Source organism: Myodes glareolus, chromosome 8 (assembly GCF_982192425.1).
Source record: "Myodes glareolus chromosome 8, mMyoGla1.1, whole genome shotgun sequence".
Classification (NCBI taxonomy): Eukaryota; Metazoa; Chordata; class Mammalia; order Rodentia; family Cricetidae; genus Myodes; species Myodes glareolus.
In genome coordinates, this window is record NC_142033.1 from 81859808 (window position 1) to 82003986 (window position 144179).

At 44.0% G+C, this 144179-nt stretch overlaps 1 protein-coding gene and 1 pseudogene across 3 annotated transcripts; both read right to left on the minus strand.

The window, feature by feature from the left end:
• Nucleotides 1–1830: 1830 nt before the first annotated feature.
• Grb10 (growth factor receptor bound protein 10) lies at nt 1831–114763 on the minus strand. Of its 3 annotated transcripts, none has more exons than XM_085692222.2 (17): nt 114632–114763; nt 69356–69434; nt 49895–50120; nt 46265–46348; nt 45106–45262; nt 26246–26402; nt 21591–21706; nt 20873–20941; nt 20432–20569; nt 19692–19802; nt 18972–19070; nt 9877–9954; nt 9176–9292; nt 8372–8438; nt 8112–8199; nt 5557–5650; nt 1831–4943 (listed from the first exon to the last, which is right to left on the minus strand). In XM_085692222.2, the coding sequence occupies exons 1-17, from the start codon at nt 114635–114637 to the stop codon at nt 4797–4799; spliced, it is 1833 nt and encodes a 610-aa protein (XP_085548348.2). In that variant the 5' UTR covers nt 114638–114763; the 3' UTR covers nt 1831–4796. The 3 variants fall into 3 exon arrangements, with proteins under 3 accessions (XP_085548348.2, XP_085548346.2, XP_085548349.2); XM_085692220.2 differs by having other exon boundaries at nt 49880–50120; XM_085692223.2 differs by lacking the exon at nt 46265–46348.
• A 27259-nt stretch (nt 114764–142022) lies between these two features.
• Nucleotides 142023–142177, minus strand: LOC125401312 (U1 spliceosomal RNA; annotated as a pseudogene).
• Between the last annotated feature and the right edge of the window lie 2002 nt (nt 142178–144179).

A 144179-nucleotide genomic window follows, 5' to 3' on the forward strand; every position in this document is an offset into this window, starting at 1 on the left:
GTCATCCTATCTGGAGTGACCAAAGTACATTTGAAACTCTGGTCTGGTGGCCCTCACCCACTCTCATTATCGTAGACTCGTGAAGGGCCACAGGGCTGTGTCATGGTATGTCATGATGAGGAGGGGTGTTGTCTGTTTCTGTGAGGGGCTCTTGTAGCAACCACAGATGCGCATTGTATGACTCTGTGTCTGGGATGCACATCAAAGTCTAAAGTAGACGTTGGTTATTCTTCCTTGCTCACTCTCTGTTTCATTCACTCAAACAGTGTCTCTCACCAATTCTGAGACCCAGGGCCCACCAATTCTGGCTAGGCTGGCTAGCCATCTTGTCCCAGTGATTCTGTAATCGCTTTAGGAATGCCGGGATTATGGAGCTGCCACACTTGCGGGGCTTTTATGTGGGCCTGGGAGATCCAAACTCTGGTCCTCTAAGTGCTTTACCCACGAGTCATCCCCTTAGTCCCAAGAACACATGTCACTGCAGCGGACAACATCCCCAAGTGGGCTGTAGGTAGAGACTGCTCATTTGTTTCCCAGCTGCCCAGACCCAAATAATCACACAGAAACTATATTAATTACAACACTGCTTTGCCTATTAGCTCAGGTTTCTTACTCACTAACTCTTACATCTTAAATTAACTCATTTTTATTAATCTGTATATCAGCACGAGGCTGTGGCCTATGGATAAGGATGTGGCGTCTGTCTCCTCCTGTGGAAGGATCATTAGTTGCTGAAGGAGATACAGATTAATAGAAATGGCTTAAGAAGTAAGAGTTAGTGAATAAGAAGCCTGAGCTAATAGGCCAACCAGTGTTGTAATTAATATAGTTTCTGTGTGATTATTCGGGACTGGGCTGCTGGTAAACGAGCAAGCAGTCTCTGCCTACAGTGTGTGACTGGGGTAGGTTGTGGAGGAAGCATGAAGTCAGCAAGTGAAGCTCCAGAGCACACGAATGGGAACCTTCAATCACATGAGGGCTTAGGACAGCAGTGGCAGAGTGCATCATTATTTTAATGGGTCAATTTCTCTCAAAAATATTTTTTTGTGTCTGAATGTTTTGCCCATGTGTATGTCTGTGCATCGTGAGCATGCCTGGTGCCTGAGGCAACCAGAAACGGAGCATCAGACTCCTTGAACTGTGGTTAACAGGTAGTCATGAGCTGTCACGGGAATGCTGGAAACTAAACCGGAAGAATAGCCGCTCTTAATTGCTGAGCAATCTTTACAGCCCCTCCATTTTTTGGCAACCTGGGTCCTTGATGGTTTAATGCCTTGTCAGATGTGTTTGGTTTGGAGGTGACTGTTAACCTTTTGTGGATATCCGACTCTCTGAAACCTTCTGAAGTCCATCATGCCTGTGTGTGTGATCATAGTCCTAGGTATATGGAAGTACAGGAACTTCTGTGCTCCTTTGCATCTGGAGACCAGAGGTTAACCTTGGGTGCTATTCACTTTGTTTTGTGAGACAAATTTCCTTGATTTGATCCAGAACTCACCAATTAGGCTACGTGGACTGACCAGCAAGCCTGGGAGACCCGGCTTTTCCCCAGTGGATTACAAGTGTGTGCCACTACTGACTTTTCTGTGGGTACTGAGGATGGAAACCATCTTGTGTGGCAAGCCCTGTCCCCACCAAGCCATCTCTCCAGCCCAGGCCTGTCTTTTTTTTTTTTTTTTTTTGTCTTGTGGGGAGGAGGGACGGACAGGGAGAGGGCGGCGATGTGAAACCTGGTTCTCTTGCATTCACAGCAAGCACTCTGAACCACTGAGCTACCCACCCGCAAGCCCAGTCTTCAGATACAGGCATAAATAAAAAGACAACAGCAAATGAAGAACACTGTATTAATGTTTATTTCTAATAACAAGAAACAGAACATCAGTCCCTTATTTGTACAAAAATACCTGAAAGTTTACAATTAGGTTCACGAGCCAAAGAGCTATATAGCACAGAGTGAAGCGAAGCACGCGGGAAAAAGGTTTTGTCTGTCAATCAACACCCTCTGCATTCCCTGAAAACGTTTACATGTCAGGTCATTTTCCGGTCACTGCAGTTTGCACTATGACATCACAAATCTACGATGAGCTACTTATGCTCACGGAGGCGCAGCGATCGGACAGACTGTCAGGTATTTAAGTGCAGAAAGGAGAAGACAAAACATCTAAGCTGAGGCACATATTTCTTCAAAGTTTAAGCAAACAGAGAAAAAAAAAAACACGTTCAGAAACTCTAACACCTAATAATATAACAGAGCCTACCCTATTAAAACTCTAAAAACCCAAAGCATTTGGCATTTTCCTTCTCAACTTAGTCCAGGTGGCTACACGGAGTTTTCATTTTAGAAAAGAAAATCACAGGCAGAGATTACAAAGTCAAACAGGCTCCAGAACAACCCTGAGCTGTCCCCTTTACATTCATGTCAATTAAATACAAAAATAAAAGTCAAATGTCCTTCAGTCTCTGGCTAGGGGGGCTGGGTACCCACTACCCCAGGGACTAGCTGTTTCAGGTGGAATTCCCAGCTGCCTGTGCAAAGGCTGGCGAGCTCGGGGCCACTGAAGTCTGCTACACTCAAGGCGGGTTGCAGCCTTCGACAATTCACTTCGGCTAGGGAAGTACAAAATACTACGTCAAACCAGCTACGTACAAAATTGTGAACCAGAGTCAAGCCTATACTTCCTTTTAAATAAAATGCATACTTATAAATATGAGATACACGTCCTAGCTGTCTACTGTAGAGGCAAAAGAGAAAAGGATTATGCACTGTGGGGACTGGTCTGTGTAAACTGGAGAAAGAAACCCTAGAGTTGTTTGCTGTCTGTTTTGTAAAGTTCTGACCCGAAGTCAGCAAAAAGAAACGAGTACGGTAAAACTGAAATGTCCGTTATCTGTCCCTAAGGGGAAGATCAGTGGAGACCTGCTGCCAGGCATGAACTTGAGAATTATCTCATTGTCAACTGAATGATTAACTAGCTGCGAAAGAAAGAGAAATGCAATTGAGCATTTATGCTTAAGAAAATGTTTTACTAAAAAAAAAGATAAAAGATAGATAAAAAGATAAAAAGTAAAAAGAAAAAAAAATTCTTCATTTGTTGTAATAAACATCGCGTGGAAACACGGCTTGCGTGGTCTGTGAACTACAGTGTTTCTATACTGTGGACCAGCTTGCAGCTGACTCTTTTACAAAGCGCTGACACATCTATCTTCCACTATGCCGTCAACCGCAGGGCAATCAGGGGTGCTCCCTGGGGAGCACTCCAGCGAGTCGGGACTGGCAATCTAGTGGCTAGCTCAGGTTCAAAAGGGGCAGTCAGGGGTGGTGTCAGGAAAGGAAACCTGTTCACCACGGTTGTCTGTGTGTTTCTCACGGGAGTCCTGTCTGCTACCCTCATGCCTGATAAATCATTAAGGGGACAACAGCGGGTCCTCCATAGGGCTCAGGGGACCCAGTGACAACTCCAGCCACCTTCTCTGACTCCTCTCTTGGAGGAGGAAGCAAACATCATGCTGCTAAAAACTGTCCAATGTTCACAACCACTGTGAGGTACTTCTCGCCCTAAGCCAGCAGAGGCAGACCTCTGCATACCCTGCTCCTGCTGGCTTAGGGGGTTTTCAGTAGGGTGCAGGGGTCATCAAGCAAAGACTCAAAGCCAGCCTATGCCAGTGCCCTCTGCAGTGTTTCCTTATCTTTATCCATAGACGCTCAGATTGACAGAGCACAAGGCCAACAAGTTGACGTTTTCTCTTTAAATCCTTTAACCCCATGACCCCACCCCACCCTGGTGGGAGAACTGAAATGACTGAGGCTACTGCAGAGGGTAAAGGCAGCAATTATTCTACAACAGTGGGTGGCTGTGAAAACGTGAGGCACGGGGCACCCCAGATGGACTATGTGGCATCCACAATGAATACCAATGTGTTCCAAGAAGGCTTGCTGACATCAGTCGAAAGCTGAGGTCATGCAGCTGTGCTGTGCTGGGGGAACAGCGAGTTTTCCAAAGTCATGAGGTCTCCTGCACTGTGGAGAACGAGATACACGAATAAGAAATCACCAGACACAGCACAACAACAATGGTGACCAGACTGTGGGGAGCTTGACTGAGTCCACAAAACATGCTTGGTGTCACCCACAGTCGACACCTTTGATTTGATTATTTTATCTTTTTTTAAAAAAAAAAGCTTTTCAAGTATGATGGGAAGGACTGGGGTGTCTATAATGTAGGAGCCAAATCCACACTGTGGCAACCTGTGGAAAGCAGGATGCCCTCAAGAAAACTTTGGGAACCCATTTTTTTTTTTTTCCAAGCTGAAATCTGCCAATTCAAAAATCTTTGTCTCATCTGGGTTGCAAAGCCACATCCCCTCCTACCATAGGCTGAGTACAACATTGACAACGAAGAAGGAGTGCAAAAAAGTGATACAAAAAAGTAAACATCGCGGTTTTAATTGTCAAGATTATTCCAGGGCAAGAGTTCATTTCCAATCATTTCTCTGCGGTTTTCACCCTACGTGGCCTAATCAAAATCGTCATTCCAGTTTCTTCCCACACTTGCACTGGATCTCAACCCTCCCCCAATTTAAATGGCTGACGCAGAGGGAGGTGGTCCTGCTTGATCCGCAGCGGCAAATCTTTGTGAAGTCCAATAACTAATTGATGTTGGTCGGTTGGCACCGATCGAAAAACCATGTTGTTCTGAGTCCTTGGGTGGGAGCAGGTGTGTGTTCTCCCCCTCATGCAGGCGTCTCCTCTCCGTTCCAGTGTTGCTGCCCCCAGCCTCTGAGAGAGGGCAGGGAAGTCATAAGGCCACGCGGATGCAGTGGTGCTTCAGCTTGCAGGGCAGAACACCTTTGTTGAGCTGGTAGAAGTCGACCAGCTGGATCAGGTCGGAGAACTTGGTGTTCCCATCATCCAGAGTGAAGAATGTCTGCCCATCATCCTCGCACTGCAGAGACACAGAAAATACTTGCCACATTAGAGGAGGAGGTGACCTTGGGGGACAACCCGGGGCCTGCGGTCAGGAGCCAATTTGCCTGTTCATGGTTTTGTTCCTGAGGGCCACACACACAAATGTGGCAAGGTAGGTCAGAAAACACGGTGGGTAGGGAGCTAGCATCTGTGCTGGGTGCTGTTGCTATAACCTCACTGTATGATACCGGGAAAGGGACAAAGGCCATCTGACTATCTGAGGTTCAGAAGGGTTTTTAAACTGCTCCTGCTCACCAGACTCAGGAACTAAGTTCACCAACCAACTTGGATATCTACCACACACAGCACACTCCACAGTTATTCTTGTCAAAGGGCTCAGTCAATTTCCTTAGCAGCCTGAAGTTCACCTGGCCACTGTTAGCGTCTGGTAGACCTAGGCCCTCTTGGTTAGTTACACATAAGCTCAGAGGTCGCAAGGCAACGGCACCCTTCTCAGTACCGTTCCCTCACAGACTGGACTGGAGGCCGTCTGCTACTATCTATAGTTGGTTATATTTAACCTGGAAACTGCAACTTCCATCAGGAATGGAAGCAAAAGGAAGGACTGGTTTGAAGGTATCAGTACTTACGGGTAGGATCTGGAAGTTTTTAATCTTCTGGTGATGGCACAGAGTCAGTACAAACGCCTTTGGATTACTCTGGCTGTCACGGAGAAGGAACAGCCTGTGGAGTGGGAAACCAGCAATTGATTATTGATTCTTTTTAAACCCAAGTGTATTTCCCATGTATGAGTACACATGTATACATAGACACATCAGCTAGACCTGACTGATAAAAACGGGCTTACAGCCACGACACTTTGGTGTTTGGGCACCTGAGTGGCTTTCAGTGGCAACAGCATCCAGAAGGTAGCTGACAATGTCATTTGACATTGAAAGGAACCAGGGACCCTTGAGAACATGGCTGACTCTGGTAAGGCAGGGAAACTACAAAGACAAAGGTGAAATGTTCTATGTTAGAGGGTTAGAAAGTGCTCGCAGACCAATGGGAACATGCCAAAATTACCCAAAGAAGAGAGGTTTTTTCTTAGAGAAGTGACCTAGCGAGTGGTGGAAGACTCACCACACCCTTCCCTTGTGGCAAGGAAGAAGAGCTTCTATGGGAGCTAAGGGGATGTGACCTTGAAAAGAAGCAGTATTTCCTACTTCAAAGTGCCTTACACTTCACAAGAGTGAAATATTAGCTGACGGCACAGGAACCAGACTGAGACCATCTTCATTGAGTACCAGACCACCACTATGGGGAAAGAGCTAAGGGACTTCAGATATCTCCTATCATTTCCTGTGTACTCCTGCCCTAGATATACAAGCCAGTTCTAGCCAAGGGATGCTGGCTGGAATAAATACAGACACCACTGGTCAGGTCTGGCTTCTCCTCACAATAGGAGTTGATTATAATGCCTACAAGGAAGGCAGATGCAGCACCTAAGGTTGCGGATTTTCCCTCTTTGTTGTAAAGCATACCACGAGGGGCATGCTAAAAATTTAAATATGTGACAACTGTATCAGCGCTTGTTTCCTGGTTCTCATAATACCACTGTGGTTAGGTAAAACCACACAGCTTCCATTCAGGAATTACTAGGAATAAAAGGACATTAAGCTATAATTTACTTTTAAATGTTAAAAAAGGAAAAAAAAGTGACAGACTAAAAAAATGCTGTCCTATTATCACCAGAATCTTGGGTAAAGTTACACAGCAGATTTGACTGAATTCTTCTTGTAACTTTTCTACAACTTCGAAACAATCACAAAATAAAATGTAAAACAGAACAGCACAGAGAGGCCCAACAAAGGTGCTCTTGGAGTGTGAGAGGTAGTCCACACACTAGGAAGGAAGAAAAGCAAGTTTCCAAGTTCTGCGTGGCATTATGAGGAAGAATGTCATGAGATATTAGACCAAACTACTGCCATTAGTGGTGTCACCAGCTTGTTGAGTGTAAGGTTAGACCAAAAAGTATTTAAATAGGACGGGGAATCCACACTTGAGAGGTAAAACACATTTGTTAACTTCTCAGTTCCTTTAAAATGCAAATATCCACCCTGATTCTCCAGGGAGCTTCGCAGTAAAGCCCCACACCCTACCTAGGCCAGACTTATAGGGAGAACGTTATCTTGGACTCAAGACATGTCACATGTTTCTCTTGTATGTGGAATCCAGACTTAACAATATATTTTTATCTGTATCTATGGCGATCACATGAAATCAGAGCAAGCAGAAGGGGACCTATTTGGGGGCAGGAGAGGTACCACTGCCCCCTCAAGGGACAAAGAAAGGTAAGAAGGGAAAATATGGAAAAAGTACAATGGTAGACATGAACTAAAACTCCATAACAAAGCCCTTTGTTTTGCAAACCACATTTGTCTGGGGTGGGGTGGTGGTGGTGGCGGCATCATCATGGGTGCCATTGTTGTGGAAGATGTTCACTGTAGGCAGGATGACATGCTTACTCACAGAAACCTGGGAGCTTGAAGTGTTCCTGTCTCAGTCATTTATCTACCTACCATTTCTATCTGGAGATAGGGCGCAAGGGCAGGATGAAGGCAAAAGTGAACACTTGCCCTGGGCTGCCAGGGGCCACTGGGCTGATAGCAGCGGTGATAGAGTTTTTTGAACTCTGAGGTCCAAAGTCTCTTGCTGGCCCTAATTACCCTGTGACAGCTACGATATGAGTCCTTGTAGGTCACCTGCTCCAACCATGCTTCCAGTCACTCTGGTCAATGGCTGCCACCATCCGCTATACACACGAGTGAAGCCAGCTTCTGTTGCCCTGTCCAGCTTAGCAGAGACTGCTGACTTGAGCAGTCACAAGCAGAAGCAAGCCTCTTGAGGTCTAAGTCATAACAACCTTAGTAAAAGCCAGTTTTATAAAGTGTGTAAATAAAAAGGTGTTGGTGATTTCTTTTTTTTTTCTCCTATTTGTTTACTACCTTAGAAAGAAAAAAAATAACTAGCCTTGTCCTTTTCTATTTGAGGGGTAAAGGGTACATCTGGATACATCCAGGACAGGAGAGTTCAGAGTCATCTCTGCCCTTAACTTGGCAAGGCCAGCATACTCTGAGCTGGCTTTTGCAGGGAACTGTGAGCACTCAATAAGTCGTAGCTTCCATCAGCAGAGTTTCCTTACCCGTCCACGAGACCTTGTTGCTTGATGATCCTGTGGGACTCCTCACGGGAGATACGTCCATGAAACCAATGCTGAGTTCTGTGAATCACTGTGGGGAAGATGGAGGCGGAGAGAGGGTAAGGCCTGGCTCCTCTGCAGATAGACCCCAAGAGCCAGCCAACTCCAGTCAACCTGGAGCACCATGCACAGCTCAGAGAGGTTCAGAGTGCAGGGCTCTTCCTGGCCTTTACATCCAATACAAAGTGATTAGCAGTGCTTACCCGAATTCAGGGTAGAAGGATGAAGGGGGCTTTGGCTGCTTAGAATATTCATCCTTGTGCTTCGCTTCTGCAAAAGAGATGCCTACTTTAGCAAAGATGAGAGACTGATGTACCAAGTCACCCACTGCCCAGGACAGGATGATTGAGCAGTGTCCCCAAACACTTAGACTTTGATGATACCACCTGACTATGGAGAATAAAGAGTTTCCTGGCCAAAATGGTAAAGCAAATGCATTTTGGTTATGTCTAGCCAACCGTGCACTGAGGCATCAACGTGTTTCTTACTCTGACTACCTATGATGTAAATCCTAGAGAGTCAGCAGAGCAGCACAGGCTACTGCTTTAAACCCTGGCAGTTGTCAGAACACTGTTCTCCAGAGTCCCTGTGCTGAAGACTTTTGCCCTTTTCCCACACTGTGGCTGCAGGACTGGGAATGTCTCCGAAGCAGAGCCTTGGGCAGGTGTTCTGCACATGGTCTTTAAATTTCAGGGAAACCTGAGCTGGGAGATAATCTTCCCATCTGCAGATTCAGCACTTGAGCTGAGCGAGAGAACTGTTCCCTGTGGAGTCCTCATGCGGACGTCTGGCCCGGTGCCCTCCACAAACAGCCACTAGTAATTTATCAGCAGGAACCGCTCAGGACAGAGCGGTGTGGAAGGCTGACAGCAGGGAGGACTCCAGGGGCAGCCGCTTCCTGCACTTACTCCCTTAACTCCCTCTCACCAACACCAGCAGAGCCCTTGTGGCAAAACCTGGGTGTTTGTGTGTAACCAGTTTCAACCAGACCGGGGCTGGTGCCTTACCCGCCAGGCATGGCCTTCTTCCAGGGCAGCGCTCTGAGCTTCAGCCGGATTATCGATCACTCTTCCGGTCTGTCCAGAAAAATCCATCGCCACCAGAGAATTTTCAGAGACGCTGCGCTGTAAAACAAAGGCCACAGATACTAAGACACAAAGAAATCAGCCAGGGCAGCATGCTGGAGACCACCCCCAGGAAAAAATCATAAAGACACTGGGAATGGAGCTAGAGAGTTCCCTGTTTCAGGTGGAAAACTCAGTGATTTAAGTGGGACCAGGCTAAAAATGTCAAAAATGGCTTTGGGCTTGGTTTAAAAAGAAGGGAAGGAAGGGAGGTTGGCTGATCTGTCCCCAACTCCTCACTGTAGATCATGCTTGGGGCAGCAGTTCAGGGAAGCAAACACTAGAGTCTTCTATGACGTGGCTTGCTCTCTCTCTTGGGAATAGGTACCAGAGGACCTTTAAGATCACATTGGTAACATAGTGCATGTCTGTACTTTTAGAGAGCAGGAGTGGTTTTATTCTTAATATCCTCACCAGGGAATGACTTCAGCATCCATGCGTCCCATGACTTAAAGGAACAAAAGCCAAAGATAAGCAAGATGGCTCCCTGAGAGCTGGAAGTGGCTGTTAATGTCTGTGCAACAGGTAAGGTGTGCTACAATGAGGTTCCCATAGTTCTTGACTGTTGAAAGCCCTCTACTTACCACAGGGGTGTTGAAAGGAGAGAGCAAAGCCTTCCTCTGCTGCGGGATGCGATAGTTTTGGTACAGGAGCATTCCATACTGAAGAGGAAAGACTAGAGTCAGTACCAGCACCCGAGAGCTCCCACAGCCCCAGCCCACAGCAAACCCCACAGCTGGGAGGGCAGTGTTGATACACAAGAGCCGACTACTCTCTGCCAAAGGCCCCCCATGAGCCTAACACGCTGAAGATGGCGTGCTTCTGTTCTCTTCCGTTCTGCCTCAGAACTTGTATCCTGGAAGAGAGGGGGTGCTGACTGGTCTGGGACTGTTGGAGTGGGAAACAAACAGGGTGGCAATACATATCATGATACCAAGGTGAAGAATCGCTACCTTTCCTGATTTCTGCATGAGTCAAGCACTGTACTAAGTGGTCTACTTCACTGACTACTCCCCATTTTTATGACCTATACACTATCATTAGCCTCACTTTACAGATAATGGAACTGAAACAAAAAGAAATGAAGCAAGTGATCCAAGGCCACGAGAAGGCAAGAAATCACGACTTAAGTGCACATAGCCAGTTCTAAAGCCAGTCTCCAGAAGACAGAGCTCTCACATGCTTTGGACAGCCCAAATAATACTCCCAAACTATTGATTCAAAACACCACACTGGAAAGTTGAGAAAGAGAGAGAGAGAGAGAGAGAGAGAGAGAGAGAGAGAGAGAAAACAAGAGCGAGCACTAGGAAGAAGAACTTTTGAAAGTGGTCACATCTTGTCCTTGTTTTATAGGAGGCAAACCCTCTTGCAGCTCTTGGTCCTACAGTAAACACTCCTTCCTAAAGCACAAACAATGTATTCCTATTTCCCATGAGTGTAAGTGCACTCCTGTGAGAGGAGAAGACAGGGAGGACAAAGGTTTGAAGTGAAAAACCACCAAGAATTCCCCCATGTTGTTGAGAAGACACCAAGCTGTAGAGTCAAGAATACATAAACCAGATGCATCATGAGAAAATTGATAAAGACAAAAACAAAAACAGAGAGAAGGAGAAAACATCAGTACCAAAACAGATAACTGACATTTTTATATGATGAACTCCAAAGGACAGTGGAATGGTGAGGATGAAGAAGTAACTGCTACTAGTGAGCTGTTCCTTCAATAACAGAGGCAAGACTAAGAGTTTCTTCAGTCCACACTGCAAGGATCACTAAGAGCCGAGTTCTTTTAGTCCCACAGAGAAGAATGCATGTTTGGGGAAAAAAAATTATAGTGCAACTAAGCAGATGCTTAAAATAAAAATCGGGTATATAAATCCCAGCAGCAGTGCACTTGAGGGGTTTAATATACAGAGAATGGTTATTCACAACAAGAACATTTCAGACGGCTGGTGGGGGAAATGGAGAAAGCTCTTATGTCAGCCTGGCTGGTGAAAGGACTAAATTACACGGCTTTCGTAAGTCAAAAAGATGCATGTTGTGGCGCTGTGGTAGCCACTGGAAAACAGAAAATCAACGGATGAGACACAGGCATACGGGGGAAACATAAATGGAAATAGTTAATGTAAAAGAAAAGCTATGCAAACACTAATCAGATCAACCGTGGCAGCCACACTAACGTTAGACAAGTGAGACCTTAGGGCAGAACATCACTGGAAACAATAAACCGTGTTTCACCATGACACAGACCGAGAACCCTGTCAGATGTAAACAACCTAAACTTCTGAGCACCTTGTAACGCATGCACTTAAACTCAGTCATGAGCGCATGGTTTGCGTCTAGTCCTTCCTGTCAGGGAAATAGCTGTCAGGGGAATTGGTTCTGGAACACATTACAAATAACAAAACAGCTAGTATTTGCACAGAACCTATGTACCTCTTCCCACAGACTGCACTACAGTTTACTGCCTTCTATCACTCTCTACCCTATCTTCTGAGGTACAGCCTCTCTCACTAAGCCTGGAGCTTGTTGTTTGGGCCCCTGGGAACGGCCTGCCTCGCCCACTCCCCAGCACTGTCGTACATGTACACCACCATGCTCAGCTCTTTATGTGTGTGCTGGGGCAATGAAACTCAGGTTCTTAGACTAGCGCAGCAAAAACTTTACATACTGAGTCACCTCCCTAATTCTAAAATACAACTTTATTAAAGAGCATTTCTCATTGATTTTGGCTGGTTCTGAGAATGTGGAGCCTGTGGCTAGGCAAGGCCGACTGTATATGCTTGTGTGTGGTCTCTCTGTGTGCATGTACACGTGTGGGGAAGTCACAAGTCAATGTTGGGTGCTGTCTTCCTTAATCATGTTTTGAGACAGGGTTTCCCACTGACCAATCAGGAGCCCCAGGAATCTTCCTTTTTCTTTCCCCAGTATTGGGGTTACAGAAGCGTACTGCTATATCTGGCTGTTCCTGGTGATGGGGAATTGAACTCAGGTCCTTATGTTTTCAAGGCAAGGATTTTACAACTGAGTCATCTTGCTAATCAAGCAAATACAGGTTGGTTTCTGTGTCTGTATAGACAATGGAGAGCTGAAGATAAGGGGTTAAGCTTGCATCAGCTTCTGAGAGATGACCTCTTAGTCATTAGAATGGCCTGTCTAATATAAGTGCTTAACTGGTGGGGCCATCGGCCAGACCACAAAGCTTATGTTGAGTGTGATTCATGCTGGGCCTGGGGCCATGCTAGGGACTAAGGCCAGCCACATAAGTGATAGGTCTATATGGCCAACAATGCATGGAAATTGGGGTCCACAGTAAGGCTTAAGTGAGCTTCCCCAGTCAGTAATGCTCTGAGTGTGTTAGTCATTTTTGTTAGCAGATTCAAGCACGGTGTACCTGACTCTTCTCTTGTGGATTACTTTTAAGCCATTCACTCATATCCACTCCTTTCACTGTAACATTCCGGATAAGAGCTTTGCTGAATTTGTAGCCCTAGTTCACTAATGATGGGGAGGGATCTACAGAGGGTCTTCCAAACTTGCCTACATGTCTCTCCCCATAACACACAGGGACACACCTAGTAAATCTAAAACCTACAGTGTTCTAAAAACAAATCTTTTGAGCAACAATATAGCATCTCAAGTAGAAATCCAACATTTAATTTTGTGTGATAGGTCACAGTTCAAACCTAGGCAAGTATATAAAATTAGTTCAGGCTGTGTATAAAATATATGCATGAAACAAATACATTTCATGTTTAGACATAGGTCCAATCCCCAGGTCATCTCACTATGCTTATGTAAATCTTCCTGTGTCACAAAATCCACAGTACTTCTCGTCCCAAGTATTTTTGAGAAGGGCCACTCAATCTGGAATGATCCAAATTTGGGAGAATATTACCCTTATATATATATATTTTCCCTTTTAGTACCTTTGCTCTTTATTTGGCTCAACTTGAGTGTCTCTTTAGAACATCTTCAAGGAGACACTTAGATCAGTGACTTTAAGCTTTACTTCTTTTATTTCCTTTTTAAAAACATGCATTTAGCATTAAAAATTTGCCTCTCTTGGCCAGACGGTGGTTAAGTTTGCCTTTAATCCAAGCACTTAGGAGACAGAAGCAGGTAGATCTCTGCGAGTACAAGGCTAGCCTGGTCTATAGAACTAGTTCCAGGACAGCAAGGGCTGTTACACAGAGAAACCCTGTCTCGAAAAACCAAAAATTTGCCTGGAAGTTTACTGTAATTGTAACTTGTGGAACTTTTATAATTACTCAACTGACATATCTTTTGATTTTCTTTTACATTCTATCCTTGATCTATGAATTCTTTTTAAATAGATCAACTCTGTAAGTAGGTATTATGCATAAAATTATACTTTATTTGCATTGTATTTTATGATTTTTATCTCAGTTACTAAGGAAGTACACTGTTTTCATATTTACTGTTTGTAGTTGAAAGACTATAAATTTACATTGTCTCTACTTAAAAGTACAAGGACCTACATGGTAGAACTTGCATTCACACAGTCTTGAAATTGCTAAGCCATTAGCCATTTATGCACCAGCTGTCTATAGAGTTACTTTCTTTCGTTTCCTTTTTTATTTTAGTTGACTGGGCTTTAAAGATACGTGTATAGTCCAATTAATGGTATTTCCTTTGTAATTCCTTGTATTGCTTCAGAAGCAAAAGAAAGTATGACCTAACAATGTTTCCTGCTTCACTGCAGTGTAGACTCTCACTTCCTATTCACATCAAATTAAATGTGACTCTCCTCAACAGTAAAGGATTAAGGTAACAGTGGACTGTTTTGTTTCTTTGTATAGAGAGACAACAGCCATGTCTCCACATTCAGAACCTGCCATGAAGAAATGTCCTTCTGGGCTGATGAGACACCTCAGTGAGTAAAGGTGCTTGTCACTAAGCCTGAATTTGGTCCCCAGAACCCACATGGTGGAAGGAGAGGACTGATTCCCCCAAGTTGTCCTCTGACCTCCACACACATGCCCACACACATTCCCCTAAAGAAACTAATTAATAAATTAACATAATAAAGAACCATAAGCATCAATAAAGTTCACAGGAGTTTAACATTACAAATGGGGTTGAGTTTGGGGATCTAATGAAAGGAATCCATTTGCTTCGTGAACCCATTGTGTATTGACAGATTCCCTTTATTACCTAGTTTTCATTCTGGCCATTAACCCTGGAAGACCCAACATGTGGAATAAAGGACAGAGCTCTCTCTAGTAACTTAGTGAGACATGTAGGTTCTTAAGTGAGGGGGTAGGCAAGTTTACTGTTTTATGCAAAGATAACAAAAAGGTTTAGAGTCATGGTTGAAGAACGCTTCAAAGACTACAGCTCAACTCCAGGAATACAAGAAAACTTAAAGAGGTGATTTTTTGTTTTTTTTTTTTTTTAACAGGGAGGGGGCACACCCTATTTAGCATAGATGTTAATGAGAAGGAATATATTAAGTCCAACCAGGCTCAGTCTTCCAGGGCTCCTGTAATTTGATGGCCCATGTCCCTGGTTCAGAAGTGGCATAGGCCGTTATAGGCTTGAGCATCTAACTGGCGAAGTGAGACCGTACTCTTATCCTTTCTTCCGGCCATAGGAACCCAGGCTGTGGTTACTCCCTCTGCCAAGTTCTAACAGGCCAAGGGTAGGAGTAAGTCTTTGCTGTTACAAGACTGGGGGAATGCCTGCCATCTATAATATTCTAATAAACTACATTTAAGAGAAAATAAGCCTTTTTTTTTCTATTTGTCATACTGGGGAGTTACAGATTTTGCTGTGAAATGGGGAAGAGTTCTGCTATGAAAATCTTTGAGAACCACTAGATTCGACTTTTTTAGGGAAAGAATGCAAGGAAAAGCCTAAATCCAGAATGTTTACATTTCATATATGACAAAGAAATAAATTTGGGACAGGTGGGAAAAAAAAAGCCCCAATTGCCTAGGGTTTGACAACTGATTTATCAAATTAGATAACTAACATCCACACACAAAAATTGATCCAAAGCTTCCATTTGGTGTCAGTAATATTTTATAAGACAAAGGGTATTTTAACATCATTAGGTATCTAATCATAACCACAGGTAAAAACCACCATCTCAGACTGAAGGATTACAAATGGACACACTCTCACTATGAACACAACTGGCTTCAGGTCAAACTGTCCCACTGGTCTGACGTGGTTCATTTTTGCCATGAGCAGGAGATGTCTCCTTCCAGTAACTGACGACTCCTAGGTCTCAGTCTCGGCATCTAAAGGAGACCCTGGGAGGGAGTATTTGCTCATGGGACATCTGGAGAGGAAAGGCTGAGAGCACGGGGACACCCCAGTCCTTTTGTGATTCCTGGTGTTATGCCCTCCCTGGCATGCCTAGGCTCCACGAGGAGAGGCTTCTCTGACCTCGTTCCCCGAGTGCCATCTTTTGCCCTGTATATTCTTCTCATTGCTGCGGTGACTTTGATTCCTTCATTTAGCTGCTACAAAGCACCGCAGTGAATTTCTTCTCTGTTTCCAATGTGCTAGTCCTACAGTCAAAGTACTTTTGCAGAGGAGGCTCCTTGTGCCTCTTGGTGGTCTGCTGTCTTGCTGAACATGAACCTAATTGCCTTTTCAGGGTGGGGCAATTTAAAACCAAAGCAACCACAATGACAGGCTCTTGTGCTGACACAGCAAGACATTTTGTGGAGGGAATTTTTACGTCAGTTTAAGAAACTTTTCTAAAAGGAGGGAGAACAGGAGAAGTAGGTAACTGTTACAACTTTCTAACACTCTGGCACAGTCCTGTGTCCAAGAAATGACTCAATGATGTGACAGAAAACGATGGAGAACACAACCCGACCCTATGTTCTGCACTGTCCACTAAGCAGATCGAGCGCTGAGCACAGCAATGCCTTTAGCTTTTTCAAAGGAAAGCGTATCTGTGCAAGCACTTACAGATGTGAGATCGTCCTTGGTTAACTTTAAATAACAAAGTTTTCCTTCCTGAAGCCCCGGGATCACAACGTGATATAAATTACTGTCTCCACACTGCTGGCGCCAAGTCCACGGCCACTAATCAGAAATGGTGATGAGACAGGGCTAGGGAGGGTGGGAGGTGACTCTGCATGATGATTTAGGGTTCCAGGGTCTCTGTGTTCACCGTGTCATAAAACAAGGAAACCTCCGTGTTAAATTCATTTTTTTTCCAGAAGGAAAAATAAAGCCCATGTCTAGCAAGCAAGAGTGTCTGAGAGGATGAAGCTCAAGGGCCTGTTCTTGCCTTACAGACCAAGACCTTAACACTAATCCTGAGAAGATGCAGTCTGACATTTTGTTATCTGGGCTGTAGCAAGTCTGTACTCTTCAGTTCAAACTCCCCAACTGGTGGCTTTGCCCAACAGCCCAAGGGAGACTTTGGCATCACCATGACACATGGAGGCCACAAGGAAGCATGGCCTCAAGAAGGGAGAGCGAGCACACATGGGTGCAAATCCCCGCTCAGGCAGGAGGATCAGTCAGGTCCTGCTTGAGTTACAGAGAAACCTTAAACCCAGTCTGGGCAATCCACTGAGTGAGACTCTGCCTAAAAATGTGTACAAAGAGGCCCGAGGATAGAACTCACTGGTAGGGTGCTTGCCTAGCAAAAGATAGACAGACAGGTAGGAGGAATGGACAGAGGCAAGCCCACACAGAGCCAGAAGCACAAGTGGTAAGCTGGCATTTTCAAGAGCCTTTATTATATCCCGAGGGCCTAGAAGTCCCTGTCCTCAATTAGGGTTTGAGATCATGGGTCCTCATCTTGCTTTCTACAGCCTGCTGCTCACATCTAAGAAGAGCTTTGGGGAAGTTATTAGGTATAAGGATCAGGTGAGGTTCTAGGTTTCCTATGGCTTTGAACTTCCTGCTCTGAGGACAGTATGAGGCTGTACTGCCATGACCGCTCCAATCTTGTCTTCCAATTTTAACCAAGACAACTTCTACCAGGAGAATATATGGAGAGAAGAAACAGTTTGGGGTATGGTAGGCAACAATCACACAGCTGTCCACATCCTATGGTCTGCTTAGGAATGACAATGAGTTATGATAGAAGCAGAAAAAGAACTACTATAAACTCATTGGAGACTGGCTACTCCTACGCATGGCACTGCTTCCTGCAAGAAGTGCCCTTTAAGATGTATCCCGAGACCTTTGGAATCTGTGGATCACTGGATCAAATGATACCTGCACAGTAGCTGGGGCACTAGAACTCAATGCAGAATCAGATCTATTCCAAATACTGGGGAGGCTGAGACAGAAAGACATTTTGAGTTTGAGGCCAGCATGGGCCACATACAAACCCTGCATCAAAACAACAAACCAAACCAAAACAAAACAGGAAGTGGACATGCAACTGCCCAGGGCTCTCAGGGAGGGCGGCAAAGCACAGTACTTAGGAAGTGAGCTCAGGAGCCAGAATGCTGCTCTCAACCTGGCTCTGCCACACCCCAGCGGCCATCCCTCCAGCCTCAGTGTTGTTACCTGTGAATGAGACAATCATGACACAAAGCGCTGTGAGGAGAACATGAGGTTGGACGAAGAGGCACGGACGTTCAGAACAGGCTAACGGTGTCATGTTAGCATTAACATGGTGTAAGACCTGATTTGCACTCAGTGAGTGCTGTCCCAGTCACTTCTGCCTGGGATTAGCTATGTCACAGTTCTTGCTCATGGTACAGTACCTGAGAACTGGAGCCTACTAATTGGATTATGTATCACCAGCCTAATAAAACACATTGTCTTATAGTGTACAATACCATTTTTCTATTTCTTTTGTTGCCTTCTTAAAAAAGATACACATTTTCAGGTAAAAAAAAAAAACAACAAAAAACCCAGACCTATAGAGAAATACAAAGGTTCATCTCTAGCACCTGTCCCTACTTGCGTAGTGGGGTTATCTTTCAGCAACCTTTCTTTTTCCTGTACCAAAGAGTCAAAAACATATTTTGACTTTGCCTCTTTCTCCTACCCCAAAATGAAGGACACCCTAATACTGATCTACACTTGTTTTTTAAAACAAGTAGTTTTTCTAAAACAGAGAGCAACCTTTTATTTATCCATCCATTCATTATTTTTTTTAAAAGAAAGGGTCTCCGTATAAAGTTTAAGCTGGCCTCAAACTCAACAATCTTCCTGCCTACACTTCCAATTGCTGGTATTCTAGGCATGTGCACCACACCTAGAAATCTCATTATTTTAACATATAAAAAGTATTCTTTTCATGGCTGGCTTACATTCCGTTACTTTGATGATAGCTTACATTCCGTTACTTTGATGATAGACTTTACATTGGCTTAGAACTGAGGATTGTCTACTGTGGGGTATTTTTTAATTCTGGATGCTCAGAGGACATTTGGAAACATCTAGAGGCATTTTTGGCTGCCTCCACTGATTGGAGGTATCTTGTGGGCAGAGATCTATAATGCACAGGGCTCCCCTTTTAGCTAACAAAGAATACATTTCCACAAACACTTGACAGTGCTCAGTTAGGAAACCTGGCTCTGAGATCTTAAGTAAAAGAATGTACAGCTACACTTGATACGTCAATTCCGACTTAATGGTAGAAACAACATAGCGTTTTTGTGCCAGGATGAACCCACAACCAGTTGTTCTGCCTGAGATGCAGCCACCGCAGTCTTGAGTCACGTACCTTGAGGAGTCTGAAGGCTGTCATCCAGCAAGTACGGATCTGCTCATCCTCAGCACAGAGCAGACGCAGCTCCTTCATCTCAATTTTTGCTTTGTTTGGCTAGAGGAAAAATGAAAACCCCACCAGTGCAAAAGTGAGCAAGTATACACCCAGTGTAGCGAGTGATAATCAACACCGCCACAATCTCACCAAGAGGAAAAGAACAAGGCTTGGCCAAGGAGTGTGTGTGTATGTACAATGGTGAGTGAGGATTTACACGAATGTATGTTTGTGCCTATGTACATGAGTACATGTCCACATCTGTGTGTTTTGACTACAGGCACACATATATATATCCATGTACAGTGCTCCCACATACACACACATAGAGGGTCGTCAGTACTGTGGTCAGTCCTCATGACCAGACACCCACACAAATAGTGTCAGTTCATTTAGTGGCTACAGATAATCAGGTGTCAGGTCAGGATTTGCCTCTCTTAACAAGCCATTGCTTCTCCTTACTATGACCAGGTAAAAGCCGGAGGCCAACAGCTACCTGGCCTTAAGTTACCAAGTCCACTGAGTACTCCCTAGAGCATGGACTATTCAAAAACCACCCAATCCTAAGCACACAGTAAAGCCAGTGTAAAAACTACGTCTGTTTGAAGCAAAAGGATCAGCAACCAAACAGTGGGCAGAAGAATCCTCTGCATGGTTCCCAGCCCCAGCCCATGTGAGTACCTTGATGCACATCCCATGGTCATTGGGTGCATTGTACTGCTTCTTCCCAGCAATCAGGTAGAAGATGCTGCTTTCCTCCAGGTCAGCCAGCAGCTGCAGGTGTCTGGGTTCCTGCAAACAGCAGTCAAGCCAAGTGTGGGGTCACATTTTTAGTCTATAGTGCTCAAAGCTCACTTTAAAGTCTGTAGTCACTTTGCAACTCTCGTCTTTCCATTGGTCATGCACATGAAACTTAAATGACAGCATGTAATCCTAACAATAACATAAGCTAAAAATGTCAGCTACATGTTGTAATGGATTCACTTTATTTTATATGAACTATGCAGTTTTTAAAACTTGCTCCATCAGAGCCAAAATCATATTTTGTTCATGAATACAGGACAACAACAATTCAGCATCTATCCTACGGCCAGCTTGGAACGGAGTTCCAAATTAGGAAAACCAAATATATCCCTGCACTGACTGAATCAGCCAGGAGGGTCTAGGCTCAACCCAGTAGGGATCCATATCTGGGCATCCCAGAGGTGCAGGACTGATGGGAGGAAGGAGCTGCCGTGTGCGCTGCCATTCAGTTCCTGACAGACCAGTATACTGATCCCTTTGTGTATAGCCATAATATAAATTGCTCATTAATAAGTTATCATTAGCAAAAAAGAGGTTTGGGTGCATTTAAAAATTAAGCCCAAGTTCAGAATGCACATACTTAGAGCAGGAAGAAATGAAATATTTTAAAACTTTACCTTTGAAGTCCCCTTGGTGGAGTAATAGAGGCCAGATCTGCGCAGGCACACATACAGTTTCTTCCAAGACTTTCTTCCAATCTCCTTCACCTGCAGGAACCCTTGAATCTCAGGGCAGCTGCTGGAGTTCAGAAAATTCTATGGAGGAACAAATTTTTAAAATTAGGGATTATGCACATAAAATAATGAAAGCAGTTATATTGTCATATATAGCTGACATTTCATAAATACTTTGGGGTGGGGTGTTAGGCAAAATTTTATTCCTTCAAACTTCTTGAAATCTCAACAAAATTAGTACTGAAACAGAGATAAGCAAATGGCTCTCACAACGGGGTGGACATAATGTACGTTTCCTTAGAAGGTGGAGGATTTCAAGAATCCGTTCCTTATTTCAAATTTGCAACAAGTCTATTTCAGTAAGAAGTCAGTTTTGCTTAGTACCTGCAGAAGCTGGGCCTGACTGCCATTGGGCTGCTGGCACCAAGTGACCATCTGATCCGGGAAGAAGTTCTGAGAGAGAGGGGAGAGAACAAGCTGATTGCAGACGGCACTCCTGCCAGTGTTAAAGATTCTTCAGGTATGATCACAACCACAAAATAAATAACAGCAAAGTGACCGCAGTTGTACAAAAAGCTTACTGGGCTGAATTACCCAGAACCCATTACTTTTTTTTCTTTTCAACAAACCAGTGGAATTATCACAATCACAAGTGGATACTGATCTCCCTGAGCTGACTGTCAGTCTGCCTGGTGACTCAGGACAACACCAAAGGCTCAGACGTCACGAAATATTCTTTGCTACTATGTCACATGACAGCCCCCTCACCCCCAAAAAGAAATGGGGAAAAAGAAACCCACCAAAACATCAAGGAGTTGATGCCAGCATACCAGTCACTGACTGCTGTTCATTCCAACATACAATCAACAGAGTATCTGGTATTTGCAATGATTAATGAGTAGTTCTTCTGCTGAATATTGGATCAATATGTTCCAGTGTGACCATCTCTACTCTCTGAGGAAGGAGACAGTCTCCTTCACCAGTCTTAATGACTTCTAGTTATGATGGCATTGTACGTGAGGCCTCTTTCACTAAGCAGTATTGTATTCAACCCAAGTACAAATTCCAAGAGCCACAAAGTTAACCCCAAAAGGAGACTTACCACTGGATTCTTAAAGAACTCGTACTTGGCATAATTCTTTCTGAATAAGAATTTGCTCTCACTTGGCATGGTGCTCTCCACTTGGACCACAATCTCATGGTCCTCCAGGCACCTCTCTGTGGGGAGAAACATCACACACATGAGCTGAGACAGAGACTTCAGGGCAATTTTACAAGGCCGAAACCTGTTCTTTAAGCACCGAGAATGAAGAGTATGTCAGGAATGACACTATTATTTAAGCCTCTCTTTAAAATGCTGATGGATATCTAAAAGAGGTCTTAAAACCCAATAAAATGCAAAATTCAGGTTAGCACTTGGAATCAACACAACATTAATGAGAGGGGCACAAATGATTTTCCCCCTATGCTACCAAATTTCAACTTTTGCAGCAAATTAACTATCACAACCAAAAGCAAAGGAAAGGCAAAGATCCCAGGCAAGGAGGCCTTGCAAGAGGCAGGGTGTTAAGACCAAGGGAGTTGTGGACAAGACACCATAAGCAATGAGATGTACAGAGCACTCGTCTTTCACACCCAGCCGTTAGCACTGGCCCTACCACGGAATGTGTGCATCAGCTGGATTTGTGTGAAGGCAAAGAAAAGAACGTTCTCCACACAGATCACTCGCTGTGCATGTTGTCCAGGTGGGCAGGCGCGTGCACACATACCTCTTAAAGGCACAGCTTATATATGGGTCTGGAAAGGATGGTTAGTCTCCTCTATGAACCTCTCCTTATGTGGAGCGGACTCAGCCTGCTCCCCGCTGATAGGAATAACATGTTCAGAGAAGCTGTGGAATGGAGATCACAGCTCCTCCCCCAGAGCTCCTGGAAAGCCATAATGGAGGTGGTAGTGACAGACAATGGACTAAACTGTATCAGTAAGTCCACCCTACGCTTACTGTGTGACCTGATGCCAGCCAGGCATACACAGAGTAAGTGAACACAGGGATTGTATCTTCAATCCCTAAGGCCTCTCATGCTGCCAGAGCCGAGTCTCAGCTGGGAGGGAAGGGAGACGCTTAGGAAAAGACACTTCTGAGTTAAAAAGTCAGAATTGGGAGAAAGAATTTCTGTCCAAGGAGGAGAGCTGTGGCCATGCGCATTTCTCTGTTACGAAGAGCACATTCTGGGCTGATGCATCTTTGGCCTTCATTTTTATACCGTAAGAAGGGGACATCTTGGTAGAAACGTATTTAAAACCAGAATTTGTCCCCATGGCAATACAAAAACTCACAGCACATGAAAAGCCACGCTTGATGCAAACCTAGAACAGTTTCCATTTACCTCTCTCTATCCGGGAGAATTCTACCCGTAACACACGAACGCTTATGTTTACACAAGGGTTATATTTCCGCAAGACATATGCGAACAACCGCATACAACTTAGGCATTGACTAAAACTGTGACGCGTGGTCTGAAAAAACAGTCGGGCTTAAGTTCATTCATTTTTAAACAGACTTTCTTCATCTAAAAACAGATCAGTGGATTCCATTAGGAGTTTTGCTCAGAGAAAATATTCTAAATAAACTTAAAAACAAAACTCAACAACCCCATAACCTGTGGGTGGTTGTTTTACAGAATAAATTACTTTTCCATTTAAAATACAGAGTAAAAAGGGAGGCAGCAGCCGCCTAAGTAGGGATGCAGTGGCTAGCTCTAAATCAGAAAGTGTGGTGCTTTCCAAAGAGCTCTGAGGAGCACAAAGGACCCTGTGGGCAGCTTCCCAGCTAAGACCAACGCTGTGGTCTCTACCGCTCTGCCCCCCAACAGAAGCTCTCTGGGAGAGCTCCTGGGCAGGGCAAGCTGCACACATCCTGCACGTACACACAGGGGAGGGCCTGATGCCTGGAGAAGGAGCAGGGGAAACTGGGCCCCACTGTGGTTTCAGGTAACCAGTGACTACCGAGCTGGCCTATGCAGCCCTAAATGATCACGCTCCCCTCCCCCGACAGTCTGGTGACCCCCAGAGGGGCCTCATTGTGACTCTTCATGCAAACCAGCTGCAGTGTCAACTCCCGTTTCCTTCCGCAGTAAGCCGGGAACCAGCGGAGAAGCCCTGCTAAACCCTTCCTCAGGCCGCTGTAGGAGGCCTCTAGGCACAGCTGTGGCCTACAACTTGTTACCATCAAGGGCCTGCCTGCCTGTGAACTTCCTGCTGTTCCAGGGGTTCTGAGTAAAACTGGACCAGTGCTGTTTTTGAGGATATTCCTAAACTACTCTGTGTTCAAGCGGAGGAAGTGGAGACTCCTCAAAGGCCATTTGTTATTTTTCAAATATCTGCAACGATGCTCAGCATCTGTATCAATACCTCACTCTGTGACAGAAAGGCTTGAGCATCAGACAACTCAAAGAGAAAACTGTACCTCTTTGCTTTTAAAGTACATAGCTACTTCGAGCCTCGGCAAGAAGCTCGGCCAGCCCAGGTGGCATGGAGAGACCGTGCAGAACAGAACACAGAACAGGGCTCAGTACAGCCTTTCATTTGGCTCAGCCCCTTCCCGAGCCCCTCCCACGTGGTAGAAAGTCTCAGGTCTCCCTGACTGCTGGGAATCATGGCACTAGGTGAGGAAGCGTGTCCAAACCTCCTCGACGCCAAGTCAGTCAGCAGCTTTCTTTCTATCTGTACATTTTAATGGGGGAAAAGATACCACTCGGCATTTTCAAATGAATGGCCAGGGAGCTATGGAAGGAACACCAAGCCAGGGTATCTCCTTCTGGGCACTCTTCAGGTGTCCATGTCCAAGGCACTGCCATACCTGATTGAAACAAACACAGAGCTCCCCAGCCCTGGACGCTTCCTGCTTGATGGCTTTGCAACGTGTCAGTGTAAGGGACGGAGCGCCAAAATACTGTTTTGTACATTTAAAAGTGTATTTTGTAAAATTTCTTTAAAAAGTACTCTGTTTGCCATGTGTGTGGGACGGCTATGTTCCATCACTGCATCGCCTCTGTGAAAAACCTTCCTGGGGGAAGGGGAGAGTCTAGAGATTCGCAGCGCACATGCTCGAACAGATGGGACTTTTCCATCTACCCTATGCTAGCATACACTTGCTGGCCCTAATCACTGACTGCCTCCACACACCAAGGCTAAAGAATTTCCTGCAGGGAGGCCTTATAGGAAGGGCTGTTCATCAGAAGTTTCCAGTTTTTCAGCTGCTAAGATCAGCACAGTAGCACTGTTTGGTAAATCTTAATCTGAGAACACACATAAACCAAAACTAATCAGAATGCTGTCTGCCATCCTCGTGCCCCCAGTTGTAACAGTTTTGTGTTGTGATCTGTTTTAGAATCGGCCTGAAAGACTTGCACTTACAGTTTCCCTCTTGTGTGTCCTCCTCCCTAATAAGAAGCCTCAATATAGAATTGCCTAAGAGAGTCGTTTCCACAGAGACAGCGATACCCAGGAATGTGGGGCAGGGTGGTTCCACACTGAGCAGAGGTGAGGCCCCACTCTTTAGGCCAGGACCCAAAAAACACACCCTAGAGCAACATCCATTACAAAGAGCCTCCCACAAGTCTGTGGTTCACTCATCCACAGCAGGGCAGGTTAACGCTGGGACATGAACAGGGCTTTCTGAGAAGAACCACAGAGCACCGTGTCTTTCCACCGGTGGGACCCTGACAAGAGACTGCTGTGGAACTGTGGCAGAAATAGGATTTCCTTTTAAAGAGCTACAAAGCTGTGCTTTTTTTTTTTTAAAATTAAATGGTAGGTTTGAATAAAACACACACACACACACACACACACACACACACACACACACACACACACATCACACGGAGAGAAATGCGAGAACTGGGAAGGCAGAAATGGAGCCTGTGTTGGGGTTGTTCATTTAAAGACGGTGAATCTTAAAAACTTTAAAAACTCACAGAATCCTCCCTTAAATCCAGCCCATTCAGAAAACGTGCTTCACTCATTCCCTAAGAAGGGAAGGAACTGGTGTGGAAAAGAAACCTTTAAACAAAAGTCTGACAGGCTTCTTTATCTGAGATGAATCAACCGAACCAAAAAAAAAAAAAAGAAAGAAAGAAAAAAAATATGTATAAAACTATAAAACGCACCTTAGCAAGTTCTGAAAATAGTACATGTTTTCAAATATTCTATGGTATAAAATGCGCCCTTGTTCCGTAGGAAAGATACAGACATATGCGTGCCTGTGTGCAGTGCAGGCATGGTCTCAGAAAGCTGCCAAGCAGGCACTTCACTCCTGTGAGAGCCCTTTATAAAGTATCTGCCTCTCTGTGGCTACCCCAGGGAACCATGGCTCCCTTCTGTCTATGAACAGGCTGAGCTGTTCTGAGATGGGGAGCTGTAACTCAGTTGGCCAATGGGCTCCAAGCACCCCTAGGCTCTGGGAGAAGAACCAAGTCCTAGAGAATCTATCACCTAGGCTGAGCCTTTGGGAAGCTACTGCTTTGAGCACCCAAGGTGAGATTCTCAGAGTATCAGAGGGCGAGGACTGGGAAGGAGGGAGAGTGAAATTTGGGAGAAAGCAAGGGTCAGAAGGAACGCAGAGCAGCTTACTACCACCTCCCCATGTGGCAGGAGATGGTGACACATTTACATTTGACTGTGGCATGCATGCCCATTTGATTACAAGCACCTGGGGTCCCCGGGTGCTGTTCCCAAGCCAGGCGACCAGTCCCCTACCTAATCCCAGTTGGGGGTGGTGCTCCACCAGAGTCCAGCTGTTGTCATCCACACAGTGACTTTTGTAAACCAGCAACTGGCACAGGTCCCTGGCTGTCATGTCTGTCAGAATCTCCACCACTTTGCTTGTCCCATCTTCACTAAAGACTTTGACATCCTGCAACACACAAAAGAGACAGGCACAGATGAAACAACTTTGCATTTACAAGAAAAAAACAAAGACAAGATAAAACACAAGTAAAAACATTAGTGTTTCAACACATGGACAAGTGGTCTCTCGGGCTCCACAGATGTAGGTCAAGGGCTACAGGGCTCCCTTTCCTTCCCTCTCTTCGGAAGGACCGGGAATCTCATAGGCATAGACAGCACACAGCCAAGCCACCAGCCTGGCTTAGGGAGTCACAAAACTCACTCAAACACTATAGTGGTTCTAGGTTGGACAGTTTACACTTGTACAAATGCAACAAATGTCTGAGTTGACCCTCCTTCTCCCCTAAACTGTGATCACCCCTTTCTCTCTATTCCCAGAGTCCAAAGGGCCTGCAGCTCTTGTTCTCTTGACATCCTTCCTAGTTCCTGAGGCCCAGGAGGAAGTTGAGATAAATAGACAGACCGACGGAAAGGGGTACAGAAGAACACAGTCACGAAATTATTTGGCTCTTCTCCTAAAATTGAGGACAAGCTACAGTTTCCAGGTCCTATTCAAATATATGGAAACCAAACAGTTCCTAGGGAAAAAAGCATAGCAGAAATTTCAGAGATTTAAAAATGGCCCCTGTTCCATTTGACAGGGAGGCAGCCTTTAAGGGACGTATTTAAACAAACAAAAACAGCCACCACAACAAAACACTCCGCAACAAAGCTCTTACCTTAATAGCATGGGAACAGCAGTGGGAGGGACAAGGTGGCGGTTTAAACTGTGAATGACTACCGCCTGGTAGTTTGTTCCTGGTGTTTCCCTGTCTTCCCTGGGAGGTCAGGCTCACAGTCCAGCAAGGGCTGTAGTCCTGGACAGCTTTGCCCTGATCAAGGCTGCTTCTGCCTGCCTGCCATCTTCCTTGTCCCCGAGGTAGGAACCCAATCACTCCAACAGCCCAGTTGTGCCCTTCCTCGGACTAATGTAACCACCCCATGGGCTCTTCAGGCTGATGACAATGGTGACAACATCAACAGCACACAGCATGATCGGCTGCAAAAATCCCTGGGCAGCGACATACCAGCAGGCCACTTCCGCTTGAGCGCGTGCACCTTTTGGGTGCAGACCAACCTCCCGCTAATCTTTGTCCCCAACTGCTGCCATCAGCCACAACTTCAGCGCTGAGGCTGCCGTCAGACAATCTGTTTCTGGTAGCCCTGTTCTCTGCCCCTTCTCCAGTTCATGTGCTTAGAAGGATGGCTCAATGGAGGGGAGTCAATGGCAGCACTGGCCTTGGGGCTAGGAGCTATGTCCACATCATCAAGCAGAAAAGGGTCCTACTAATAAAGGACAAAGTAGCTCTGAGGCTGGGAAGAAAGAGGTCATATTCCTCTGGCTTGGAACTCCCAGATGGGGGCGGGGATGCTTCAGGGGTGACAGGCAGGATACTTCTCTATGTGAGACAAGCTGGGGGAACCCAGAGGACCTCTCTATTCCTGCCGCTCCCTGACTCAGAAAAATAGCAGGATTTGCTTTCAAACCCACTTTCACTTTTAAAGAAAAATACCCCTCCCTCTTCTGGAATTTCTGTCTCACTCAGTGAAAGTTTGCCTCTACCAGCAAAGCAGATGCCTACACAGAGCTCACATGACTGACTCAGTCTAGGAACTAACACTTAATTCAAATCAAGAAAATATGTCTGTGGTCTCTAGGCAGGAACATTCTTTCTAAAATGCTTTAACATAAAAGAAACAGAAATTTGGAAAGTAGAAATGCATTTGATATTCTGGTTTGCAGTGTGCAGGGCCTCCTGAGTCTGTGAAGCTTTCCACTCCCCGGATCAGCCTCCCAATGCTCTTCCTTTCCTAAGCTTCGAAACATTTATGTGGTTACAGCGAACACCGTCTCCTCCAGGAAAGTTCTGTGGTGGGGAAGTATGTGTTTCATGTCTCCCCAAGTCCACTCGCCGCTTTTCCTGCCCAGATCGGCCGTGGCTCCACGTTTCAAAGTCTGTTTTGAGCCCACTGCATTTTTCTTTAAACTCCCTCTTTTTCCCCTCAGATGTTCCACAGCCCGCGCCCCCCTCCCCCCATCTATATATAGTCTGGCCAGTACAAGCTAACACGTACTCTGTCACAGGTTTAACTCCACGTCTTTGAGATTCCCACAAAAAGCTGGGTTGGCAGGACAGGGCAGTACATGATGGGCAAAAAAAAAAAAAAAAAAAAGGCTGAGACCTTCTCCCCTCCCCCCGAACCCCAAAGCCTGTGAGAGAGAACAGACAGAAAAGCACACACCTCCCGTTATAGACTCTAACTGAAACACCATTCTTTGGCTATTTCCCCAAACTCCACAGGGCCTGCTGCCCGCAAGCCAAACAACCTCCAAGACAGAACTCTGGAAAAACCATTACACATACCAGCAGTGTTGATCTGGGTAAATGTTGGAAACTACAGAAGGGACGTTTTGTAGCAAATATATAAGGCACAAAGCGAATGCTGTGTGCGGCTCCAACCTCCTTCCACAGGATCTTTCAAAGGAGGGTTCTAGATGGAGCATTTTGTGCCACACTGTCATCTGCCCCCTGAGCAGCCCTCTGAGCTGTGCTGGCGCTCATTAAGGAATCAAGCAAGGGTTGTATATTTCATAGGTCTGTGCAAGAACTCGGGCCAAGAGCTCCTGGGAGCAGCCTGGGCCTCTGAGGCACACTGAATGCTCTCATTTCTTAACCAGGGTGGACACAGAAGGTTCTCTCAAGGAGATCAAGGCTTCGGGCCCCCAGCAACTCACATTTCAGCAGCAGGGTAGGAGCCACGGCACTGGCTGTTATTTTCCATGGGCAAACTGTCCAGGGCACACGGGAATCTGTGCAGGACGAGGAGGCAGGGAGGCTGGAGACCCACAGTTCTACCCTGACACAGTCAGGGATCTGCTCAAGATTTATTTTCCGCATCTGAACCACGGGGCACTGGTTTGTCAACGAGTGGAACACACAAAGTCTGATGCTCTACGCACGCAACTTTGGCTCTGACAACAAGTTTTTGTATGGCATTTAGGGCTGGTTCTAAGGCAGTAACTCTGGAGTCACAGGGGGCCACAAATCCTTTCCTGGTTTACTCAACTTTTCTGAGTCTCAGTTTCTCCATCTGTGAAGTGGGAACCCGTGAGTGACAGCGGGCCTCACAGTTTGGGTATGAAATTGGCTCTTCAGATGTCTCTTTGAAAATCTTACAGTCATCTTTGTCCATAGACCCAAGATGAGTAGGTTGGGCCAGCTGAAAGCCTGGAGGCAACTTTGTAGACAGATGGGGAGGGATCTAAATGCCTGTTCCCCAGCATTCTCAGTTCTTAGAAAGCAGACCTCAACTGGTTAAGACGCAATGGAAAAGTATCACAAAGAAAACGACCAAATAGTTAATTGCTTTAAAAATAAATAGTATGAAAGAGAACAGGCACAATTACGTCAACAACATGAAACTCTCTTTTAGAGAGGGGTGGGGGAGGGAGTGCTTTTTCGCTGGACTGACCCACTACACACTCTGCTGTAAGGGTCCTGATGAGGTAATAAAACGTTCCATTGTTCCCAGACTTTCTGTTGTCATTTCCTATACATTCACCATATAGAGGAAGGAACAAAGGCCCCTTTCTTTGCAGAAAAAAAAGGGAAGGTGTTTAAGAACAAGAGGTGCCGAGGCACATCTGCTCCGTGGCCCCAAGCTACAGTCTGGGATGCCTGGCTTTTTGTCTTCGTGGTCCCCAGCAGGTGGACAGTACGGGGTCTTTGGGCTGCCCTGCTCCCAGCCTTGGCACACACTCTCACCACAGCTTCCTGTACTAGTCAGACCTTGCTGCTGCTGCTGGCTGGGGACTAAGGAATCTTGTTACTGAATTCAAAAGATCTTCTGACTTTGGCAGTGAAACTGTGCCAGAGGCTCACCTTATAAAAATAGAAAACAGGACACTCGAAGCTCTGTGCCTCCCTGGCCCCCCTCACCAGCTGTCTGCAGTGCAAGATTTCCCCATGTAGACGGCCTGGTCCCTGGGGTGTGCAGGCTGACGGCTCAGCGTCACTGAGGTCCGCTCGTTCCAGACGCTGCACAGTAACTGCGACAGTGGCGGGTATCTGAAAGCAGAAGCTGAGGGACCCTGAGCTGTCCTCATTCTTCATCTCTGTCTAAATGACTCCTTAGATCAAAGGACCTTGTAGGGTGTAAGACAGAATTTTCGCCACTCCAGACTCTGGAGAGGCTGGCTGCAATCAGAGGACCAGAAGAAGCATGCTTTTGTGAAAGGCAAGCACGGGTGTCTCCGCAGTGACTGTTTTATTCTGAAACTGCAGGATTTAGACAGGCAAAGGCAGAAAAGTCATGCTAAGGCAGCAGGAGGAAAGCTAGCCTGAAGGCAGATATCAAATCCGCCCCCTCAGAATAACGTCTGGAGGCAGCAAGGCTTCCCCAGTGACAAGAATAGTCAATCCCGGGGCAAGGGTTTGGACCCAGGGCTCTCTGACCTAGCTGGTCTTTTCTTCCTCTACCAACCAGCTGCCTCTCAGCACGTTGTATCCTTCCTGCCACGGAGACTCCAATATTTTTGAGTTGAGACGTCCTTAATACCCATAAATAGAGGAATGCAGGGGTGCCTGATGCCTAGGAGTTTTAGGGTAAATAAAACGGGCTAAGGTAATTTTAGTAAAAAAGAATGTAATTCCATGGAGTCTTCCTGAGCTTTGTCCTAAGGTATATATAGCACGGCTTTGTCTCTAAGGACCCTGAAGTGCAGGACTCAGCGCCGTGATCACGACTCTCTAACCGTAACAACGGACGACCCTGCTCAGCAACCAACTTAACTCTACTTTGGAAAGTCTGTGATTCACAGAATTTTATCAGCCTCACTTTTCAGTAAGATTTATAGATATTTTAAGTCCTTGAGAACTCCTTACAAATCAGACAGTTCTATCACTAAAAATAGTTTTCAAACCTGACGGCCTTCTGCAGTCGTGGCTCAGACTTCTCTACAGGGAAGGGCCTCTCACCAGCCAAGGCTGCCCCTGCACCAGCTCTACTTCAACAGAAGGGCCTTTACTTATCTGCGTATGCACGTTTGACTCACCTGAGATGCATAAAGCCTGCTATTTTGACAAAGCCAACTTTTATAAATTGGCACCCCGTCATATCAAGTAAAACTGAAAGCAACTCAGGAAAAATTTACTGGTGAATCAAAGAGGAGTGAAAAGACAAGGCCACCTTACTCTCAGTGAGGGATTTTGTTCAAGGCCCCCAGAGCTGCTTGGAACAAAGGATAGTACTATAAGCTACATGTGTTTTTCTATAATTGTGAGCCTATAATGGAGTTTAGTTACAGACATGGCGGAAATTAACAGCTTAAAATAACAAACAATACAGCTCATAATAAAATAAAACGATTCTGAGGATGAACCGTGGTAAAAGTTATTCGAACAAGGCATTGCTATCAAAATATTTGATTTACTCTTACCTTTTCAGTTAAAGAAAGTATTTTACAGCTTCTCTTTGTCCTTCCAGAGTGGCCATCATCACTAATATTGGGCTTTAGAGCTCTTAAGCATCAAAGGCTGCTTGAACTCAAGCATCGTGATACCACAACATACAATTACATGTAAGAATATGTACATAGGAACATATCTATACGATACCAGTATGTACACACATATATAAATACATTTGTGTAAAGATGATGGATAAAGACACATAGATAAGTTAGCTTTATATAGAAATGACGTGATTCTCCTATCAAACTGGAAAATTACAGTAAGGAACAAAGGGGAAACAAACTGCTAATCACTGACAGTTCGCAGACTCACTGGGACAGCATTCTTCTGCGCAGATATTTATAAATAGAAACCCTGACAGAATTGTAATCATACTGCACACACACTTGTGAGCTGGGCTGTGCAGCTTCACATTACATCATAAACACCTCGCCATGTCATCATGCTTCTTCGTTGCTTTAGGGCTCACAGGCATCAAAGAGGCAGAACTCTCCCACGCTGCCCAGGGCCCCCTCAGCTTTTCATTCTTATTATAGAATTCTTTAAGATTATCTTCAAATATATATCTTAGTGCATATGTTTATTTTCTTAAGATGAATTGCTAGATACCAAGCCTTGTTAAAATATCTTTCTACTAGGTTTAAACATTTCCCAAGAACTTAGTCTGCCAGACATTTCGGGCAAAATGCTCAAGTTGTTGAGGAACAAGTAAAATTGTGGGCAAATCCATCTGTCATCTCCAGATTTTCAGTTTCCCCAATTTCCTGGGTAGATATTTCCCCTAGTGCCAACTCCTTACACCCACAACAGTAGAAACTGTGGGACAGCATAGCCTTTCAGTCCATATGTCCTAGATATGTTCCTAGGCATTGCTACCTGCTGCATGTGCCAACCCTCTGACTGGATGTTCCTAGCAGTAAAACAGGACGGTTCTACAGGCTCAAGTGCCACACAGGTCAGTGAATGGAAGTAGCTAACAAAGAGTTTGCCCTCAGCCAATGATTCCTGACAGAGTCAGCTGAGTGCCAACAGGCCATCACATACTGAGAGACAACACAGAATGCATCCATGGATGCCACACCCTCTGGGACCACTGTGTTTCCAGTACTAAAATTCAGGCAACCCAAGCAAAACTTGTCACTGAGGACACCATTGACAACTTCTGCCTGCTGGGCAGATGTGTCTGTAGGACAAGCAAGTAAGAAATTCAAGCCAAGAAATAGCAGCATGTGTGCTAAGCCCTTTAAACCAAGGGATAAAGGTTCTGTTGAACAGAACCGCAGAAAGGGACGAGGACCTGAAACCAACAGGATATCTCTTAGCCCTTTTCCAACTGCTTGGTGTTCTCAGAGTCAGAGAGCTTTCCAGGACAGATATGAAAGCAAATGACACTGCCTTGAACCTCTTGGTTTGTCCCTCTGTTCCAGTCAGGCTCAGTAAACATCTTCTAGGGTTTCTTGAAACTACAGAAACAACTAATCAACATGATGGATTGTCTGGTCCTCTGCCTTCACATCCTGGGCCACTGTCGCCCCAGAGTCCCAGGGATGTGAGGCCAGTGGTAGGAATTTAAAACCAGACTGCAACAAATCACAGACCCAGGCCAGGGGCCAGTCCCACCAAACCACATGCCTTCACATTTCATTCCAAGGGACAGACTGTATTTGACACTATTTATAAAATGACTTTTATATATATGTATATATACTCATAAAACCATAAATCATTTAGCCCAGCAATGACACTATTAGGAATCTATTCACCCCATCTATTAAGTGACCAAAGACATATGTAAAACATGGTCACTTCAACTTTGTTTATTACAGTAATAAGGATGGAATTACAAACAGTGAAAATGTTAATCAGAGGGCAATCAGTTAAAAATGAATCCTGATACTTCTGTGTGACAGAACACACAGAAATGCTTATCAATTCTACGAACACCATATGTGGATACTGTCCACACTGCTCACCTCTGGGAATGAGACTGCACTTAGGAGAGACTAGTCTCATCTTTAACAATTGTGATGAAATACCCACAAAAGCAACTTAAGGGAGTAAGGGTTTATGTCAGCTCACAGTTCCAAACTACAAGGCAGTGGCAGGAGCTCGAGGCAGCTGGTCACACTACATCCAGAGTCAGGAACAGAGAGCGGAGATGAAGGCGACTTAATGCTTAAGCACACAGTAAAGATAAGATAATCCCCCAGGGGCCCATCTCCTAGGCAATTCTAGGGTTTGTCAGGCTGAGAAGTAACACTAGCCATTACAGCCATAACCATACCCTCCCCCACTTTAAGAAAAGGTTCCCACGTAGCCCAGGCTGACCTTAAACTCACTACGTGGCCAAAGATGATCATGAAATTTCTGATTCTCCTGTTTCTACTTCCTGAATGCTGAATTATAGGCATATACCACCCACATGGGTTTTATGTAACACCCTGCAGGGATCAAACCCAGGGCTTCATGGATGCTAGGCAAGCATTCTGCCCATTGAGCTACACGCCCAGCCCCATATGCCTTCTGCCAGTGTTTAACTCTTTGCCTTTAATGTGAAAATTTATTGTTTTCAAAATTTTAAAAATCCTGCTCTACTGTAGCTTTTCATTCTTCTCTGGTCTCCTGGCTGGACACAGATGGAAGTTATATGAAAAGAGCTAGACTCTAGCGGATTCCTTTTATCTGAGGTTGTTTTCCCATGAGTAAGTGGCTCTTAAAAGACACACAGATCATTCCTAAGTGTCATGTACAAAGAAAGCCTTATCATGCTGGGCTGCCTGCTGTGGGTTCCATTCCCACCCTGCCAGGGCAGAGAGGGGAGGGGTGCTTTGGCAGAAACAGTGCCTGGCTCCTTCACTGGGCCTGGCCAATGTCAGCAGCACAGACATCTCTACAAAGGTGACAGGGTGGTGCATGGTGGGGGGGAATATGAATGGAAGACAGTTCTTTGCAACTGATAGTACAATTCTAGTACAGCTCCCTTTATTAATAACCTCAGCAAAACAAAGTGAGTAAGAATGTCGTGGCACCCACTCACAGTATTTTTTATAATTTAGCAATCCCATCAAAGTAATCAGCAACACACAGCTACATGCAGGATACATAATATTTTCAAGAAGGGGGATATTTTTAAATTGTAGTTATCACATGTACTATGAAACAAACCTAAAATGTAATTTATAATTTTATAAGAAATTTAAGACTTGAGTTGGACTGGGTGGAACTCCGCAAGTTATTTCGGGTTCATTTGCACGGGCTGAGGTGAGACGTGCATGCTACAACTCATTCCCTCAGCTGATACTCCCCAAGGACCCATTAAGAGTCAGGCACGAAGGTTCCAGGGATCTGGACCTCCGACAAATGTCTTTAGAGTCATGGAGCTTCATTTAATTGGGGGACACAGATGACCAACACAGAGGCAGAAGCCAAGGTGTCAGATACCAGAAGCTAAAGAGATGATTTCAGGAAAGGGGAAGGAAGCAGGGAGCACGTGGGCATTCACCCCAAATGTGAGATCACTGTGCAGAAAGTACCACCCTCTGTCTCCAAGGTGTCACTCGGGTCCTGGCTGGGGACCTCTTTTGGGAAGGTAGCAGAAGGTAGAGACTAGCTGAGCTGGAGGTTTTGATAATATCCCTGGCAAGAAAAACAACTTGGACTTGAGTCCTGGAAGAAAATAATATAGAGACTATCTAGTTCTGGTATGGCACACCAAAAATCCAAAGATGTGGTTCTTGTAGATATGGAGAACTTTGGTGGCATGCTCTGGAGATTTCTGTCACCTTGTGTGTACACAGAGCCTATTTCTAGTTTTAAGCAGAGGGTTTTTGTTGTTTTTGGTTTAGCATCTTATTTTGTAATAATTTCACACTTGCACAAAATTTTTAAGTAGTTTAGATTTTCTGCATGTTCTTCATCAGGGTTCCCCAAATAGCAACATCTGGCCCCATTTACTCGCTCCCATTTCCATTCTCTTCTCTGTCTACTTGGGTCTGTTAAACAGACGGTGTGGCTGTTAGAACATTCTTACTTAACTGTAGTTCAGTGATCAGAAGCCGGAAATTATCAGTGGCCCATGCCATCATCTAATTTACAGACCCCACTTGGACTGAGCTGCACTCCCTGCCTGGGCTCGTACTCCCTAAAGGGTAGATTTTGTTTGCTGGGACTTTCCTACAAACTGGAAAGTTCTGAAGAGCTATGGCTGCTCAGCAGAACATGTCCAGGCTTCACTTCAGGGCAGGTGTGCCACTAAAGAGAAAGACAAGACGCCTTTGGGTTGCCAGGACTGAAGGGCCAATGTGCTGTTCTGGTCCCACTCCTAGAAGTGTCTACTGGGACCACTCGCTCAAGACTTCCTGCCCTGCACTCAAGCTACTATTTTCCTCTGCTCTTCAGGGTGCCTCCTACATCCTTGTAATAGGTCACCTTCCCTCTCTAGTCCTTTTATTGGGGGACATATTTAGAAACCTAAAGCTAAAAGAAAGGATCAACTGTCTTACTGTTACAGTTTGAATGAGTATCCCCAAAAGGCCCACGTGTCCAGGAGTCGATCCCTAGGCTGGCGAAATAAGGGTGGTGGAAGCTCTGGGTGGCTCTTCAGTCACTGTGGGCATGCCCTTCAGGGAGACGTTGGGGTACTCTGTGTTTTGGTTGCTGCTACATTTTGAGGTGAAGACTTTACTCTGCTACATGCTTGTAGCACCCTTGCTGGCAGCACCCTCATCCCAAGGAAGCTCACTTGATTTTAGACCGGAACCTCCATAACTCTCAGTCAAAATAACCTCTTTCTCTTTACAAATTGGCACCTCAGGTATATTTTGCTGGCATGATGGCAGGCTAACACATTTATTGTTCTTACACTGTTGTGCGATCTGAGTCAGGACTCAGATCACGGTCATACTTCTACTCCAGTGTTAAATGAAAAAGAAAACAAGGTTGCTTCTCTTTTCTTCAAGTATTTATGATATCCCTGCCACGAATGTGGTTCCTTTCCAGTGCTCGGTGGAGGCACTAGGGATGGTGTGAACAGAAACACTTCCAGGGAACAAAAGCCGAGGAATGCACTACTCATATAAATGAATCCAAGATGCCAGGACAGCATAAACTCGTTAGGACCTGCTGCCTTGATGCAGCGCGGACGCCCGCTGATGAACTCACAAGGAGGAAACGACTGTGAGGTGAGGTGAAAATAAACAGCTAGTCATTTGCATGTAGCTCTCTAGAGAAGCAGGAGACATGTAATTATCAACCTTTCTAGATGAGGTCAACATCTGGATTCTCTTTCCTAGAAATGTGGAGACTTGGCACCCATGGCCACGGGAGGATGTTTACCACATTCCCCTGCTGAAGGCACTTAGAACACCCTTGCTTGCTTCCCTCCAGGGATTCGCTATCATTTTTACTTTTGCTATGAGTCCACTCAGGCTGGTTAAGAGACTGAGGTAGGTGAAAGTCTGGGAGATGAGTACAAAGACGTGGAAGACAGAAGGATGTAGGAGCTATGCAGGACACATGCAGCCCGCTGGGCAGCTGCATCTAGGTGGGGCAAAAAGACGCCTCACAGGACAAGCGAAGCCACTCAGCCCAGCAATGCAGTTTTGTATGTAGATTAATACGCCCCACAAGAGCGAAAAGGGTAAGATTTAATGTCTGGTAATGGTGGTAAACACCTCCTCATGGTCTGTCTCACGGAAGGGTCTTGGTAATGGTGGTGAACACTTCCTCATGGAAGTATCTCAGCCAAGACAAATAGCTATGAGACTTTTCCACTTTGCAATTTCATGAGATGCCTTTGTTCTAAACCAGGAGGAACCACCAGAGGTGTGGACCGTGGGAAGATACCCATCTCTCAGTTGCTCATAGGCCAAGAGTGGCCTACCTGAAATGTTCGTGACTTTGAGTTACTTCAGTGGAGTAATATTTGCATATACACAATGAGGTTACCTGGGGAGGAGACCCAAATCTAAACGTAAAATTTATGTTTCATGAGTGGACTAATCTTTAAACTGAAGGTTACTTAATAATAATTTTAATATGTTAATAGTTTAATGATGTAGCCTAGGTGGAATCTTCCATTTTTGGCATCGTGTCAGAATCTGGAGCATTTCAGATTTCACTTTTGGATGAGAGATGTTTAGCCTGCATTTCTGAAGAGCAGACATTCACAGGCTGCGGATGTAACAGGGGGAACTGTGGATTTTAATACAAACATAAGGAAGACGACAAACCAAGACATCATAGAAGGTATGCTAGCTTGTTTTCTAATGCTGCAGTGACACACTGACCAAAAGCAACTTGGTAGGAATAGGGCTATTTGACTTCTAACGTCCAGATCCCAGCCTATCATTGTGGGAGGGAAACGGCCAGCTCACTCAGCTAGCTTTCCTTATACAGCTCTTTTGCCTAGGGACAGTGCTGCCCAGCCATGGGCTGGGCCCTTCTCCATCAATCATCAGTCAGGACAATCTCTCACAGACATGGCCACAGGCCAATCTGATCTGGGCAATCTCTGAATTGAACCTCCCTTCAGATGACTCTGGGCTGTGTCAAGCTGACAGCTGAAGCTAACTAGGACAGAAGCTAATCAGGTAAGAGGTTCACTAGCTGGCGACTTTCCCATTTTCTAATGAAATTTAAAGTCGAAACATCAAGTAAGAATTTGCAAATCAATTTTCCCAGGAAAATGCTTTCTGGTTCCCAGCAGACCAAGAGGCTCTTTTTGGAATCACCAATGCCCGGTACCCTTGCTGGGCCCGGATTCTGCAGAAGGATCTTATCGTTCTGGTCCATATGTAGGCAAAGCACAGACTCATTCCTGCGGCTAAAGTGTGGTGGTTCTTTTCACAGAAAGATAAAAGTTAAAGGCTCATGTTTGCAGTACTCTTTCAAGATAAGAGAGATCTGAGGCCGTAGTAATCAGTCCGGCTTTTCAAATTTATAGAATTTATATAAGATATTTATAGTGCAGAGAAACACCAGGCTGGGATTTCACATGAGATTCCTGGGATGATTTCCTGTCTCATTTTTAGCCAAGCACATGGTCTGCTCCAGGTCATGACTCCCTGCTGTGATTGCATCATTTGTTCAGAGGCGAACAGAGACATGAAGGTACCATCACGTCGTCCAAGCAGTAGGGATTATTCTCTGGCTCCAGGGGCTATAATGCTCAAGGTTCTGAGGACTTAGCAACACCACCAATCAACTGTGACAGTCATGGCAGTCCTCATGATTTTATCTTGGGCAATTCAGCACCATACCCAGAATAGGCTCAGTGGGAACTGTTTCTATGTAAGTATTTTTAAAATATAAAATATTTAATAAATATTTAAAATATATGAAGGGGTTTTCTCTTTTTTAAACTTCAAAAAGCTCTAGATTAACTTGAGTTTTCCTTACTAACTTTTTTGGGTCCTCTAAAACCAAGCAGGAAATGTGAACTCCCAAGAACGTGGGAGAAAAGACAAGATTTCCCTAACTATGGAGTTAAGTGTTTTCCAACCCAGAGCCTTGCACTAGACAAATGCTGTGCCACAAAGCTAAATCCTCAGCCTCAGATGGTGGTGTTTTTTTTTTTTTGCCTGGTTGCCTTTGGTAAATTCATAGATAGATACTCCTAGTAAAATCCTAGCTGTATCAATGTTCAGTTTGCTCAGAGTTTTGCCACATAGGACTTGTTGTGGCACCTTGCTTGCACAAAGGCTTACAAGTTTGTGGTCTTAGATATGAATTCTGTTCTTTTGATACTTTAATTACTGACCGTGCAAGGCCTCCTTGCCCTTTAAGGACCTCATCTGACATTTGAGCATTAGGTATTTATTAAATATAGAAGCAGCTGTACTGTGCCTACACTTTCCTATGTGCTGAATTCATGTCACAAGCGGTCTGAGAGGCTAGGATCCATGATGTTGGCCCTCTCAGATAGATAGGGAACTGAGGCCTTCGGAGGTGCTATTGCTCGGAAGTGACCACTAGTCCTGTCCTAATGCACGAGGTTAGGGCTCACCCTCCACACACTAGGCCGGCGGGCCTCTTAGTACAGAAAAGACAGGTCTCCCTGCCTGGTCAGAGGAAAAAGGGATGGGTGTGCCCAACAAAGGATTTTATTTTTAAATGGGATAAGCTGATGTATGTCTTATGCTAGGTTGTCATGAGATGCTGGCATTGTCTCTGTCTCACTGGGGATGGGCATCCCTGTCTCTGCTCCAAACCTGCTATAGCCCAGGACTTCTTTAAGCAACCATAATCTGCCTCATGCAGGGGTCCCAGAACTAAAGCTAAACCTCAGTGAGGTCTAGGTCCTGATACTTCTGATCTCAGAAGGTACCAGAAAAAGATGGCACGACAAATCACGGAGACACTAAGAGCAGGAGGACCAGGGAATGTGTGGTTGAGGCTCTTGGGGAATGATGACAGCCTACCCTTCTTCACATGGTTAGATTTGCCCACTACACTAAGCAGGACACAGCGAATGGCAGCTAAAGCCTTGGAAGACCCCACTTTGGTCATTAGTAAATGCAGAAGTGGAATCCTATGTAAGGCTATTAATTTAGTTCCAGAAAATTAATTTTTAAACTTAAGCAAAGAAAAAAGAGCTGATTGGAGTTGAGACAATATTTATGCCCCATTAATGATGGGGCACAATATGAGACTAATTGTGTTTAAACAGCAAATGGAAAAATATGCTCTAACGAGTCATTATGTGGTCACAGGAAACTCCACTGGTTGAAAGAAAGAGAAGCCTGCCATTGCTCAGCTTGTTAGGGATTCAGAAAAGGTCCTGGCTACAGCACTACCTAGCACAAATCAGATCTCCTTTGAATTCCTTTGATTCCCCCCATCTATCTCAGCAGGTCTGACTTGAACAGTACAAGCCAATCATAACTCTATTCATCAGAAGACCTCATACAGTCCCTCAGTTTCCCCTTTTACCACTACACGTATCCAAGCACCTGGCTCACTGACTGTGGTGGAAAGGTTGCTGCTGAATGACAGTCCCAACTTTGATCACACTAGCACCAGCTGCAGAGACAGTGTGCAAGTTCCACAATATAGAACAAGGCCAGGGCAGCTTCGGCTTTCTGCCCCAGATATTCTATCCCATGAAAGTTAAGTGTCCTCATGAAGGAAGCCAGCCAGGTTTGGCTTTCTGTAGCTAAATATATCCCGACAGTGGCTGAGACAGCTTGGAAATCCATAAATCCAGCAGCCATGTTACTACCGCTGTCACCTGCAACTATGGCAGCCTTCAGTGATATGAGTCTCTTACGCCTCTCCGAACAAGGGTCAGTCACCAGGCTGCTGAGTCCACAGCACCCTGGACAAGCTGTACTCAGGACAGTGGGTGTCTGGAAATGGTAATGAGCTGGGTTTAAAGCACTCTACGCCACCATCACAGTCCCCATGCAGGATGAAGAGCAGAGTCTGGGAGCACTGAAGCTGTGAAACCCTACCTGGTGAGGGGACAAAGTACCACAGTGGGTTTGGGTTTCAACATGGTAATCTCCAATTGTAACTTTTCACTCTTGGTCATTTTCAGTGTCCCCAAGTCAAAGGATTAGAAGTACTTATGGGAAGTATTGTCATATCTGCCAGCCATGAAGATGACCTAGGTAAATTGAAGACTACTAAGGCATAGAATCTGCCAAAACTTCAGCCATAGTGCAGCCACTACCCTGGTGGCTGATGTGCCCTCTGGGATCCCCCCAAAGGATGCAGAGTAGCTATGGAAGACTTCCCCATCCTTCCAGGTGAAATGAAAACTACCCTCTGCACACCACCACGCTCCTTTGACTATAGACGGCTCCTCTGTGCCTTTGCCTTGGGTAGCATCTGGTTCTTTGAAGTGACATTCTGAGCTCAGTAGCCAGCTTCTAGCCGCAGGGTCTGCCAAGGAGTCGGCACAGGGTCAAGGCTTGGGATGACAACCTAATCAGACAGGTTGGAGGTAAATGGCACCAAAAGGGCTATTGGCAGTAGCGGGGCTGGGCTCTTTTCTGTCCTCTGCACTAATCTGAGTCTTGTGGCCTCTAGTATCTGCAAGTGACTGAGTTTCCATGAGGCATCCTGCATTATCTGTGAAGGAGGCGTGCTGGTGTTCCAGGGGAACTGACCCTGGCAGCAGTCTGCAGACAAGGCTGCAGGAACTGAAGGTAGCTGAGCTGCAAGCACCCATCCTGTACTCTACAGAGATCAAAGTCTTTGGTGTTTAGGATGTGGCCACTGTGACTGACTCAAGGAGTTGTTCCAATGGGGGAGGGGTCCACTCATCTTCTGAGGAACAGGCACTTAGCGGCCTTTGATAAGCAACAAGTCTACCCCTAGCAGTGTTGGGGTCTAAACATCCATGACTAGCCACTCTTGCCCCACTAAGCAGCCACTGAAAAACCCCTTGGGCAGGAAAGTCAAAGGAAGTCATCTCCAGACTGTTATTCTTCCCACCCCCTCCCTCTGGGAACAACGAATGTGACAGGGGAGGCTTCTGAGCATCCCTGTGGCTATGTACTTTTTCAAGAGCTCTACATTGCCCCCCTTTCCTACCATTTTTCCAGAAAATGAGGCAACTTTTCCCAGGCAGGATAAACTGAAAATACTGTGTCTGTTTTATAATGCTTCAGAATGCCTGGTTGGGCTCTGCTCCCAGCACTGTGTCCTTTGACTTCATAAGAAATGGCAAATGAATAAGCAATACGAAGTGGGACCCAAATGGAACTCAAGCAATACTATCACCCCCAGAACTCGCAGCTAACAGCAGACTCAGGACTCAAGGTCCAGCAGGTACCCACAGGTAGCCTGGTACTCACTCCCAGAAGGTACCACAGAACTTTCATGAGGCTCAAGTTCACAAAGATGATTAAGAGCCCTTCTCCCAGGTGAAAACATCATCCCACACTGGTGAGTTCCCCAACCCCGCAGTCATACACACAGCCCTGGTTAAACTTGGTGGGTTACAAAACAAGATAGAGACGTGACAAAGAGATCTGCAGGAAGAGGAGGGGGTGGGACGGGTGTAAGAGGGAGGAGGACGAGAGTCATCAGGATCCATTATATACATCCAGTTAATAAAACAAAAGCCCCAGGTATGGGAGCGGGGGAAAGTATGCCACTTTCTTCAGTGGTGTAGCCACTAACAAGTTGTCCATGCACAGTAAATAACCTTGACCCTTAATAAAACTCAATGGGTCAGAATGAAAACAAGGAGGTTGGTGAGCTAGCTCTGCAGGTAAAGGCACCTGTGATCCAGTCTGAGGAACTGAGTTTGGTCCACAGAATCCACATGAGAGAAGAGAACCGAGTCCTTCAAGTTGCCTTTGGAAGTCTACACTCACTGTATGTAGTACATATGAGCCCCCCCACTAACTAAATAAATTTAATAAAAAAAATTAACAACATGAAAAGACATGAAAGTAGGATGGGGCTTTCGGGGAAGAAGAGACTCAGAGTGGGGAGGGATTAAAGAAGGTAATGAGGGATAATGATCAAGATACACAATTTACTTGCACGAGGTTATCAAAGAATACATGCAAAATGAAAACAGCCACGAAGAACAACGGCCTTCCACAAGTGAGAAACACCCTCCCTGCTCTCACTGGTCCCAGTCGGCTTGAGGAATCTGACGACAAACACGCCAGTGCACTGTTCTCATGAGGAGCCAGTTCTGATCCCAAGAAAAACACAAGCAGGCAAAATTCCCGGGTTTCCTTATTCTTACAAATTTGGACAATCGGTGGGGAGGAGGCTCATTTTCTTGCCAGCCAAGGCGAGGGCCAGACAGTACTTTTGTGGTCTACTTCAGGACAGGAAACTTGTAAACAACCTCGGGGACAAACCATACACGCTCATCAGGATCCTTACTCAAGGCAGAAGGTCACCAGGGAGGTAGACAGCCCAGATGCACTTCAGCATGTGACCATGTGCGGAAGCCAGGACAGTGCTGGCTCCCATACAAGGAACACTGACCTCACCTTCTAAGTCTGACAGTGCTGTAATGTGGGCGGCTTGAGAGGCGCTCAGGGGGAGCAGTGTTCTAAAGCCAGCGGATATTAGAAAAGAACCTGGTGCTGTATGCCACCAGACTACAGAGACCGGGGCTGGCTGGCTCCCTGTGCCAGAGAACAGCAGAGGTGGGCAAGTAGGAAAGCATAGAACCCTTTAAACGGTGGTTTGTTTGAAAGAAGCCTGTGAGGACTCTGGGCCTGGAAGGCAGGTCAGACACAAGTCTATGCTGATACCGGCCTCAGTTTCTCCCACGGCAAGAGACAGTGACACTTGAACTGAATTCCCAGGGCCGACCTCAGCAGCAAGAGAGCACGGCAGCAGAACAAGTGCAGCTCAGAGTAAGCTGCTGTCTCTGTTCTAGTCACTCCCTTCTCATCCTGCGGGAGGATATGGTATCCTGCAGAGCCCCAGGCCATCTTGTCCCCAGTCCACTGCTCAGAGAGTCTGAGACACCAAGATTCCCCTTGTCAGTGTCTCTGATAAGCTGAGTGACTGTCACTGGGCAGTTTCTCACACGGGGGCAGTAACTGGATCTCTACTTTACAGTACCACTTCAAAAGAGAAACTTAAGTTTTAAAAGGGCAGTAATTATCTCCTGGGTCAAGTGGCCATTCTTTGGCTGTGAGCAGGCCACATTCAAAGTTAAGATCTCAAGATGGAAACTTTGACTGTATCCTGTACAGAAGAGGAGGTTCACAGGAAGGCCCAGCCATGCCACAGCAGAAGGGCTGGCTGACCAGGACAACCTGGTTGCACGATTTCTTTTAAAGAGTTAAATTCTTCTGCAAGCATCAAATCATTAATTAAAAAACAAAACAAAACACACAGTTAGGTCTCTTTGAAACACAGTGATGCATTCCTCAGCCTGGTGAGAGGCTAAAGACACTTGGATCCCAAGCCTTTGGACCCAAGTTTGGTCCTCCAGGACCCACATAGTGGAAGGAGAGAACCGACCCCTGAAAACTGTCCTCTGACTCCACACATGCACCAAGGCACATATGCCGCCCCTCATAAATAGATAAGTGAAATTTTACAAATCTACGCCCTACCTACAAATCGCTCCTACCTTAGTGAGTTGAATTTTGACCAATCAATTAAGAGAGACAAAAGCTCAGTATTAACCCAAAGGAGCAATCTCAGAACTTTCCACCTTTCTCTGCAAAGAAATGCACCACTGTGTTGCAGCTAAGGCCCACTCACCTGCTTGGTAGGGGGCTGGCTTGGAGGAGGAGGTAAGGAGCTCGGAGCAGCAGCAGCAGCAGGAGGGCTCCCAGCCCCCCCACAGAGCTCCGGGAATGGGTTAGGGATAGCTGGAAGAGATGAAGTTCTGAATTGTTGGTCTTCCTCCTGAAGACGCCTGCAAGGAAGGAGGCAAACAGGGGTTAACATGTGCCACCCCAATGCATCTTAGCACAGCTGCTGCTGCGTCTATGCCCCAGAGAAAGGAATGTAGATGTCTGTAGATGCCCGCTCACATACTCGTGTTCATGACAGCATTATTCCCAATGGACAAAACTGGGGAGTAACCCACCTGTCCAGCCATGAGTGAATAGGATAGCAAAATGTGGTGCATCCTTCTGAGGAAATATGTAGCCTTAAAAAGAGAATCATCCAAAAAATAAAGGCAAGATATTCTGACATACACTATAAATTAAGTGAGCCTTAAGGAAATTATGCTGAGAAATAATACAGGAACAGAAGGACATATACTGGAAGATTCCACTTGTGGAGGGCATTCAAGTTAGTAGAATTCAGAAAACAGAATGGTAGTTTCCGGGGCAGAGGAGAGAGGGGGAGCTGCAGAGGAGAGAGAGGGAGCCGCTAGTTAGTGAGTACAGTTTCTGTTCTGTAAGATGAGAATATTGCAGAGAATGGCCATCAATTCTGAATGTTCAGATACTTTATTCATTTAGTTTTTTTTTTTTTTCCTTCTTCAAGACAGGGTTTCTCATGTAGCCTTGGCTGTCCTGGAACTCGCTTTGTAGACCAGGCTGGCCTCGAACTCACAGAGATCTGCCTGTTTCTGCCTCCTGAGTGCTGGGATTAAAGGCGTGTGCCACCACCGCCGGCAACACTTTAAAAGTGGCTACTACACTACCTATATTTTGCTGCTCGGTACATGATGCTCTGTTGGTCATCTGTTCAACATGTACCCCATATGTAAAAATGTTTTGTGAGTAAGGCAGCTTCATGAGAACAGGACTCCGCAAAGTCCTTGAAATGAACACATATCTAATCCTAGAGGAGGCTTCACGTTTCCTCATCTGAGCTGTGGAAATGATCAAGCTGTGCAGACAGGTGGTTAGTACTAAACTGGAAATCAACGTTTCACGGAGCTATCTTCTCGGAGTGTCCTTACCGATTCAACATTTCCTCTGTACTCCTTGGCACTTCTCCAGGGTCACCTCTCCTTCCTTTCCTCCTTTGAAAAATCCAAAGCTCACTTGACACACCATTAGGCAATGGAGGAGGATGAATTGGGTATCATCATGAAAATAGCACAGAAACGAAGTTCAAAGTCAAAGCTTAAACGATGCAAAATGCCCAGTGCTTTTCTTTGTAGAGTCCTGCTAGTGACTTCCTGACCACATTTCCTAAGGTTTCTTGGAGAAACACTTCATTCCACCCACCCACTCACTCACATATCCATCTATCTATCCACTCACTCTCCCACCCTCCCACCCACCCACCCACCCACCCATTCTCCCACCCACCATTCTCCCACCCACCATTCTCCCACCCACCATTCTCCCACCCACCATCCTCCCATCCACCCACCCGCAGGGGGGACATGATAAGTATGTAGAGCCTTTTTTTTCGGGAGGGGTAGCCTTTGGTCCACTCATGGTGTGCTAGGCAGGCCTGGTCCTCCTTCTTATTCAAGCCCACCTTTTGTATATTATCTTCAAATAATTTTTTGAATATTTTTATAATCTGGTAAGATCATCGATCCATGAGCCTTTCTGGGAGAACTGCTACTTGACAATTACCAACTGATCTCTAACTTCAAAGGAAGATCTGTCCAGCCATTTTGTGTGGACCGGGAATGAGGAGCTGGCTTTTAAGAGACCAGATCTCCCGAGGCAGGAAGGACATCTGTGTTGTGAAACATGGGAAAGTCGTTCCTATACCAGCTAAAGGACGTGGCAGAGGCTTATTTTTACTGTTAACAAATCCTCTGTTCCTGTAACAGCCGCAGCCTCAGCATCTTTGATCTACAGAACCAGACAGGGCTGTTTCTGATGGCCCAGCAGCTCACAAAAGCCTCCTTCTTTATTAGGGCGTTTTGAAAATTTATAATTAAAAATTTTAACTTCATTAATTTTTTAAAATGCTCTAATATTTTACAGATACTGCCCAGAAGCAAAATTAAGGGGCATTTGGCAAAGATGAAAGCAATCTCTGTTACAGAGGGCCACATTAAAAGAGTATGCCCTGGAGGCTGCAAACAGAGGTGTCTGAGCACAGCAACTGAGATTCAGGGATGTCAAGATGACTACAAAACTGCCAGGACCTGGGAGGTGGAGGTGGCCGTGCTTCTAAAACCTTGCCTGGATCATGCACCCGAGAAGTCTCCCTCCCTTGCTGAGCCTTCCTCCTGCTCCATCAATTAGCCTGTGGCAACCGCTGAGAACCCATCCATAGCGTGCACTCAGCACCCATCATGACCCTCTAGGGTAGCGGTTTTCAACCTGTGGGCCATGTCAGACAACCTACATATCAGATATTTACATTAGGATTCATAAAAGCAGCAAAACTAGTTATGAAGTAGTAACAGAATAATTCTATGGCTGGGGTCACCACAACATGAAGAACTATATTAAAGGATCGCAGTGTCAGGAAGGCTGAGAAGCACCGCTCAAGGTGGGGGGGGGGGGGAGACTTTCTTATGTAGGCTGGAGAGCAAACTCTCCCTTCCCTGCCTATCTCTGCTGTGAGCCTGGACTTTTCTACCTGGGCTTTGAGAATGACCCAAAAGGACAAACTCAGAGGATTTGGGTGAGAATGACGCCAGTTGATAAGAGAGAAACTTTATGGAGCCCAGTGCTCATTGCTCAACAGATGTGTCACTTTACAGAGCATGGTCAATCCTGCTCTTACCATTTAAAACAACTCTCGTCTGATGGCAAGAGAAAAGGTCGCTTATGCATCCAAGAGAAGAACATGCAGCAGGCAAGGAGGTGCCTGTCACCTTGCAATAGTCACTGCTGCTGTCTTACTGCTCAGAGGCACCACTGATATCACAGAAATGGCAAGTTTAGCTAGAACCTGAAGCTGAAATGTTGCAGGCAACAAATGAATTCTCATCAGAAGCCAGGTTCTCTGGCATTACCCTCCTCCTGACCCACCCTTGGGCCCTTTCTCCTCTGGGCTGTAAGAAGGTTCCTTCATACCGGGCACCCTCAAGGCAGCTTTGGATGGGTTGCCAGTAGACCCTTGAACCTAGGAAAAACTCACAAAGAAGTGAGTTTCCCTTCCAGACTCAACAGAAACAGCAGTGTGTGAGAAGGTCAGTTCACCCATGAATATAACAAAATGCAGAAATCCTGAGAGGGAGCTGATTAGGAGCCCAGCACTGCTCACCACCTCCTAGGACAGAGGACTCACTTAGGGGGAGATGGTTACTGAGGCTGACAAAAATTTAAACTGTCAGACCAGAAAACCTTTTTAGAAGTTTCTGGAAGCAAGGGGGAGTAGAACATTCCAGAATAGGCAGTGCTGAGAAAGTACAGCCACCAGGACTCCATCTGGACAGAGGCTGGGCAGTAATCCCAGCGCAGTCCACTGCACACACATCTGTGAATTCCCAGAGAGGCAGGAGAGGCTTGTACTAAGCGTTCATCATCCCTGCTTGGTCATGCACGCCTGAAACTCATGGAGTCCTGAGACTGGGCCAGGCAAAGGCAGCGATCCTCAACCTTGTGGTTTCATAAACCAGAGGTCGCTACTAACTGCACCCTTCTTCATATTGAGACCCCATCACCTATAAGCCTGCAGGCTCTTCTGACAGCTTCCATGCCAGTGCATTCTCTGCCGCCACGTTGACCTCTTCCTTCAGCCCCACTGTGCTCAAAGCCAGAACTGCACTGCCTAAACCAAAATGTATCCTTTCTTGTATGTTCTAAACCTTCCTCTGTCCAGTTGCCTTTTAGAGCCCGCTCTTTGCTTCCACTTTCTCATTAGCTTGAACTAGGCTCGGAGACCTGCCACCTCCCAGGAAGTTAGTTCCCTCAAGGTCCCAGTGCTCTCTTCTTGCCAGCACAGATATGCTTTCTTGTGAGATCCCCGAGGGATAAGGCCAGAACAGAACCATGACTGAGGTTTGGAATTGTCCATTTGTGACTAGGCCCTGGAGGACACTGCAGCTGGTCTACAGATTGAAGAACAGGAACTTGGTTATGGTGTCTGCTGTGAAGCAGGAGCTCTGGAAAATGTACAGCTGCTAAGCAAAGCAGCCAGTTCACACCAAATGCTGCAGTGTTGCATAGCATACCCAGGGCCACCGAGAGCTGCACTTTTAGTTCTTTGAGGCCAGCTGGCAGAGGCATGATTTGAAATTTTTGATGATATACCCACAGGCTGTCAAAAGTAGCTTGACATATCATCACACCTGTTCTACTTGCTTCCTTCTATCTCATCACATTGAGTCATCTCACTATCACAAAGGTAGGACCGACGCATGTGACTTCTTCCGTTATTGTTATGATTGCTAGGTTTTACCATTAATTATTGCTGTATATCTTACAGTGTTGAATTTATAAGCCAGGATTCACCATTGGTCTGTATGTGTAGGGAAAACTACAGTAAAGAGGGGGCTCAGGACCATGCTTTGGCTTAAGGGTTATGGCTCAGTTTCCTCAAATTGTCGGGAGACAACTGTATTTCCTACAGGGAGAAACCCACTTAATTTGACTTTAAAACCATTCCCCGTCACCATTTTGAGCTCAGAGAGTAGTATCTGTGCAGACAGTACCTTCTCTGGGCCCACCTGATAGGAAGAATGTGCACAGGTTGGGAACGCTGCACTTTCTGCCTCGGGGAGGCCTGCGGCTGCAGGCTCCGGGAGCTCGAGGCTGCTGGTTGGTTGCTGGCATGCTGGCCATTCTGAAGAAGGGGCACAGTGTCAGTGTCGGACTGCATGTTGCAAGCTGAGTTAAGGCTTTCCAAGGACGAGTTAATATCGTTCATTAGCAGTTGAAGCCCAAAACCATGCTCTGCATATAAAAAAAAAGCAAGAGAAGAAAGAAATGTCAATGAGGGTATAGAGTTCTACCAGGATGCTCATCTTTGGCTGACTATACCCTCTAAGCAAACAATATTTAAAAAATACTATGAAATCATACTATTACTTATTAATTAATACAATAAATATAAATCCATGTATATACAGATACAGTTTAAAATGAACTTACCCACTTGGACTGACAATACTTTTTGCAAAAGCTAGAGAATATTTAACAAGAACCCTAGAACCAGGCAGAAGAAACCTGCTTTGAGTTGTTGGTTAGAGTAGTTCAAGACACCCTCAAAACAATATAGGCTATTGTAGTTGCTCTTGGTGACACTTTAGAGGTTGAAGGTAAGTTCCTATTGCTAAAGAGACCATTCAGTTTAGACACAAGACCTGGAGTATCCAAGCTGGATCTCATTTGAAAGTCTGCTCCCTGAGGATTAGCTTTCATCATACCAAAAAGTTTCAGAAAAGTTACCAAAGAAGACAGTGACCAACAGTCCTACCCAGAAGTAGCACCCACTAATGTAACAACAATGTCCAGCATTGGTGTGCGAGAGTGGTCTGTATTCTGTCAATTATATTTTAAATAAATGCTGATTGGCTAGTAGCCAGGCAGGAAGTAGAGGCGGGACAACCAGACAGGAAGTAGAGGTGGGTCAATGAGAACAGAATTCTGGGAAGGAGGAAGCCGATTCCTCAGCAGTTGTGACCCATCCACAGAAGCAAGATGAACTGCCTCACTGAAAAAGGTACCGAGCCATATGGCTAGCATAGACAAGAATAATGGGCTAATATAAGTTATAAGAATTAATAAGAAGCCTGAGCTAATGGTCCAATCAGTTTATAACTAATGTAGACCTCTGTGTGATTTCTTTGGGACTTAACTATTATGGGAACCAGGCAGGACAGAAAACCACAGACAACACAGCATGACAAGATATAACAGTGCAATAGTGGTACCCATATCTGGTGGCAACCAACAGTTTCTCTAACTTTACTTAAGGCATGCTCAACAGGATGAAATCATGCCTAGTACTAGAAATGGACCCAATTTCTCAGGACTACTGACGTTATGGACCTTAGAGGAAAATATTTTATCATCACTTTACCAAATTAGCATACTTTCTAATTGCATTCTACTCACTCTTATATCCCTAAACAACTGTAGCTCTCACCTCTCTGTAACAGATGGAGACTATTGCTGAAAGCCTCTCTAGCCAAAATATAGAGAATAACTGATCACGGGGCACTCGATCCCTATGAATACATCTACAATATAGCTTTTGTACTTAAGGGAACATGGAGGAAGAAAGGGCGAAAAGACGGTAAGAGTCAGAATGCCAGGAAGTCTGCTATGAAACAGTGTTTCCTCAAGTTGTCACAGACTGTAAGATGTTCACCCTAACAGGTCAGGACTCCTAAGCATTGCAAAGAACAAGGAAAGGCATTTGTGAATTTGCTTATCATGCTCAGTTTTCTCCTACAGCCTTCTATTCTAAGCCTCTTCAAGTCTAACACAGAGTTAGCAATATATCCATCCCCTAAGGGACTGTGAGGATGAAATTAGGTATAATTTGTTTTATAATAGAGTCTGACATGGAATAAGTAGCTCAATTTTATTTATTTATTTTTAATCAAAAACAATACAAAGCAAACAACTGGTTTTCTAACTGAGGAAGCAGGTTTGAGAAACAAAGTCACTTGATTTTTTTTCTGGATCACATAAGTAGCAGAGAGCATCTTGGATTTGAAAATAAATTTAGATGTTTGACTAGGACTATGATCTTTCTAGAATACCAGGTCCTCTCTATCCCCTCTACTCCCCACACTCATGTGGCAGGCTGGGCAAGTAGTTCTTTGGTAGAGTGTTTATCTGGAAGATATGTGCACCAGGATTTTGTTTCTCAGCACTATAATGTGTTAGGTGGCCTTTCTTGGGTGCCTCTTGCTTTTCAAGACAAAGGATGTGACCACAAAAGATAGTAAAGGCCACCAGAGGATACCTGGCATGATAAAGGGAATGGGAAGAAACTGTGCATTGTAAGAGTTAGTAACTTTTTTGGGGGGGGGGTGAAGAAACAGGGCACAATTATGGGAATGTGTGGGCAAAAGCAGAAGAACTTTGAATCTCCCTGGCTTGTAGCTACAGGAGAGACCCTGATGGGAACTGCATAGTGGAAATGACACATAGGCAGTTTATGTTCCAAGGTCAATAGGAGATACAGACAGCAGGCTTCTGAAAAGAGTGGTGATGAGCCCTTGTTGTCTGACTTGGTATAGTCACTACAGGAATAAGAACAGAGGCAATGTGCAAGAGATGCTGTTAAGGAGGGCATTTGGCTGTGGAACCAAGAAAGAAATACTGAGGTAGACACAAGGACTCAGATTGTTAGTGAAATCTAGGAACTATATACAGGGAGAAGGGAAGGAGGAGGAAGAGGATGTTGATATGGTACAGGTTTTGGATGGTCAGTTATGAACCCTATTGCCAGACAGTAAATGGACAGAAGGGCTGAATTGGTAATAATGCCTGTAAAACTAAGACATCACAAAGGGGATTGCTGAGGGCCACAGGACAGCCCTTGCTCAAGCTAGGAGTTGACTGGCTAACGAAAATTCAAGACTCTAGTGGGGCAGTTAGGGGTTATACCTGCAGGTCCCTTTGTCCTCTGAAAGGACATGCCTTTTAAGAAAGCCCTTGCCTGAATTCCATTTAGAGTAGTGTTTGGTCAAGATACCAAAGGAGGGAACCCTAGGACGCAAAGGGGAAGAATTCAGTGGGAAGAGACGTTACCATAGGGTTCACAAGTATGGGACTCCATGAGAGCTCTAGAATACATGCTTCCCGACATCTATACTCAGGTGTAGTTGACATACTAACTGTGCTTTAGTCTAAGCTCTCCAAACAATTAAGTATTCATGCTTCCACCCACAGCTGAGCATTGCTACCTTGATGGGCCATTAAGAATCAACACCGGGTAAAACAAGGTTTACTATACTAATGGTGGTGGTGGTGGTGGTGGGGAGCAGGCCAGCCCAATTTCACTGACAGAGGAATCCCGTGTGAACTGAATGTTGCTACACACAGAGCTACTTCCTAAGTGTTTCGACAGAAGAGAGCTTATGAGACTCTGAGCCCCATTTCTACTACTCTGGTCTTACTGAAACCCAACAGCAGCATGGTTCCTGCTCTAACAGGACTCCTAGCGTCTGAGAAAACGAAATGGCTTGGTTCGCACTGGCAGATTTTCATTTGTAGCTATTTTTCCCTGAGCTTGCTGCAAGTCTTTGGCTGTGCCGACCCCTGGTGGCAGTCCCTGGTGTCTCCTGTCCTTTTTATTTCTTTTATGTTTTGATCAACAGGTAAATTCCTGGGTTGGTTCTCTGCAGTAAAGCCAATGTCAAAGCAATTCTGACATTATACAAATATTATTCATATAAGGTAGGTAGATAATAGGAGAGACAATAATATCTAGATTATTATCTTCTCCTCTGAAGTGGCAACTTCTTTAATTGAATACACTTTATTGGGTGGTCTTTGAAAGAATACCAGGCTAATCTGATAACACCCAGTTACCAGGTTACAATCTTCAACAATCAAATACAGCTATAATACTGAGATTTTTCAAACCTTCCGTAGTCTTCAGAATGAAAATAAAACTTCAAAGTTCAAAAATGGCTTACTCTACAACCAACTTTAATATGTCCTACAAGAACAATTACTAACTTAAATGTTTAGATTTTTTTTAAAAAAAGATAATTACTGTGAAAGGATTTTATTTGAATTTCCCTGAATTCTAATGTAGACTAAAAATCAAACCTTCTAAACTATTTTTAAGTAGTCGATTGTTCATAGAGTAAGATATACAGAAATCATGTTAGTTCTTTTTCTTTCCCCACTGACCTGCCTCACATTCAGGTCTTGCTAATATTATATAAGTTTGTATTTTTCTCAGTGAGGACCTTGTGTGCTAAACTGTTTTGGTATCCTGTGACCTCAGTGGATCTCCAGTAAACCGTTTGTGAAAAGCTTTCTGCCAGTGAACAGAAGTGGGAGAATTAGGCACACTGATGTTTCTGGAAATGAACATTCAGATTGTCTGTTCAATGCCAACCCGAGGAAACACCATTTTCCACAAGGGCACCCCTTCAGAGAGAACAGGAGGGAAGAGAAGAAATGTCTTTATATATACAATTTCACCTCAGATCAATTTGTAAAAATGTATTTCTTGAACAAACATGGCCGCCAATCAAACCCTTAGTGGTAGCTGTATCCCTTCGCTAAAGAGCCCGGTCTCAACTGGGCATGGACTTTGCCCCACATATTTGAGGTCATCTGATCTTAGGTTCACATCTCTTCTTGATTCACTGTCATTAGCAAACTCAAGGCTAGTTCTGTTTGGAAATACATATAAATCCAGGCAAATAAATTCTCATTTGGTTCATAAGCCATAACTGGCAAAAAACTCACCCAAGTCAGGTGAGGGGTGCTGATCTGGAAATGGTAAGAAGAGGGGAGAGGTGTGAGCCGAGGAGGGTTTCACTCCCGGGCGCACCTTAGCACCTTAACGAAGAACACACTTCTTGGTTCACAGCACCATCTAGTGTCTTTTTTACGCGAACTGGAGATTAACGGTGGTTCCGGGTTTCCTTCACTAAATTATTTTGTCTCCTTAAAGGCGTCTGATCTGCACTATGCATGTAAGAAGTATCCATTATAACGGTCCCTTCTTCACACACCCTCCCCAGCACTCAGTGCCTGCCTTGTTTGCTCTTGATGTTACAGGGAAGGTACATTTGTTAGGAAATGATGAGCTGTAGGCAAGCTTGTGTGTCTGAATGACAGTGACTGAGTCTCTGTGAAGAAAAATTTAAACAATATTCTATCGGAAAAGTTTCTGACGCTTCATTTTGGACCATGTCATTGCTGCCAGTTTCCCAGGCTTGAGATCTTTATTGGAAAAGTCATCTAAGTCCCCTCAGGCAGGGTCACAGGCTGCATGTATTTGTTCTTTTTGATTGTGTGATCAGCAACACTTGGTTAACTGAACATACTACTCTATGTCATCCCAACTAAAGGATCGTGTTCTTTTCTAAGCACCCTCTGTTTCTCAGTTTTTTTCCCAATTCAGTAAAAAAAAAAAAAACAACAACAGTATATTTGCTACTTTGTATTTTCTGATTTGTTACTTTATGGCAATTGCTTAAAAAGTTTGAAGACAGAAATGAATATGAATATTAATACTCCTTCAAAACACATTTGAATCTAAAAGCAATGACCTAAGGAACAAGACTTCATTGTTAAAAAATAGAATTTGGTATTGAGCAACTATCACAATTCATTCTCCTGTGTGGAAATCAATCAATTAAATATGGCACAAATGTTAGAGTGGAAAGCTGGAGCTCACTAATATTTTATTGTTAAAAATCTTCAGTAACTAGATGAAAAATGTTAAAATTCACTTTGGCCTTCCTATGTTTCATTTTTTAAAAAGTAGATGAAGGTACTGTTAACCTTTTCTAAGGTTTCATATATCCATGGATAAAAAAAAAATCGGAGCAAAATTATTTGAGATAACAAAATCTATTCATCTACATTGAATATGTACTGGTGATTTTTGACATCCCTCTAAAACAACACAGTATAGCTTATATTATTTACACAGAATTAAGTGTTTATAAACAAGCTAGCAGTAATCTACACGGGGAAATGTTCCTGTTTTATAGGCAAACCCAACACCATTTTGCATATGGAACTCAAGCATGTGTGGCTTAGTTTCTTTGGGATCGGGAAGTCCATCTATACAAACGGGAGGAACTACACACACCAAGAAAAAAGTAAAGGGAAGATCTGCTGAGAGCACTGCAACTCAACAGATATTCCTCGGTAGATGGATGGAGGAACCACAGGACAACTACACAGAGTACTATTCATCCCCAAAGGAAAAGGTGGTGCATACACAAAAGGTAGTTAATGATCCAATCCCACTCTATGAGGTACCTAAAGCAGCCACATCGACAGAGAGGGCAGTGAGGTGGCCAGGATCTCGGGGCAGAGAGTAAGAGCTGGTATTTGTGGGTTCCGAGCGGCAACTGGAGGAGTTCTGTGACTGGAGGTTGGTAATGGCTGCTCTCTCTCTCTCTCCCTCCCTCCTTCCCTCTCTCTCTCTCTCTCTCTCTCTCTCTCTCTCTCTCTTCCCTTCCTTTTCTTTTGAGATATTGTCTGGCCATCTACCTCAGTCTCACATGTACTTGGAATACAGGCATGCAAACTCACATACGGCTCTAAGTGTTCCCAAATTTTTAAAAAACAATTAAAAAAAAGCAATTTAAAAGTTAGACTTATAGATACCCTCAAATATGGTCAATTAAAGACTTTGTAGTACTATTTTACTAGGGTAACACACTGCCAGAATGGAGCCATGTTCCATGCTCAGACATCATAGACAGCCTGATATTACCTTGATCTCCTAGATTCTGTTCACTCATACCCCAGAGCTCACCTGTTCTGGGCTTTTTGATCCCACCTGATTCTTGTGGGGAGCACACCCCTAATATCACTTCATTTCCAATTGAGAGCCACTTTCACCACCGTTTTCTTCCCAACCTGCCCGGCCCTGCCTATTGAAACACGCCTCATCCCATGACCAGACTGAGGCAAGACAGACATGAAGGTTACTCTTGGTGGGTAGCATAGAGCTGGGCTTATCATGCAAGCCAGACTTTAGAATGGCCTCACAAGACACAAGCTTGGTTTGGGAGAAATGTCATGGAGAATCCTTGAGAAAATTATTCAGTGTAAGATAAAGAAGAAAGAACCCAAGTCAGGAGGTAAGACAAGAATAGGAAAACTCTGAGTCAGACGAATCTCAGTAAATAGAGAGGATGGGCTAGGGTGTCTTGAGACCGGCTTTGTGGTAACTTCCCCAGGTTGTACCAAGAGCACTGGGAAATGCTGTCTGTTTCTTAAGTGAGTTGCAGTAAGCCTGGGGTCCTCTCCTCAGGAGAATGAATCTTCAGTATAAATTTAATGTTTGTTCAATACTCAGGATAGTGGCAGGAAGCGGTTGCTCAATGTGGTGACATTACAATAATGTGTGCAAAGCTCTACTGACAATGGAGCCGTAATAACAGAACTAAGGTAAACAGAAAGTGGGCTACTCTTATAGACAGTCGGGGTCCACAATACCCTGGGGGCAGCTAGTGCCATAGGCTAAAGTCTAGGGCAACTCACAAAGTTAAAGGCAGATCCCTTGGTGGCTGGGCAACTACACACCATCTCCACCCTCTAAAAACAACTACAAAAACTAGTAAGAAAATGATTAATTGCCTTATACTTTGATTCCAGTGAGATTTATTTTTAAAACTGTGTTTCAGGGAACTGTACAGTAATTCCATTAAAAAAAAAAAGGAAAGCTACTTATTTTACTCAATGATTCCATTCATTAAAACTACAGAACTGGCACCCAGTGTTCAATGACCATCCCATAGCAAAGTGTGTAGTATCCTTCCTCAGATTTTAGACCATCCTCCCACAATGTACAAGGAAGCACCTGGGCATTACTAAGTGTCTTCCCAGTTCTTTAAGATGACTTGGATTCTGTACCAAAGATTCATGCAACACAGAAAAGGAATTTTCCACTACTAAAATGTTTCGGCCTGCCAAATGAGAACCAAAGACTGGAGCTGCAAATTACATTTTAAAAGCACAGATTCAGCCATGCAATTTCCATTTTTACTTTCAGAAGATGCCTTGTATGTGCGCATAGTCTACAAAATAACACTCAGAAAGGAGAAAAGATAAATTGTATTTCTCTCAATCTTTCTTAGCAATTTGATCTGCTTCTTTTCAACCTTCTAATTTCAATTCCTACTTTTTTTCTATTACATCATAAATCAGGCAGAAGCCTGAGTACAAGAAACTATATAAATAACTTGTCACTTTAGAAGGTTCCCATTTTCCATCAACCCTAAAAATATTAGTCTAAAAACACTGGACTCGAAAAAGGAAAATCAAGGTGATGGTCCAAAAGTCTGTCACCCATGGGTATTGAGCTCTCAAAGAGTCAATGTTTCAAAACCAAATGAGACACTAGGCAATCTTTATCATTATATTAAACAGAAACACTGTACATTCATGAACTTAACTCTATAAATTCAAAATCTATTCACCTGTCCAAAACTGCCTTGTTCTATATTTGGGTACAAACTACCTACCCAACATCATTTAAGGCGCTAGAATACAAATGGTGATAAACAGATAAGCTCCCTGTTGCCACATTGTTCATAAAGCATTCCATATTTTTAAATGTTTACTGCAAAGGGTAATCTTTTGAGAAGGATATGTTTACCCTGACTTAAACATTATAAAATGGATATATGTATTAAAACATTGTATAGTGCCCATAAACATGTGTAATACTTATGTCAGTAAAAAATATCCCTACCACCAAATATAATGAAGACTCATGCAACAAACTTTGGGAAAGGGTTACAATGCTAAATATAAAGTAGCAAGGAAGGATATGAAACTTTCTTTTACAACTTCTGGAAAAGTAATTCCTTCTATGAAGTTAAAACCTATTCCAGTTTAAGTGGCACTGAACAAGGGAGCAGGGAGTAGTGTGTCCTGTAGGAATGTGAGCATGGGCTCCCAACTGAGAGGGGTCAACTCAAGAAGGGATGGTTCTTGGCTCCCACTTAGGGGGAGGTGGGAAGGTATGGCAAGCCTGTGTCCTCAGATGAAGGGATTCTTGGCAGAGTGAAGTTCCTGGTCTATAAACACACTCCAGAGGCCAGCGCTCCTCCCAGCATGGGTCTGCTCAGTGCTTAAGAGAGAGCAGTTGACGCCACCTCTGTTTACAGACAAGGCAGTCGTAGAAAGGGCACTCAGCTCTCAGAAGAGCCTCAGCCCTAAGGCATCAGAGGAGGAAAGCCATCCCAGGAGATCCCTGAACCAAAAAGCCCAGGAGACAGAAGCTGGCTTCTGAGACAGAGACCAGGCCACAGCTTCACCAGGACAGCACCACCCAGACCAGGGCTGGTCAGAGTAGAACATCTAGTGCTACCTCCTAGTGTGCTCACAATGCAGGAATACTTGGGGTTCTGTGGGTAAATATATGCTCTTGGAGTGCACCTGGAGAAATGAATCCCAGTCTCTAGGGCTGAGCTCAGAGAAAACTCCTACCAAACCAGTCAAGTATTCATTTTTCTAACTTTTTTTTCTCAAGTAGAGAGAACTAGGTTGAGCCATGCAGTTACCCCAACGGAGACTGATGAATAGTCTAGGATTGTATGAATAAGAAATGTCCCCTCACAGGTTCACATATTTGAACATTTGATCCCCAGGTGGTAACAGTGTTGGGGGGGGGGTGTTTAACAGAGCCTTTAGGGGGTGTAGCCTTGCTGGAGAATTTTATCAGCGGGAGTGGGCTTTGAGGTTTTATAGCCCCACTCCACTTTCAGCTTGCTCTCTGCTTCCTGTGTATGGATGAAATACAATCTTTCTACTTCCTATGTTTTTCTGGAAATGTGATCAGCCAGCTTCCTGCTCTGGCTATCTGCTGCCTCCCCCTACCACTATGGACTCTCTCCTGGAACCATAAGCCAAAATAAAGCTGTAAGCAGTTTTGGTTATGGCATTTCTAAGTCAAAAGTTAGACATATTACCTCTTTATATGTTAACAGCATTCATTAGTTCCTTTATCATTCAACTTGGATTTTAATTTTTTATTTCTCTATCTCCCTTTGTCACTAAACTTGAGTTTCTAGACGGTTGAAAGTAAGTTCTTTCACTTTTGCCTCATCACCCAACATCAAGTCTGCACACAGTAGGTTCTAACTGGTAGCTGACTACACAGACAATAAATTCTCCACAAATCAAGTTGCAGTCTTCTGAGAAGTCAAACACCCAGGTAGAAGCTGTCAAACTCTGTGGTCAGCTACATCTCCACTCTTCGATTCTTCAGAAAAGTCCCACAGGGTAGGCCACCAGGTTGATAAATGTGAGCTCTTCTAGTCGTCCTTCTACTAGTAGCCAGAATGAAGGGAGTACCCATTCACTATGTAAGCTACCCTATCAGAATTTATGAGCTAAGCAACAGAATTTTTGTTATTTGACAAAAAGTATATTTGGCTACATTTAAAGATAAGTCAAAAAGATGAGTAGAGGACCTGCGCTAACTTCATCTTGTAGAACTAAAATATCAAATCTTTTCAAAGTTTAAAAAAAAAAACAAAATTGAATCTACAGTCAAGTAGGCACTAGTGACCAGCCACACACATTTTAAGTGGTAAAGTAGAAAATGAGGCAATCAGTAGACGCTGGGCTCTGGTCTCTACTGATTGATGATACTACAAACAATTTCTAACTCCACTCAGACATCTCTGAGATTCACTGTAGGCCTGCAAGCATCAGTGTCTTAGAGGAAGGGTTCATAGTGGAGCAAATGTGATCCATGCTAACAGAAGTGACTTTAGAGCCTCCCCCCAAGTGTTTCTGAATGGCAGGGGGCTTTTGCCTTTTCTTGAAAACCTCTAACTCCTCCTGGCTTTCAGATAGAATTTTTTAGACAGAAAAAATCATCCCCATATCATTCTCTTTACCTGAATACAGAGAGAGGGTATTAATACTAGATAATTGTAGTTGTAGTATTGGGCTTTTTATTCTGTCTCTCACTTTTATTAAAATCTGAGAATAAAGAAAAACCAGCCTACAATTCACAATCCCAGAGAACCTGGACAACAATGAGGACCCTAAGAGAGACATACATAAATTTTATCTACATGGGAAGTAGAAAAAGACAAGATCTCCTGAGTAAATTGGCAGCATGGGGATCAGGAAGAGGGCAGAAGGGGTGGGGGAGCAAGGGCGAGGAGCGGAGAAAAATATATAGCTTAATACAAAATAATAAAAAAGGAAAAAAATCTGAGAATAATGTGATGGACAATAATGATGGATTTTGAGAGTACATGCTTTTATTTTCTACCTAGAAGAAATCTGAAGATTTTCTTTCATCACTGATCATAATTAAGTGAAAGGATTATTTATTTTTAAATTGTTTCCTGCTCAATTTGAAAGGAACTTTACTGGACAAAATGATCCGCACTACACGATTGATAAGTTAGAATAGTGTGTGTGAGGCTCACTGCTGCATCCCCTGAGAGCCGCCCCCCTCCCCATGTTTCACAGGGTCTTGGTAAGCAATAGACGCTTGTATAATGAAGGAAGGAGGGATGAATGAATAGAAGTCACAGGAGAACTACTCAGCAAGCAAGCAGAATGAAAAGCAAACCTGCCAGAGGAACAGAAAGAGTTGCTGGGATAAAGCCCTCTACTGAACCTTGAGTATCCTGACAGCTAAAGGAGACATGAAACATTAATGGAGCCCAATTATCTGCTCAAAGGGACCAGACAAAAGAGTGGCGTGAACTGGCAGAGCATCAGCAAAGCAAGGCCCAGAATAGCCGAGACTTGAAAAATGGCAAAGGATGACAATGGCTTTTTCAGTTCTGCTCCAAATAAGGACCAGGAGGAAGAGGTCGGCTGCTTGCTTGACACTAGCCAAAGACAGAGAATGCAAGCTCCTCAATGCCTTTTTGTTCCCATCTTCCTTATGAAGATAAATGATCTTCAAAGTGGGAAGGAGGGAAGAAGCACAATTAATGGGAACCCAGTGTTCACTGTGCAGAGGTGACAGTAGGAATGGCATCTGCTCAGCTGCTCCCAAGCCCATGGTCAAAATCTCAGTGTGAGCCACAGAAAAACCCAAGAATCACAAATGAAGGGAAATAGTGGATAAGGACAAAGTTCCAACATGAAGGCCATAAAGAACAGAGGCACAAAAGACTCAGAGGGTGGAACCTACCAGCCTGGGTTCAAGTCTAGCTCTGGCCCTCAAAAGGGTGGGGTCTGGACACTGCTCCTATCTCAGGCCTCTTTCTTCCCTATAAATATGGCCCTAGTTAACAATCCCTACCACATAGACTAGTGAAATGGATTTGATGAACTAAAATATGAAGTGAAAGTTCTCACTATTTCTAGAACCTATTTTTTTTTTTTAGAAAAAAGAAGTCACATAAACACTTAAATAGAAGACAGAGCTAAAATATCCTGTCAAATCTAACAGTTTATAATCCCTCATGCTATCTGATATTATGGAACAGTCATCGTGATGTATAAATATCATTATCTGGTATGGCAAGAGCTGTTTCACTTTCCACAGTGCAGAAGGATTGTAGACACTAGACAGTTTGCGGGGAAAGAACTAGAGATGGTTCTCCTACGTTTTAATAGTTTGACTCCAACAAAGGTGCTTAGGCATTCAGATGGAAGTAAGGAAAACTCTGGCAATTCCACTCATTCGTAAGTATAAGCCCACAAGGCTTTAAATCTACAGACTTAGACACTCACATGGTGACAAGAACCAAAGGTGGAAGAAAATCAAATAAATGTCCATCCAGAGGCAAACGGAAGTCAACATAGCAGAGTATTATTTGGGGCAATAATATAAGCTAACATAGACAAACCTTGAAGTTCAGAAAGACAGCATGTGGGCTAGAGGTTACAAGAGGTAGGAGGATTTATTGCTTAATTGGCTCAGGGTTTCTGTGGAGTGTTAAAGTTTTGGAAACAGATAATGATGTTGGTGTACAACACTGTGAATAAAATCGAATTATACACTCACGATGGTTAGAACAATAAGCTTTATATATTTCCTTCCACAATGAAGAAGTAGTTCTTCGATATAGTTGAGTGTACCTTTAAGTATTAGAAAATGAGCCATTTTCAAAGGAAAGTGTGGCCCTTCCTGTGGGTGCTGCTAAGAAATAAATACATGGAGTGTTTTTAGCAACTGCCACATAAAAATAAGCAGCTTATGTTCGGAATGAGATAATCAAACAGGAACGACAAATCCTCTTTGCCAGAGAGAAGTAAGAGGTCAAGGAAAGGCACAGCTAATCTTCTACTCTATACATTAGGTCCCTTGTAAGGAACCGGCCAGCGACTCGGCACTACATACATGCTATCCTAAAGTCTACCTTGTAAGGAACCGGCCAGCGACTCGGCACTACATACATGCTATCCTAAAGTCTATCAGAAATGAGGAAGCAAGAAGGAGCAGCACGGTATCTTGGTTCTATTCAGCCAAATATCCCAAGAAGGCTTCTTAAAAATAACCTCATACGTTGAACTTGGTTCTGAGTGTGGGGCGGGAAGAGAAGATGGTGGTTTGGGGGAAAGCACTGGGAAGGCCCCCTGCATGCTCCTGTGGGCTCCATGCTTGCCTGGAGACAGGCTGATCCACTCTCTCCCAGGAAGGGAATGGCCTTTGTACTGCACTGTCAGAGAGCTGCACTCCCCAGGCCTGCTCACCACAGACTCCCAAGTGCTGTGTGTGTGCCAAGAGGGAAGATGAACATTGCACTTGGACACACTTGAAAGAGGGACTGTGCCCTTGTGTTCCCCGAAACCTCCCTCAGAGCATCGGCTTCCTTGATTTCCACTCAGTTGGTTTCCTTAGTTTTCATGTGAAATGAGTGTCCAGAATCAGAAGGAAGACAGCATGCTCGATGTTTCTGCAAATTGCCTGTCCAGGCTCATGACTACCTTTGCTATTTGACATTGTCTTTTTTATTTACTAGAATTATAGTTTTTTTTTAAACTGAAGACAATAATGCTACGCATGTTACATGCATTGCATGCCCACCTCCCTGGGCTGAAGTACTATTCAGTGTTTCATGACATTTGGTATATTTATACAGAAATGCATTTATAAGCAAACTTACCATTTTCCTTTAGGGTTATTTGAATAACAGGAATAAATGAGAAGTGAGAATCTTCATGCTTTCAGGTTACAATTCTTTACTAAGACATTGCATAAGCCTCCCCCCCCCCAACACTTTTAGTTACTTAATTGGCCTCAACTTAACTATAGTATAGAATACGTCATGGGATTCATCTTCTCAACCAATCAGAAGTACAGTTAGTTGTGGTTGCAGGCATTTCCTTTCTGCCACAACTTTTCTCTGTTGTACTTAGCTTTGTGTGGGTTCATATCTAGATGTCTGCTCTAGTTCTACCTCTACCTGCCTTGAATGAGCCACATCACTTCCTTTCTGTTAAGAACCCTTGTTATCGGACCATAACGCACCCACCTATCAACTTCATTCTTCAGGTTTCTCCTGGTCATGATCATCTTTCTCTTCTAGCTAAAGTTAAGAAACTTTTGCCAAGACAACCCAAAACTCTGCTGGGAATTTCATGGCATCCACAACTAAGGCAAAAATAAACTTGGGAACATGTGCTCATCTTCCCTGCTACACACCGTCTCATCCATCAGCACAACTCTCTGCTTCTCCTCTATGGCATTAGACTCTAGTGGTTTCACACAGCAGCCGGTAATCTTGTTGAATTCACTCATCCTGGGTATCTTATAAGTTTTACTACTCTTATACTTGGGATTTCTTTCTATACTGTATTTTATGCTTCTTTACTATTGATAAACAGGAATACTATTATATTTTTATTGGTTCTGGTTTGTTTTGAAACAAACTATAAAGCTGAGGCTTCCTTTAGCCTTATTATCCTCTTGCCTTAAACTATCTAGTGATGGATTCTAGTCATGTGTCACCATCCCCGGCACATGACTTTTAAGTATAACTCTTTGTTTTTCCTTAAAATGCACATTGTTGTTTAGCCTGCAGTATGTCTGTATGAGGGAGTTGGATCCACTGGAACTTGAGTTACAGACAGTTGTGAGCTGCCATGTGGGTGCTCAGAATTCTTCCTCTGGAAGAATACTCAATGCTCTTAACCACTGAGCTATCTCTCCAGCCCCTTAAGTATAACTCTTAATCATGTTAAAAGTTTCCCTCTATTCTAAGCATGATTTTTTTCTTTGAATAACACATTTGCAGCTAAGTGGAGGGTTTCTTTCTTCTTATGTTTACAATCTTAACACATTGTGGCTCAGATCTTGACTGATTCTGGGTTATCCAGGACACAACTATTATTTCCTCATGCGTAAATTATTTTTTTTTCTGTGATCAAATGCTTGAAAAGAACCAACTTACAAGAGGAAGAGCTTACTGAGACTTACAACTTGAAGGGACAATCTACCATGGCTGGTAGCAGGAGCAAAGAATGTACAAGTCGGACTCTGCTATCATACTTCAAGGCCTGCTCCCACTAACCTATTTTCTCTAGTGCCTTCTAGAGGTTCCACATCCTCCAAAACAGCACCATAATCTATGGCCAACTATTCAAATACATGAGTCCATGGGAAGCACTTCACATTCAAATCACAACTCCCCATGTATGACAAATGCTGTGGCTTTCTGACAGTCCATCTGAATAAAATATGAAGGTTCCTTTGTAACCTTGTTGGTCAGTTCTCTACTATAACGAGTGGGAACGAGTACTAAATAATCTTTTTTATGACTATATATTATCACTTGCTTTCCCTTTAGTCTTGTAACATGTTTGCTGTATTCACCCCAGCTTATGGTAATAAAATCATCTCTGCATTACTATAGCTAACCCAACTTGGGTAGAATATTTAAGACTCAAGTACAGAATTTGATTAACTACTGAGTTATCTATACTTTAAAAATATGTTAACATGTAAAACAGGCCTATAATTTTGACTTCTGGCACTATTTCAAATATAAACCTCTTTTCCGTAGGACCATTTTTGTGCCTATCTCTCTGAAACAATCTGCATAGACAGACACTACTTGTTCCTCCAAGATTTTGTAATATTCACCTGTAAAACTGCCTAGTTATTGCTGAAGGAAGTCTTGATCATTGGCTCCGTTCCCTCAATAGATATTTAAGATTTTTCTATTTTAGGTATTAGGTTTCAGCTCAGGGGTGGAGCATTTGCTTGGTATGCCCAGGGCCCTAGATGCTCAGCCACCAGTACTACACATAAGCAAAGATTTATCCATTTCAAGAGCAGATATGCTTTGACACCACTGCAATACATTCTATTTCCACATTTACAGTTCAGGGTTTTCTCCTTTTTAAAACTCTAGCCTGTACTAACATGGTTTGCTCTCAGACATGACTGTGCACTGTGTTATATTCTTTATGTATTTATTAACACAAAAGACTAACTTCGGTTTCATTATTGTCTGTTGCTCTGTTCTTATTTCAATGAGTTTCTAAAATAATCTTCGTAATTTCTTTCTTTGAAATTTTTAGATTTATTCAATTCACACTCTTCTAGTTTCAATGACTCTTCTTTCTGGAACACATTAGTTAAGATCTGCACACCATTTTAGCTGTATGATAGACTAACTAGTTGCCATGTATTCATGTCCATTCCATTCTAAATGACTGGTATTCCCACCATAATTTCCTGTGCAGGTCACGAGTAAAATTAGGATGTGTTTTAAAGTGTCTATAAACATGTCTACATGCTTTGTTTTGAACTTTTTGTGTTGACATTTGATTTAATCACACTAGGTCAAAGAACAAGGCTTGCATGAAATGATTGCTTAAAATTTACTGCAACTTTCCATAGATGGTCAACTTTTTAAAAAATGATACAGGTTTAGAGAAGAGTCTAGAGTGTCTGGTGGGTAGGTTTGGGGTGAATCTCAAATGTGAGTCTGTGAATACTGATATGGATATGCTTGCCTACTATCTTATATATTCTGTATGGTTTCATTTTTCCTTTCACATCATATTTTTCTTCTTTTCTATATGACATTGTTTGATTTTTAAAAAATGTATTCTTGTTTTTTCTGGTAAGTCAGAAACTATAGATATGTGTTCTTTTAGTGAGTACAGTCAACTTGTAGCTGCACTTAAAATCTTCAAATGGATTATTAAGTTTACCTTTTCCTACGGTCACAAGTTACTCCACATTTTATTTCTCCAAACTAGAGCCTTTTCACGTTTGACTCAGAGTCCCCAAAGACTCCCAATGTGTGAATATGTGGTGTTCACTTTGTTCCCATTTCAGCCATTTGCATGGCACTGAACTCAACACCATGCTAGTTTCTCTCCATTGCACCATTTCCTGTTTGCCATGTTTTTCTCAGTGCTCATATTCTCCTTTCCTGAAGTACCACTTTTAAATACTAAAAATCAAAACCAGGGTCTGTGCCAGCTAAGAAAGAGCTCTACCACCGAGTTATGATGTTTCTCTAGCTCCAAATATTCTTTGAATGAAGCTGGCCAGTAACTTGTTTTCTGAAGAACCAGCTGAAAAAATTCTACTGTGTCTTTACTAGGAAGGCTACATTGGTATAAAACTCTAGATGGATAGTTATCTTTCCCTCAGTGCTTTGAAAGTAAATCATATTATCTGACATTTATTGTGCCCAAGTTGGTTATCAGTGTCATAGTGTGTTAGGACATCTATTTCTTCCCTTCAGAACTTTCTTGGCTTCCATTACTTTGAACTAATCTCTATTTGTCTTTGTTGGTTCTATGGCTGTACTGCCATGTTTTCCTTTGGTTCTTCTTTGTTTTTTCCTGTGTTCATGCTATGTGAAAAGAAGGACTAACAACAGCCAATGTCACAGGTGTGCTTGAAGGTAAAGACTCTCTCAGGGCAATAAGCCGTCGAATTCAATATAAAAACGTGATTCTTTTCCGTTTAAGCCCTGTTTCAGATGCTGTGACACATCGGAGTCCTAACCTCCACTGGCTGCTACATAAGAGACATGAAAAGAGCTCTCTTTAGGGAGCCAGCTCTGCCCACTATCTACGCAGTAGTTGAGAGTAGAATGTAAAGATAATAGATAAGGGGTAAGCTTTTGAGCATTTTTAAAAGATCAATTACTAATTTTATGATAAAAGGGTCAAGCACAGACTTCTGTTTGAACATCTCAACTTCAGTGAGCTCATTCATCAGCGGCACGGTGTGCTGAGTCAAACCAGCCCTCACAAACAGGTACTCTTTCATTTACATTATCTCACTGGAAAATTTTTTGAAGTGTGAGCCCGAGTTTGTTTGTCAAAGACAATCCTGGCTCTTTTATGAGCTGCCTAATGCTTGAGAAAACACTTATTTGATTGCATGGTACACTTCAGTGTTTACTTTTTGCTAAATGTCATCCTCATTTTCATTAAACAATTTAAAACAATCTGATTACTTCAATTACCAGCTCAAAAACATATGGTTTCTTGGACTTACACTTACTTACCAGGAGCCCAACAATGGCCAGGTGAGTTTCCCCAGTCCCACATCAGGGTCAGTGGCTTCATTCTTGATCACAATTTCCATTTCTTAGATCTAACTTACCAAATTACTTTCATATTCATTTAGAGACATTACCTTCTTTCCCATAGACACCCTCTCAAAAATTTAACAATATAGACGGAATAAGGGAAAAAAAGGGAAGAGAGCTGCCTAGAGTACATGCATACAAAACTAGCATAACTGAAAACACAAAAATGGCCAAATATAAAGGACTCTGCTGTGGAGTTACTCAACAGAAAATCCAGCAGTTCCCAGGGTGGAAAGACCCTCAGAAGGTAAAAGAGAGGCTCCCCCTGTGGAGGGACCCCAACAGGAAATGACCAGTTGCATTTATGTAGAATTCAGTACCCTAGCAAAGTCAGAGGTGAATCCCAGCTAATTCACACAAAACATAATTTAACCTTTGATTCACTGAAGTATGCTCACTGAAAGAAAATACATAATGATATATATGTTAGATTTTACTGGCCTGAAGAAAAAAAGGGGATGCTAGAATCTTATTTTAGTGATGGCAAGAACATTTTTAAAGTATATAGTTGGATTTCTGTATCCCCAGGATTCACATTTATATATTGAACAAAGCATAGATCAAAAATACTGGGAAAAAATTTCACCCATATTAAACAGATACATGTTTTATCCCCCATGTCATTGTGTCCCTAAACAACACAGTGTGACAAGTGCTTCAGAAGTGTCACACTATAGAATGATAAGCATTTTAACAAGGATGGACAGTACGTGGGAGGATGCCTGTTCTTGTGGAACTCGCTCTTGTAGACCAGGCTGGCCTCGAACTCACAGAGATTCGTCTGCCTCTGCCTCCCAAGTGCTGGGATTAAAGGTGTGTGCCACCATTGCCTGGTGGTTTTAGTACACTTGATACTAATGACTTAGTCACTTTCACACTGTCCCATCTACCTGGTACCGTGGAGCCTCATGGGCACCAAGGACCACTATGAAGTTCTCAGGGAGCTGCATAGTTACAGTCAGTTCTTACCTGGTTGGCTTCTTGGTTGAGATGAAAACCCAGTCCGGGCTAGGTTTTGTGGTTTAGAAGATGACTGCCCCACTTTGTCCTAAAAAAAAAAAAGACAACAGAGTGAAAGGAGGTACTACCCCCACCACCAATTCCTCTCTTGCTCAGTTCCCTTCGATTTCTTTCTTTTTTACAGTCTTAAATGACAGGTAGAAATGTGCTGTGGAAGGGAAACCAACCATGGCAAATGGTGATCTGTTGTCACGGGAGTTAGAAGGGGCTCCTTTTGTTTTTTTTGTTGTAGATTTCCCTGAAAAGTAATTTAAAAAGGACAACTGCTGACTGCTCAGCTTGGGCAATGAATGTCAATAATCAACACTCTATCGAGCACACGGCACTTTCTAGAATTGCTGGGTAAGCAGTCTTGGACGTCCTGGGTCAGAACAATCCAGTCAGGGACCATAAGGTGTTCTTTGCCAACAGAGGCTGAGGAGCGCAGAGGGAGGTCGAATGAAGACAATGTTTTAGGCAGAAATTAAAACAGCAAATACAAAATTTTTGAAAAAACATCTTCATAGAAACATCTTAAGCCAATGAAAGAAACATTTCAACATGGGTAGGAATATGCCACTTTATAACCGCACGCTTACGAAAAAGTGACTAACTCTTGGTAGTAAGATGTTAACAACCTCTTATAAATCTGCAAAATCTGTGAACATTTTGAAACCACATATACTTCTTCTGTAATTAGAAAGGTTTTGAACTGTGCCAAAAGAACAGTGTATTCATTTAAGTATACTTATTAATAATATATAGTCACAAGCAGAACACAGATTTCTTTCACTTACAGTGGGATCATACCCCACTAAATTCATCATAAACACACAATATCTGAGGTGCATTGAGCACATCCAATCGACTCGACGTTGTGCTCGGGACATGGCGCACTATGGAATACTTCTTGTTTCTCTGTGAGCATGAGGCTCAACATGCATGAAGTGTGACACATATTCACTGCCCTGCATAGTAAGACAGCATCATACGACGGTATTAGTCCAGAAAGATTCAAGTTTAAAATTCAAAATCCCTGTGTTGAATGCATATTGCTTTTACACAATCATAACATCAAAAACTTACTAAGCAAAACAATCATAGATTGGGGAATGATCATCTACAATTGATAAACCTATTATACAAATAATAACTGTACCTATTCATTGTTTCCAGAATCCCAAACTACTATAGCATGAGAATCTTACTCTGCTAGTGTCGAGGATATTTTAGAATATACAGTTGGCCTTCTGTGCTTTGGCTTATGACTCCATGTATTCAACCAACTAAACTGAAAACGTTAGGAAAGCACGCTTTGGTGTGCGATCCTATAGACTATGAGTAAATATAGAACTTATAATTTCTCCAGGAGGCAGCATCTTGTTTCAAAAGAAAATAACTAATTACTGCAAAGTCTGTTGGGTTTCTCGGAAACTGATCACAGGTAACAAGTTGCTTATAGGACTGTGGCAACGTCGATAATATGAATAGGAAAGGTGATGAAGAATAGAGAAGTTATACTGGTCCAATTTTGTTAAATTTCTTTAAGTTACTCTAATTTTTGCTTTATCCTGTGGTGTTTTATATGCATTTCTTCACAGAACTAGAGCTGAACTCTTGGTTTAAATAAGAGGCTTGCTATTCTATTAAATTCACTGAGCAAATCTCAGTAGCATATCTCAAATGCAAGCCTGGCAAGCTTGAGTTCTTGCTCTTCTGGGAAAGGTACAGCTTCACATCACCGTTCCCAGCGCACCAGGGCTGTCCATAGAAGAGACATGGAAAGCTGGCTAAACACCCATCACTCAGTCCTTCCTGCCAAATCACCTAACGGCCTAGGAAGAGCACACTGCTTTCGCAAAGGTGCCAGAGTGGTGGGGCATGGGTCTGCGGCCATACTTCAGTGTTCAAATGTGTATTGGCAGGCAGCCTTTCTGTCCAGAGACTTCTGAAAAGATCCCTTGTAACATGGAAACCGGTGCTAACTTCTCCTGGGTCACAAACACACCAATGTGTAAAGTGAAGAGCTAAGGTAAGATCCACAATATGCTTCAGAACACAGCCATGTGTGTATGTGCCCTGAGGAAGAGATACCAAAGGCCAGCTCACCCAAAGCACTCACAAACATACTTCAAAGGAAGGCAAGTTGCCTCCATACTTTCTTCAAGGAAAACCCACAGAAATCAAAACAAAATCCCATGGACTGATGCCTACTTCCTTCCCCTCAAAAGAAATTATTTTAGAATTTGTTAAAATATGAAGCAAAAAGATAAGATAAATCCCACTCTAATCACATACCAAAGTATTTAACCTATCTGTACCCCAAACATTATTTTTTAAAAAAAGAAACATAACTGATTATATGTATACAGATAAAATGTCTGCATTATTTGCAGAGAATATGTGTTTTTTGGAATCATATGGACATGTGTTTTTAGGATCATATGGACAATATGATCCTAGTTGTTAAAGAAGCGATATTTAATCATATTTAAGTAATCTCTGACATATTTTGGTCAACATATGTAACTACCATTGGATGAATCTCTTCAGAGATCCAGCATTCCTTGCTGCATAGCTATTAATTTATTTGGCCAGTGTTCTGCTGATGAATATACAGACTTTTATGAATACCCAAATCCAATTTGTATCTAAGATGTCCCACTAAGGCCCATCTGTTGAAAGGGAGAAATCTGGTGACCAGGAGAAAGGGAGAGATTTTACAGATGTCATCTCACCAAATGGTATTAGCCAGTTATCTGTTACTATAGCAAACACCTGAGATAACAATCTCAACTTACTATGAGAAAATGTTTTAATCTGACTCAGTTGTCAAGGTTCAGTCTACAACTTGTTGGCCTCAATGTATCTGGGTACCTGGTGGCAACAGCAGGGAGTCCATGGTGATCTGCTTACCTCATGGTCAAGTTTTTTGAGAAAATGGAAAAAGAGAGCCAAAGACATAGAAGCCCTCTTTTTTGAGGGCAGACCCCCAGAGACTTAACCACCCCTCCCTAGGCCTGATCCCTCAGAGGTTCCACTACCTCCCAACAGTGCCACCCTGGAAAGCAAACCCTTAACATGAGCTTAGGTCAATAAATAACTTGCAAACGACAGCACTATATTTGTTACCCAATCCTTGTTTTGCCTGCTCTAGGTTGCTGTGCACACACATACACGAAAGCACGCACGCATGCACACATACACCTTCTTTTAAGCCCCTACTCATCAGTTCCGCACATCTGTCTGCTCTTGGGCTGACACCCTGCATTTTCCACTTGCACAGCCTGCCAACAGGTTTTATCATCAACAGAGTATTTCCTTTCTCGCTTCTTTTACATGAACATCTTAGTCACTTTCTTCCAAGCAAACTTCTTGAGCCAGGAAAGATTTAATACAGGTTTAGAAAAGTCACAGAACACATAGCTTCATTCAGTATAGACTGTATGTCTGCTAGAAGCTATACCACCATACAACCCAGGTATGCAGGGACCTCAATCAGTTAGCTTTGTATAACCACACTTTAAGATGTTTATACAGTGACAACATTGCCTAAGAATTCATTTCTTAAAACGTACCCATGACATGAGTTAATATTAAAATGTCTCATCTGAAATATATCTTTGAATGAGTGCTTCTATCACTCATGGAAATACCACTAGTGGACCATTAGCCTGGAAGCAGTTCACAAGGATACTAGGAAACATTTATCAAGATATACAAACCTATCATGTCTAAGAGTGGAAGGGCCTGTGTTCTCGTGTCACAGATCTCGTATAGTTCTGATTAAATATATCCGTTTGCAATGGACATGGCCCTACCTGATAGCATCTGGCTACATCCTATGAATACTTAAGTCTGAGACTCATTCATACACTCAACACACCATTTTCCCTGAGACGTCTCAGAAATCATAAGCGAACAGGGCTATATAGACATAACTTCTTAGAAGTAGGAATAAAAAAGATACACCATGTTGGTAAATGTTTCAGACAGAAAATTATTATTTGGTATAAGTATGCAACCAAATATTACATAGGACTTGACCTAAACATTATTTGTAGTTTATCTACAACTTCGCTAGGCAGTCTCTACTCTTATCTGACAACATTCATGTATGTCTCAAGTCACGAAATCTCACGAAAAAGTGCATGTGTTTGTAAAATTCCCAGATGAAAAAAAAAGAAAGTCGTTTTTAAAAATTAAACAGGTTAGAGCTTCAGACAAGAATTCTGTTCCCTTGAGAAGTCAAGAAGACTTGACCCAAAATGAGTGACCCTTAGCTGAAATGCCTGGGACCAACAGTTTTTCTTTCTTTCTTTCTTTCTTTCTTTCTTTCTTTCTTTCTTTCTTTCTTTCTTTCTTTCTTTCTTTCTTTCTTGAGAATGTGTGCATGGATATACTGATAGATCTTAGGGAAGAAACTCAGGTCTAAACATGAATTCAGCTATGTTTCATACATGCCTTTTCCTCACAGCAACCTTAATGTAGTACTTTTATTAATTGGATACAGGTTCAGGGAGTAGATTTGACAATTGTGGCCTTATGGTTTGCTTGTTTGTTTGTTTTTTCCTGTAAAGTTTTTAATTTTAGAATAGTTCATATTTGAGGATTTTCAATTTGGAACAACCAACCTGTGCATTAAAAATCACGGCATTTGTAAAATGAAATCACCCCCCAAAGGCTGCAGAGTAAAGTTACCTACTGACTGTGGCATTGACACCCAGAAGGTCAAGAGCAAATGTCTGCCCGCCATTCCGAGGCAAACAATGTCATGCTGCCAGGAGCAAGGGACTGAACAGCGAGGCCAGACTAAAGGTTTCCTCTTCAGGTTAGTTTCTGTTTATCTGTGTGTCTGCTTCCTAGCCTCCTGGCCTCCACGAAGATAGAACTGGGCAGGGGAAAGAGAGGGTGGCCTTGTGGTCACTGCCTCCCTCATGAGCAGGAGGCCCGGGTGCTTGAGAGGAAAGCTACGATTATTTTCTGAAGGTCAGGCTAATAGCAAATACTTTTCAGACTATGATTCTTAATTACTATGCTGTCTGCCTCCAGAAAAAGGTGGGACAGTTGGAAGTGTGTTCCAAAAGTTCTTTACCTGAAACCATCCAGGGCACTTTCTTAGTTAGTGCTGGACCTTCTCAGATCCATGTGGTTTTGGAAGTACTTGCTCAAGTCCAAGTCTGCCAAGCAGATCGAAGTAGAAACATGCCTTTGTGAAAACAGGAAAAGCCCACCCTCTCTTGGGTGGCCCAATCTGGGACACTGCACTAAATGATGAAATGGGACTCACCCAAAACACTGAAATTGGTGAAAAGGGACAGTAAAGATGGTCAGCTCCCTTCTGTCTCTGCATTAAGAGAGTAAGATAGTGCCTGGGTTGCACTGTCAGATCCCTGGAACTTCAATTTCAAGAAATGGTGGCCGACAGAGCAAGGTAAGCCAGGGAGGGATAAGGGCTGGTTTGTGGCTTTGTTTGTTGTCTTGATTGACTATGTTTCATAAGCCATATATATCAGTTTGCTGTGTGAAGGCTCCTTGGCGATTCTTGTTGGTCAAAGCCTGGGGCCAACCTGCTCTCCTCTTGACTGTTCTCAGCTTCTCCCTTCTGCTCCAGCACACCCCTGAGATCCTGGTCTCATAAGCAAGCATTTAACTTCTTCCATTCTACTGATCAAGAGCCCAGGTGTTTCAAAGCTTAGGGAAGTGACTTGGGGAAGGAGGACATGTATCAGGGGTGGGTGTGGAACCCAATTCAGGGGAAAGACCAGTATCTGCTATGCACTGACCACCTACCTACTCGCTGTCATCCCTCCATAATGTCTTGGTTTAAAACCAACCTTTGACCATCTGCCCACTTGGGGACATCTGTTGAGATAGCTGGTAGGTACACCATGCTGGAGTCCTCACCAGAGTCTTCACAAGGTGATTCTTCTGAAGAGAGTACATGAACTCCAGTAGTGTTGGGTTTTAATTTTGTTATTCTAAATGCAGTCAAAGTTGTGAGAAGATTTAAGCTGAGAGGCAGAGGGGGAAACAAAGGGACTTTGTCCAGTTGTTCAGTACATAATCCATGGATGTGAGCTCATCTGTTCTCAACAGTAGAAGATGTCACTGTACCTATGTTCCAGAAAGTATCAGACAACTTGGTGAAAGTTGTAATGGGCAGTCTAACTTCTCTTCTAGTAAGATGTACAAAATTCTACCTCCCAATGACGAGAACACTAACTACAAATGAGCTGGAGGTATGCTTTCGCCCCACATGGCCCTGCCTGTTTAGATGCCACCATGTAAAGGCAAAGGGAGAGCAAAGATATGTCAATCCAGCATAAAGCCCAGGCCAGAACAGTTTCTAAGAGTCTGAAGGAGAGAAGAAAAGCTCAGCATGCCAGTTGTCTCTATCAAGGAGTGAGGGCAATACTTTTTATCTGTAATGGTGCCAATTACACTTTTTGCTTATGATACTATTTATATAAGCTGCTGAGTCTACAATGAAAATGTTTGGATCATTTCTGGCCAGACTTCAAAAAACTTGTCTCATATATGCATATATATGAATACATATGTGACAGAAAGGTAAGCATGTGTGTGTGCACATACATCCTCACACGTGTGTACGTATATGTGCTCAAGTTTTCACTTTAATCTTCCCACTAACCTACATCAGTTAATGTCTTCAAAGGCACAGAAAAGCCCTAGTACTCCACATTTGGCATTTCTGCAACATAACTATCTCCAAAGGAGGCTATTTTAGACATCAGCAAAAGCAACTTCGAATTGCTTAACTTTAACACCTCTTCTGCTATGTTACTCACACACACATCAGATTGAGTTATTCATGGTAGAGTTTGTCAATGTTTCATATTTTAAAACACCTACACTGAGATGTTACATAGCATACACTTCCTCTGTTGGACGTGTACGATCCTGTGAGTACTGCTATCAAGACAGAACGTACAACGCTCACCAGGTTCTAATTTTAGAATATTTCCATCACCCTCCAAAGAAACCTCATGTCCGGGGCCTGTCAATCTTGACAAATGGTTTTCCCAAAATAAAATGTCTTTGCCAAGTCAGTTTTATTCCTGGTTTTAGATCCGGTATTCCCATATCAAGGAGGCAGCTTGCTTGGCCTTAAGGTGAAGGACATTGGCTCTAGAATTTCTGCAGATGAGCAGCTACGTGACCTTGGGGAAGACTCCACAACCTAAAGGGCTGTTGGGTGATCATGCCCATAAGAGCTCCTCAAAGCAAATGTCAGAGGCTACTTTCACTACAACCACTGGTGTGTCATGTCTCCCTCCTCTACCTCTTGCTTCTCCAGCATCACCTCTCCTATAATACCGCCATCACCACTTGAATTCACTTCTTCCTCCACCTTCTCCACCACCATCACCTCTCTTCCATGACCTCTCCCATGCCTCCCCCATTTATCACCTGATCACCCTCAGCTCTTCCACTTCTATTACCTCCAGCATCCTTCCAGCTTTCCACTACCTCTAGCTCTCCCACCATTTCCACCCCCATCTCCGCCATAACTTTTCCCTCTTTCCTTCTCCTCCACCAGTACCTTCCCAGTTTCTCTCACTGTTTCTCTGTTTTCACCATTTCCATTTCTTCCACTACTCCTTCTACTTGCATCAGTTTCCACCTAGGCTTCCTGTCATCAACTAGCAACTGCATTCTACCTCCTCAGCTTCCACCATAAGTTCCAACGAACTCCATTCCCACCTCTCTCTCCTCTACTAGTTTAAACACTTTCAATCCATGGCTGCCATGGCTCTTCTCTCTACTTACCATCACTGCTTACACATACTCAACTTTAACAAACCACTTCTCCGATGAAAAGACAACTGAAAGGGCACCAGAACTTCCACCTCAATTACACAAGGCTAGTTTTGTCAAAAGCATCACCAGAGAGCACCTTAGTCTTCTGTGAGTTCTATAACTTCAGCAGCAACTGGAAGTTCTACCTGTAGAATCTCTACCCACATCCCATAACTGTCCAATCAGGAAGACTAACAACTACAGCCTCTAAAGAATATAAGACCATCAGTCAAGGCATAAATTGGGGCATGAACATATTGGAAAACAACATATTTCTAAATTGAATAAAAATATTTTGATTCTGACCTCAAGAAATTCTGGCCCCATGACTTAAAAGTTTTGGAAAAGGGAGAAATTCCAGGTTTTACTTTCTGAATATTTTCCCCTATCACTTTCCTCTCCTCTGTCACAGAAAATTATTACATATAATGAGTTCCAGGGAGCCTCAAAGAACCAGGCTAAAAGGTCACAAAGAGGCTCAGTCCTTTGGAACTCAAGAATCACCCAGCTACACATCCACTCGCAGACCCCCAAATAAAGAGGAGCAGGCACTAGTTAGTAAAAATGCAATGTGGCATGTTAGCAAGTACAGAGTTCAAACTTGGAAAAACAACATTGGACATTCTGGTCTGCTAGTTTAAGGGACAATCCCTAAGCACCTCAGAGATTCAGTTGCCTTGTCTTAAATAGGAATCACTATGCCATCAAAATGAACCTAGATTCTTCAGTTCCATGCTTTGTATGTTCTCTCTTGGTTCCATAGCTCCTGTAACATCTATACTACAGCCAGAGCCTGAAACACACTTTAGAACAATTAACTGGATGGAGTTGCCTTCAGAGTACAGTACCAACCAAGTCCACAGCAAGCATACAATAAGCCTATACTCTGCTTCTAGTTTAGCAGAAGGAAGGCATGCACCCCTTCCTTGAACTTGCTCAACAATAATCTCAACTTGGAAAGGGCCCTCACTGTCCTGACTGACCGGGAAAAGGCCCCAGGGTTGAGTGTGATGTAATCCCTTGGTAGTGGTTCTTCCTCATCTCTAAGTCCCTGTAGAGGGCAGAGGGCCAAGGGTAAATGGCAGCTTATGGCCAAGAACCCAGAGGCAGAATGAGATTGGCCCAGAGCTCCAGCCTAGACACGTGGGGACAGCATATCTGGACTAGGTGTGAATGCTCCTCAAAGGACAGAACTGAGATGGAACATGCTGGAGTTCAAGGGGGTAATGGTTCAAGGTGACACTCTTTAAAATCTGTTGTGGTTTGAATATGAACCATCCCACCCTACCCCTAGGCTTATGGCTCTCTTTAAGAAGGTTATGGGACCTTTAGGATAATGGAGTCTTGATGGAGGAAGTATGTCCTGGAGGACACTGGAGGCTGGCTTTGAGGTTTAAAAGCCAGTATCACTTCCTATTTTTTCTCTCTCAACTTCCTAACTGTGGGTGAAATGGCCATTCTGCTTCCTGATCATCATGCAGACTCTGCTCCTGCTGCCATGCCTTCCCTGCTGTGATGGACTGTACTCCTTTGAACTGTAAACCAAACCTTTCTCCCATAAACTGTTTTTGTCAGGGTATTTTATCAAAGCAACAGAAAGAATCTGATATAAAACCCACTCTGCCTTTGAGGAACGCATGAAGCTAATATGAAAAGGATCATATAGGTTAAATCAGAGTACAACAAAACTCGGTCCTTTTGTCAAAGGCTGCCTTCTTTCTGAAAGGCAGCTTGCCTTAACATTATGAAGGATGATTGGGACACAAGAAGTTTACTTCATCCTTATTGTGACAGGAATAAAATATGAACTACTAGTGTGGCAAACTAAATAATGTAAGTTAACACTTCACTGTATGGGCCATTTCTTCTTCTGGAAAACAGTTCTAAGACTGGACTAGTACATTTTATAATAATATTCCTGAGAGGCTCTATTAGACCCATGGTTAAAACAGTATTATAAACTGGGTACTGTAGTGCACACCTATAATTTCAATACTAGAGATGCTCAGGCAGGATCACAAGTTGATAGCCAGCCTGGTGGCTCCAACATAGTCTCAAAAAGAGTCTCCAACATAGTCTCAAAAAGAGTCCTAGGAAGGTGAGAACAATGATCTGAGCCCTATCAGTTATTGTTGCATTGCCTATAGAGATATTTAAGCTTCAGTGACCATTAGAGGAAAGTTGTGTCCTACCCTGCCCTCCTGCTATCTGGGAAGATGGAAGGGAGCTCAGCGTTGCCTTTACTGTCTTCGTCAGTATCCTGGGTAGTTGAACTATTAAACCACACCAATCCAGATTGAGTAAGAAGTTGACATCTTCATGTTTCCATCTACTTGTCCTGGCTCAGTAAGTCCTGAAAAGCCTAGGAATCCCAGTTTTCATTTGTAGACAAATTCAGATAGTAGCACCTATAACTATGCCCATTTCAAAGGGTTTGTTGGGAAGGCAGTCACAAAACACAGGCCAGTTTCTCTGGCTATCCCGGAGGAGATGGCCTCCAACTCTATTATAACTTAATATGAGCTGGGGGAGAGGTGGTAGTGGGCGAGGGGCCAAAGGGAAAAACATGGAGGCCTTCACTGTTCTGTTTAATAAGCTGTGTACATACTCTTCCATGCCTGAATAGCGGTTATAAATGGTAACAAACTGGCTATTCGTAGGGCCACTCTAGCTTCAACAGACAGCAAGGAGGAAGAGCCAGCTGGCCGCCATCGCAGAAGCCCAGCTGCCAGGTTGTGCACTTCTAATACTGTCAACAAATGGAATGACACTTGCAAGAGAAGATGGAGGACTGTGGGAGTGTGAGTATATGCACACATAGATATGGTGTGTGTGCACATGTGGTGCACTTATACTAATTATGGATACAGGTCACCTGTAGCTATCATAGGCCCTTGCTTTTTACACTATTAAATTTGCAAAACATTTCTCTACCCAGAGACTTTCCCTCTGAAATATGAACTGATTCCACCCTAGGACATCCATGGCAGTCTTGCTTGCCTGCTTACTTGTTACCAGCTAGTTTCAAAATGTCTTCCTTCTCCATCCATAGTTGGTTTTTTTGTTCTTAAGAATGGGGTTCAAAGGCTAATGGGCCCTTAGCTACGCATCTGTTAACCTTGTTCTGAGACCAGTGTATGGAAGGACCTGTGAATCCACGGCCATGTTTTTGGTGGACGCTATCGAGCTGCTCAATAAGGAAGAGTTGAGAACAAAAGAAGTCACATCTGAATTTCCCAGGACCCTGCCTCCTCTGTCATTCCGCCACTGGGCTAAGGATGAGATCTCTCGGCTCAAACAATTCCAGCTCAAGAGACCAAGTTCTAGGATGCAAGTTGTGGGAATTTCCAAGTTGAAAGTCAGTGATTCAAAGACCTAAGTTCCTATAGGAGCAAGGAAGAAGACATGGTGGATATGGAAAGGGGTGGGAAGGGGAGCCTCAGTTTTTCAAAGCTGAACACTTTTGTGACCAGGATGAGGATTAAGTAACACAGGGGAGATACTGAAAAGAGGCCAGTGTGGGGAGTAAGATGGATGGGATCCACATACTTCTTTTTAAAAATATCTATTGGTCTGATCCTGGATTCTATCAATACCCTTCCAATGGTTCCCAAGCTGAAAACCAGTCATCCTTAGACCCTTTCTTATCTATAGTCTAATCAAGGACTATTATCTTACTTCTAAATATGTCCTACCATGCTGTCTTCTCATGACCGCTGGGGCTTTCTGTGCTTAGCCTGTGCTGTCGCATATCAAACACCCCTGACTGTACAACCAAGAAGTGACCATCCTGAGTCCCAGTCCCAAGAGAGTCAGTCAGCATCCAGCCCAGAGGCGTAGGATATAATCTCGTAAATAAATCAAAAAGTAGCCATACTTTCTGTCAATCTCCAGCGAGACTCATGCATGTGGCAAATGTTTACCAAGCATCTCTCCTATATTCAGCATAGCAGTGATTGAAGGAGAGACTTGCCTATTTTAGCTGGAGTCGGTAGATAACAAGAAACATACAATGCCAATTTACTCATTTATAAGGTGAGAAAGTGGTGCTACAGAGTAAGACAGGTCACTGAAGCACAGAGACAGGGATCAGGACAGTCTTTAGGACACAGAATGAGGTCAGTGGTGCTCACAATGACCCTCTAGGAAGAGGCCAGTCATGGCAAGTCATCCCAATCCTTGTCATCTGCTACAGGACATTAACCAGTGGCTCTTTTATTATTACATCTGGGGGACATCTTCTACCGGGAAAGTTCTGGTCTTCACACAGCTCTATTCTCTATTGTTCATCTACGCTTCTGTTCTGTTTTGTTTCTGAGAGTCCTCCTGCCAAGTGATCCAACCCCAACTCCAGTGTCCTAAGTAGATCCTAAGGTACCGAAAAACAGCTGGCAGAGAGGGATGTGCCCTTATCTTCTCCCTGCTCCACTGCTGGGTGGAGGACCAACAACGCAATCATCACTAGCATCTCTTCAGGAACTCAGAGATCCTGGCAGCAAGGTAGGAGAAGCCCACCTTGTGACAGAGATGGGAAGGGCTTCCCTCCTCTACTCTAAAAGCACCAAGAACACAGCTCAGTAATACAAAGTCTGGCAGGGGAAAAACAAACACTGGCTAAATGCTAAACTCTTCCAGAAGGGCCTTCATAACACGATGTCTTCATAGAAGTTAAAAAATAATGAATGCCAATATTCATAGAGAGTAACTTCAAAACGGATGTGGAGGGAAGGACGGAGGGGATCAGCACATACACATCTAACATGTCCTATGGAAACTGACAATGTGTGTACTACAAACATATGGCTATGAGGCAAGCACAAGTAGACCTCTTTGACAGAGTGCAAAGGCTTGTCAATGGAGGGAAGACTGGTGGTGGTGAGGCCTTGCTTCCAGACAGGAAGCACAGCAAAAGCATTACTTTCAGGGAGAAAAGAAAATACAATAAGCATGAAGAGATTCACACATGCAGTGAAAAAACCCCATGTGACCGTGGCATAGGAGCACACAAATGGAACTGAAACAGCTACTAACTCTAAGGTCAAACACTTAAATAGGAAATTTAAATAAACTCATGCTGAAATTATTCTGCTTTAGTAAACGGAGTAATTTAGGGTCCCTCTTAAAATGTATCATTTAAAAATAATCAGTTGCCAACTGCCTAATTTTTTATCAATCAATATATAATTATTGCCTATTTAGAACACATCATTTTTCTTTGCCTGGTTATTCAAAGCATTGACAGTAATTATCCAGCCATTTTCCCTACTTCTGTATCTGAGTGAGGATGGTTTACAGCACCCGAACCCAGGCAATGAGATTGTCAAAATAAACCAAAATAAACACATGCTTCATCCAGGTGCCAGAGAAGAAGGGACGCCCCAATCCACTGAAGTGTTACAATCCGTTAACAAAGATGCCATGTGTATTGCTTGCCACACTTGAAGAATTATAGCACAGTAAAGGTACCCAACCAGGAATCTATTTTAAACTTTCTCGGAATACAGAAATCACTGCAGGCCTATGTGCACAGCAGGCTCTGCCCATCACCAAGATCTAGCCACTGCCCACCTTCCTGAGCAGAGAACAGGCCTGGATTGGGGCCCCCAGAGTGCAGAGCCCAGGCTAGTTGTACGCAGGACTCAAGGTGTACGTGCAGAAGGAGGAACTGGCCAGTACTCCTGTCCACATCCTCAATAGGTTATTTTAAATTACTCTTTACCCATCTGAGGTAAAGACAGATCCCAGAGGATTAAGTTGTTTCTGTAGATTCTGACATTCACCATGACACAGGCTAAAAGTCCACATTCCAACTCTGTGAAGGTGGAAAAATACACATATTTCTGCAAATATCAAGAGCCTAAGATTAATGAAAAGACGATTGGTATGTGATTGGTATGTTGGCAATAAAGGACATTCATACAAAATTTACTTTTCTTCCAGCAAAGTTCTAAAGAGATAAGATAAATGGTAACCGGTAAACACACTGAGTCAGGAAAAACGCCAAACCAACTTCTCTTCTCTGACAAGAGGAAAGCTGCAATGAAGTAACAGCATCTTTGTTTACAATGGCTCCAAAGTTTCATTTCTCCATCCATAGTCGACTTGGGTCTTTTCTCATTGTCATGCCCTTGGGAGGACACTGGACCTCATATGTCACCTCACTCATCAGGGCTTTCAGGACTAAGTTTCCCTTGCTCTGTAACCCCTACAGTTTCTTGAGTCTTAAGCTATGTTGCAAGCACACTGATATTTCTAGAATGGACAACAACTATGAAAAGTTTTTAATCAGTCCCTCACTGCCCAAAGCACAGCAACAACAAATGTTCTGGCTAGGGCTGGGGGCGCATGCCTTTAATCCTAGCACTCAGGAGGCAGAGTCAGGAGGATCTCTGGATTCAAGGCTAGCCTGATCTACACAGGTAGTTCCAGGCCAGCCAGGGTTACATAATAAGGATGTATAAAGAAGGAGGCACTTCAGAAACACTAAGAGAGGATACAAGAATGTTCTAGAATCCATATGGCTAATAAGTAGGTAAAATGCATATTGTTACGAATGTATTGGGCGAGTGCCATAGTCATGACTAAATTATCTTTTGAGAGATTAAAATTCAATCCTACAACATTTGACTAGCTTCTTGATACTGAGTAACTTCCAGGCATTTCCTCTGATCCCTATTACACTGTTGTCCACCTAACAGAGGAACAGGGAAGGTGTTTGATTTCACCAAGACAAGAGAACTACGAAGTACCAAATTTAAAGGTAGAGACTAGGCCTTCTATGCAAAACGAGTCATCTTCTGCTTTGATAGCGCCCTGCCCTACAACTCAATTACTACCTCCACTACTCAAGCAGAAAGATGCATGCAACTATTTTGGAGCTTCTGTACATATAAAAAGTTCACCTATCAGTGACTCATTGACTCAATTATATATCTGATCCAAGCCACAACTATTAGTGAACACAGCTAGAATTAGAAAATTATTTGTATATTGAAGATTTTAAGAAGATTTTTTTTCTCTATAAAACCCTGGAGATTTATCTAATTGCTGTAATTGCAGATTGCTCAAGACTGGAACCCACTGTAAATCATCCTGTTTTCTGAGAAATTCTGGAACTGTCATCTAATTTTCCAGGAACACTGAATACATACTGCCAAGTCTTGCTGCTGGATTTTTATAAGAGTAGACAGTGCCTTCAAAAGCCACTGAACAGCACTGAGCATGTCCTTAAAGTATGACAGAGGAGAGCAGCACTGGTGCGTTCCTGGTGTCCTGGCTCCTAGGGAAGCAGCTTTGGGCACAGCAGTATCAAGGACAAACACCCAGCAAGTCTACAAAGTAAGGCATTGATTGGAGTCTGTGCCGTTGCCATTTCTGTATGTACCAGCAGGAAATGGAAAACGCCAGGGGGAGGTGATTGAAAAGTAAGAGAGTCTTTGTGTTTTTACCCTTCCCTGGGCCATCATTTGGCCCTCAAAGTCTATCCTGTACCCTGCTGACAATGACACTAGTAAAGTAACCCGGAGAGCTTCTCCCTTGGGATGCCATACTCTTGAGCTGCCTGCTCTGTTCTTTTTGGAAGAGGGGATGAAGGGCCACATAGCATGTAGAGGGAAGGGCTGCAGTATGAGCCTAAACAAGCCAAAGCTAACTGGTCACATGACAATCAGGCCTGTGACCCATGGATGTAGCACAGAGCTTCAATCAGCCACAGCCTCTTTAAGAACAAGGAAACCAGTATGTACGAGGCAGAGGGAACTGAATTTCTGCACAAGAACTCACCCACTAAAGAGACGCGTAGGTTGCCGCCAACCTTCACAGTTGGCTACAGTTTTCATCTCCTTTCCTGGCATGTAACTGATTTTGGCTTTATATCAAATTCAATGATTAGAATGAATGGTATTCCTAATCTTCAACTTTCTCTATAGATTTGCTCCACTTCGAGAGCAAAAAAGAATGAAAAAGATTTCACTCTGCAGCCATGGCACTGTAGGCAATTTCTCATCACTAGCTAAAAAGAGACTTCACAGACTAAGGGAGAAGAAACACATTCAAAGAAGTGCAAAAATCTGATCAAGGCCAGTACATACGAAAGAACTTCAAAACCAAGGGCTCCACCAAGTAGAGGGATGATGGCCCAAGTGAGATGATACAAGTTCTTGAAGTGATGTGAGTACTGAGAAGCAAAGTCAAGAGTCACTGCTCAAATATAAAGAGTCAAGGACCAACCCTCAAGACTCTATGCCCCCACAGAGCAAAGCAAAAGTTGAAACTAAAAGCTTTCAGAAGTTGAAGGACAGTGAAGATGAAATCTTTCTGGAAGCTCAGGGCGAGAACCTGGAGAGATGGAAGGCCACCAGGAAGAGAAAGCCATGCCGTGGAAGGGAACCCAGATGAGACAGGCAGCCAGCAACCAAGCTAAGAAGCTACCTATTGAGAAATGATGTGTCCCTTTTTCCATTTTCTCCTCCCTTGCCTTGCACACTCACGTCTCTACGGGAATGCCCTACTACGTGCTAGGATTCTGGAAAGTCACTTGCAGGTTTTGAATTGGGGGGAGGTAAAAACACCCACTTCATTTGAATACCTAATTTCTGGAATCAGTGCACATATCTGTGCTATGACAAAACTCTCGTCAGAAAAAGATGCTGTGATTCTTTGAAGAGGAAAGTAAGGATGGTTTAAGGCTTTCTGCACCGTGGGGCCTTCTGTTTTCCTCTAGTGTTCCTTTGGTAATCTGTTAGCATAAGGAATAGCAGATAGTGCAGAAAGTAATCTGGGCAGCCAGCTAAAGGAATTGGTTCCCTTTGTCTTCTTCAAATTATATTTACTGCATTGTGGAACCTGGAGCAAAGACTAAACATGAGAAGTCATGCACCCGCTCCCCAAGTTAGTCATGGCTTGCATTTGGTTCTTCTGCAGCACATGGAACTAGTGTTGTGTGTAGGCATGGACACAACATTTGAGGGTGCAGTTGATTTTGAACAAGAGTACCCAATCATAAAAATTAATATGGATGACAGAGCTAACACAGAGATAAAAGTAACTCAGAGAATTCACAGATGAAACAGAGAAAATCTTCATAACTTGTACGACACTGATTACTGTGACATAAAAATCAATGGAACAGGTAACAAAAGGGGAAAATCATTATGATACTTGTATGTGTTAAAGGACATCACAAACAGAATGGAAGGACAATCCAGAGTTGGGCCATGCATGAAAATATGTTCAACATTACTAATCATTAGGGAACTAGAAACCAGAACTACACTGAGATACTAAAGCATACACACATGAGCATGAGAGACAGAGGGGCGGGGAAAGGGGAGAGAGGGAGGAGAGAAGGGGGGAGGGATAAAGAGAGGGAGGGAAGGAGAGAGAGAGAGAGAATGAATTATCAAGTGTTGGTGAGGATGTGGACAGATTGGAGACCTTCTGCACTGTGAGCATGAATATAAAATGTGGTTGCTGTTGTCTGTGACCCCACAAAAAGCAAAACAGTGAATTAATATATAAAATATACCATGCTCATAGACACCGAGGAAGAGTTTTATATGCCAGCAGATTTACAGAAAATTAGTTTCTTTAACAACACCAGGCTTTCTCATTAACAGCTGTGGAGTGACTATACACGTGTGTCAATAACTGAGGCCCATTTGTCTTGCTGTCTTAATTTCATGTGTCCACTTAATGTTAAACCCGTCTTTGCAGACTGTCATTATAAATAATGTATGACAGTCTGTTGATCTATGTTGAGTGGTGACCTCATAAGTACTTAAATAATCATCATTATAAAGTTTATTTTTCTTTATTAAACTATAGCTCTGAAATACAAGACAAAGTCAAGAGTTGGATGATACTAAAGTCAATATTTATACTTCTAGATCCCACAAATGAACTTGAATATGCCTTTGTTCTTTTGATATTATGTTTTATTTTTCTATTTTAAGGGTCATTCATACCAATTAAATTATTTTCATAAACTTAATAACATTGTACCGAGTAACACTTTTTATGAAAAGTATGTTGGGCACTCTTCACTGGCTTCTGGTGACTGGCACAATGCAGGTGACATTTAAACCCTAGGTATGACAGCTAACTGAAAATCCTGTTCATGGTGGACTTAAACCATGGAGTGTACATACTCCCACCCTATTGTTGGTCAAGCTGACAAACCAAAGCAAGCAGATGACTAAAGGTCACTCTGTCACCAAGCCAGATTTACCTCAGTTGGCTTTCAAGACCTTTGGCAGTATGCTCACTGTATGGTAAAAATCTGTGTGATCCAAGTTTTCTCTTCTATTTTAGAAGTTTGTTGTGACCAAATCTTGATTTTAAAGCATGGTTGAGGGCTTTTGGTCCACAATCTGCAAACAGGGTCCTGGTTTGTGACAGTGATGCTTGTTCCTCCACATCTACAAGTTCAAAGACTGGCCCCTGAATACCCAGGCCGTATCTAGCACACAGGGATGACAGATCTACTGGACTTGCTATTCTTTCTCCTCTCTTGGTTGGCTTGGGCCCTCAGTTTGCTTCATGCTGTTCCCTGTCAACACTGTGGCCATCATGAGGGCCTCTTCCTTTCTCTGATCCACTCTTTTAGAAAACATGCCACATCTGCATAAGTACAACTAGCAAGGAGAAACTGAGGTTGGAAGGGAATCACATAAATATACACTGTTTGAATATAATAGTATTTTACATATTATGTTCTTACTTAAAAATTTTTTAAATTTTTTTAAAAAAACAGCTGCTTGCAAAAAGGAGAAAGTGATCATATAAGCTTGGAGGTAGGCTCAGAAGAGACTTGGTGTGACCTTCCTTGTCATGCCCTGAGAGGCACACAGTAAGACCTTGTTTGGTGTGCTTTGTTTTTGTCTTTTTGTTTTTGTTTTAAGATGGTTTCTGGTAGCCCAGGGTGCCCTTAAATTTGTGATGGAGCCGCATGGTTGTGATAACCTCAACTGTTGATTCTCCTGTCTCTACTCCCAAAGTACTATGGCTTACAGGCTTATGCCAGCACGCCCAGCTTTAATAGTGTAATTGCTGAAGGCAGCTTAAGTAATACAATTTAACTTAAAAATTAAAAAGAAGTTTAAGTCTTAATACCACAAAAAGGTTGTACCTTCCATAAAAGCTGGGAAATTCTATTCTTTATGAAGAGAATTGAGTAATGTTCATGATCTATTAAGATAATCACATTCAGAACAAACAACAGAACATTTGCATTCTCAATCTTAATGAAAGGATAAAACGAAATGAATACTTTAAACATCAAAGGGAAAACAGAGAACAGACAAATGAAGAAACATTGAAAGCCCAGACAATTTATGATAGAAGATGGATGGCTTGTGGCAATGAGTGTCAACTGCCCAATTATCTCCTGTTCAAGACTTTATTCACGAATGTTCTAATACTGAAAAAAATGTTTGAGGCAAACTGAAATAGAAAAGTTTTAAAGAGAAAGAAATAGAACAGAGACTTACAAAAACCAAGTGGGAATGGAGAATAATTTAGGAAAAGACCAAAAAAAAAAAACTAATTCAAATTTTAAAATGACACACCAATAATAGTTAACACTGTAACTTATAAGAAAAGATACATTACACCTTTATCCTTACAAAGTTCAAAAATTCAGTACTAGAGAGATGGTTTAGAGGTTAAGAACACTGACCGGTCTCACAGGACAGTCTTGGTTTCTACCTAGAGGTTTCCATCCATCTGTAACTTCAGTCCCAGGGTGTTCCAGCTTCCTCTTCTGCCCACAGAAGTGAGCATTGCATAAACATGGTATACATACATACATGCAGACAAACCATTCATAGTGAAGTAAAAAAAATTCTTAAAAAAGTGAAGTACATGAAATTGAGGTGGAGTGTTGTGACACACGCCTTTATTCCCAGCACTCAGGAAGCAGAGACAGGAGGATCTCTGTGAGTTTGAGGCCAGCCTGGCCTACATAGCAAGTCATAGGCCAATCTTGGCTACTTATAAAGACACTGATCTTAAAAAATAAATAAATAAGAGAAACAAAAGTAGAATGAGCATTATACTTCAGCAAAAGGTCAACAAATAAAACAAACAAACAAAAAGAAGCTGCCATGGTAACATCCACAAAGAGAAACTGAGAAAAAAAAAATACCTGTGGGTACTTAGCTCATCCTGTAGGGGAATGGAAAAATACAACAGATATAGAAATGAATAAAAAAAAAAACTCCGAAAATTTTAAAATAAAAAACAAGCTCTGGCCTAAATAATTAGTTCAAGGGGGAAATTAAGATACAATAATAGTCCCTAGACAATTAGAACAATACACACCATCATGTGTCAAGACAAATAAATGAGGTAAGAGAAACAAGCAAGGAAAATTAGTGCCATGACACTTGCATCTTTTATAAAATAGAATTTAAATAACAATGATGATTCCTTCCACTCCCAACCCCCCATACACACCACAGAAAAGAAACAGTTAAAAACAAATCGGAGAGGAAAACAATTTACGAATATCCAAGGAGAGTAATCAAATACAACTCTCTTCAAAACATAACCTATGAAACAATAAAATTACCAAAGAAAGATAATGGTTTCTAATAAGAGAACCTGTACAGAATGTTGGGAAATAAATTTATAAATTTTAACATTTTTTTCTTAAAAAACATATACTAAAAATAAGAATAAATTAAAACCCTTAAAATAGGAAATAGTGAAGATGAACTTGAGTATTACCTATCTCCATTTCCACTATACAAAAAGCCATGGAATTGTATAATCTTACTAATTAACTACTGCAGATTTTCAAGAGAGAAAAGTACTATGCCCAAGTGGTGTGCATGTGTGTGTGCACTGACTTGTGGATCTCTCTTCTCTGAGCACAGCCTCCATTACCATCATAACCGAGAAGCTGTGATTACCCAAGAGAGACCCTCAAGATCAAGCCTGTTTATTTTCTTTTTCTTTGGGATAGTAGCCCAAACCCGGAAATGCTTTTCTGACATTCTGGACTTTTCCACTCATTCTCTCAAGTCTTCTCTACCACTTTAACCCCTTCCTACCACACCACTGCTTGTTGTCTCCATGGCGGAACATGATGGCCCAACTCAAGTGCGATAGCTTTCCCTTTTCTTCCTTTCCAACTCTCATTTTCTGGCTGCTTCTGAGCTGCACAGCTTGTCTGTCCTTGAGCCTCCTTCCAAATTCCTTATTTGCATGACTAAGAACTCAAAAGAGGGAAACCCAGTTCTACTGGTAGCACCAATACAAAGCATGAAGTTTTTCTTTAATAGTATTAATCTCTTAGGAAACCATGTCTTCATTACAATATTTTTTTCCCAAACTACAGACTTTTTCAGTCTTCTGTCTTACTTTTGTTCCCAATTTTTAATATAAACCTGGCTAAAAGCAGAAAGCAATAACCACGTCATAGCCTGAATGCTAGACTATCTTGAAATTTCCTCTGCTATATTAGTCTACCACCTTTATTAAGGTCACTTCTCACAAACTTTCAGCGTATGAACAAACTTAACCATGTTCTTTGCCAGAATGTAATGTCAATGGCCTCTAGTCCAGTTTGTAGAAGTCCATGTTCCCACATGAAATCCATCCACATGAACACAAGAGTTACTGGCTATATCACTATTACTCTTCTAACCTCCCACTGGAATTGCCCATTAAACTTTGTTTACAACAATCTTGGGCTTATTTAGCTATATTTCCAATCATTTCTAACCTCTCTTAAGTCAGTTCTGAAAGCAAAAATCCCATTTCTCTAGCCCGAGTTTCCTATATTAAGACCTTTTTACAGTTGTGACCATGAAACTGGGGAAAAAAAATCACTTAAAGGAAAATGTACCTGAGCTAGTACCTTGTATCATGGTGGCCAAGAAGCAGATAAGAAGGCCGGCGTTATCTGGCTTTCTTTTCTTCATTTTAGTGCATTCAAGTACCAAGTTTATGGGATGAAGCTCCCTATATTCGTTTTTGTATTACCCAAGGCTGTTCTCATGCTACAGTGACCGTCACATAGTCACTATGGCCTGCAAAACCAAAAGATTTTTCAAAATCCTTCTTAGCAGAACACATGGACTGGCTCTGCTTTGGTTGTTCACTCTACAGTTATGTCTTCAGGTCTAGGAATGGAAGGACTCATTCTTTCTTGCTCTCTACATCTGATCACTCGCTCCTCACCGCTTCCTTCCCTTGGATCTTGAATAACTGTGTGCACTGCCCATTTCAGGAAGGATATGTGAAGTCTGTGTGTCTTCCCAGGGACAAAACTCATTGTAATGCACAGAGCTCAGGAGCCCAAATCAACAGTCTCTCAACACCCTAACACCCCCAATGGCATTCTTTCCCAACACTTTATAACTTGCACGACAGTTTCTGCAGCGCTTCCACCTACTATGGCCTAGTAGACAATCTCCTAGGTTCATACCTACAAATTTTAAATGTGGTCTTCTTCAAGGTTTCGTGTGTGGGATTCTACACTGGAAAGATGAGAACTGGTATAAACAGGAACTTTGTTTTAAAATAGTTACAATGTGTACAGTAACTCAGGGAAAGATTCCAAAGCATTTAGAGATTTTAGTGGTCTTGTCTCTCTAGGTCACTAGTGGTGGGCGAGGCTGGGGAAGGATGAGGAATCCTCTTCAAGCCAGAAATAGCAGGTACAGAATTTAAACCCCAAAGTTGGCTGGGGCACATGCTCTTGATGGAAAAAAGAGCAGAGCACAGCAGAAGTCTGGAGAAAGTTCCCACATGCCTTCCAAATCCACAAAACAGACAAGGCTTTATAGTAAAATAAGTTTGGGTTTTATACAAAGCCAAAGGCTTGGCTTTCCCTAATATGTCTTCAAGCCTTTAATCTAGTAAGGCAGCTCTCTAAAGCAAGGTGAAAGGAAGCGCTTTTTCCATGATTTAACTTCCCTCCCACGCTTTATGCTTTTCTTTCCCTCCTCCTTCAACCCTGGCCCTCTACTCTCTCTCTTCATACCTTCCCCATACAGAAGAGTTGGCTGGGTCAGTGGGGTGGAGGACCTATTGTGAGCATTCTGCCCATTCAGACTCACCACAAATATGTGAGCTGGGAAGTTAGTGGGGCAAGACAGGTCCCCATCTTATAGGGTCATGCTGGTTCCTGTGCAGAGGACATATTTTAGAGGCAGGGATGGAAAAAAGGCTGAGGCACCAGCTGAATCCTTTGCCTAGACCCCAGAGGATGCAGCCTGAGCATAAAGATCTTCTGTCAGCTGGAAGACACATGGGAAGAGTCTAATGTTGGATATGAACACTCAAGAGGGCATTTCTGCTGAGAAGTATAGGGAAAGTTTGGAAAATGGTAGAATGGTGAGTCATTCTCAGTCTAGGTACCTCACTTAGCAAAACCCCAACTGATGTGATTTTTCTGCTCTCTGCGTATTAATATTGGTAATATTCTCTTTTCAATGGATGGGGGGGGGTAGATGTGGTTTCTATATCAGACTTTGAGGTAAAACAACCTGGTCACATGGACAGGTTGGCAGTTGTGTATAAAAATCAATCTCCCCAAGGCACATGTGCTTGGTGCTCTGTGTGGCAATTATGGGACAGACATTGTAGAACCTTTACGAGCTAGGCCCAGGGGTAAATATTTAGGTTCTGAAGGTACTGCTTTTCTGGTAAGAGTCTGGAAGATTAGAAGGTCAGCAGAAACACAGATAGCAGATGCCTGGCTCATGAGGTATCAGAGGAAACAAAGACTTTATTGGGAAGTGAGAAAGAGGCCATATTGCTGGTATTGTAAAACAAAGCAAAACAATAACAAAAAAAAAAAAAAGAACTTGGCTACATTCTTCCCCTGTCCTGAGAACTTGTTTTAGGATGAATTTAAAAGCAGGAGATGAATTTCTTTAGCAGAAGAAATTGCAACCTGCGGCATGTTTAGTAGTCACTCTTGGTATCCATGCCCAAGGGAGGGACAGCAACAAGTAGAACAAAAAAAAGTTCAAAAAATGTGAAGTTTGGTGAGGAAGGTATGCGAGCAAGCTTAAAGTTTCAAACAAGGAGCGGACAGATGACAAAGTATCTTCACTGAAACAACAGGAAAGCTACCTGAAGGCAAGACCAGGCCCATAAAAATCTCTAACTCGAGAAAGTCTAAACCCAGACCTGCGCTTCCTGCTCAACTGTGACTGTTTAGGGAGCCTCCAGGCCAGCACAGAGCTGGCTGCAACTGTGCTGGAAGTGGACTAGGCTCCATGTAGAGATGGCAGAACAAAGGGGCAGTGCCATACTCATGGCCCTACCTTTTCAGGCATAAAAACTAAGTTAGAAGAGTTCATTGTTCCATGATTTTGGAGAGCATCGAATGCCAGGCAGTGAGTGCCAGTGCTGCAGTCCCTACAAGGAGGCCCTGAGAGGCAATGATGTGAAGGTAAACATCCAAGTTTCAGCGAAGATCCCCAAGATACTGGAGATGCTGAGACCACAGGATACCTGCTAAGGCAACGTACAGGAACCAATGAGGTAGAACCAATATAAGAGATGGTATTGTAGTACAGGCAGCAGAGTTGGTGTGGTGGAATTACCGAGTCATTTGGAGTTGATTCCATCAAGACCCAGATGCTAGACGTGGAGCTCAACGATTTGGTGTTTGCCTTACTGGTTGGTTTTGTTTTGGTCAATTTTTGTTTGCTACCTCCTCCCCCCACCCATTCCTCCCTTTTAAAGTAGAATTGTTTACTTTGTACCATTGTACAATGGAAGTATGTGATTTGTTTAATTTTGGGGGCACACTCAATCAAGACCCAGTACTGAGTCTTAGAAGAGATTGGACTCGTGACTTCTGGGTAGTGTTGGCACTATTAGATGCTATAAGGACTTTCCAAGTTGGATCAAATTTGCATCTTGAAATGGACATGAACCTACAGGAGGCAGGAACAAAATATTATTATTTGATTGTGAAATGTCCTCAACAGGCTCATGAAGCCACTGTTTGAGAAGTCTCACTGGGGAAGGGAGGCCACTGGAGGTAAGTCAATTCTACTTCTTCCTGACTGTGGATGTCATGTGACCAGTCAGCTATTGTCCCGTGTCTCCCCATGATGAAGGAATAAGTCCCTCAGAATCATAAACCATAGTAAGTCCTTCTTCCCTTAGATCATTTGCTGTCAAACAACAAAAGTAACTAAAACAATGAGCAAGAACAAATAAGTAGATTCTAATGAGCACTGTGGCTGTGAAATCTGTTGTTATGTGTGCATAAAATAAAGAGCTGGGATTGTGAAAGCTTCTGGTTGTAATTTTTTGCCAACTCAGAAATACAAAAGTTTGTCTTATATATGTTTATGCCTAATGATACTTTAAAAATATATGGCTGGTCAGTAATAAAAATTTGTGGTCAAGAGCAGCATTGACACATGCCTGAATAAGGCTTATGTGATGTTTTTGTGAGGAATACTACACTTTTCTTGACTTCATAAATAGTACAATATTGTGTATTGGGGTATTTTAACATAAAAATTACAGAAAAGCAAACAACTCCCTCCAGAAACAATAATAAAACATCTGATGACAACTAGGCCACAGTACAAACATTGGTTTCCAGTATAGAATCCTTGTCTGACTTCCACCAGGATGCATGTTTCTTATTTCTGCAAGTGTATCTGTGACTGACCACAAAGGTCTACAAAATAACAGATCTGGAGCTTCAGCATGTAGTCTAATTTACAAACACAGAAAGCTCAAATATTAAGTATCAAGAGTGTCTAGCTTCTGAATGTCTTGGTGCTGCCATCTCTCCACCGTGGAGAAGGGTATCTATTGACATGTGTCAAATCTATGAGTAATCAAACAGACTGCTACCTTGCACCAATGAAGTATAGCACGTGTGAACTGGTGTGCTACTGCTAAACTTATTAACCTTATCTGGTCTCTGTACCCATTACAACTGTTACTCTACTCTTCGTCTGACACGTACTCCGTGTTGTTATCTACTTCCCAACACACCACTCCCAACACTGTACATGTTCCAAGGACCAGACCACACTGTATGACACCAGAAGCTACAGAGATTGTGCCTGAACTGAGACTGCTAGATTTTGATCTCTGTGACTTATCTTAAATGCCACATTAACTGCTTCTTGACTTGTGCTATACTCTGTCCTACTGTAATACTGGCCTTGGCACTGCTTAGAAACAATAAGATCAAGCCTTCCGTCTAATGATCCAACACCCTACAGTGCCAGAAATGTACCAATAACCATGAATATTTCAATATGATTTCATTCTCTGGAGAAACTCTTGGTTTATAGACCCACTGGCAGTGACCAAAATTACAGCACCATGATTTCATGATTAGCAATCAGACCTTTCTTTAGTTCTGATTGGTGTAATAAGTGAGAATTAACCATTTGTTTCTGAACCCAGAAAACAATAGTAAAGAGATGGTTCAGCAAATCGAGAAGAAAGAGAAGACTGACAAACTACCAGACTTTCAAAGATCACTGAGCTATGGTCTTTCCATTTCAGGAAAGTGCTGCAGCTTTTTAAATATCCACAGATTTGACTTCTAGAAGGTACTGTGAGAATTCTGACAATTATTTTCAATCTCTGGCTGAACCTCATAAGGGCCCAATAACAAATCCCTAAACATCGACCTAAAATGCACCAGCCATGTGGGAATGAAAATGTTTAAATAGGAAACTAAAACCCAAAGCAGGACTGGTCATAGCGGTGGGTGCGTGCCTGAAATTCCAGCACTAGGGAGGCGAAGTAGGAAGACCATGAGTTTGAGGCCAATCTGGGCAGCACAGCAAAACCCATTGGAAAAAACGGGAAAAAGCCAAAGTAGAAGTTTCTAATTCTGCCAAGATGGCGCAGTGCCGTTCCTCTCAGGCCCTTCTACTATTACTACAAGCCCTAACTCTAAGCAGCAAGCAAAGAAAGACCTAAGGAAGTGGCAGGAAGAGGGCAGGTTTCCTTGGACTTCCGACATAGCAAGCACCTCCGATGAGGTACTGGGCAACGCCAAACCAGAACTGCTGGAGGATTTTAGGAAAGAAAGCCTGTTTCACTGACCACATGAACAGTATGTAAGAGGGTGCCCAACAGAACCAGGGGTTCTTTAACAGTACCCGCTAGCCAAGCACTGATGGCTTGACAGTTATGGGAGGTGTGCAAGCTGGGCACAGTAGTACAGACCTATAATTCTAGCATTCAAGAAGGAGTAACGGAAAAAAAAATCAAGAGAACAGGGTATCTTTGCCTATATAATAAGTTCAAGGCTAGTTTGAGCTCAATAGATCGTCTCATAAACAACCCCGCTGCAAAAAAAAAAAAATCTTACAGCTAAAAAAGCCTAGAAATTACTTCCTTGGGGCAATGTTTGGTGGGCCACACCCTAGCCACTACTCACTGACACCTGTGAGGACTCAAAGTTGTCAATAAGGTTCAGGGTGTGTTACTGGGATAATGCTTGCTTAGTGTATGTGAGGTCCACGGTTCAATCTCCAATACCAGAAAAACCAAATAAAATAAATATGGCAGTGGATATCTACAGACCCAGCTCTTGGAACCCAGATGAAAGGTGGGGCCTGCCACAGCACAAGGCCTTTCCTGCCAGGAGGCCCCATTACTTAAGCTGCTATTGATAACCACATTTCAAGTCAGAAAGGCCAACTGTGAAATGAGTCTTCATTTCCATGCCATGTCCACATCAAGCAGTCCTGATCAGGCTATTGGAATGCAGAGGCTTTGAGGAAGAGCTCCATTTGAATGATGTAACCAGAAAAGAAAAACACAGGAGATGCAACTTGGTCAGATGATCCCAGTGGGAGCAGGAGTGGTTAGAAATGGCCTTCTGCCTATTTCAGATGTGTCTCTTCAACCTCGCAAAGGCATGCCAGAAACAAAAATAGACCTACACCTCAAGGAACCTCAGTGTTGCTCACAATAAATTCTTGTTGTGGAGAAAGACTCTCTGGTCATATTAACGGGCAGAGAGGTCCGGGGGGGGGGCTTTTACTGCTGGATGTCACAGCACCAGTTCTGGCCACCAACTTAGGATCATCCGCTCTAGGTGTACACCAGCCTGAAACTGCAGGCACTACAGGCACTATCTATAATGGGCAGCTGAAAGCTAAGACATCACTTTCTAATGGTTCCTCGGGGTCTCACCAAAACCTCAACACCCATACTCATCTGTGCCATGAGGAAGATATGGACCTCTGTTCTGAAAAGCCCAGTTTGTCCCACCACACAACCTGTCCACCCGGAGAACAATTCAGAACATTTGTGACTAGTCAGTTTATTCTTGGATTGGCATGGATGGGAGGTGGTGGGGTTTCTTAAATCCTTCCCATCACCCCTGTCCCAGTACCCAAAGATTTATGAAGAACTTTGGACTCTCAAGCTCAAATATTACCTATCTGGAGAGAAACAAGAAAAGTCTATCCATACTCTTGCAGGATTTAGAACACTTTATGTAAAATAATTCAACAGCTCGCCATAAGGCTACACATAGAAGGAAGGGAAACCATCCCAGAATACTCTATCAAGGGCTGCGGATACCAGCAAAGGCAACTGATGAAGTCCAGTCCGCTGGTCCCACATGAGCCTTTCAACCTGGTTCCTCCCTGTAATTGGCCAATCTGTGTTTCCAAGACACTCATATGTTGAAGTCTTAACCCTAATACTTTAAAGTGTAACTCTCTTTGGAGATGGGTCACAGAGGGGTAACTAAGTTAAAATGAGGTCATGAGGGTGGCCCTGGTCCAATATGACTCATGTCACGCCCTTAGAAGAGGAGGTTAAAACATAGACATACAAAGAGGTACAAGTGTGTGAAGACAAAGAGAAGACTACACAGGCAAGCCAAGAGGGGAGAGAAGCCTTAGGCAACCCACCAACTCACTCACAATAGACTTCTAGCCTCTAGTACTGTGATACAAAAATCTGCAGTTGGGTCTTCCCATCTGTGGTCCATTTCAGCAGCTGGATTGAACAATATGGCAGTCATCTTTCTCCAAAATAGAGCCTCCTATATGCCTTTTCTTAGGAAGGCTACTTCTGCTTTAGCCCTCATCTACCTGCACTGCTTGCATCTCCTGCTTATACCTAAGACTGGCCAAAAGTCTTGCAAGAATCCATTCCAAGGGCTAATCAGCATCAAAGAGAGCTCCATTCACAAAATAAATTTCTTCAGGATGGCATATTAATTAAAAGATGGGGTGCAATACCTACCTAAGACCCCACATCATCACTACTTACATGAATCCCAATTCTTAGTGGTTGTCATCAGGATGAACATACACATTATGATGGACAAAAGCCAGAGGTCAAGTATTCTCTCATCTTGTGCTAGCCTTACTCTACAAATAACCAAGTAAAATGGCTCCAGTTTATGATGCAAACAGATACTCAGATAACTGAAACAGCAGGACGTGATCCCCACTTTACAGACAGACAGACATGGATGAGCTATGATGCTGAATGGCCAGTTGGTAAAGAATGTGGCTCACAGAACATCTCTAGTCCCTGCTGCCCACTGCCTACAATAGAAACAAAACCAAATGGAGTGAGAGAAAGAACAGAAGCAATCAAGTGATACCTTTGGGAACCTTGAAATAAAGGACCTCGTGTGAGTCTCCACTGGTAATGATACACACCTCTGCATCTTGCCTTCATCATTTAATAGAAGACTCTTCTGCAAAGAAAGGATCCATCTACATACAGGCTAGTATACACAGGACTTTCCTGGCTCTGACTGCCAAGGTGGCCACCCAGACTTCACTGATTACTGGCCCTCTGTTCCCCAAAAACAACTCCACCCACTCAGCATCAAAGTCAGCTCCAAAATCAAAAAATCCAAGCAGTCATTATCAAACATGCTATGAGCACGTATAGATTAGAATGCTCAATCTGAAAACACCCAGGACTAAAAACTGCTTAAGATATAAAAGAATATTTCTTCTCCCAAGAAGATTGTTTGACTTTCCAAGAACAAAACATGAAAGTAAATCCAGACAAGAAGTAGGTCTCCACTGTCATGTCTACTAATTTTAGGGATGAGTACCTAAATATACCAGTGGCTTCCAGCTCACTGCCTGGGTGTCTCCCTCATTCAAAAAGCAAGTGAACTTCAAGGATATAGAGCATAGAACTCTGCCCTCCTAAGAGGCTAAAGTTTATCCAAAATTTAAGTTTTGAGCCTGGTTCAAATTTCATCGAGTCCCCCTAGGTTACATCCATACCCTTGACCTACCCCAAAGATATGCCTGTTTCTCAGATCAGGTACCAGTTCATGGCCTGGGTAGAGTTCTTGGGGATTCTTGGTTCAAAGAACATTGAGTGGTCCATGAGTTTTCTTACAGGAGGAATGGATATAGAACAGGAAGGCCTGTAGTCTGATGTCTAGCACCCATGATTTTCTCAGATTTACATATTCAAGTCTTGTGTGCCAAATAGCCTAAGGTCCTATTCTGAGCATGGGAAAGTAGTGACAAACCTTTGCCCTGCAGCAGATGGACAATTCATCCTTCTCCTAAACCACGAGCCCTTTGCAGGGCACTGGGTCGATAAAAGCCCATCTTGCAGTGTATCTTAATCAACTGCACTAAGATGCCACTGTTTCAGTATTTCTACGTGATGCAAACAGTAACTAACTTGGTAGAGTGGTTGTTAGCATGGAGCAAGGGTGTAAACAGAGACTCACACAAGGCTGCTGCATTTCCACTGGTCTATCTATGATGTGGGTGCTCTGAACCGGTAAACTCAATGAAGGACAAATCAACAAACCTTTCCTAATTGTTAAGGGTGAAAATAAAACACTTGTTACCTCTTACCTGTCAGTCAGTTCTCCTCAGCATGTTGTTAGAAATCCAGGCATGAGACTCATAGAGCCCTAGTTTGTCTCCTGACATTAACCTGACTCAGCAGGCTACATCCGGGCAAATTATTTGCCTCACTGAGCTTCAGTGTCCCTAGTTACAAAACAAATATAAAGTAGAATCTCCCTTATAGGATTTTTGTGAGGATTAATGCACATAAAGACGGAGGACAAGCTCTAATCATAAGTAAACATTAAATAAATACCTGCTGTTACCATCTGTGACATAGAAAATGTTCCCCCATTATCAGATAAAACGTTGTTAGCTTTGAAATGGTCCTGAAAAACAGATTTAGTGCCGCCAGAAGGACAGCTCATGGATCACGTCTAATTCTCATACTTGGAGATTTTCACCCCTATTGGATCTAACCTTTTCCTGGATTCTGGTAGAATGCCCCAGAGCTACTTCCCAATGCCTGTGCCACACATGTGCCTTCAGATTTAGAGACTTGTTGTGAGGGCACAACTTAATCTCGAAGGTAAAATTTAAAAATTTAGAGGAGCTCACCACATCAATTATTTTTGTCTAGTTTCAAGAAAATAGATGTTAAACTTTGTATTTGGAAAAACAAACAAAACACTTTTTAAGTCTTACAAAATGAATTGAGTAATATACAACCCACCACAATGACCTCAGGGTTGATCCATAGTCACAGAGCCTATACAAACACCTCTCCAGAGCATTGCTTACCATGAAACCAGACAGCACCTACGGCAGGCTCTGATAATGTTCCAAAGCAGACCAACAGGTCATGGTCATGGGTTGACCTTGACCATCTTGTGGGAGATAGGCACCTACTGAGTTCAGATGAAACTCCTTTATCTGTCCTCCTTTCGGTCAAGAAAACATGTTCTCAGGCAGCTGTCTAGTTAGCGCAAAAATTTAAGATCTTACTAAATGAGATACTAACCTGGACAAAACAGATGTCTTAGCTTACTCCAGGATTTTCCAGAAACAAGGTACTTCTTGATTCTTGTTTGGTATCTTTGGTATCTTCCAAAAATTCCTGAGCTAACATAAAGTGTTCCCCTGTCTAGCTTTCACACACTAAATATTTAGAGTAATAACAGTGACTATTTAGACACGCAACAAATTCCAACTTTCACAACAAAGATATTCAACCTGGTTAGCCACAGGGAAGCCTAGGCTTTTTGAAAGGGGACAGAATAAATTTTAAAAAGCAAATTCCAAATTGGAAAGATACCAGAGACTACTGTGTTTTCACAAAGTAAGGTACTTAATAGGATAAATTAAGAACTATATGAATAAATAGGAATGGGAGAAAAGGTAAATTTCTAAAAAGCAATCACAAAATGTCAGAATGCTATGGACAGAACATATGGGCAGTTTCAAAGTGTATCAACAATTAAATACAGGAGATACAGTATAGGTCAGTGGTGTGCAGTTACCCAGCCTGTGTAGGGCCCTGAATTTGAAAACCAGCATCTTGAAAATAAAGAGAAGTAGTCTGGGCAGAAACTCTATTAGCAACATACCTGCTGTGCAAGGATGAGGGTCTGGATTGGGGCCCTGGAACATATGTAAAGCGTCAAGAATGGGAACCACAAATTCAGTGAGAGATCTTGTCTTAAAAAATAAAAGGCGAAGTACATGTATGCATGTGTGTGGTATATTAACAAGTATGTGTTCATGTGTATGTATACATATGTATATGTGGAAAACAGGTCAATGTCAGAAGTCTTTATCAATTGCTCTCTATCTTACTTTTGGAAGAAGGGTTTCTCACTGTTGTATGAATAAAAATTGTCCCCCACAGGCTCATGAATTTGTACATTTGGTGCTCAACTGGTATCCCTGTGTTGGAGGTTATGGATGTAGAGCTTTGATGGAGTAGGAAAGTCATGAGGGTAGGGGTTTAAGAGTTCATAACCTTGTTCCACTTCACTTTTCTGGTTTCCTACCTGAGAAAGTGTGATCAGCTAACTTCCTACTTCGGCCATCTGCTTCAATGACTTCCTCACCACCATTAATGGACTCTCCCTCTGGAATCATTGGCCAAAATAAACTCTTTTATAAAAGAACAGAAAAGTAACTAATAACACTCACTGAACCTGGAACTCGCCAGTTCATCTAGATTGGCTGGCCAACAAAAACCAGGGTGCCTTTGGTGTAATAGAAATAACCTTGTTTTGCTCATTTCCCCCCCCCTTTCCTGTGTGTGTGTGTGTGTTACTTGTCTGCTGGAAGTTTCTAGCCTATACCATGTATAATGTTAAGGGTGTGTATTGTTTCATACTTTAGCACCAAAGGCAAAAAGCCCACCCATCATGAAACCTAACTATCCCAGGGGCCAAAGATCACATGATGAAATCATAAACAGAAACACAAAGGGAATACTGAATAGAAAAAGAGATTTTGAAAAAAAAAATCATTGCTATTTACGGATGAAATGGACGATCAATTAGAACCAAGGTGAACATTCAATAAGATTGCAATCTGGCAGCAGGCTACAACCACTCTTTCTATATTTCACTAGCAACAGGGTAATTAGAAAATCTGATGGTAAAAATTGTTTCATTCATAAAAGCATTAAAATAATACACTTCAGACAGAAATAGACACAAGATTCTTGGAGAATGGAAGGCTTTCATGGAGGAACCTGAAAAAGCAGATGTAGAAACACACTCCCTTGGTTGGAGGAAGCTACTTCTATTACCATTCCTATGGGACAGGACAACGCAGCTCAGTTCACACCCAGTCTTGAGAGAGTTAGTTCCCTTGCTGAAGAGACATTCATGTCCACAGAACACATAGAAGACTTTGAACAACCTAAACCGACCTGCTGAAATCCTCACCTCTTCAATTCTGTTCACCTACTGGGCACCTACCAAAGTGCACCAAGGGCCCTCTTCCATTCCTACATGCCTTTTACCCAACCCACCAGCCTAACAAAGTTCGGCTATAAAAGCAACCAAGAGCCATCCACTTCTACCTCTACTGCTGCCAGCAACAACTGGCTTCTCTCAGACATAGAAACTTATTTCATCCCTCAGCATCCTCATAACCCACCCATCCCCCAGCACTGCAGAGTCCATGAGTTAAGTCCCAGCCAAATGCCATCCTTACCCATCTTCTGCTGAGATATCAAAATATCTGAGCTTAGATAATTTATAAATAGAAGTTTATTCGCTCATGGTTCTAGATGCTGCCAAGTCCAAGTGCATGGCCCTGGCATCTGCTTGGCATCTGGCAAGGGCCTTCTTGGTTCATCAGAACATGGCAGAAGCATCACATGGTGAAACAAAACATATGCTAGCCTGCATCTAATCTCTTCTTCTTCTTCTAAATTCTCTAATACCACCATGGGAATCTTATACCTCACCTAACCCTTCTACCCATTCAAAGGACTCAGAACTCTAGAGACTACTGACATATGAACTTGGAAATTTAGTTCTCAACAAGCCTGCAAAGGGAAAATTCAAATCATAATCCTTACTGTACTCTGAAGTCACCCAAATGTTCAATCGAAGTTGCCAGGCCCACTCTATGGTGTTCCGGCCTCTACTTCAGGCTGCCTAAAAATGGATAGACCTCAATTGACTAGCCTTGCCTATCCGTCTACAGGCATGCCTGTTCCTAGAGCCTTGGCAAATTCTGCCATCCAAAACACTTCCAACCATTTACTTTTACTGCCTAAAGCCCCTCAGAAGCAAAGCTTCCATCTGCCTCAACCTGTTCCATTCCTCCCTATGGTATGGGCCCAGCCTACAAACTCCTAACCCATTCCACAGCAGGTCTGGTGCTCAGCCTTTTCACTTCTTCTTCCCCATCCTCCAAAAGCAGGTTTATTGCTGCTGGTTTCCCCTTGTGGACTCATTTTGTAGTGATTTCTTTATTAAGAAGCCACTTCAAGACCAGGACTACTACTCTATGTCTTAGAACAGGACTAAAAGAATACATTTTAAAAAAGGCACCCAGAGGGGTCTAATCTAGTGTACTGGTCTAAGGCACTCTTAGAAGGTGGGTAGCCTTCTAAGTATGCAACAGAAGAGGCACAGTGCCAAGGAGTCTCTGGCATTTGACAGGCAGCCATGGAAGTGGCTGGGAAGCCAACCTCTATAGGCAAAGGAGGTAACATCTCTGTCTTGATTTCCTTCCCTCAACACTAAAATGGGAAGACAACAGTCCCAAAATGTGAACAGACACAGTAGCTGAAAGGTGCCTCACATTGGGTGGCAGAAGGCAACCAAGTGGAAGGGGTAGGAAAGAGCTGAGGAGAAGAAATAAGAGGGCATCATGTTTATAAAAGAGCACAGTGACAAATTGGTGTGTGGTCACATCTATAATTCAAAGACAACCCCTCCCCCCAAACACTGGCCCATACGGTCACTACACAGAAGAGACAATAGGCAGGAATGGAAATCTTACTTTGCCAACCCGCAGGATGCAAGTTTTAAAATACGGACCAGGGGTGACTTATCTAAGACTTAAAATCCTGCAAAGTATGAGGGGTTTTGGTCAAGTTTCAAACTAGTGGTCTTTACTCTTCTGTCTTGCCAGCCTTCTCTTGCGAAGGGCAGGAAGGGCCCCATCTGCTTCTGCCCTTGAGTGGCTCTCCCTCCCTCCTCACACCTCAACACAATGGGCCTATTAAGTGCTTCAGGCCAAGTCACATGAACACTGACTACACAGACCCTGCTCTGTGTGTTGCTTCCAGAAACCCGGAAGAACTTAGCCCTCTATTTTCTTGTCTTTTTTGTCCATCCTTTTCCTCCCTTTGCCTTTCTTCACTAAAGGAGATGCATTTTAAAAAGAAAAGCACAGAGAGGGAAAGTGATGAAGGGCGGCACTGGAAGCAGCTACGGCTTGAGAGGCAGCAGAGCGGGTGGCGGGATAAGATGGTTCCTCCTTCCATCTGTCTGTCTCCTGTTCCTTCTCCTCAGGGGGCATATCTCTGAAAAGATGGGAGTCAGAGCTCTCTGGATACTTTATCAGCTTACTACGTTTAAGAGACTACAATGAAATCTTCTTGCTTCTCTCTCTGTTTTGCCTACGTGGAGGTTGAATATTCTGGATTCACAGGGCATGTGATTGACAATCCACCTTCTTTCTTCTACACTAGGCACTAAAAGGACTTGAAAAATGGCCAGCAGTGTCTCTTCAGATTAAATGAAATAATAATCCATTTCTATAAGTGACATTATACTTATGTTGTTTTAAAGGGAGGGAAAACACCAAAATGTATTTGCTTTGATGTCTCAAATGTCAAGTACTGGCAGATATAGCTCATTTGGTAGTGTGTCTACCTACCATGGATAGCCCTGAATTTATAACCCAGCACTGCTCAAAAAATCTGGGTATGGTGTTGCATGTAATACCAGTACTCTGGAGACAGAGGCAGAAAGAACAGAGGTTCAGGGCATTCTTAACTAAGTAGCAAGATTTACCTGAAAACAAGGAGTGGAGGGGGGGATGAATATCAACATTTATCCATTTACCCACAGTTCTTCAGGCTCCTTAGTCATTTTTAAGGACCAATGGGTCTAAAACGTCTAAATAAATTTTTCACATACAATGTCCTTTGTCTCCATAGCCCCCAAACCTGAAGTAGCTCCCCTGAAAACCAAGACCTCACCCATCACACAGAACTTCAATGCATACCTAGGGCAGTCTAAAGGAAGGCAAGCCACCACCAAAAGAGTTCATGGAACAAGACCCCTTTCAAGGTAACTTCTTCAAGCACACCAGGTTTCATACATTTTCACTTGAGACACAGCCATAGACATGAATGTCCCTGGCCAGACCACTGCAGCATAGTATACACACGGCCCCAGATCCAGGACAGGACAATTCCCTTCATTCTACTCTGTCAGGGGTCCTAGAGGTCAGCATCTAGAAAAGTGGCTCAGCTATGCTCCCTGAACCCCAGCCGGCATGTTGATTCTGGCAGGATGTACATGGAGGACAGTATTTAACTGCCTTCTGGACAAGTCACACACATCGGGAGAAGCAGGAGGAAAATGTCACACTTCTAGTATTTCCAGTTTCCAAGAAAATTCTAGCCCTGCCTCTGGGTGAAATGCAGCCCAGATAACTGACAGCCTCTTAGGGGTGGCCAACACCCCGAGGTAGCCAGAGCTCATCCATCTTCCCTTTGTCTATGTGCACTCAGAGGCTAAGCTCAGAAACATCCATTGGAACCCCCAATCAGACCTTCCTAGCTACAGAGGAGCAGCACTGCTCAGCTTATACACCAACTATCCGCGTCCATCTGTTCCAAATGTGTGACACTAAGAGGCCAGAATTTGCTGCCCGGGAGGAATGAACCGTGAGGCTCCAGTGAACAACTGTGCATCTCAGGCCTCCCAACGGGTTGGAACATCCAACCACGTTCCGCCTGTGGTCAGGCCACCGCATCCGGGACTGAGCATAGCTCTTCAAGGATCTATTTCTGACCTGGGAACATGAGGCACTTTCCAAATGGGGCAAGGGCCTCATCACACCTCTTCCTTCTCCTGAGGATTTGGGATAGTACAGTATAGAATGTTCTCCCCTGAAAGGCCAGAGTTGGCCCCGAGAGAGGGTTACCAACTCAACCTAATTTTAACGTCATATGGATCTGATGGTAAATGAAGAGTAGTTAGGAGACTCGATGGCAGTGTGCATCTTCAGACAATCTACTTACCACCATCGTCATCTCTATGGCCCCAGAAATGGAAAAAAAAAGAATAGAGTAAGGAACACTGTGAATCATGGCACATGTGTTCCAAAGTGACAAACACCCAACATAACAATTTACAGGCACCCACAGGACTATCAACCCATATGGATTCTTCCTTGAAAACTATCGGGGTGGGAAAATTGAAGAGCTTCTACCCAATATTGTGCTAGTATTGTGAAAAGCCCACAAATGATGCCACACTCAATAGTGGAAGGGTGAAAGCATGTCCTCTCAGATGGAGAACAAGACACGTCCTCCCCTTTGCTACTTTTATGTAGCACAGTTTAGTTCCGAAGTCCTAGTCGGGACAAGAGAAAAAGTAGCAACAGAAACAACAAAGGCACCTAACTGTAAAGACAGAAATGAAGTTATCTCAGTTCAACTTGGAGACAAAAGAATAGGGGAAAAAAAATCTTCGTGATGAGATTTGATAATGGTCCACTCAGTTTGACACCAGAAGCAGAGCCAGTAAAAGACTGAAATAAATTTAACTTCACCACAAAAGAGGGACTTGGGAATATAGTTCAGTGGTAGAGTACCTGCCTGGTATGTGTGAGGCTCTAAGTTCACCCCCCCCAAAAAAACTACAACAACAAATAAAGGAAAAACAATGTTCATTATAGGACATTTATCCAGATAAAACCCGTAAGAAAGGAAAATACATCCACGGTGACTGCTCTTCAGTGTCTGTGAGAACCTGAAATACTAAGATGAGCACAGTATCGAGCAGGGTGAAAGTGGAAAGCCGGGGGGGGGGGACACCTCTAATATATTGCTGGTAACAATGTAAAATGGTTTGGCCACTGAAGAAAGTCTGGCAATTCCTAAATGCTAATCACAAAACTACTAAATGATCAAACACTTCCAAATCTGGATAGAAATGTCACAGTCTAGTGGTTGGAAAAAATATAACTGTCTTCACTGCTCCTGGCTTCCAAGATGGCGGGTCACTGCTCTTCCATCCATAGGGACAAACATCTCTACATGCACAAGAGCAGGAGAGAGCAAATCTACTCACTTAATCCTTCTTGAAGCCCAAATGCCATTCAGAAGGCTCGGACCTCATGATGTCCCTATCTCCTAAGAGCTGTGATTTTTAGTGCTATTGCATTAGGAAGTAAGTTGCAACCCAAGAATTTTGGGGCATACACTTGGAACACAGTGGTGCACTTATCTACAAAAATACTAATTGAAATTAAGTTGAATACTTTGAATGGGTAAATTTCATGGTGTGTAAATTATACCTCAGTAAGTGTGACTGTGTAAAAATGAAGGGAAGAGAACACTACAAAAGGCTACTGTCATGAAGTAATAGGCAAACAGGGAGTTCTATGTCCCACAACTTCAAGCCAGCGTAATTGCTCCTCCCCTCAGAGTATCACAGTACTTTGCAGCACAGTGAGTCTTCTGGAAAGCACAGCCACAAAGAGCCTGCATTCGCCCACTGTTTCTAAGCTTCCTGGGCCATGAACCTTCAGGAAAGCACTACGTTGCCCAATATCTCAACATGACCAGGATGATTCTCGATAAAAAGGTGACAAGGAATGGGGCCCAAAGTCCAATGGGCTCTATTATTACATCCATTGAGCAACTTGAATAGGCATGAATACAAGAATTCAGTAGGGCTTTTATTATCCAGGGAGGTATTTTGGTGTGAGAATTTTTTTAAAGGTAGCACTAAAAAGGGGTGGAGTGAATCCATAAATATAGAATGTAGGGTCACATGCGCAAGTAAGATGAAAGCTAATTTTATGTCATTTCCCTTAAGATGGTTAACAATGAGACAACTTAGACCTACCTACCTTTCAGGACACAGCAAACCTCATGCTGACAGAAGACAGGGCAAGAACGCAGTCTGCAGCTTCACTAGGACATCTTTGTTGTCATGGTCGATACTGTGAAAGGCCCTTTCTGGTCCTTACCTGGTTCTAAGAGGTGAAGGCATGGGCCCCTGGAGAAGCAAGGTGTTAAGCATACAAGCGTAAAGCGAGCTACTCAATGGCGGAGTGCTTGGGTAGCGCGCCCAAGACCTGTGTTCAATCCTCCCAGGCACGGCAAGGAAGACAAAGTACGGACTCAGAGAAAGGCATGTAGTTTCCTAAGCCATTCAAGATTCAAAAGACTCCAAGAGTTGCACTGTTCCAAATGAAGGAAGAGCTACGTCACAAAACCTACCGGAACGCAAGTGCCCAGCAGGACACTCCAAATATTTATAACTGAAAAACTGATTTATAATTGAGCACATGTAAGAGTGTTACTTATGACAATATCAGACTAGTCACAGCAAAATTTTTGGAAAATATTCCCGGGTTAATAGCACTACTAATGATAGTTCTTAACGACTGAAGTACCCTTAACAGAAAATTTCTAGAGGAAAAAAAAAGCATGGGAGGGAACCACACTAAGGCCTTACTGCACAAAGCCTGGTTGGTCACTTTGCAAGTGCATGGACATCAAGCAACGCCGGTCAGAAGATCAGACCTGGGCCCCACACCACACCTACTGCAGATTTTAGCAGGGCTCTGAGAGACTTATGCATGCCAACCTTAAGGAGTACCACTTTCAACCAGCGAAACAGTGTTAAATATTAACAGTTAACAGTATTAACATTTAACTCGTCAGAACTGAAACCTGCTAGCTCCCTTCAAGACAATAAATAAATATTAATAGCGAGCCTCCCTCCTTTTTCATAGCTTTAATTTCTATGGTTTCAGTTACCTGTGGTCAACCAACATCTGGCATTAAATGTAAAATTTCAGAAATAAGAAAAGTGTGCCTAATTTACAAATAAAATTCTATCATAGATATGACTAGTACTGCCATAGTTTAGTTTTAAATGTCTTTCAAAAAAAACCACACCCATATATTAAAAGAGTTGATCTTTACCTTGGAGCTACAGAAGATGGCTGCATCCTTTAAGACGGTGGGGATCTATAGGGAGATTTTAGCCTTTGAAGGGGCTCTGAAATGTTCACAAGGAGAAGACTTTGCTCTGGGACACATTCCCCTTGCCATGGTGTACGATGTTGGCACAGGCCCAAAAGAATGGAGACTAGCAGCTATGGAAGGAAACCTCTGAATCCATGAGCTAAAATGAGCCTTTGCTTTTTTTTTTTTTTAACTGATTCCCCCAAGTATTTGCAAACTGTGATAGAAAGTGATTAACTCAGCTTCCATCTGTAATTTAAGTGTCCTTTAGGGACTCTGGGGTGCGCTCCTATGGACGAGAGGGACTCCTGGGCTGCTGTGCTTTCCTGATGAGTCACCCTGACTGTCCTTGGACCCTTTTCTTACCGCTTCACTTATACTTCATGATCTTACATTTGTGATAGCTGCTGTGACAAAATGTCGGCCACAGCAACTCCCGAGAGGAAGGGTTTATTCTTGGCTTATGGCTTGAGAGGGTATGGTCCACCACGGCAGGGAAGGCACAGTGGAAGAACGGCGCCATGCTGCGAGAGTGTGAGGCAGCTGGTTACATTACATTACATCAAGAAGTAGAGAACACTGCAGTGGGAACCAGGTCTACACACTAAGCCATAAGGCCTGCCTGCTACCAGTAACCTACTTCCTCGTTTCCTGAAGGTTCCACAATCTCCCAATGCACTGGCATCGGTGGGGGACCATGTGCTCAAACACAGGAGCCAAATTGTAGCCATTAGTTTCAACCTAGGTTGGGGAGAACAGCCTGATTCCTCAAACATCTGTTGAATGTGACAGGAGAGGGTCCTGTCAAAAGCCATCAAGGCACTCCTTGCAATTCTCACCCCACTGAAGTGCGAACCCACGGCCTGAGCTTCTGTCAGCCATCACGACCGTGACCAGCGAACACAAACAGCCCCGGGACTAGCACCGAAGTGGAGAGAAATCATGCGTAGGTGACTTAAAGTCCCATTTATACCATCAGGATTCTCTTTCCTCTCAGATATCAGGTTTCAGCCTGAAGCCTCCTGACTTCACCCCTGGTACTTCCTGATGCCCACAGGCAGCTTTTCATAGACTAGGAATATTCCTAAAGAAGTACCAGCTCAAAGGAGCAAAAAGGCAGACCGCCCCCCCCCAAAATGTCAATTAGTTACTACTTCCCTATGCAAACTCCTCCTTTTCTTACTATTTAACTTCCACCCGACTCAAGGGAAACAAAGCCTATTTAATTGGAAAAAAGGAAAGAGATATACTATTGAAAAAAAAATCAAACCTCCATTGTAAGGGTTCAGGAACTGATGGCTTTGGGAATAAGGCAAAACATCAGGTCAATGGGTCAATGCCACCTGCATACACAAGTCTTAACATATAGCACTTGAAAGCTTAAAATACTGTACTTGAAGAGCATTTAACACACCCACCTACAGAGAGCATCACTGCAATTCAGTACACTGTGGAATGTTAGCTTTATTTTCTCACAGAGTCATGCTTGCTGCCTCAGTCCAGAAACATGAGAGAATATTACATACAGCACATCACTAACCTAGGAAACAATCAAAATTCAAGGCAGGCTTTCTACTGAATGCATAGATATCACCATAAAGTTGAAAACTTTTTAAGTCTGGGTTAGGCATGATAAAACACAATACTCACTTAGGAAATTCTCAAAAAAATTTAAATTAAAAAAATTGAGCCCAACTCTCATATTCTGGACCCTCTGTAGTGCATTCTATGGATTACAAACAAACGCAGACTAGCAAAACAAATTTGGACATGATGAGTGACCGCACCAACTGTCAGATTTGCCTTTCAGTGCCCTGCACTGGTTGAAGCTGGAATCCTGGGGCCTAGGCCAACTCCTTTTTTTAAATATGATGAAATAGAGAACAAGATGGCTCATACAAAGGCCTCTTATGACACACTCTCCCAGACCTCCCAGAGTCCAAAGGGCTCCGACTGCTTCCACACCACCCCTCATTTTTGCTGTTGTCCCTCTAGTTAGGCAGTAACTCCACCAGATGAAGGTTGCCAACCTTTTGCCCTAGTACCCCAAACCCCACGTGGTTACAAGGCTCAGACACAGCATCTCTTCTCCAGCTTCACGTTCATTAAGAACCAATCATGGTGGCCGGTGAGATGATTCATCAAATAAAGGCACTTGCCACCAAAGCACAGTAACCCGAGTTCAATCCCCAGGTCCCACACAGCAAAAGAAGAGGACTTACAGAGACTGTGCATGAGGGCCCCACCCCCGTAAATAAAATGCATCAATTTAAAAACAGTTTTGAAAGAATTTCCAATGGGTCTCACAGTGATGGTGGAGTCCAGTCTCAGATTCAGCAAGAACCAAGCTGTGTCTGAAGATATGTGCTCCAATGCTATACCCTGGGCCTCCCCCGATCCCGTCACCTTGGGCATCATTAGACCTCAGTCTCTCAAGTCTCAGATGGAGTATGTAACTGTGCTAGTCCAAGAAAGCATCCTAAGACATTCTTTCTAAGTCACCAGTATGAAACTGTCTGGTTTTTGTGGGACCACAAGGGTTGAAAGTCAGTGAATTCAGACTGTCGCCTAAATGTCACCTAATTCTAAAATTCAAAAGATGCACTGTTCTCTGAAATTTTAGAAGCCCAGTTCTGGGTGGTAATTACATGATGCGAGAAGAGTGGCTGGGGATGGAAATCCTTAAGAGGGGGTTTAGAAGCAAAAATAACTCCCATTTTAATTCTACCAACCTGGCACTTCTCCCACCCCTTCAAACTGGTAGTGAAATTGCCATTAACTCCATCTGCCACCTTTTCCTAACCATTAGTGCACAATTCTCAGTACTGCCAGGCAGGATCTATAATTCCCTTTTCTAGTCCAGATAAAGGGAGGGGCGAGAAGCGCAACAGGAATCCAGCCCTAAGTCCACACGGGGACCCCACACCTACCCCACAATTAAGCGCATAGTTGTGTGGAACCCGAAATGGGAAGCGTCACTTACCACCTTTCTTCTTAGGGCTGATGGAAAGGAAAAATTCCAATAATCCCATCCCTCCAGCCTACCATCACCCCCATCCTCACCCCATTTGCTAAATACAGAGGGTCTGGGATACAAGGGAATGGCATAGGGCCATTACCAAAATCAACCAACCAAAGAAACAAAACCCACACGAGTCAACACTGCTGCAAGAAAGGAAAAAACAAAACAAAACAAAACAGGAACATACAAGAAATAAAGGCCGAGTCCGAGGGCCCTGGCTACCAACAGGTCAAAATCCCTGCAGTCATTCACTGCGTTCCAGATTCAGACAGAACGAAAATGAAAAACACTCACTTTTTACCCACTGGTCCAGGAATGAAACTATTTGCTAATACAGACAGCAATGTCCCCAGCCAGTAGCTGCCTGAGTGAATGCTCCGTCCAGTCCTCTTATCAATACACTGGCAGCGGCGGCTCCCGCCATCAACAGAAAAATGGCAGCTGATGAGAAGGGCAGTCAAAATGTAAACAGGTGATCTGACTGTCTGAAGATCTACGTCAAGGGGTAACGAAGAGCTGCTACGGTCAAGTGGACAATTTGCTGAATGCAATTAAAAACATAAACCCGACGACAAAATCTCTATCACTCAATTTTAACTAATTGCTATTTTCTTTCAGTGAAATAAGAGGTTTTACGGATAAAGATACACGGTGAGAATGTGTATTTATCCCAAGCTCCTATACTATACTAGACTACTCTCCATCAAGGTTTAAAAGAGGACCAGGCTGATCTTAGATCCTATTTTTAACAGAGAAAAAAGGTCCAGTTACCCCAGATGCCCGTGTCTGCTCACAGACCAAGCTGGTTCGTACAACCACTGCCCACCACTTGGCTGCGAGCAGATGCTACGTCTCCACGTTCCAGTCACAGGTTTACGTGGGTACAGTTACTACTTGTTACATAATACTTTTTAAAAAAAATCGAGATTAAAAATGGTTACATAAGACTATCCTACAGCTATGGTCCACCCAAGCTCGCGCGATCCCGGACCGTAGGCGAGCCGGTAAGCGAGCCGGCAAGCGAGCCAGCAGCTAGCAGCGCAACAGCGCGCCGAGCCCGCGGCCATTCGTGCTCGCAAGCTCGCCGGAGCTGCTCACCCCTCGGACCTTTGCAGATCTCGGGAGGCGAACCCTTTTCAAACGACCACCGAGACTTCAGCACGTCTCCTCGTACTCCCAGACCCCGGAACGTTGCGGATGACGGAGCCCACCTGCGTACCTGGAGAGCCGGCCGGCTAGCACAGCCTTCACCACACGGGGTCGCTGTGTGCGCGCTACCGGCCGGCGGACAGCTCGCGAACCCGGCAGTGCCCAGCGCGTGGACAGCGCTCCGCATGGACAGCGCTCGGCCGCGCGGCTCGGCTCGGGTTCGCCACGGCTCCGCCCCAGCTAAGGGCCTACAGCGCAGGAGGAGGACTCCGGGGCCTGAGAAGCGCAGAGGCCGGCCAGGCACGCACCAGACAAGCGGCAACTCACGCTTGCCGCGCCAATACGCGGCAACGTGCGTGCCGACACAGGAGCTACATGCGCCAACACAAGCTGACAGGCGCTAACACAAACCAACACAGCCGATAAGCTCCTGTGTAAACCAACAGGAAGAGCCGGCAAGCTCAGATAAGAATGATCGCGGCCAGCAGGGCGCCAGCACGCGCCGACACAAGCCGGCACGCGCCAACACGAGCCGGCACGCGCCGACACGAGCCGGCACGCGCCAACACGAGCCGGCACGCGCCGACACAAACCGGCACGCGCCGACACGAGCCGGCATGCGCCAACACGGCTGACACGCGCCCACACGCACAGACACACACAGACACGCGCCGACACGGGCCAACACGCTAAGCTAAGCAACGTAACCTCCCAGGAGGCCAACCCAGTAAGGGTGCCGTACCTCCCCGCCCCCGAACATGCCCGCCTGGACCCACCCCCATCACTGCACAGGTGCTGGGAGGCTTGCTCAGCCGCGCCGATCCCTGGTCCTCTACCGCTCTCCTCAGCTTCCAGGGGACTGACTGGGCACCCCTGACGACCGGGAGGACGAGGGACGCGGCTAGTCCTTGCGCACTACGGGAACCCCAGGACCAAACCCATGTGACGCAGCCACGCCCCGAGGCCCAGCGGGGGCCCTCTGCTGCCCAATCCCCGGATCCCTGGTTCTCATGGCAACCCTGAAGAACCTCTTGCTCCCAGCGTCTTGTCCTCCCCTCCCCCACATCTCCTCTTCGCTGTGATGGGCAAGAACAGGAACGCCGCCCACAGATCTCATGACGCCAAAAGATCACCATGTCCACCGGTTAAACCACATACAGAGCTCAGAAATGATGGTGAGCCCACCAGAGGTCAGCAAAGCCACCAGCAACACCATTTTTCTGACCTGCAAAGGAGGCGAATTCTGAGTGACTACAGCCAGCCAACCTCAATATCCACAATCATTTTCATCTCAAATCCTTCCCCAAAATGTCAAAGCAAGAATACCAGCAAGGGAGAGGCTCCTTCTGGAAACAACAAACACACCATTATTATAGCTCGGTGAGAAAGTGTGTATATAGAGTTAGCTAAGAAAATATTCTATAGCAAGCATCTGCTATGTACTAATCTCTCTCTCTCTCTCTCTCTCTCTCTCTCTCTCTCTCTCTCTCACACACACACACACACACACACAGCTGCAACAAAGGAAACAACAGTAAGGTTAGGAAATACTTAATGGTTTTACACACGCGCACATATACACACAAACACACACACGTACACACATCCTCAGGAGGCTGGTTCTAGAACCTTTCAGGTATCAAAATCCACAGCTGCTCAAGTCCCCTCTATAAAATAATTTTTTAGATATAGTCTATGAACATCTTTCCCCATGTACTCTAAATCATCTCTAGATTTATATTGTCTGACACAATATAAATATTTATAAATAGTAGCTATAGTATATTAAATATATAGGTATATAGTATATTTAAACACAATGACATAAATAAAGTCTGAGCATGTTCAATAGACTAGCAATTTTTATGAATATTTTTGACTCAGTGTTAACTCAATTTGTGGACACAGAACCCACAAATATAGAGAACCAAATACACAACACAACACACACACACACACACACATGCACACACACGCATGTTCACAATAAGAAAGCAAAAGAGAAGGTTGGGAGAGATTGTGAATCTTATCTAGGTACAGACCTAGGAAGCAGATTTTACACTCTCCTCTAACAGAGAACATACAAAAACTGTAGATGCAAATTAAAACAGTGGCATTGAACAGATTTGGAAACTGAGGTATCCTAAATGGTCTACATCTGCAAAGGGAGCAGGAATCTTTGAAAACCCCATCTAGCCACTTTCTGAGGCAAGACAGAAAAGGTGCTGAACCAAGGTAAAGCAGCCTTGGAGATCAGGTCATGTCCCTAAGGACCACAAAAAGAGGCGTGTGGGGACTGAGGGAGAGGGACTGAAGATGCTCTTTAGGGAACACAGACTGCAAGGTAGTCATGCTATAGAATTCTTACTGTAAAGTCAATCAAACAAAAGCAGGTTTGAGGCAGTTCTAAGAGTGGCCACCAGCAGTGCTAAGCCCAAATCAAAGACAACAAGCCGTTTAGCCTGGCCAGCTCTAGCAAGTGTGCTATTTCACAATGGCTATGGCCTGAAAACTTAATTTTGACTAGGTGCTTCTTTAGTGGAGGTGCTGAGCAAAGCAAACACCATTAGGCACAAGATGACAGCAGTCAACCTTGTGATTGTAGAGATCAGAAAACACACTTCAGCTCATGCCTAGAGAGGGAAAATCTGGGTTTCAGGATTATGTTCAGCCTGGACAGTCAACTCACATAGGTGGCTTAGGTGTCCCTGAGCCTCCCTGCTTGAACCATGACAGCTACCTTACAGTCTCCTGGCCTAGAAGAGCAGATCACATAGGACAAAAAACGAGTCTCACTCTCCTCTATCAAAAAAGAAAAAAAGGAAAAAAGAAAAACAAAAAGCAAAGGGGAAATGGCCCAGTCCAGAGAAGTGAGGCCTTTGCCTTCTAACCTACTGGATACCTGTTTTTGCTCAGTTATGATATCAAAGTTAGTGGATAAGAGGTAACTGACTTATCATTTGCCTAAGAGCTGAAATCTAACTGGAAAAGAGATGAAATTTGACATACTCAGCAAAAGTAAAAAAAAAAAATCTCAGAAGTTAGCACTATTACTTCTGCAGACAGAGGAAGGGCAGATTCCAAAGCAAGAAGCACTGGCCAACTTAAGGAAGTGAGACCTCTTAGCCCCCTCTTCGACAGACTACCAGAAGCAGTGAGGCAAATTATTGGAAGGGGTCAGCAGACTTAGGCAAGCCTTTGCTTCCAGACTAGAAACAATGAGTCCACTGAGAGCTCACAAGAACCATTCCCTACAGAACCATGGAGAATTCCGAAGACATGGGCATCAGGGGTACCTCACATACTGGGCTCAGTTAAAGCCACCATTCATACTGGGTTCCACAGGCTTCACAGCCACATGCTTCTCAAGTGGAAGAACAGAAAGGGTCTCAGAGGTCCATACAAACCTCTAAAATGGGAAAGCGGATTCAGTTTCAGCAGGAACAGAAGTCACTCCAGCTTTCCAGGAGTGAGCTATGGGCCTCAGCCTCCCTGGGACCTGTCCACCATTCTACCTAACCATCACTGCTTCAGAACTTCTTCCTCCACTACCTTGGTACACTGCAGCATGCATGAGAGCCACTGACCTGTCTACTCAGTCCCTAGAGGTGCCAATGGAGCAATAGTCGGCCAACAGCAAGAGATACTAATGAGAGAGACAACCTTGGACCCCAGCTTTCCCAGATTCATTTTCAGTCCAAGTCAGTGCCATACTGCTGCTGCTCTCAGCTCCACTCAGGTTCAGGGTGGCCCATTAGGCCCCCTGCTTCTTACCCATTTCTCCAGGCTCACACCACTTCGCATGAAAAGCCAGACACGAAGTCAAATAACACAATATAAAGATTTAAATTAGAAGAAACTGTGCAGAAAAGAAGTTTTATTTTTAAAGGAGATAACAAGATATTACACAATGGCACTAGAATGCTATATGCTATTTTAAAAGAACATTTGCTAGCTCTGGGTACCAAGGTGTCAACACAGGTAAACCAGCTGAAACAAATCTATCACTCTACTGTGGGATGTAGTACCATGGCAGATGCTGGGGACAGGGGCCAGCATGACAGATCATGGAGAAAAGCCTTGTCCCCTGCCTTCCAGTACACCTGGAACTAAAACCTACTGCAAAAACCCAATCAGAGAGGGCTGAGGATATAGCCTTTGGCCAGCATGTCTAAGTCCTTAATTCGATTCCCAATACAACAAATAAAAGAAAAATTTAAGAGGTCCTTCAAAGTTAAAAATGAAAATACAAACAAAAGCTAAAAGAAAAGTTAAAGGTAAAATTAAGGATATCATCCCAAACCTGAAGTCACACAACAGATACAGACTTAAGAAGAGAGTACTTACCTCTCGTGAATGAGACCTTGGCTTCAGTCCCTAGAGATCAAGTCCAGAAGGCTAAGAAAACCAAATAAATACCACTCTTGGAAAATAAAGGTAATTGATTCAACTGTCCAAAGACTTGAAAAAAAAAAAAGTTGCTTCCAGCTCAACTTCTCTGTTAGATGTATGCAGATTTCACCAGGTTACATCTCCAAAAAAAAAAAAAAAACCCAGCAAATACAAAGAGAATCCCTTAAAGTTACCAGACACAACAAGAACTTAGCCAAACCACCACCACCATCCCCCAAAACAAACAATATGGTATTCTTTCAAAAAAAAAAAAAAAGAATCAAATGAGCTTCATTCTTAGCTTCTGGCTGCCCTAAAACATTATCTGGGTTCAACACTTGGAGGGAAAACTAACTGACATGGAGAAATTCATTCAACAAACAGGGCTAGAATAAGGACATTTCACACACACACAATGTATCCTGTATGAGAAACACTGATGTAGAGTGATTTCCCCTAGATAATAAATAACAAACCACAAATAAATAGATAATAAATAAATAATAAATCAATTAAATAAATAAATAAATAAATAATAAGCCAAGAAATTAAAAAAAAGGTGCCAGATCCATGAGAAAAGCAAAAGCCATGTTAAGAATGATCTAGGAGGAAGACACAGGATTGACCATGTGCAATGTGCAGGGAGCCTTCAGTGACAGTAGGCATGGGCATAGGTACCTATGAGACTGCTTGCAAATAAATAAATAAATAAATAAATAAATAAATAAATAAATAAAATGAGAGCTCACCTATTGCAGCTGAAACCTGCCATGTGTGATGTCTGGGGGAAGTGGAGGTGATAATGACATAAAAACACCTAGGCAAAAGGAACTGCAGCAACAAAGTAAAATGTCCTTTGAGTTTAGAACAAAGTTTCCACTGTAGACTACATTGGCAGACATGTGAGTGGCACTTAAGGGATTGTCCCCACTCGGCCTACTCTTCATCTGGCCCAAAGCAACAATGAGGGAACCAGGTACTCAGGACAAAACAAGGCAAAATCCTCACCTTCTACAGCAAAGGAAATTGCAAACTTGAGCTATAGGGGCTGGAGGGAAGGTGACAAGGGATGTCTTTGTACTATTTAGCCTGTTTGTGAAGAGAAACGTGGGGGACTGCAGCTAAATCTAGCTCTCTGAATAATACTTTAACTCTTTGCTCAAAGGACTAGTAGCTTATCTATCATTCTGATAAAAAAAAAAAAAGCCCTCACTGATCTGATAACAGAGGAATGGAGCCTGTGTCCCTCCACACAGCAATCCAGGGCGCCAGGTGACAGAGCCCCAGCCTGTGTCCCTTGTAGCCCTGCAGGCTACAAAGTCTAGAGAAGAGTCAGGCACAACCTGCTATCTTGGGCTGATCCAGCAAGGAAGGGAGGCACTGCTTTTTATCACTTTCTCCCTCTTCCTGTGCTCAACCACCACAATAAGGGGGTGCACAGCACAGGGCACAGTGTTCCCATCTCTCCAGGAACACCCTGGAATGGTTTCTGTAAGGGCCATACGATTTCCATCGGAAGAGAGCAAGCAGCTCCCTAGAACTGTCAACCTGTAGGCTCTCAGGGAAAAGCACACCACAGTTTATACTGGCCCCTGAGGTGCCAGAGCAGAAAGATGGGCACTACAGGCTTTGGGTGAAGCCAGCCCAGAGACACTGGAGGCTCCACATTCACCTGGCTCCACCTCCCACCCAACACCCCAACACAAAGACCTCCTTGGTAGCAGTACTTCTAAGCAGGCCCCAGATTCAGGGCAGGGCATTGTCCTCTGTCATGAGGCTACTGTGCAAACATCTAAATTTAACAGTTGCTCAACTCATAGTAGCTTTTGGTTATTCTAAGTTTCCTGGAGCACAGAATCCTAAAACGATTGCTACAGGTTTTAAATTTGGTACGCAAGGGATTATTTATTTGTTTATTTGGCTTTGGATTTTAGAATATTTTTACACAGATGAGCAATGAGATATCTTAGGGATGAGACACAAGTCTACACATGAAATGAATTTTTTATTATATACTGTACACACATGGCCTGAAGATAATTTTATACAACACTTTTAATAATGCCATGCCTAAAATAAATTTCATAATGTAGAAATGAATGTTCATTTGTTACAGTATTAAGTTGTAGCCCCAAAACTTTCAGATTTGTGATTTTTGATTTTTAGATTATGGGTGGTCCACCAGTACTATATAAAAAACAACTTTTATATTGAAGAGCACCTTGGTTGGAAACTTGCTCATGAACTCCCAGGGATGACACTTTGGAAATATTAAAGTAAGTTCTAGGGCTCTCGCTCCATGATAGAGCACATGTTTAACACGTACAAGGTCCTGAGTTTGGTCCCCAGCACTTGGAGAGAAAAGATAAAAAAAAAAAAAAAGTCAAAAGTCCCTACAAATCATAAAAGTGAAGGCAGTTTGTGACAAGTCGCCTCTCAGCTTTCCTGTTCATGTGCCTCATGGGCTCCCATGGGACAGGAGGGGAAGAGAGCAAGGGCCTGCAGGTATCCAGCATGGTTTTCCTATTGTCAGAGGCTTAGGCAGAGCCAGCAGAGAGGAAGAGAGCATACCTGATCAGGCTGGACCAGCCAAAGAGCCATTTACTTTGCAGCTCTACCTGCTCTGGAAGAGCAAGGGAGAATCCCAGGCCTCCAACTGAGCATTAGCCTTGGTGACAATGATGGCAGGGTGATAAGGACCAAGAGAGCTCTTTCAGTGCCATGTGCTTTAGGAGCGCCTTGTTAATGGCAGTTACCCAGGCCTAATTACTTGGCTCAAAACCCTGCAAGGAAGTCAGTGAGGGGTGGGGCTGCCCACCAGCACAGCCCTGGAATGGGGCTGCAGCCACTCCCCAGGGGACGTGGTCAGCATGTCCAGGAGAAGTGTACGTGCTCATTTCAGTCCCGGCTGGGATAAAAGCCTCTATGGAGTCCAGACACAAATCTTTAGACTCTGAAGACGAATGTCACAGGCTTCCTGTGCCTGCAAACCCGAGACTCCTTTATACACCAACTTTCAGCCATCTGAGATTGTACCTTGTGAGTTTCTGCTGTTCCACAAAGTTCCATTCTGCAGATGATGTGAACTTGTTCAGACTCACAAAGGTAGCAAGTTGTAGGACCAAGGGACACAAAGGAATTGCCAGTCAGGCAAATCATAAAAGAAGTGCCACAGCGAGAAAGGCAATTTCTCTAAGCGTGTACTTCTATTGCCCCAGAAGATGTGGGCAACAAGAAGTCCTGTTTCGCAGGGCTCAGATCAAATAACCAGCGCCTCTAATTTAGGATCTTAACAATCAAGGAAAAGTCTTTCCAAAATCTAATGAGAAGTAAATGGCTAAAAATAAAGAATATTCTAACACAGGGAGTAAAGAGGAAGCCTCCTAATTGTACACCTCCAAAGCAGAACACAGAGGCACCCATTTCTACCTCTGAGATGCCTTTTGAGAACTCTAGAAAAAGCTTTCTGTGGTTGATATCTCAAAGGACAATCACGCTATTTTCATTCCATTTTTATAAATGAGCTATCAATCTGCCTTTTCATTAGTGTACAAACCCTGAAGAATACACCCCAAATCCCAAAGCACCTATTTGCCAAGCTCTACCAGGTAATTTGGCTGCCTCATCCCCTCCCCATAATCTCCCACATTTCTGAACTCTATTTTACAAGAAAATAATGACTGCAATATCAAACTTTGTGGGATGCAGCCAAAACAGTGCTCACAGGGAGACACCTAGCTTTAAACCCTGTATTAAAAAATGAGGTCTAAAATCTGGGCTCTAGGATTTTATATAACAAAATTTTTTAAAAATTAAGAATTTCCACGGCTTTAGGATGAAACTAAAGGCACAACAGATGTCTTTGTTGAAGCGGAGTTCAGTTTCTGAACACTGTAACTCCTGTGACTTCGATGGAACATCGAAGCCCAAAAGCCGAAAAAGGGGAGAAAAATAAACTTCTTTAAGCAAATGAAAATTTAAAACGATGGGTAAAAACCACCACCCCTCAAAATAAAAAAAAAAAGAAAAAAGAAAAGAAAAAAAGAACCCACTCAAAAAACAGCTTCACTAACGGAAAAGATTTATTTAAATTTGAACATGTGACCAACTACCTAAATGAAAAGCAAGTAAGATTTTCTCCTCCCAAACAGCTCATATTGCTGTAGGTTTGTGTGAGGGGAATTTCTGCAGGGAGGAGGATTTGGCGCTGGAGTTAAAGCCAAGGCCTCATCATGGCTCTCCACTGAGCTGCTTCGCCTGCCCTCCATGTTGTTTTAACGGACTGAGAAACAGACAGTGGATTATGCACAGGCTTCCCTCCCATGAAGGTGCCAGGGCTGAAATCTCCGGCAGTTAGGGCTAAGTCTTTATAGATGGCCAATCTCACCCTGCATGCACAGAGTTGCAAATACACCCGGCTAGCCTGTGCTTTCTTACACTTACACGTTGAACAAAATTTTAAGCGAATAGGTTCTCTAGATTATAAAATTAGTTTTTTTTGAAAAGATAAGCCAACCAAGAATTTGCACAGCTCAAAAAATGAGCTAAAGGCTCATGGATGTCTTGGTTCAAACCAAAGCTTGGCTTCCAAATTCTGCAAAGACTCTGGCCCAGCAGGTTCAGCAATGTCCTAAGTTTTGAGCTGGATCTTTGGTTCTGACTTTGTTCTTGCTGCCCAGTGGAGGCTGACTGGTCAGGGACAGCTGCTCTGGCTTCCAACCATAGCAGTAACCACCATACAAAGTTCTGAACAATTAGCCACCAAAAATCGGCCCGCTTTCTGGTTTCCTAGTCCACCAACAAAATCCACTTTGACCAACCCAATACAACCTCAAAAGAAATACAGGCCACAAGTAATGTGCAAGAAGTGAGTTGGGTGGTACACAGTTTTTTTTTTTAAAAAAATTTTAATTATAATGAACACAGTTACCATATCAAACTCATGATTTCATGAACATTGAAGTTTCTTCTCAAAATAAATGAGCGTGCAAGTGTAAAAAAAAATAAACAGTGATAATTGCTTGGCCTACGTGGCATTAATCTTGGAAGGCTGGAAGCAACTGGACTAAGAAACTAGGCCCCGGCCTCCATTTGCTGTGCTGTGTGTCGGGCAGGGTGTCCCTCTTCCAGAAGTGGACGTGCTTTTGCAGACGGGAAAAGCTCAGGAGGTCTCCAAGAGCTTTGTCCTTTGTTAGCTGGTATGGCCTCGGGCACACCAGTTAACCTCCTGAGCCTTGGTTTCCAGACCTGTAAAATGGGGACCGTGGGGGCTTACCCGACCAAGTGGCTAAAAAGCAACAGGGCTTTTGAAAGTGCCTTCTAAACTGCGAAATGCTACCTAAGCGGCTATGCGTCTCAGTTACTGCAATGCCTGCTGGGCTGGAACTCAAATTGGTCTGTCCTCAAATTCCCTCCCTGTAATGTGCGGACTGGTCTGTGCAGCCCGCCTTCAAATGTTCCCAGTAAAACTCAAAAAAAAAAAAAAAAAAAAAAGTTAAGTTCCAGTCATCTTAAAGTTTTGATTTTTAACACAAAAATTCGGTAGGCGAGAATCATTCCTGGGAGCACATTTGATCGCAGTGCTCTTGGTTAAAAAAAAAAAAAAAAAGAAAAAAGAAAAAGAAAAAGAAAAAAAAAGAAGAAAAAAAAGGAAGAAAAAACTCTCAGGATTCTTCATCCATCGCCTTACACAATTCCCTCTGCTGCAGAAATCCAGAACTTGAGGTCCACTTCTGTAAAATACGAACCTCACTAAAGTGCAAGCCCCAGCGTGTGCCACTGGGGAGCTAACGACTGGAGTTCTGGTAAAGCAGAGCGAAACGTTAAATTGAGCACCATTTCTGAAACTCAGGGGCTCCAAATGGCTGAATCAGCATTTTCTGAAACAAAGTCTTCTGGGCCTGGCCTTTTAAACAGCCGCAAAGAGAAAGTTGTGCAATAACACATATTTACTCACGAATGCTACTTGTTTGGGACTTTTTCTTTGCATCTCTTGAATGAAAGAGTTACAAGAAAAGAGTTTTTCAAAAACATCCTAAAGAACCAGGGCCTTGTAAAAATCACCTGTGGCTCCCCTACTTTACCCAGTTTCGGTCAAAGCAATCGAAAAGAAGTTCGCGGGGTTTCTTCCAATGCCAAGAAAAGGCAAATACAATTTTAAAAAGTAAAGAATACCCTAATTTCCATAACGCACATGCTGCAGGCCCTCGCCAGGCAGGCGTTTGGAGAGGCAATCAGCAAAGGCGGAGAGTTGCATCAGAAATTTCCTTCTGCAAACGGTACCGCTCTTATCACGTTTCCACCGCTGGCGGGCTGCTAGTTCGCGAGCCCTCAAAACTTGGTGTTAGGCCCCAGCGACGGGTAGCAGGGCCACTAAGAGAACCAAAGAAAGAAAGGGGTGGGGGGTGGGGGGGAGGGCAAGATCGTCGGTCCGCGGCTGGGCCGCGCTCGCTTGGGACTTGGGAGTGTCTGGCACCGCTGCCCGGCCCGCCAGGCGCGCGCGGCGAGGCCCGGGGCGCAGTTGGAGCACCCGCCGCTCCAGCGGCGCCTGGGCGCCCACCCTCCAGGGCGGTGGCCCCCGGGAGCGGGCGGCCCCCGAAGCGCGGCCTTGACCGCAGCCCCCGCCCCAGCCCCCGAGCCGCCGCCGTCTGACAAGATGGTTCAAGAATGCGCTGCCCGGGCCCCGCACCTCCCCCCAGGGTCTGGAGCGCAGGGGAGCGCCCCGCGGGGGCGCCCGGACCATGCACCCCGCCGTCCCGTCCCGTCCCGCCATCCCACGCCGCCCGCCGCGCGGGCCTGGGGCGCCGCAGCCCCCAGCCCCGAGGCGACGCCCTTCCGCCCGCCGCGCCTCGCGGGGCCCCGCGTCCCGGGCCGCGGGCAGCCAGAGCGCAGACAATGACGGCGCGGGGACCCGCCCGGCCGCCGGGCCCCGCGAGGCGCGGACCACAAAGTAACTTGCCGCCGCTCCCCGCCCAACTCCTACCTGCCGCGCTGTTCCTCGCCGCCTCCGCGTGGCCGCCGGCCACACTCCGCACGCTCCTCTACGGGGTACCCGAAGGCAAAGACGGACACTGGACGGTCCCGGTCGCTGTGCGCGTGAGGGTGCGCGGAAAGTTCGTGCTCCCGTGGGTCTCGGAACGCGAATCCCGCCCGCCACTAGCCGCAGCGCCCTTCCCTTCCTGCCGCCTCCCGGCTCCCCACCCCCTCGATGGGCTTTAAACTCTCGGGGCCCCGCCCGCCCTCCCCGCCTCCGCCGCCGCCTCCGCCTCCGCCTCCTCCCCCGGCCGCTTTTCCTGCTCCTCCTCCCGCCGCCGCCCGGACCGCTCGGCGGCCGCCAGCGCGGGAGGAGCCGCGGCCTGGGCGCAGGGCGTGGCGCGGGGGGCGCGGGCCCAGCGGCCGCGGGGCTGGCGTGGCGCGATGCTCCCGCCCGGGCCAGCGCGCGCCCACCATGTTCCCCGCCCGCGGGACCCCCGGCGCCACGCCACCGCCCGGGTGCGCGGCCGCGCCGGCGGAAGAGCGACCGGACCTGTCCCGAAGGGCCACTCGTAAGCGAATTGTTCGAAACTCAGAAAGTACTCCCCAACTGCACAGTTCTAATTCTTCCCGGGCTGAGGCCGCCCGATACCGTCGTGGGCAGTCCCGGTCCTGGAGATGGAAACTCGGGCTTGCTCACGGCGGGTCGGGTCCGAGCCTCACCTTTCTCAGCCTCAGTTTCGCCAGCTGCGTGTGAGTAGCCGAAGGAGGGAAGCCTGAGAGGCCCTTCATTGTTTTCTTGAGGCAGCCGAGCGAGCCTCGTGTCCTTTACCTCTGAAGTGGGGGCCCTCGTGAAAGTAATGGCCAGACGGGCCATACCCGGTTTCTAAAGTGACCGCCGAAAAGGCAACGGGGTTAATGGGAATCAGCCCCTTCGAAAAAATTCTTAATATCTGGGTTATGTCGGTTTCTTAGGACAGATAGGGTACCAATAATTACACCTTTTTCTTGGGTCTTGGCGTTGTAAAAGCAGCTCCAACCGTAAATCACCGTCGTTGAGAAGACACGTGGTGTGAAACATTCATGAGTCCTACTTCTCCCTCACCCTGGCCTCTGAGGTTGTTCCTGGAACAACTGTCGAGAATAAAGAGACTGAATCTCTAAAAAGTAACTTCCAGAAGATCGAGGCGCTAGGAGTGAGCACAGGGCAAGGATTTGAAAGTTGTGTGTATTGTCCCAACGCTCCTTTTGAGCACCGTTTTGTTCCTCTTGCTTCTAACAGTGGTTTTTCCGACCTCAGACTGATGTAATCAATGAAAAGTTTTGCCTTTCCTATAACTGAACACTCAGTCTTGTTTCTGGCCATTGGTCCAAACTCAGAAACCCACAACATCCAGAGAAAACGATGTGAATAAATCTTAGATTTCTGGGGAAAGGAACACAAGAACTCTTTTGTAGACAAAGGATTCAAAAGCAAACCGAAGCAGAGGAAACTGGGCTAACTTCTCCCGAGTTGATTTGCTTCAAACTGCAGTTTTCCTGCGGCCTCTCGTACGTGATCCATACTGCCCCAGACACAAAGCCTGGCGGGTCATAGAACTTTTGCAGATGTTTGAAAGTTTTTACATGCTTTCGCAATCTTTTTTTCCCCCCTGAATCGATTTGTTGGTAAGTTCCAAACACCATGGACCCTTCAGCCCTCTGTAAGTTGATGTAGCCTTCCCCAGAATAGAGATGTTGCCTTATGTAACCACCATACTTTTCTGAGATTCTCAGATTTATTTTATAAGAAACATCTAGCTAATTTAGGCGCACGTTCTAATTTTGTCAGTTTATCTGATAAGTTAGAGCATTCTTTTTTTTCCTTACAAGAGCAGTGCAGTGATCTAGGCAAAAAGTTGAATTTCGTTGTCCCTAAACATCTGTGTTTCCAGGCATTACTACTCATTCGAATGGTATGTCGATAAATATCAAGCATTTTCTTGTCGGTGTCAAAGCCTGGACAGGCCCTCATTCCCACATTTCCTAGTTCCCCGTAGACCTCAGCAGGCAGGACACACACAGCACCTTTATGAACCAAGGTTATGGCCTTAACCATTCTTGCTGTGGCACTGGGGCTACAGTTAGCCCCAGTGGGGAAGTCCTGGCCAATTCTGTGGGCAGACTACCTTAGTACCTTTCTCATCTCCAGAACCCCAGTGTCCCCTGCCCACATTTTCCCACAGAACCATGACAGACACACGTGTTATAAGGTTCTGCCATCTACAAATGAGCCTGGAGAACCCAGCCTCCTGGGCAAGACAGGCTGACTTTGTGGCTCACAAACTTCCCAGAGGGGTGCTATATAAAGCAGACTTGGGTGTGGAGACAAGAAACAGGATTCTCTAGTAGTGAGGAATTCCATTATCCAAACATGAGCTTCAGGAGGCTCATTCAGCTGAAAGTAGAGAATCTGATAGACTCTAGTTCTAAATTAGTAATGAATTGATTAACATCTGTCTCCCTTGCTGATTGTAGGAAGAGTGTCAGTGGTAACTATGTACCTTTTTGCTAGTGTTCTGCCAGCAAGGGGTGTGTGTGGGGGTACCCTGGCCCAAAGAGGGAACTAAGTGGAATACATCATCGGAAAAATAAGAGACAAATGAATGTCTCTGTAGTGTAAATGAATGGAGTAACGGAGTGATTTCTCAGCCCCAGGCATCGTCTCAAATGTTGCCAGTAGCTTTGGCAGAGGGAAAGCGTGGAGGGCAAATGGCATCCCGACAGATGCTAGTCATGCCGCTCTGTCCCTACTGCACATGGTGCATTCTGGCATAGCTTAGAAGGCAGAGCTGGAAACCAGAGACCAGCCAGTCTGAGGACAGTCCAACAGAACACCCTGGTGGGTCAGCGAGTGATCTGCAGTCAGAATGAAATCACAGTGTCTTATGATTTGTATATGAAATGCCATTTACAGACTTGTCTTTCTTGTAGGCTCCTGTACTGAGCACCGATCCTCACCAGTGGAGCTCTATTCAGGAGGCGCTGGACACTCAGGAAGTAGAACCTGGACGGATTCAGAAGTAGGTCCCTTGAAACAGAACTTTAAAGGTAGTACCTGGTTCTTACTTCATCCGCTTTTTCGTTTCTGATCTCCAGAAGAGGAGCTTGCATGCCTTCCCGGCTATAATGGGTAGAATTCTTTGAAGCCCTGAACCCCAAACCAAAAAACCCAAACTAAATTTAAAAAAAAAAACTTTCCCTTGTTTTTCTAAAGTGTTTAAAAATACAGGAACCCAAATTCTGAAATAGTGGCTGCCTCAGGACCCCAGGACCCCAGGACCCCAGGAGACTATGTACACTACTGGTTCCTACATCCATCCATGTGGCACAGCAGTCACCTCCATAGGTTTTTCCTGTTTCAGGATCCTCCTGCCTCAGTGTCTGTAGCGCTGAGGTTACAGACATGAGTCTGAAGGCCCAGCTTGATCTGCCTTTTTAACCTACTGTGTATAGTTGCACATGAGTAATCCAAATGTGTCAACTCTCTGAACCATTTAAGCTGAGTTAAAGCTCCCCCCGCCCCGACTCTACAGGAGAATGATCTGGTGGCATTCAGAGTTTTCTGACTGAGGCTGTGACAGTGACCCCATAGATTCCTAGAATCTCAAACTTGGAAGGTGAGGAAAGAGGAAACTAAAATGGCCTTTAGGCCCAGGGAGAAGTATGTATCTCAGAACTGTGCCCGGAGAAATCTTGGCTCCTTTGAGGAGAAGTACCCGGTAGTTACATTTGGTCGTAGAATACAGGAGCTGCAGCTGGAGGATGGGAGGGTGAGGTTGAGTCAGGAGAGTCGAGGCGAGAGGGGTAAGGAGTGCCTCACTCATCAGGTTTAGGCATTTGCCCGTAACCTAAGGACACGAAAAGATCATGACTTCCCCAGCAATCCTGACTTTTTTGATCTCCAACAGATCAGGACCAAGAAGTCCGTTTCCTAGGTAGGTTAGCCAGTGGGCAGAGTGGTGAGCTGAGCAATCAGATGCTACACCTGGGATTATGAACTTACAGTATTGGTAGAAGTCAGAACAAAGGACACCAGGTGAGAACCGTGGAGTGGGGCTTGGTAGACCCAAACAGAGCCTCTAATTCCTATTTTCTCAACTTGGAATAGTATGACATTCTTTGGGCTACATATTTAATTCTGTTTTCTGACATCTTCATAGAAACTCTCTTTTTTTTTAAAAAAAAAAATAGCTGGAATCAGAAGAACTTTTCAAAGCAAAACAAGGGCTCACTGGAAAATATTCCTTGAATTTCACCTATTGAAATAATTTGCTGACAGGGAACTTCACTCTCTCTCTTTTTCTTTAAAGTACGTGTTGTTGAGTTTAGAATGGTACACGGTTGTGTAACCAGTAAAGGTACTGGACAGTATTGACCCCGAAAGGTTGCTTCATACCCCACCCTTACAGTCAACACCCACCCTACCCCACCCCCTGGGCCCCACATCAGGCAACCACCCACCTGCTGTCTGACCTTGTGGTTTTGCTGGGGGAGCTGCACCGATAGTGTAGAAAGCAACTCAATCCAATGTACTTGATGTTCACCTGTGTTGTTTCCCAAATTTGTACTGTGCTCCTTTTAAATGCAGAGTAGGACCCCACTATATGGTTGAGTGTCAATTTGTTCACCCCTTCACGGGTGAAGAGAAATGGGGGCCAGTCTCAGCTTTAGGCAGTTATGAGTGAAATTACTAGAATTCTTCGTGAGAGGCTTTTTGTGGAAACACAAGTTTTCGTTTCCCTTGGGTAAACAGCTAAGCAAAGCAGAGAGGTCCTGCGGTATGCTTTATCAGAAGCTGCCAAATTACGTCCAAAGTCATTATACCATTGACGTTTGCACCAAAAATTGTGACTGTCCCAGTTACTCCATCTCCTCCAGATTTGTTCATCAGTTGTCTCAGTTTCTCAGTTGTAGTCATCCATATTAGCGTATAGTGAGTGGTATGCCTTTCCTGATTTTAATTTGCATTTTCATCATAGTTAGTATGTTAAGCACTTTCTTGTGTGCTTACTTGCTGTGTCCGTCCATTGTTTTGTGAGGCGTCTGCCCAAATCATGTTTCTTTTGGGTTGTTTTCATATTATTAAGTTTTAGAGTTTCTTTAATATGGATGCATGCTTTGCATATTCTCTCTCTCTCCTCTCTCTCTCTCTCTCTCTCTCTCTCTCTCTCTCTCTCTCTCTCTCTCTTATTCTTTCTCCCCCTCCCACTATTTCAAGCATCAAAAAGAAGTTTTTGTATTTTGGAGGATAAACCATCAATTTATTGTTCATGGCTTGCCTTTCGAGTCCTGTTTAAGAAACTCTTGCCTCCCTCGATAGAGAAACAGTGTTCTTCTATGTTTCTTTTTAGAAGTTCTTTAGTTCTAGCTCTTACATTTACATTATAAGCCAATTTAACTTGTTTTTTCGGCGTGTGGCTTGAAGGAATTAGATGACGCCAGGTGTTTCTAGAAAACCCCATCCGACTTCTCTGCAGATTGGGAAGAATAGCTGAGACATTTCTGGGTAAGGTCAGCCGTGTGCCACAAAAGGGATGGATAACATTCTCACATGGCAACCACGGTCTGAAGCTTGGTGGCTGAGGTGCCTTTACCTACACATCAATCCACAGGGGAGCATACACGGAAACACCGAGCTGCTTTAAGGAAGGGCTGTAACCTTTCAGCTGGAGACCAGCGCTACTGCCACAGAGGCCAGGGAACAGGACCAAGGTTCAGTCAGCTGAGACCCAGGCTCTGTGCCTGCGGGGCAAGGCTCCGAGGATGCTGCTGAAGGAGCCCGTTGAGCTCTGTGTTTTTGGAGGTTGAGTATTTCATATAAAAATGGAGATCACAGATATTTGCCCTTTTGATTCTTCAGGGTATGGAAGACATCATAGACACCACAGGGCAGCCCGCACAAGACCCGGTGCACACAGGCAAAGGATGCAGGGAGAGCTCATAGTACAGGTCACTTAGGAAGATTTCACCATGATAGAGTCTGGGGCAGAGCTGGTGCCCCACAAGACATCTTGATCCCTAGTCCAAATCCTAGGCACTTCCAGTTTTGCCTGAACAGCTTCAGGGTTCTGGCTTCATATTAATGCTTGTCCGCAGTAATACAGACATGGCTCCAAAAACAGTTACCCTAGTAACTTGTGTTCCTTGTGTCCAAGGAATCAAGGGGACATTTCTCCTGTGCTCATGCTAGAGGCTCATGCTAACCTCTAAGAAATTTCATCTTACACCTTGTCTGGAATAAGGTCCCAGCCTTGTAGAAAGGTATGAGAACATACGGCATTTTAAACTTTGACACAGCAGGAAATAATGTTCAGAGAGTACATTGTTGGTAACCAGACAACCAGAAGGACCTAAACAAACATGTTTGGCCCTTCCAGACATTAAAATCCAGGGCCCCATTATAGTTAAAGGTAACAGGCTAATGAAATTATACATAGCGTTAAAATGTGAGGACTGGCATACAATTAATAAACTCTGGGGTGTGCTTAGTTATGTTCTTGAAATGTGAGGTCCTTTTTAGCCTCCAAAAAAAAACTTAGCCCCTTATTTCAATTATGAGTTAATTAACCACTAATGTCATACAAACTTTGCTTAATGAAATATATTTTCATCCAGTGCATTTCATGGTTTTAATAACGTAAGTTTCAGGGCTAATAGAAGGACCCCAAATAAGGGTAAAATTACTTAAGTCGTAAAAATTATGCAGAGCTAAAAGGGATTTAATATCAGCATACCTTCCACAGTGTTCCGGGCAGTGAGGGAAAGTGTGTTTGTAAAGTGAGAACTGACAATCAGTGTCAAAATTCCTAATTCCGGAAACTCCTGTTAAACAGTATAGACGCAGGGAGAGGATCCATCTGTCTGCAAAACAGAGAGGATAGCCCTGGAAACGTGCTTGATAAAAGGCAGCGTAGTTGGACTTAGACCCATGAGCTGTCCTCTCAGGTAGAGAGCAGTGCTCTGAGGGTCTCTGTCCTTTGGGGACCTTGTGCCCTCTATTGGTCAGGGATCATGTTGGTTGCACAGCAAATTACGCTTTACAGTCATGGGTATGTTCTTGCTCCTTCATTCGTGTGTAGGTGTAACCCAGGGTCCTTATGACTGACAGTCTATCTGAATCAAAGATCCATGGACTGTATAGGGAAGATTTTTCTTCTAGGAAAAGTTGTGTTTTCTTGTTTTCTATGTACTTTTTAGTCCATCTTCTCTTTTTCCCTCTTTATTCCTCAAACAAGCATCTTTTAAGCATCTGCCTCATCATACACTTGGACATATGTTTCTTGTATGTACACCTGATTCTGTGTGCATGTCTCAGTTAATACTTACTATACATTACAGTCTTAGTTTATAGCCCAGGAAGCTAGCTCAGAGAAGCAAGATGTCGCAAGGCTACTTAACTATGAGCATCTATGACCCGTTGGACTATCTCTACACCTACCCATCTCTTTTTCTCTACTCAGAGCTGTCTCTCTTGTCATTTACTTACCATTTTATTATTTTATCTTAAAATCAGATATTTCAACACATTACCTCACAGGGTATCTTTTGTGTGTAATTCTGCAATTAGATTTCAGTGTCATTAATATTTCCCTCTACCGGAAAGGTATTCCTGTTTACTTTCGGGTGATACAGTGTGACCTGGATCCAAGGTAGGGAAAAGGGACAGTCATAGAAAGAAAATATTAAGTTCATTATTGAGCAGGGTTCTAACTTGTCTCTCCTGCACCTCTTGATTTCTTGCTTTTGGAGAATTTGAGGACTTGTCTGTGAATTCCATCTTGGGAATTCTGACCTCTCAGAGCTTAGAGACCCCCACAGGTTGGGAACTGTACCCTGTTAGGTAGCTTGAGAAGCCATTCACAATGCTATGGAAGGAGGAGGGGAGTGGGTGTGCAGCTAAGCAATGTATTAAAGAGTCCAAAAGAGGGACCTGTCCTACAAATGGGCCTTGAGACACCAGGTGTCATTCAAAACTATAACGTAAGTCAAGTGGATGGAGCCAGCTAGTCAGGGGAGCAATTGATGGACTGACATTTAGATCATGGCTTCAAGCCCTAGACTGAAAGAAGACAGGGCCCTTAGCAGGAGGACATGGGACGAGGAGATCAAGATTCATTTACAGAGAAGATAGGCACCAACCACTGAGACGTGACTGACTTCCAGAACAGAAAGGGTCTCCTTCAGTTTACCCTTAGGTCAAGCTGAATCCCTGTACCACAGGGGTCCTTAATGGAGGCGAGGGATGGCCAAGTGGGAAGAAAGTAGAACCAATTGGAAAGCCTTCACTACATAGCATCGTTGACCTTGGGACTGACAACTTCCGTTGCCACACACGGATGAAATGCTGGCATTGGGCAAGCTTATTGGGTAGGCAGGTAGGATGCAGGTATTTACATTCTTCTCAAGACCTCAGGAATGTTGCGGCAAGATTCTGATCAGGGGACTGGGATGTCCAGAACAGAGGGGCCCCAGGAGTCCTCTCACAGGGAGAACTGCATGGACATTCTGGACCACCAAGGGACCCCAAGAATGTGAGTAGTCTGGAGTTCAAGGAGGCCATGGGCCTCTGTAGAGTGTTTGGCACAGACAGCAATTATCAGGTGCTTCCACTAGAGCTACCATCTCTGTGTGTCCATAAGCTGGAGTCATTGGGAATTTCTGCAACAGGCCCATCACTTGTAAAGAAAACTCATCTGGGTACCATGGAGATGTTCCTGTTGGGGCTCCATGGTCCATCCTGGCAAAGGCCTTGTGCTTTGGTATCAGACAGGAATAGGTCCAAGTTGACTTCGTATGAATTGAGCTTGAGCAAACTCTCCAGACTTACTGACACAATTTCCTCAGGATAAGCCTTACCTAATTGGGTTGTTCTGATGGGTTTTTATGCGGTGATGTCCCCAATTATTCAATAACATAATATGGCGTAAACAATTCATACTAAACCACATATAACAACTGTGTGTCCAGGACTGTGGATCACAGGACCGAGCAGCAAGCATGACTACCTACCTCTTACTTAGATTAGTTATTTTTCTTTTCCGTGTGACAAAAATTCCCGACATAACAGGTTAATGAAGAAAGGGCTTATTTTGACTTGTGGTTTCAGGAGGACATTGCCCTTCATTGAGAAGCACGTATGGCACAGCGGCCCAGGCTGTGAATGAGTGCACCTGGTGCTTTTCCCATCATGGAAGATCAGGATGCAGGGAATTAGAACAGAGGCAGTGTGGGAGAAACACTCCATGGCCCATCTCCATTAACTAGACCTCACGATTTCCCCAAACAGCTCTACCAACTGGGAATCGTGACTTTCAAACTGTACCATACCCCGCTGTGTGAGTCTGTTCGTGGAAGGGAATACCTGAGACTGGGTAATTTCATAGAGAAAAGAAGTCTATTCTGCTCACAGTTCTGTAGGGGAAGAAAGGGCATAACGTGGCATCAGCACACTCTAGCAAGGACCTCAAGCAGCAGTGTCAGAATAGCAGTTTAAATGAATGTAAGTGGCAGAGCTCACGTGACCATGTTTACTGTTTCAGTGAGAGCCCACTGGTGAGAAGTAACAGCATTTCTGGGACCTACCTCTAACCCTTTTGGTACTTCCGGTGACTTCCCATTAGGTTCCACCTTGGAAAGGTACCACTACATCGAGGAGCAAGCCTTCATTCAGTACATCAGTCCTGAGAGGATAGACCGCATTTAAATCACTTCCAGGGGTCAGCAAGGTAACTCCATTGATAGAGACAGCGTGAAGCATGATGACACGAGCTCAAGCCCCTGGCATCCACATGGTAGGAGGAAAGAACTGACATCTGAAGGATGTTCTCCCCTGACCACTGCACACATGCTGTGGTGTGTCTGGCATACCCATGAATAAATAAATGTGAAAACATCAAATTGCTTTTAAACTATCATACTTGTTCAACCTGAACACTCAGGGTATGGTCTTAGACACTAAGCATTAAGAGTTCTCAGCTGCAATGTCGGGAGTACTACGTTAGTAGGACAGGTGACTGCCTAAAGTGCCTCACCTGATGCCAGGACTATGGCAGCTACTCACAGGCAGTGGGGGTTTTATCACCACTCTCATCTGGAGGCACACAAGTCAGCCCAATCTTGTATAGCCTCTTGGTGTGTACCAGTTCTGCGTTTTTGTCATCTGTGGCTTGGGGAAATAGTAGTCTCCGCTTCCTAAGGCAGTGTCTTGGGATTCATGAGTATGGGTATCTGATTCTCAGTGTGCCTGCCTAGTATCCATCAGTAAATGGTGGGGATTAGTGTGATCTTTCCTCATCAGAAGTCATGTTGAAACTTAATTCTAGATGGAAAAAAAGCCAGAAGACCATCCATGTCCCTGTTATCTACCACCTGGCCTGTCCTGATATGAATGTCCCTGCTCTGCCACACACTGTCTGCCACGATGGACTGAACACGCTGACGTCATGAATGAAGTAAGTCTTTTCTCACTTACATGGCTTCTGTCAGGCATTTCTCAGAGCAGTGACCAAAATAAGTGATATAATTGGGGGCAGGTTAGTTGGTCTACCACCCAAAAAGGTAAGTTTTTTCCCTCCATAGGCTCTTTTATTTCCTTTCTTTCATGTGGTCTCTCTCCCTCTCGCCCTTTCCCTTCTCACTGTCACATACCACCTGATGTGTGATGCAACCAGGGGCCCTTAACAAATATTGACCTTCTAGTCATCAGAACCGTGGGTCAGACACTCTCTTCTCCAGACACTACCCGGTGGAAGAGATTTCGTTAGAACACTGGCAAATTTCTCGGGCCATTGTTGTCTGTGATCACCCTGCCAGGAAGGGAACCTGACCTGTCAGACACTCTGTCGTTTTCTTGTGGGGGAATAGGACAGAGCAACAGGCTGCTGAGTCAGATAACAGTGTCCGAAGAATGCATACCTGAATCTCCTGCATGGTCCGGGACACCCTGTCCCTGTCCCGCCCTGTTCCAGGGACGGCTGCTTTGAAGGGCTGAGTGGGTGGCCTTCAGGGTGAGCTTTGAGCTGGGCTGCCTGATCCCCTCTTTATCTCAGAGGCACTCTCCAGCCCGTCCTGGGTGTGAGCATCCAGCCCTGATGGCGTACAGAAAGTTGAGCAGCAAGCGGGGGAACTCCGTGGTGGCTTTGTTCCAAAGCAAGACAGTAGAAAGCAGTGCCGTGTGGCTCCGAGCATCTCTTTCTATAACCATTCGTGGAAAGATAAATCTCCCTCATATTCGCAAGTTGACAGGAAGAGGTAAAAAATACTTGAAATGTCAACTATTTATATAACCTTTGGCCTTTTCCCAATACTGCGATGTGCATGCTTCCATCTCTACACAAGAGCAGCGAGTTTCCTGTTTTGTTTTGGTTTCAGCAGCCTCCGGGCACCCCTTTCGATGAATTGGCACCCTCCGCATGCTTGTCTGTTGGGCATTTGGCCTGTTTCCAGTTTTTGACTGCTATGAATAGCTTTGCAATAAACATCCATGGGCAAGCTGTGTATTTTTTCTTCTCTTCTGAAAAACATACCCCCCTAGAATACTGATAGTTTGCTGTCCTCCTTCTAGTAGAGTCAGGAAAGGATGATTCTCTCAAGTTACCTCGGAGTCTAACTTTGTGCGTAAGGCTTTGACATAAAGGTCTCCTCATGAAGCATCTGCCTGTGGCATAAGGCAGAGCTTGGTGTTCCCAGTGAACCACGTGCTGCTGGTGACACTTTGCTTCTCCAACCCCTTCTCCTGTTGACTGGTCCTGCTCACATGTGTGAGATGTCCCTTATACCTAGCTTTCCCCAGGACATTGTCTCCTTGCATACTGACCACTCAATTTCCCCACAGTTACAGTGTCCATTTCTAGCAGGCTCCTTGTTTACATGCCAGAGTTAATGTTCCTAAACAAGGCCATCTCTTTAGAGTTAATATTCCTAAACAAGGCTCTCTCCTTAGATGGCTAACCCAGATTTCACACAAGGCTAGGTTGTAAGGTAGAGCCTCCGATGAGACAGTGGGGCTGTATCCTGAATGGGAGTGAATTTAGTTTACACTTAGTTCCAAATGGAATCTCACAAACCACTCTCAAGTCCTAGTGACTATTATGGTTTAAATATGAAATGCCCTTCATGGGCTTATGTCTTGACTGCCTTATAGCTTGCAGTTCTATTTTGTAGACTTTGGGTATTGAGAAGCTCTGGTAGCAGGCAGCTAGGGCTGTGCTTTTGAAGATTATACCTGTCCCTGGTTCTGTTCCCATGAGCTATGTTGTACTTCTTCCTAAGACCATCATGGTATTAAGAGACTCTACCACACCTGACCTCCCTCTACCATGAACTCTGCTCTGTCTTGCTTGCCATGATGGGCTGTGTCCTCTAAGACCGTGGGTCCTTCCTCTCTTAAGTTGTTTCTTTCCAGTATTATGGTCATAGCAACACGTATGTAACTAATGCAGTGACTTAGAGCCAGCATCCTGCTCTCTGCTAATGGATCGGTGATTGCATCAGCCTTACCTGGGCTCCTCCATGCTTGTAGAGCAAGGTGGGCAGGGAATTGTGGACCAGAGAGTCCTAACACCCTACTTTTGCATTAAACATGGAATGAAAATTTATCACAAACCCTGTAATTCCGCAGTAGCATTCTCTCATGTCATGTATTAGTCACTAGAGAGATGAAAGTGACAGAGACTCTTGCCCTGACTCTTCAATCCTTGTATCACAGATGTGACAGACAGTAGGTCAGCCTAAAGCGGGACTTTGTGGGGAGATGGGAAGTGATTGGTTTGAAAGACATCTACCTGGAATACCTATGAAAGAGAAGAAAGGAAGCAGGATTGTATGGTAGAGAAGTTGAAGGGCAAGGAAGCCAAAAAGGGAGCAGGTAGCCCCACAGGGGACTCTGGCCCTAATACTACTCTTCCATTGTCTAGACACTATGCTGCTTCCAGCAGGGGACTTGGCATAGGATCAGCCTTGAAGTTCTAGTGGGTGCTGCCTGTCACCTACATATGCAGTGGATGGGAGAACTAGCTCTGCCAGGTTAACATGAAAGGTGGAGCGGGTACCAGGCTCTCCGGCACTTGCATGCCATAACAAAACACTTGAACCCGGCTACTTTACAAAGAAAGAGTTGACCTTATAGCTTTGGATACTTAGAGTTCAGGATTCTGCAACCCTATATTTAGTCGTTGGTAAGAACCTGCTTGGGGGTGTCACATGATAGAGAATGGCACCTTGCAGAGTGGGGCCCAGTTGATGACACAGTGAGACAGGGAGCCAGACAACAGGGGGAGGAAAACATTTGCATGAGCACTCACCTGTACCATGAGCCCATGAAGGATCAACAGCACTCATCCTTTCTAAGGACAGTACCCCCAGTTACCTAATTACCTCTCACTAGGCCCTGCCCCTTCGAGGGTCTACCCACCTCTTCACATTACCACATTAGGAACCACACTTCCAACATAAACCTTTGGGGGACACACTGGAACCAGACCCAAACCAAGCAAACCTTAGTCAGCTGTCACTCAGCCGGTACTAGTATATGAACTTGAAGGCATTTACACAACCACTGGATGCACAGCCAACAAACTCGGCAGTGTCCCCACAAGAAGTATGTCATTGGAAGGCATGCTGAGGTTTGTCGAATCCAATACTACTAACCGGTGAGAATTCATCTAGAGTTCTCTGTGGAACCTTTCCATCTTATGTAAATATTGAATTATTCTGTAGCAAGCTTCTATCTGTAAGTCCCATGCTGTTTCCTCTGTCTGCTTCAGTGTCTTTGATAGATGGCCTCCCAGGCACCCCAACCTCAGGGCAGGCTGACCACTTCCACAATTCATAAACCACTTCTCAGTCTAGGACTTCCTGTTATAGGTCATTCATGTCAATGACGAAAAGCCTCAAAGTTCACTCTTGAAATGGGGGTCCACACACAGGTATAGCCGATAAGCCCCTCCCTGCCACCTGTCTCTCCCCAAGTCTCTTAAGCTTAGTAAACTCATACAGCCTAATAAAATTGCACAGATTTGGTAACTTACACAAGGGGCATTTATTTTATCACAATGAAGAAGGCTTAACATGTTAGTCAGGGTGCCAGGCAGTACTGGTTCCTCTTTTGACGTTTTCCCTTGACTTGGAAATGGCCATCTGCTAGAGAACTACAGGATCTTCCTCCCTTATAGGTCATTGTCCTAATCTCTTATGATGATGCTAATCTTATTGGACAAGGACCTGCTGCTGGCCCCATCTATCTTCCTCACTTGTTTTGGAGGATCTCTGTCCAAATCTGTCACATTAAGCTTAGAACTTTGGCATGTAGAATTTGGAGATAGAATTTAGCCATGAGCACCTCCCAGTCTAGTACTTCCTTGCATATTCCCTTTGAATGGTGGGCTTCGGATCTGACCAAAGCTCACACTTTTCTCTTCCTTTTTTACATGGTTCCTTTTTGTTGTTGTTGCTGAGAATTTTATACATTAATCTCTCACTCTTTGCCCCTCCAATGCTCTCCATATTCTCTCTCAAATTCATGATCTCTTCTTTTCTTATTTTGCACGTGTATGTATGCACGTGCATGTGTGTATAAATGGCACTTGATCTTATATGTGTTGTGTTTAGGGCTGACCGTATGGGATTGGATAACCTCTTAGAGGGCTTGTTCCTGGAGAAGACTGATTCTTCTCTTAGCAAACATTACTTGCCAGCAACTCTTCATTTCATTTAGGGTTGGAGCCTTGTGAGATTTCCCCCACCGTTCATGATGTCACATTGACTTGTATGGGTCTTGTGTAGGCAACCATGTTGTGGGTACAACATTCTTGTCATGCCTAGGATACACTATCTTTCCATAGTCACCTTAGCTTTCTGACTTTTAGCATCCTTCCTTCCCCTCTTTCATCTCATTCCCTGAGGCTTACTTAGGTGTTGGAATTATGTTTTAGATGTCTCATTTGAAGATGGAAACCTCAGGGTCACTTATTCCCTGTATTTTAACTAGTTGTAGATTTCTATATTAGCCCCTGTATTCTGCAAAAAGAAGCTTCCATGATGAGGGTTGAGAGCTGCACCTACCTGTGGTCATAATGTTAGGTATGTAGAATGCAGCTGGGAATTATATTGGTTTAGGAAAGTTAGGTTCTTCTCAAAGGCCCATGACATCATTAGCCATAGGGAGCAGAACTGAATATTGTATTAGAGTTCTCTAGAGAAACAATCAGTATGTTTTATGCATATTCATATATGTATACACATATACATATATATGTATGTGTGTATGTGTGTATTTGTGGTTTATGTAATTTTAAGAGAGTTTATTGGATTGGCTTATATAGGTTGGACATTGGGCCATCCAGCAGGGTCCATCCGCATGTTGGTGAGCCAGAGAACCTGGTTGCTTCTCAGTCAAAAAGCTGCAAGCCTCAGAACAAGGGGAATTAATTATGTCACCCTTCTTAACACAGAAGCTCATGCAAGACATGCTGATGTGAGTCTCAAGGAAAGGTTTCTTCAGAAGCTGGAGTCTAATGCTCATGGATAACGGCAGCCACAGTAGACATACTTTCTCAGAACACATGGAGCCTGTGCAGACTTCTCTCTCTTTCTTCTTCCACATTCAACTCCATCCTAGCCCCCAGCCCATTTGGTGGAGCCACTCACATGTAGGGAGGATCTTTCTCCCTCAGTTGCTCACCCTCATGTCAAACATCTCTGAAATGTCCTCAGAAGCACACCAAGAAATGCTAGGGATCTCTGAACCCAGCCCAATTGAAAATTAAGATTAACCATCACCATACAAAGAAAAAACTTTGCAATGGAGAGACTTAAAAAAAAAAAGCAACTTTTCCCTTCATCAAAACAAATGCTTGTGGTTCAATAGTATGATCTCTTTCAAAATGCCATACTGATGAAAAGATCTTTGAAATAGCTCAATGGGAGGTGCATCACACAGAGGCGTTCAGTCACACTACTACCAGTCCCAACTCTTTGTAGAGTAAGACTTCCATCCTGCTTCTGTCTACATCTTTTCTCTCTTACCATTCATCAGGTTCTAGAACTGCGTTCCCTTCCCCTTGCCTCAGCCCAGCTTTCCCTACCAGGGAACAAGGCGGACACTTTCTACAAAGGATTCTGGGACTAGCCAGGAATCAACACAGCCTGGAAAAGCAATACTTAGAGGACCACACTATCCATGAACAAAGAAAGGTTGTAAGAACTTGCAAACTCTAAATGCTCTACAAAGTCCATGAAACACACATGTTGTGAATACTTAGAACAGCATTGTAAATTACAGAAGACACATTATAAAATGTGTATCTGTGAGAAAAGGAGGGAAAGAAAGAAGAGGAAAGGAAAGAACGTGTGTGTGTGTGTGTGTGTGTGTGTGTGTGTGTGAGAGAGAGAGAGAGAGAGAGAGAGGAAAAAGGAAGGGGAGGGAAAAAGAGAGATGTGGCAGAGGGTGTGTGTGAAGATATCTCATTCTTATCTATCCCATAATTTCTCTGGAATCACTTCCTCATCCACGGACAACTACCATCAACACATCTCTCAACTCCAAACTTCCATTCTCAACCTTCAGACAGCGCCACCAGTCTTCCCTGCACCTACATCAAGTTTATCATCACGATTGGAGGACCCAACCTACTTCTTTGTTCTTGTTTCTCATGTAGAACCCAGGACAAGACAGAGAACACAACTTTTCCAAGCCATGGAATAGAGAAAGGTTTCTCAGTGTGTGTTCTACAGACTGGCAGCATTCACACCTCTTTTTTGGTGGTAGAGCATAAATACTCTCTACTACCACAAATTATGCAGCTGACTTTCCTGTATTTGGAGAAATCATGGTTTAGCATACCTGGAGTGCAATGGATGAGCCTCACCTTAGGAAAATCACCCTCATGATCATGAGATCTCCCCTGCCAGGTAAGTATGTATCCACACCTCTAGCAAACTTGCTAGAAATGCATACTCTCAGGAACCACCCAGGTATATAGAATCAGGCATCCTAGGGCTTGTAGCTATGATCCGCTTGACTGGGTCCTGACATTCTGGCCTGAGAAACACTGGCTGAAAAAGAAGACTTGGGATTCAACCTAGACACTACTGGGCCTGCCTGGCCCCATAGTGTCGAGGTTGCCTGTCTTTGTGCCACTAACAGTGCAGTGAATCCTGGTTAGAGTCTGTCTTCTCCTCTGAGCTCTGGGGACCTTGATTCAGCCTTATTTACTTTACAAACTAACACGTACACTGTCTGGCATCGAGCGGAGGCTCAAATGCTTTTGAACTGCTATCATGAAGTTGGTTCAAATGATTAACTTAGTGCCAGAGATGTCCCTACTTGTGCAACAACTGTAGCCCCTAACTTGAGCGGACTCCACAGCTGCAAGTGAGGGAAGAGAATAGCAGTTAGCACACTCTGTACCTTTTCCAGAGAACAACTCCGGGGAGAATTAGCACCTCCCGAACAATCCAAGTGGAATCCCTGATAGCGGATTTCATTGTCCTTGCTATATTCCTAAGCCAGGATTTTACTCATGTTTAAACATTAGTATTAGTGCAATCCATCCCCAAGAAGATGGCTTTTTATGGCAGCAACTCCCACGGAAGGAATGACATTGATCCCTAGTTCTCCACCCTACCTCTCCATGTCGGGAAAGTCCCTAGAAGCCTTTGACATAGTGAGATCAAGAAAACATCAGAAAGCAGGTTGCATCACATGATGGCTTAGAGACAATAGATGTTACTTAGCTAGAACAAGATAACGTGTGGAATATTTCCACGTTTTCCATATTTCAAAGTCATAGTAACCTAATGAACAAAATGTTCACCTACATTGCTATGGTGTATATAAGAGGCCACAGCCCTGGTCCTTTCTGTGGCTGATTGGTTTGTTGGAGTCACCTTTCTGAAGATAGTTATTGTCAGTGCTAGTGGGAGCACAATGGAAGAGACTCAGCGAACAGTTATGCGGCATGAACATTTCTTCCTTTGAGTATCCATTGGGGGGGCACGGGCATGGGGATACCAACCTCACCCACAGTGAAGGTGCTAAGAAAATTAAAACCAGAAGCTCACTTGTGAATGAGCAGTGGGACCCGGAACAGCAGAGGGAAACAAATATACTTAGTAGTACAAGATCCGCAGAGAAGCATCCCCATGAGAGACAGGGAGGACTGGCTGCTGGAACACCCACAGGCAGCTTTCACAGCTTTCCGTGTCTCAAGGTGCATGCGAGTGGTCATCTGTGTCTTGAAACTTAAGGAAACTGGGCTGAGTGTAGTCTGGAAATTCAGGTGTGTTGTCACGAGGGTTTTATCGTGATCCAGCCATTATTTGCCGTTAGTAGGAGGAGCAACAGCATGACTTCAAGCTGACCATGATCCTAGGAGTCAGACTGCCTGGGCTCAACCATGACTTCTTCTTTCCAGCGGATTCATCCCTCCTCGGTAGGCTAACTTTTCTGAACCAATGTTTGCCTAGTGCCTGGAATAAAAACCATGCTCAGTAAATATGAGCGACTCAGAATCCACACTCTTTCCACTGTCTCACAGTAGTCTGAATATTAGTCACAGTGTTGTTGAAATCCAGTTCAAACATACAATGTTTAGCTCCTTGGACTTGGGGAGATGGGGAGCACGGAAAGACTTCCTGAGTTGTAAAGGACAGATGGGTCTCTGTGGCTGTTGAGAATATTCTAGACGTCCTGAAAGTGTTGAGGGTGCAGTGTGTTAATCATGTGCGTCTTATTTAGATGACCTTCGAACCCTCAGGTTTGGTAGAGTCAGGGCATCTCAGGATCCTCTGGAGATTCTGCGGGATAGCGGCACTTCTTAAATCAGTTTTCAAAGCGACAGCCCCTCAAACGGCAGGGCCAGCACTATTTGAGAACACCTTAGAGAAACACGTTCCTCAGGTGGCTGGCTCAGCAACTCA

Bases quoted from the DNA above. Each gene is read 5' to 3' on its own strand.
- Grb10 (XM_085692220.2), bottom strand. The intron at 50,121-69,355 runs GTAAGAACTGAC...TTTTATATGCAG, and splicing joins TCAACCAAGAAGCCAACCAG to AGCATGGTTTTGGGCTTCAA. The intron at 46,349-49,879 runs GTACTGTCTGCA...TGGTGTGTCAAG, and splicing joins ATCAGGTGGGCCCAGAGAAG to TGAGCTTTGGATTTTTCAAA.